The sequence below is a fragment of the Callospermophilus lateralis genome, chromosome 3 (genome assembly GCF_048772815.1).
Source record: "Callospermophilus lateralis isolate mCalLat2 chromosome 3, mCalLat2.hap1, whole genome shotgun sequence".
NCBI classification, from domain to species: domain Eukaryota; kingdom Metazoa; phylum Chordata; class Mammalia; order Rodentia; family Sciuridae; genus Callospermophilus; species Callospermophilus lateralis.
In genome coordinates, this window is record NC_135307.1 from 181295704 (window position 1) to 181430313 (window position 134610).

General features: G+C 43.8%; 1 long non-coding RNA gene and 1 other non-coding gene across 4 annotated transcripts; both read right to left on the bottom strand.

Annotated features, from left to right (window-relative positions):
- Positions 1-1550: 1550 nt before the first annotated feature.
- Positions 1551-119792, bottom strand: LOC143394449 (uncharacterized). Of its 3 annotated transcripts, none has more exons than XR_013090698.1 (8): positions 119578-119792; positions 118866-118953; positions 47198-47244; positions 45672-45769; positions 37945-38024; positions 37707-37843; positions 2503-2716; positions 1551-1616 (listed from the first exon to the last, which is right to left on the bottom strand). It is a non-coding gene; the product is annotated as an uncharacterized LOC143394449 (long non-coding RNA). The 3 variants fall into 3 exon arrangements; XR_013090697.1 differs by having other exon boundaries at positions 2503-2719; XR_013090699.1 differs by lacking the exons at positions 118866-118953; positions 119578-119792 and adding an exon at positions 95876-96061 and having other exon boundaries at positions 2503-2719.
- Trnav-cac (transfer RNA valine (anticodon CAC)) lies at positions 48811-48884 on the bottom strand. The gene has a single exon. It is a non-coding gene; the product is annotated as a tRNA-Val (tRNA).
- Positions 119793-134610: the final 14818 nt, after the last annotated feature.

The window sequence follows — 134610 nt, forward strand, 5'->3', positions numbered from 1 at the left end:
ATGTGCAGAGAACACATTTGTTTCCAATGAGTGTGTCTCACAAACTTGTTTAAATGGAAATGGACTTGATTTCAACAGCAATGCAGGCTTGGTAGCAATATGATGTTTTATTTTATTGTTTGCAATTAGTGACAAGTGAGGAAAATATCCAAATCACTCTACATCACGCAGGGTGCGTGTTATCCAAGCACTTGACTCTGAGGAGGGGATGGGGGTTGTGGGAGGCAGCCATGAAGAACTTGAATCCCCAGAAAGGACACCGACGTGCACAGAGCCTCCAAGCTCTCAGCCACAGCAGAGGCGTTCTTCCAAGACAAGACATACGCTGGCTGCTGGAACAGGGAAGAAATCAGAGAAGAGAATTCTCTCCAAAGACAGGGCAAGCTGGGGGTCAAGGGAACCCAGGACAGCCACTGAGCAGGAGCAACTCTGGGGAGGAATTTCCTGTGGCTTGTAAAAGAGAACCCTTCTTCACCAGCTAGGAGTGTCCAAGGGTACAGCCTCCTAACCTCAATGCCACCCATGTTTGGGACTTAATGATTCTTTGTTTAGGGAGTGCTGAACTCTACACCGAGGGATATTTGAAGGACAGATGTTAGTAACACTACCTGCCCGTTTCAATTATCAAACATATCTTCAAACATTGCCAAATGTCCCCATATTAAAAATGTCCCCCCCCCAGTTGAGACCTCCCCCCTAAATGCTTCAGTTAAGAGTTCTGAATCTCAATACTAGAAGAAATCATGAGAAAGGTTTGTAGAGCTTAGAAGAGCTCCATTCTGAAGAATCCAAAGGTCTTCAGCCCACCACAGCAAAGCCCACTTGCTGCCCCACCATAACAGTTCTACGTGGTGAGGGGCACCACTGTCATCTGCTAGGACTTCAGGAAAGACTGAAGAAAAGCTGATCAGATGGATGGGGTTGGTTTTGAGCTCAAGCTCCTTATGTGTGGCCCATCCTTTGCTGACCTGGATCAACACTTCCTTAGCATCCTTCAACCACAGTGGCTTACTAACAGCTCCTCCTACATCTCACACTCAACCTCAGGGCCTTGGTGCATGCTGTCACCTCTCACTGGAGCACCACACAAAAAGAGATAGCTTACCTTGCTCTGCTTATTTTTCAGATCTCAAGTTAAATGTTGCCTCTTTACAGAAGGATGCCCTGGATTATTAGGTACCCAAGGCACACTGTACCTCTGATGGTTACATAACTACTATGGGGAGAAGGGCTGAGAAAAGAGTAAGCCTAACAGGACATGCTCAAGGAAAGAAAAAAAGAGAGAGAGAAAACAAGACAACAGAGAAAGAGAGAAAGAACTCCACAATAAATAAAAAATCAGAGATTAAAATACAACTCGGTGCCGGGTGTATTGGCACTTGCCTGTAATCCCAGCAGCTCAGAAGGACCACAAGTTCAAAGCCAGCCTCAGCAACTTAGTGAGGCTCTAAGCAATTTAGCAAGACCCTATCTCAAAATTTAAAAAGAAAAATAAATAAAAAGGCCAGGAATGGGGGCTGGGGATGTGGCTCAAGCAGTAGTGCGCTCACCTGGCATGCATGCGTCCCGGGTTCGATCCTCAGCACCACATACAAAGATGTTGTGTCCACCGAAAACTAAAAAATAAATAAATAAATAAATATTTAAAAAAAAAAAAAAAGGCCAGGAATGTGGCTCAGTAGTTAAATACCCCTGAGTTCAATATCTGGTACCAAAAAAAAAAAAGCCTCAGTAATCACAGCATCTGCCAGTAGTCATATGACTGGACCTGGACCACCTTCCAGATATAACTGAAGGATAACATCTGCATCTTATCTTAAACGTCTAACAACCCCAAGTGATATTTATTCCCATTGGGAAAAAATGAGGAAACTGAGGCTTGGAGATGCACATGATTTGCAGAGTGGACTCGCTAGGGGCTCCAGATGCATGCCGTGCAGGAGCCTGCATTCCTGATCCCCAAGAGGGTGAACCAAATGAACTGGGCCACCATGGAGGGTTTGGTCCAATGCTGAGCCAGGGCACGAAGCTGACTTTGCAAATAAATACTTACTGAATGAGCAGGACCAGGGGTGGGACTCACTTTGGGGAAACTTCCATCCCGCCTGTGCGCTACAAAGCTCAAGCCGGCCCACCCTATCCCACCACCACCACCCTGCCCCCGCTCACTTATCACCATGTAATTGAAATAATGCCTATCGACAGAGACTCACAAACAACTGCTCAATTTTCCTCAAAATTCAATTAAACTTCGTTTATTCTGGGGATCGATCCAATTAAAAGAAGGAAAATTTCAGATGGCCTGAGCAACACCATCCATCTTCAAACACAGTGTCTACCCCAGTGATGTAATAATTCGCCCAATCAATGCTTTAAAAGCATTTAGCAGTCTTGATAATGAACTTTTGTCAAAACAGCCTTGCAGAGCAATAAGTGCCTGCAGATTAATATGAAGTCATAAAGGGCTAATGCCTCAGGGTGGACGGGGAAGTGGATGCGAACCAGTGGGAGCCGTGGGCTGGGGCTTCGTCCTTCCGTATCTTCTCAGAACTCGGCATGGGCAGTATTAGCAGGATCCGGGAAATGTCGAGCATGCTTCCCCATTTCTGCTTGGTCTACAAGTCCTCTTCTTTCCTTCAGGGACCCCAACACCAGCAGACCGGACTTGGGATGCTTCTAACCCTGATCACCCTCAGGACAGTCAGTACAGCCTGCTCTGCTGGAGAAAATGTCCAAGGGTGAGAAGGTTTTTCTTGAAAGAAGGGCTTCCACTTGGCCATCGGATCTCTGTGAATGCTCCGGCTTCAAAACTGGCCTTTTAAGTACATGTATGAAGACACGAGTGGTGTGACTCTACTGTATATACCAGAGATATGAAAAATTGTGCTCTATATGTGTGTAATATGAATTGTAATGCATTCTGCTGTCATATATAACAAATTAGAATAAAAATAATAAAATAATACACTAAAAAAATGATTTTTTAGCTGTAAGAACCCCCTTTTCCTCTATAGATCTCCCTTTTTCTGGGGAGAAAACATTTTCTTAGCTGTGTGATCTTCAGCAAATGACTTAAGGTCTCTGAACTTGTTTAGTGTTCTCATCAGTAAGTAGAAATATTAGCATTTATTGAAGGTAGGAGGAGGGAGTTTGGGTTAGATTTCTGGGTGGAAAAGATGCAAAGATTAATAAAACCCAGACTTTATTTTTAAAGACCTCAGAGGCACTGGAGAGAAACGGTACAAACAGCTACCACGCAAGAAGCTGACACTGTTAGAGATGTCTGGACCCAGGACCAGAAACACAGCACCTGACGGATCAGAGGGGACTTACGCAAAGAACAGGCAACTTCCAAGTGGAGAAGCAAAGGGAAGGGAGTCTAGGGTGAGGGACAGCGATGCAGAGACACAGCAGAGTGACAGAGCATGGCAGATGTGAAGCACACCGCCTGCCTGAGCTAGAGTCGGGGGTCAGAGCAGGATGGTCGGCTGAGCCAGATCTTCAAAGACCTCGCTTGCCAGGCTGAGGAGACTGTCCTTTATTCTAAAGGAAATGGGGAGCCATGGAAGGTCTTAAGCAAGGGATGGATATGAGGAGAGCTGAAAGTTCAATCCAGCCTGCCGGAGAGAAGAAAGGCAGTCGGAACGATTGGATGAAGTATGAGAGTAGCTGAGATGGGCTAACCACACAGCTTCCCCGGGAATCCTCCAAAGCACCCTCTGCCCACACAAAATACCCACCCCAATCTCCTTGTTCCCAACAGGTATCCCCATGTCCCCAGACAAGGCACCTAGGAGTCCTTCTACACACCTTTCTTTTCCATTCTCCTAGGATTCCCTTGGGTTCTTATCCTGTGTGGAGGGACATGGTATATCACCCCCCCAAAAAATAAATTAATCTCCCATTAGTCAAACAAGGTCCCCTTACTCTCACAGGGAGGCCAGAGTCCAAGGGCTCCTTGCAAACAGACCTGGGCATCCCCAGAGCTGTCCGTGGTGCTGGCTGCCTGGCTCCCAGCAATGGGAAGGGTCAGGTGCTCTGGAAGCAGGGGTTTGGCAAGTAACTTACTTGCCAGTCAGAGATGAGATAGCCAGGGCAGGCTGAGCAGGGAGAGTCCTGGGCTCTGGGGGGTCCATCTCCATCAGCAGCTAGCTCTCCATTCCTCACTCCATCCCCTCCCACTGGAGACCACCCAGAGTGCTCTGTGCCTCCACATGGAGAACCAGGCAGCAGATTCAGCCCCAGCACAGTACCTTTGGCATCTCCTCTCCAGGCCTGAACTATCCTTTTAAAACCAGAAGAAAACCTCTGGGACTGGTTGGTGCTTGAAAAACTGGGGGGGTCTGGGGGGTCTGGGGAGTCCAAGGACGGACACTCTTGCTCCATTTGCTGGAAGTCACTGCTCCCCTCCAGGACACCAGACCCTGACTTGCCATCACAGAGGCCCAGGGTTTGGAAGAGGAGGATTAAGGATTAAAGGAGGTTGGGGAGGGAGAGGAACTTGTGCTGCTAGATTAGGGTAAATATTAAATGATCCCAAGCCCAGAAATATCTTTTCAAAGACTTCTGCCATTAGGACTTAATATTAAATTTACTCCTTCTGTGCTTTAAAAAATAGCTAATTTTTTTTTCAGAAGGTGCTTTTGATGCCAAAGGTATGGCTTAGGCTGAAAGGCACAGTCACATCAAACATCATTTGGGGGATTTCAAAGGGCTGTTTCAGTGGGCTCCTGTTCTCTCCATTCCCCTCCTCGGCTGATGAAGTTTCTGAGCCCCCTGTAGTCGGATCTTGTGTTCTTGGCTATCAAAGGCCTCAGCAACATTGCGTCCGTCCATCTGTCTGTCCCAGTGAAACTTTGGCAAAGAAAGCCTCCCTTTTACACAGAGATCTGAGGGGAGAATAAAAAGGATGCTGATTTGCGAGGAAACAGGAGGGAAGCCCTGCTGGGCCGATAGGAATCTTCTGACTTAACTGAGGCCAGATTTGAATACATTTGGGGGTGGGGGGGAAAATCCATTACTTTGGAGAAAAGCCTCACCGGGGTTCAAAAGGAAATATGTTAATGTCGGGAGAAATCATTTGTGTGGGTTTGTGCGTGAGTGTTTCAGATGCCCCCAAGTTTAACATCTTCAACCAGGAGAAAAGGCAGAAGCAGGAATTAAGCTGCTACTACTGCGGAGGACTGAGGCAGCTGGAGGGCTGAGGCCAGCTCTGCAGCCTCCAGGGCCTGCCCCCGTACTTCAACAGCTGGGCCTGGGGGCTGAGACTTGGCAGCTGGGCCCCCAGCCACTCAGGTTTGAAGGGCCCTACTTGCCTGAAGGCCCCACTTGGGTCTCCAGACTATGCTCACAGAATCTCCCAGATTATTCCCAGCACACAGATGGGAAGACTGAGACCTGGGAGGAGAATGCCGTTGACTCTTGACTCCAGTCCCCTGCGAAATGGCTTCTTTCCACCGCCCCTCCACAAACAAGGACCTGCTCTGCTCTCCGAAAACTGTACCAGGGTTGTAGTGTATACCTGTTTCTGGCACCCTACAAACAAGATGCCTGTCATACACAACCCTGGAGACAGGTGTCCCTAGGGCCTGGCCTTATCCCAGGACCCTGTGAAAACTGAATAATTACTTCCAGCTAATTAGTCAGAATCCCCCCACGTGGGTTTAAGAGGTCGTATGCCTGGATTCAGAGTCCTAGGTCCTAGGCTCAATTTGATCTCTCTCTCTCTCTGGGCCTCACTTCCTCTGTAGGATTGTAACAATTCTATCAGCCTTATCCCTACTTCATAGACCACTGTGGAATTCCACTAAAGTCAGGAATGAAAGTAGAACATGGCCACAGGAAGTCCACAGAACAGGACCATCCTTCCAGAGGTTTCAGGCATGAGCAGAAAGAGAGTTAGGAAACTATATTGAAGGCTACACTGTGTGGTTGTGGCAAATGTAGCTGTTTGGGTAGAACTTGAACTCTCACCTCAATGATGGACTTTTCACAGCCGATTCAGGACTCTCTTCCCCATTTGGAAGAGGGCTGGTAGAACTTGGAGAAGAAAGGAAAAAAACTGGGAATTCGTGCGCTGGGGTAGAAAGGAGGGATGGGGTGGGAGTTAGGAGCTGTCTGATTCAGACCCCTATCCTGAGCTTATTACCAAATTGGGGGCCAGAAAATTCAGCACTTAAATCTGAGCGCTGTCTTCTTGCTGTGAGAGAAAAGAGAGACGATAGCTCATCATTAATGGTCTTGAATTAATATAAATTAGTTGAGCACATCCTGGTTGCTCCAGGCAGGCAGAGCTGGGGCTTCTGAGGAGGAGCGCGGGGTTCCTTTCACCTCCCATTCCCGCAGCCATCCATAAAGCCACTGCTGACCGTGCACTCTTCCCCCCTCCCTGCTCATTCCCTCCCCCTCTGTCCCCTGTGCCAGTACTGGGCTCCAGAGGTGTAGAATAGGATGGTAATGGGACCACTGAGACACAGGGCACACACACACCCCCAGAACCTGTGACCTTTGGAACGACCTTTGGAACATTGCTGTCTTGAGAGTTGCTGCCATTAGGAGCAGGGGGCTGTTCTGAGCTCAGCTGCGGGCCAGCCCCCACCTCTCCCGTCACACTCTCTTGCCCTGAGCTGGAAGCAGCAGCAGGCATGCGTGAATGGGCCCAGAACTGGGCTCACAAACCTGAATAATGCCTCACAGCACGAAATTCAAGTGCAACCCAGAGCTTCTAGAGTTCTGCTAGGGATTGCAGGCCGCCCAGAATTCCGGCATGTCTGTTTGAACATAGGATTGTGACTTCTCTTTCTGCAAGGAGCCCAAGTCAGGCAGAGCTCTGGGATGACCATGACAGTTCAGTTATAATTCAAGGACTGCTACCTAATTGCCCATCAGGTAGCAAAGGGCCACTGAGTACCAGCAAAGGGACATGGGGCTGAGAATCTTTCAGAAACCACAGGTCTCCTGTCTCAGGATGGCCCACTTATGCATACTGGGACCCCTGCTCAGGACTGGCCCTCAGAGGCACCCTGAGATCCCTGGCTCAGGACTGTTACACTGGGGCATGCTGGGACTTCCTGACTCAGGTCTAGCCCACTAAAGTCATGCTGGATCCCTTCACTCAGTCATAGGGTCCTAGAGCACATTGAGACATCTAGGACCAAGCAGAACATTGTCTGCTTAGCCCAAGACCCAGAAATCAAAGAGCCCTCCTGGTATCCTGGGAGGTTGGACTTTTAAATCCATTTACAGATAAGGAAACTGATACTCAGAGAGGACACGTAGCTTGCTGTACAGTCACGCAGGTGGTGAACACTTCAAGTAATGACAAGATCTTACTTCCACCAATGTGGAGATTAAAGCTTTCTAGGTGATTCCCCGTATAATTCTCACAACTTCCGTGACACAGGACCAGTATCTTCCCAGTGTTGCACACAGAGCAGTTGAAGCTCAAGAGGTTGAGACACTGTCCTGTCACGCAACTGGTAAACGCAACGGCGCTTACACAGCTCCAGAGCCCCAGCAGCAGGCGTGGTGGTTGGGAACCCAGACTCTGAACCAGCCTGCCTGTCTTCAAAATCCTGCCTTTTCCACTTACCAACAGTATGATGAGTTCTTTAGATTCTCAGTTTTGCTACCTATAAGATGGAAATAATCTCATTGTAACTTATTAACAATCAGGACTGTATCCTTGAGACCCATGGGAAACTGGCAACAGGCCCTGACAGGTACCAAGTGTTGTGAGTTTGCTACATGCATCTTACTTCTGCACAACTATCCTATCATCCCACTGACTACAAACCACCTGATAAAAGTTGGCAAACCAGGGCACCCGGTCCCCTGCCCTCTAGGGCTCAGGCTTGGAAGGGACACTCTCCTGACACATGCCCCAGACCCAGCATCTGTAATGCTTCTGTCACAGTAAACGAGGCCATTAACTGACGAGCTCTATGATGGGATTGTCCTGTGTGGTATTCATTATAGGGTCCTTTCCCTGACACCTCCCAGGGAGAGAATATTAAATATTTAATGCATGCAAGGCTGCTCATTTTTCATCCCCACTCAGTGCTCAAGCCAGCTCCAATCTGGGGAAGAGCCAAAGCCCACGAGGCCGGCACCCTAGTGCCTCCCCTCCTGCCTCCTGCGCCCCTCTCCCCAGGGCATCAGGCCAGACACAGTCTGGCATGAACGTGTGATGAGGTCCTTCCCTGGAGACTTGGATTTGAGTCCCTAACAAACTCTCCCTCATCCATCCTCTGCTGGGGACCTAAGGACTCCTGGACCGTGTGCCTCGTTGGCCACGGTTGCCTGGAAGGCTCGCAGCACCCTTCTGACTCCCCTACCCACCATGAGCTTCTCTCTCATCACCTGCATTCCTGACAGACGGCTGCTTCCGGGCAGGAGTCTGCTCAGATTGCATTCAGTGAGCCTGAAGCTCCAGGGAGGAAACGCCCCCGAAGCAACCTCCAACAATGACAGTGAGTCTGCTGTGGGAAGCCAGGCTTCCTGGAGTGGGCTGACCCACCAGGGCACGATCTGCACGCTTTCCCACGGGTGCCCAGCAGGACTGCGCTCCAGCTACACACAGCGGTCACCTGCTCATCAACACACCCTCTATTGACTTCCTTTCCTTCTCTGTTCTCACTTCCCCCTCTCCTACATCTGGGGTCACCTCTGAAATAGACTTCTGCACTCAAATCCTCATCTCAGGGACTGCTTCCAAAAGAGCCAAAACGAAAATGAATGCCTTTGTCCAGTGGAGACTTATCAGAGAAGGCAGGAGGGTGAGCCTCAGGGGTTCATTTATTCTCTCATTGAGCACCTGCCCCGGATTCAGCTCCCACGCCTGTCTCCCAGCAGCACACAGCCCAGCTGGCCACCTGGCCTCACAGCATCTTGTTATCTTTGTTTTCTGTATCAGCACACTTGCCTGGAACCCCTCTATCTCTCTGGCTGCTCCTTTGAAGCTCCCTCTCTTCCACCTCGCACTTTCTAAGTGTTGGAGCACCCAGGCCTTCGCCTCAGACTCCCTCTTGCTCTCTTCCCTGCTAAATAATCTCATTCATTCCCACAGTTAAAATATGCAGTCATGCACCACAGAATGACATTTTGGCCAACAGTGGACCACAGATACAACAGCACACCCCATAGAGCCTAGGTGTGTAATTAGTACACCATTTGGTTTGTGTAAATACACTCTTACACAACAACAGCAAAATAATTGCCTGGTCCATTTCTCAGAATGTATCCCCATCCTTAGGTGAGTATGACTATATTCTGAGAACTTCTAAGTTTTTCATCTTCAGTCCCAGTCTCTCCCTTAAACTCCAAGACCCCTTCTCTATGTAGACTTCCCAAAGGCATCTCAAATGTGACATGGTCAGAGGAAATTCTTGATCTCCTCGTTTCCCATTTCAGTAAGTGGCACCAGTCCACCCACCATATGCTAGCACCAAATACGAAGGTGTGGTCTTCAGCCGCTCTCTCCTTGAACTTCACCCCTCCTATCTGCAGGTCCTCTCTGCTCTTGCTCCAGTGCCTACCTTGAATCTGGCTGCCTCCGTTTCCACGGCTTCTGTCCTGGACCAGACTTCCATCCTTGCCTGTATTCCTGCTTCCACACCAGCTGCCCCCAATCCACGCTCCACCCACCGCCGGGCAGTCATCTAAAACTATGGGTTCTGCTGCTAGATAAAGAAACAGCATCAGTAACATATGTGCACAGAGCCTCAGGCCCTCCAGCCCCAATGCAGGGCTTCCAAGGAGAGACCCACAAAGCACCACAGGGACAGCCTGCCTCTTCCATGCTCCGCATGCTGAAGGGAAGAAGCTGGTGCTGCCCGAGCCCAGCACTTCCTAACTGCTGATCACCAGTGAGTTTCATTTCACTAATAACAATATAATTCTTTGCCATTTCCAGGTCATTGCTACCTAGACTCCTTCAGCAACCCCACAGAATCAAGATGATAACCCAAATTACGTGTGGAGGTCCCGTGGCGGCAGAACAAAGACTCCATACCCCGTCTTCTGAACACAGTCGTTAACTTCAGGCCCGAGGTCTCCCCACCTTTTCATGGTATCTGCTTACAATATGCATCTCCACCAAACCCTTAAAACACTATCCCAGCTCCCAGATGACACCTTTCCAGTTAACTCAGGGAATTGGGGCAAAAATCCTTTTTTGGCCACCAAGTCCCAGTTTGGATTTGGGAAAATCTTTAGCATGTATTGTTCTCCCAGTGGCCCTGCACCCAATCATTCTGTTCTGAAGAGCCTCCTCCAGCCTAAGCTTCATCTTCAGTGTTCCAGTGGGGCTCCTATTTCACTCACTGGTTCTCGTCATCCTTAATCCTGTCCACACATGACAAGCCCCTAGAGAACCAGGCTAAGAAACTAATTGTGTTGACCTTATAGTATAGAAATTCATCAATATTTTCTAAGTCCCCCAGATGATTCATAAAAATAGCCATAGCTGAGAACCACCAATAGCTGCTGATCCACAAACACATATGGAGCTCTGGTTGAAGACCAGTGAACAGAGATGCCTTCCAGATGCTTCTAGCTGATAGGGAAATAGGAAGGTAAAGAGATGAGCTTATCTTTCAATTGCTTGTTTTTGTTTCTATTTTAATTTAACAAACATAGCTACCACTGACCTGTTATGAATGTTCTAGGCACTTCACAAATTTAGCTCATTTAGACCTGAGAACAAGAGGGATGTGTTAGTATCCCCACTCCCTAGATAAAGAAAATAAGGTAGAGAGAGCTGAAGCCACTAGTATAAAATCACAAGTAATAGGTGACTGAGTGATTTCAGTCAGCTTTTTCTCCACTGTGACAAAAAGACCTGACAAGAACAAATAGAGAAAGAAAAGTTGATGTGGGGGCTCACAGTTTCAGAGGTCTCAGTCCATAGATGGCTGACTCCATTCTTTGGGGCCTGATGTGAGGCAGAATAGCATGGTGGAAGAAAGTAGCTTGGGACATGCCACAGGAAGCAGAGTGATACTAAGTTCAGCTCACCAAATATATACCCCACAGGCACACCCCTAATGACCCGCCTCCTCCAGCCACATCTGTCTACCTACAGTCACCCCTCATTTTACCCCTACACTGATCAGGTTAAGGTTCTCATAACCTAATCCTTTTACCTCTAAATCCTCTTGCATTTTTTCACACATGAGCTTTTGGGAGACATCTCACATAGAAATCATAATACTGAGAATCCCATATCATGCTTCTAGTGACTGTCCTCTGAAGGTGGTTGTTCCCAAACCTTAGAGGGATTTGTACTGAAACCCAGATTCTCAGCCCCATTCACCTCCCCCTAGTCTCCATCACCATCAGATTCTGGCTCAACCTGCCAGTGAGACTTGAAAACTGCAGGTTTCTTGTGGACTATACTCTGAGGAGCTCTCTAATCAAACAAGGTTGGTGACTTTAAACTGTGTCCACAAACACTAAGACACTTCTACCTCTGAAAGACAGAACCTACTTTTCCTCTCCTTGAGAATGGGATAGAAACACTTAGTAAACACTTCTGACAAACAGGAATGAAACAGAAATTGTGGTATGGTATGTGTAACTTCCAAGAGGAATGGGTAGGTCAGGGGCAAACCCTTTGATCCCCTTTGATTGGGGAACCATGAGACCCACCATCCAAGACATAGAGCACCACAGCTTCCTCCTCAATCTCTCTTAGACCACTTATTCTGAGGGAAGCTATCATGGCACAGGGACACTCAAGCATCCCCCTAGGATGAAGCCCACATAGAGAAGAACCAAGATCACCTGCCAGCGGCCAGTGCCATTTTGCCTCCCACATGACAGCGCCATCTTGAATCAGAACCTCCAGCCTTCAGATGACACAGTCCCAGCCAACATCTTCACTGCTGCCTTCCAAGGGATCCTGAGCCATAACATCCAGTTAAGCTACTTCCAAATTCCTGACCCCAAAAAAACTATTAAGTGTTTATTTTTTTCATATTCTACATTTTTTATTAGAGCATTATAATTATATATAGTATTTTGGTTCATTTTGACAAAATTATACATACAAGGAATTTGATTTCAGTCCCTAACCCCTCACCTTTTCTTCCCCTTCCCCCTCCCCCTCTTCTCCTCCTCTACTGATTTCATTCCTTTATTTATTTTTGATTGGTACTTTCTATATATACATAAAAGTGAAATTCCCTTTTGTGCATGTTTATATGCATATAACATGATTTTGTTAAATTAATTCCATATTTCTTTTCTTTTCCCTTTCTTCCTCTTTCCTCTTGTTCTCCTTCTACTCCGCTGATCTTTCCTCTGTCTATGATTTTCTATCACTTCCCCCACAGATTTATTTCCCTTATTTTGTTCCAGCTTTCCACATATGAGAGAAAAATTCGACCCTTGATTTTCTGGAGCTGGCTTATTTCACTTAGCATAATTTTCTCCATTTCCATCTATTAACCAGAAAATATCATTGTTTCTTTCTTTATGGCTGAGTAAAACACCATTGTGTATATATACCACATTTTCTGGATCCATTCAACTATTGACAGGCATCTGGGTTGATTCCATAATTTGGCTCCTGTGAATTGTGCAGCTGTAAACATTGTAGTGGCTGTATCAGGATAGCATGCTGATTTTAGATCTTTTGGTTAAATACTGAACAGTGGGATAGTTGGGTCATGTGGTATACCACTATATTTTGAGGTACTCAATGTACACAAAGGGACATCTTTCATTGTCAATAGGAGTCAGGGAAAACTGAAGAAATGACCACTAATCCAGGGCTTAAAGAACCATGGCCAAAAGGGAGAAAGATAACATTCTTTCCAGGTAAAGGGAACCATGTATGCTAAGGCACAGGTGACTGAAATGAGCCAGCATTTGAGGTTGCTGTGGGAAGCAAGCAGAGGCACCATGATAGGTGGCCAATTATGGGACAAAGGCCAGAATATTAGGGAACAGATGAGGATGTTGGGAACCTGAGGTTAAGAGAATAATTCTATAAAATGGGCCCTCTGTACTGACCCCCATACACTTTCTTTTCCAAGAAGCAATTTACCTGAGGCCCTGCCTGGCCTAAATGAACAGGATATGTCACATTCCTCAGCAAACTACCTGTTAACTGCCGGAGAAATGCAGGCCCAAAATAATGTTGATAAGAAGAACCCGAGTTACCCTGAAGGGGGAGACTTTTGTGATCAGATCTTGAAACTCTGAGAGATAAAGATAGTTCCTCCTAACCATAAAATCTGTAAGAATGTATGGTTACGAATCCAGTTAGAGCTGGTCAGCATGGGCCAAAGTGACACAGAGCTGTCATGGCAGTGGGTACTTGAAAGTCTGATGTCACCGCACTGTCAGTCAAAAGTCAAGAGGTGGACCTGGGAGGGACTCTCTGGAAACTTCTCTGGGATCCCCCAATAAAACTGGAGGGCAGGACAGGAATGTTGTCCCCCTCCTCTCTGAGAAAACTCACTCTCTCCCTTGAGATTTTCCCCTTTCCCTTTTCGGTCCCTTCAGTAACAAGAATGAGTATTCCTGTCACTCTGAGTGACATGTCTGAAATCTTTTTGACTTAATAGCAAGAATCAGAGTTTGAAGGGCAGGTCTTCATACTGCCTCAGTTTCTCAGAAGGTCCAAGATCTATAACAAGACCACGAGTCACCGTATGTCTCAGTTTGCCTGGATTATACCTGCTGATTGGGCGTCCCATTCACTTTACAGTCTGTACTGGATAAAATTGTCCCAGTTTAGATAATAAGTTAAATGGTTACCCTATTGATGAGCCCCTGCCGGTGAAGCACTCGGACGAGGCAATAGGAGCTGGGGGAGGGTTATAAACTATGAAACTACCTGATCCAAAGTGTTTTAGAAAGATCCACTTGCAGAGAACACCCCAGTGTGCAGGATGAACTGGTATAGAGCAGACTGGTTTGGAGAAGGGCTGTGGAGGCTTGACCAGGGTAGAACAAGATGACAAGTGAGGAAGGAGGTGAGTGAGTCCCTTGGTTGGAGCAGTCAGTGACCATGACAACCTGTATTCAAGCCAGAGCAGTGGAAATGGGGTCAAGGGAAGTTTAGAAAATTTTTAGGAGACATTAAACAAATTTAGTTGCAGTGAGAGATGAAGAAACAGTAGCCAGATTCTGAGGCTCTAGAGGGGTGTGGCCCCCATATTTCAGGGACCAGAGTTCTGTCTAAAAATAGTTCTCAGATGAGTCACCTCACTCGAAGCCAACAAGGATTTGGCTGGTTTGTTACTGAATTGCAGGGGATTTGGCCAAACAGACTGAAACCACGTGTAGTCTTGGCTCAAGAAGGTCCCACTGGACTTAGTCTCCAGCTAAGGGCAGTGCCACAGCCCTGATAGACACATAATATCGTTTCCCTCTCACAACAGTCCGGCAGAACACTATAATTTTTTTTTTTTTCATTTAAGGAACCAGGTCTGAGAGACATTGCTGTTTCCAGGATGAAGGCTTCATGAGAAGCACTGCACAAATGTACACCCAGACCCCTCCAGATACTCAGTATCCATCAGAAGGACATTTTGGGGTAAAATCCTAGAAACACTCTCTCGGCCCAGTCCAGCTACGATACCTTGGCTGAACTTGAGTCACCCTCCTAATAAAAATTCCATGTTCCATCAGCAAAATGTTTCCATCCCAATTAGATCAATTTTCTCTAAGTAGCAATAAATGTGTTTTTCTTTCAGAGGCCAACCCGACACATTAAGCAGGCTTGGGGCAGCCATTCCCCAGGCCGCTGGCTCCGAGTGTGTGGGGTCAGGGGTCACAGTGCCGCCGCCTCCAGCTCATTAGTGGGACCCATTCATCTTTGCTGGGGACACCAGCACTCAACATGGTGGCAGGCCTCAGGGTGGGGGTGTATGGGCAATTCATCAGAGACTCTGGTTCGCCGGAGACAAGAACAGAAAAGCAGGCCTGCTCTAGGTCTACAGGAGCCCCAGGACCAGTAGCGGAGGACTGCAGTTGCCTGGTTAAAGGTTAACCTGGGCCAGGATGTCTGTCTGTGGGGGCCACAGCCACCATGCAGAGAATGAAGGGTCAAAACAGGCCCCTTTCAGATGCACCTGGCTCCGGTCTGCTAACAGAACTTCCCTTCCTGCCAGCTCTCTGAATCAACCCTGAAATCCATCCAATCAAGACCTATAGGGACTTCCTGTGGCCTAGGAACTCTTCTGAAGTAGTCCTTTGATTTGCAAATCCAGACACCAGGAATGAAAGCAAATGACATCCCTGCCCTGCCCCTTCCAGCAACAGCTTAGCCAGAGGAATGAGACCCCTCCTTCTCCAGGGGTTGGGGCTCAGTCTTCACCTGCCTGAGAATCCACACAAGTGCATGTGCATATACTCAACCATGCCACCCTGAGCCAGGCAGAGGCACAGCTCTGACACAGAATTCCCAGAGGGCATTGTGTTAGTCTGCTAGGGCTGCTGAGATGAAGCTTCACACATGAAGTGACTTAAACAACAGATATTTATCCTCTCACAGTTCTGTTCTAGATAGAGGTGTGAGGCAGGGCGGAGTGGGGTGGGGGTCGGGTATGGTTCCTCTGAAAGGGAGAGGGAAGGATGCACTTTAGGCTTCTCTCCCTGGCTTCTGATAGGTCCTTGGCTTGAGGTGACATGTCTCCATCTTCACACGGTGGGCTGTGTGTGTGTGTGCCTGTGTCCAAAGTGCCCCTTTTAATATGGACACCAGTAACATTGGATGAGAGGCTTAACCTAGGCCTCAATGACCTTATCTTGACTATAATCACCTGTTTCCGAGCACAGTCACATCCTGAGGTACTGAGGGTTAGGACTCAACATGTGAATTTGAAGGGGACACAGTGCAGCCTCTAACACTCCTGCTCTGGGCCACTGGAGATGCAAGCCCCTGGAAGCCAGATTCATTTGGCAAATGTATATTGAGGACCTACCAGGCCCAGTGCAAGGCACCAGGAGGGGGTTGAGGGATGAGTTGGCACCTGCCCCAGGAGTGTGCAGGTGACATGGGAGATGGGCACTGATCAGTCACTGGAGCAAAAACCCAATTCCAAGCGGCAGAGGGTGATTTGAAGCAGAAGCATTAGCAGCTATAGGCATGCAGAACAAGGTCCCACTTCGGGTAAGAAGTCGTGCTGGGGCTGAACATAACAATTACATAACCATCTCAGCTCCCCTGGGCTGCTCAGCCCACCCCCACCTCAGCCCTCCTGTCCTGACCTTCAAGGCCCTTGCTATCCCCAGCCCCCTCCCAGCCTGATGCCTTTCCTGGAAGTTGAATTAATGGCATCTGAGCAACCTGGCCAGGAACCACAGCTTGGGGTAATCTTTCTGCAGAGCCCAGGAGCCTGGCAGAGGTCCCCTTGATTTATACGGCCCCTGGCCATGCTGCCCTCCCCGCCAGACAGCTCCTCCCTCAGCCTTCCTGGCTCCTGCAGCACCTCAGTCCACCCCCAGGATTCCAGGGTGAAATCTACATCCAAACAATGTCCAGCCACCCCTGGGACCCAGTGTCACCTCCTCAGGAATCTTTGCTGACCTGACTCCCCACAGTTCCCCTACCCCCAAACATCTCTCAGCACCCCAACCACAACTGAAATTAATAATGGGCAATAAAATTAACTGTTCCTTCTCCCCCAGAGGCTGTGACCTTTCCAAGAACTGAGACAACTTTCTCATTCTCCTCTAAATGCCAAAATCCACCCTCTGCCTGTGGCTAGCTGTGTTATGTAAACATGAGCTGTATGGATAAACAGAATAATTGATTATTTAATCAACCTCCTATTTCTACCAAAACCACAAATTGACCCACAGGCATGATGCAAGTTGGAGCCACTCCTGAAGGTAATAGGAGAGTAAAGACGAGGGACCAGAGGGATGGTGGTCAGGGTGGAAGGAACAGCTCGGTCGAGGACACAAGAAATGCGAAGTGAGTTTGGAGAAAGAACAACGAGCATCGAGATTTGATCAAGGCCCAGCCTTGCAGGGCCTCCATGCTGGGCCCAGATGAACAGCATAGGGTGTCATTGAAGGCTCTGAGCGGTGGCATGACCAGAGCTGGTCTGTGCTGATAGGGAAAGCAGGTAGAGCCACAAAACAGTGCAAACTGTGGGACTAGAACTCCAGAAAAGCTGAAGGAAGTTTCCAGAGCTGTCTCGCAGGCAGAGCAATGGAAATCACCAAGGAAGAGTAGAAAAACAGGAAGAAATGGCACTGAATCCAGGGACAACTATAGCACGGGGTAAGAGGCTTCAGGGCTTCAGGAAAACAGAGAAAAAGAAAGAACAGAGGAAAGCCAGGCATGCCTGCAGGGAAGAGCCCCTTTGTTCATGACCACGTTCTATCTGTCCACTGTGTGAGTGGGAAAGCTCGAATTCCAAAGCCTGATCCATCAGGGACCAGCTGCCCACCTGAGCAAGTGACTACACCTCCAGGAGTATGTTTTCTCACCTCCAAATTGGAGTTAGAGGAAGCCTGTTGAGAAAAGAAAGGAATGTGCTCCATTGAGATATTTAGCATGGGCCCCCAAAGATGTCCATGTCCTCATACCCAGAATCCTTGAATATGTTGCCTCACATGGAAGAAGGCACTTTGCAGATGTGATTAAGTTAAGGATCTTGAAAGGGAGAGATTATCCTAGATTATCTGGGTGGGTCCAGTACATTACAAGGGTCCTTATAAGTATAAGAAGAAGCAAGAGGGTCAGATTCCAATGTGGTGACAAGATGTAGGTAGCAGAATATTAAGGTAACCATGCCAAACTGCTGGCTCTAAAGACGGAGGAAGGGGCCATGAGCCAAGGAATGTATTAGGAGCCTCCAGAACCTGGAAAAAGAATGGATTTTCCCCTGGATCTTCCCAAATTTCTGCCACCACCTTGATTTCAACCCAGTGAGATGCATTTTGCACTTCTGAGCTCCAGAACTATAAATTAATAAATCCGTGCTATTTTAGGCTTATGGTACTTTATTACAGCAATTATAAAAAACTAACACACAGTTGCATAAGTAAACATAGGGAGCCGTAGGATCTCAGAGAAAGGCACAGGGATGTCATGGGTGATCATCCAGGTTGCACACCACCTAAAAATAGCCAGCCAAGAAGGCTAAAATTTAGCCCACACTCCACTTGCCAAGCCACAAGCCCTTGTAAGGACTGACAGGTTCCTGGAAAAAAAGAAGGCATTTTTCTAACGTACTCACATGCACTTTCCCTTTGCCAGAATATATGACCACTCAAATTGGAAAAGGGGACTTTTCTTAATTTGCACAAAGGGGCTACACAGGTAACAGTGGCCCTAGCAGGAGACTTTGACTCTTCCAGGCGAGATCAGGGATAGCAGAGGAGGTGATTTCTGAGCCAGATCTTCAGTGCAGAAGGAAGGAAGAGCTGTTGTAAAGAAAGAGGACACCACAGATGTCTGAAAAGGCCCGACCCTTCTCCTGCACCAGGCATGTGGGCAGGATGATGTGGAGATGCACAGTCAAGTGTCAGAGGCAATTCCCAGGTCCCAGCCCTGGGACAGTCTCACTTTTTGAGAGGTGCAGAGCTGGGGGGCCTGTTGGTCATTCCTGGGGAGGTGTCTAGGAAATGGACTGATGCCAGTGTCTGAAGTTCCAACAAGAGACCCAGGCTATTCAACTGGCCTCCTGAGGCCTCTCCAGGGAGTCTGGCTCCCCACAGCCCAGCACCAGAGACTTCTGCCCTGCAGCTCTGAGGGCGCCTGGCTGTTCCATGACGTGCTTTTAGGGTCTAAGAGTGAGCCTGTCCCCACAGTGGCTCCACTTCCCAGCACTTAACTCCAAGACAGGTATTGATGGTGCCCTGACCTTCCCTAATATATTGCCACAAGGTGACATGGGCCAGTCCTGCAGTCCCAGTCAGGCCACCGCCCCTCCCTGGGCCTAAGCAAAGAACAAGAAAAAACCATCAAGCTGTGCATAAGGTTTGCAATACAAATGGCAGTAAGTTGTTTTCAGGAGGCGAGTGGGCCCCCACAGACTAATGGCTTCCACGGCTTCCTCCCCTCCCTCCCTGAACCCCCCCACACACCCAGAGCTGTCCCAGCTGGAATACTGCAGTTGCTCCAGCCACCCCCGCCCAGCCCTTTTGCTGACAGTATAACCTTCAGGAACCTGAAATTCCTGAGTGCTCCCCAGAGCTCAATGCATCTTGAAAGAAAATTTGTGTAATGTCATTTCAGGCTGTCCCTAATCCAGAATTATTGAGGGGGGGCTGGGACCTGGGAATTGCCTCTGACACTTGACAAATACTTGGCTTTGTGTAAATGGACAGGCTCCTGAAATAACTGCCTTTGGATGTCACATGAAGAGAAATTAATTCTTTATTAACTTCCGCAATGATAATCTAATAAACCCATCGGGCCTTCAGGCCCCAGCATTTAAAGAGCTTGGTGGTTTGGATGCAAATGTCTCCCGACCCCATTTTGTCGGGAATATGTTCATGCAGAGGAGGAATAATCAGCTCTAGAGGTCAGATGTCAGCTCAGGGTCAAATGGGTGACTTTCATGGCTCCACACAGACCTGAGATTCAGGAGGCTCAGCTATCTCAAGGGCCAACAGCTGTTGTGGATTTTCAGGGATGGACTTTCATTTCAGATATTATGTCCCTTTGTTCCCAAAAGAATTTTTTTTCTCGCTTCAGATTTCCCTTCAGATGATTGTCTCTGGTTTTCACTCAGATTGTGAGGCCACTGTAGTAGCCCTCACCCATCAGTTCCAAAGGACCAGTCACCCATTCTATCTTCAACTCCCAGATGCCCACCGTGTGCCAGACATGGGACGACAAGGCCTCTGTCCTCAGGACTTCCAGTCTAATGGATTGGCAAATGACAAAATTAGTTATAGTTATAAACTAAGGGAAATGCTATGAGGACAAAGAATATCTTGGGAAGTGGATGGTGTGTGTGTCCCCAGTGTGGGCAGGCAGCCCAACCAAGAGTCCTCCAAGTCCTTGAGGCCCAGCCTTTCTGATGAGGTCCAGGCTGCATCTCTGTCATCAACACTGACAGAAACAGCATCAGAACCACTCTCCCAACGTCAAGAAGAGCAGGAGAAGGAGCTGACAGGGGCCACAGAGGCCTTCCAGGGCAGGAAAATCAGAAACACCCAGAATGCCAGGGGCAGAAGATTCCTGCCTGATCTGAGGCTTGACCCCTGCTCATTCACCTCTCCAACAACAAGGCACTCATTACCACTCCCAGGAAACCAGTGAGCACAAGTTCCTCTTGAGCAGGCCACCACTTGTGTACATGCACCTGTGTGTACATGTATATATACACATACATAAAGTTAGAGCATGATAAAGATATAGCACAGAGTAAGGAGGAAATGAAGAATCATCCAATCCACAATACTAGATCCATGGCTTCACCATATGGGATCCCATATGGATTTGAAAACTCAGTGAAAATCAACCAAGAAAACTCGGGGTGGGAGGGGATGTAGATGAATGGCCTTTGAGGGAAGGGAAAGGATTTTACATGCATAAAAATTGTGGGAAAGGGCTGGGGTCGTAGCTCAGAGGCAAAGCGCTTGCCCAGCTTGCATGAGGCATTGAGTTTGATCCTCAGTACCATAAATAAATAAATAAATAAATAAATAAATAAAGGTATTGTGTCCATCCACAACTTTAAAAAAAATTAAAATTTAAAAAGACACAATGGGAAAAATCATGAAGGAAAAGATAATGAATATGACTATGTAAAATTTTTTAAATTTTAAATAGACTCAGGCAAGATAATTAATACCACTCTTTAAAAGGGACAGAGATCAAAGCAGATAATTCACAAATGACAAAATACAAACTGCTAATATGCATACAAAAAAGATGTTCAATCATGCTTATAGACATAGAAAAGCAAGTTAAAGCAGCAACAAGATGTCATCATTCACCTATCAAATTGGGTTTGTTTGGTTTTTTTTTTTGGGGGGGGGTTACCAGGGATTGAACTCAGGGACCCTCGACCACTGAGCCACATCCCCAGCCCTATTTTGTATTTTCTTTAGAGACAGGATCTCACTGAGTTGCTGTGCACCTCACTTTTGCTGAGGCTGGCTTTGAACTCGCGATCCTCCTGCCTCAGCCTCCCAAGCAACTGGGATTACAGGCATGCGCCGCTATGCCGGCTATCAAAGCCCTGAAAATCGGCTTTCTATTATGTATTGAGAACAGTAAAAGTCTTTATGCTGGATTCTTCACACACACAAAAAAAAATGTGGTTTATAAAAGGAAGAGAGATTTTTAAGATATATCAGCAAAATGAAAAACACGGACTTTTGTTTGGATCCTTTTTCAAATAAGCTAGCTCTAAGAAGACAGTTTTGAGATAATTGGGAGAAAATTGAACATGGACAAATATTAGACGATACTAAGGAATTATTGTTCTTTTCTATAGGTATGCTAATGGCATTCTGATCGTGTTTTTAAGTAGTTATTTTACCCATTTGAGAAGTAAAACAACTTTCACAGGGAAAATAATACAACATCTGGGATTTGTTTTAAGATAGTCCAACAAAAACAGAGAGAAGGCCTAACTAAAACATCATTGTCAGAATTCGAGGAATTGTTAAAGCTAGTAATTACAAGGGGACAATTGTACCATTCTCTTTTGTGCATATTTGAAGGTTTTTGTTAAATAATAAAAGGTGTTTTTGAAACATCAGTTGAGCCAATCATAGTCTTGAGATTCCATCCTGAGAAAATAATCAAAAAATGTACACAAAAGACTGTGTGCAAAGATATCAATAAGAAATCTGGTCAAACAGGAAAAAAAAAATCAATTGTAAGCAAAATATCCCACACAAGTTACGGTATAGCCAAAGAACAGAATACTAGGCCACTGGTGTAAAAACATATTTTTAAAACACACATTGACCTTTGAAAATATTTATGTGCTAAGTGGGAGTGGGGGGGGAGTAAGAAACAAAGTTGTATATCCACTATGATCCAATTATCTTAAAAGCAGATATATTTGTGCAGAAAAGAAAGGCCAAAATGTTAACTGTGGTCATCTTCTGGAGGTATAATTACAAATTATTTCTGTTTGCTTCTTTAAACTTTTCTGTATGCAAGAAGGTGGAAAAAATGTAATTATCTTAAAGGCTAGAGCCAAAATTCCTCTTAACAACAACAACAAAAAAAAAAAATCCAGCTTTGGAAAAATACCTAGACAAGTAGGATCCTTGAGGGATCAGCCCCAGGGGGAAAGAGATGCCAAGTCAGACTCCCCTGGGCAGCTGTGCAGGGCTAAGAATCAGGGAGGGTCAGCAAATGAAAGCCACGGAGGGATGCACAGTCTCCTGGGAAGAGTGAATGCTCTCCACCTACAGCACCGGAGCTCACTGCACCTGGAACTGGGACAGGTGATGTTTCTTTCCCTCACCCCAGCTGAATCATCAACCTGCATGTTCTGAGGTCCCTACAATAAACAGGAACTGTTCTACAATCAGAAGAAAGAATTGTTTTGTTTATCTTTCCTAAGGAAAACAAAGCCTTCTTTATCTCACAACAGAAAATGCCTTTCTAGAACCCCACCCCATCATTCCCTGCATGAACCCATCCAGAGTCAACTCCATCTCTCACCTGCAGCAGAGGTAGTTTAAAGATGGCATTTGCTTCCTCTGTCTGTTAGTCACTCCTTGTCCCTGATGCTGTCATGGCTGAATCTCCTCCCCAGGTGAAGCTATCTTCTTTAGGTGGGCTCCAGGGGACGTTGATCTTGTTTAAATTATAGTACACACACCAGAATGCAATAAATCTGCCCAGTTCAAGGTAAGAGGTAACTATGACCTCCCTCCAACTAGATTCTAGACTTCTAATAATGTGGCCTTGAACATTAAATGTTTGTTGACTCATAACTGCGTCAGTTATTAAGCTATTGTCTACCAGCTCCTTCCCACCCTGGCATACTCTGCTTTTTGATGCTGGAGCTGGGGCTTTCCTGATTTCTCGAGATCAGAAGACTCCACGTTCAGTTTTGTCAATAGGAAAGTTTCAAGGGAACCTGGAAGGCTGGAGAAAGAAGAAGGGTGTGCTCCATCGTGTTTCCTCTCTATTCTTATGTTAGTTCTTGTTCCGAGTATCATCACCCCAGCACACCATTTCACCCCGGCAGGAGCATCTGGTCCCAGTAACAGAACTAATTCCAGTCCCCAGTTTTTCCAATACTAGCAGATATAACATAGCCTTGTCATATCATATTGGAGACACTAGCCCTTGCCAGCTGGCATTTCCTCCCCAGGGTCTGAGTCCTGGCTCCCTGGGGCTCATTTTTCAGGTTCAACTTTAACAATCCCAACCTCTCAGCTGCAGATGGTTGCTTCCTGTAGTAACTCCCCTCACCCCATACCCTAGCTCTCTTTTTTGCCTTTGCAGTCTTCCCATGACTAATCTCCTTAGCAGGATTCTTCCTGTTAGGACACTGGTGTGGTTTGTTGTTTGTTTGATTCTAGGGATTGAACCCAGGGGCACTTAACCACTGAGCCACATCCTCAGCCCTTTTTTATATTTTATTTTGGGACAGGGTCTCACTAAGTTGCTTAGGGCTCACTAAATTGCTGAGGCTGGCTTTGAGCTCATGATCCTCCCGCCTCAGCCTCCTGAGCCACTGGGATTACAGGAGCGCTATATGGCCTCCGGCTCTGGTGTGATTTCTGTCTCCTAATTGGACCATGGCAGACACACTGCTGCTGAGTCACATCTTCCGCTCCTGTGTACCTGCGAATGATTTTCTACAAGGATCTTAGGTTTCCTCCTATTAGGATTGAAGCAACACCACCTGTCAAGAGGGCAGCAGATCCACACTGTCTTCCAGTATGCTTCAAACATTTTTCTGTTTCCTGTCATCTACTGCTGTGATGGACTTATACTAGAAACTTCATTCAAGACATTAATGGAAACACTACTAAGGATGGAGACTCCATGAACCCCCACAGACCTCCCTACTTTTCTCCTAATGCATCACCCAAGAGGCCTTCCTCACACCTGGGTGCTCATGAATCACACCAGAGCTGAGACCTGTAGAAAGCCATACATGAATCATCTTGAAATTGCAGTCAGAGCCAGAGGGGCCTGTCTGGTGTCAGCTGGCACTGCCTGAGCTGACTGTGGACCTGAGGCATCACTTGGAGCTGCGATCACCAGTCCTGCTGCACTTGGAGCATGCTAACCCAGGTCCAGTGTTCATACTGTTTACAAATTTCATAGCAAAGCAGCACAATTAATATCAGAGGTCTGTCTTGTAAATTGCATGCCAATTATATAATTTTCCCAGGAATTATTTTTACATCTAACTAGCACAAATTTTCTTAACCAAAAAAATAAAAATTAAAAATATGAAGTGGTGGGCTGGGGATGTGGCTCAAGCGGTAGCACACTCGCCTGGCATGCCTAGGGCGCTGGGTTCAATCCTCAGCACCACATAAAAATAAAATAAAGATGTTGTGTCCACCGAAAACTAAATAAATAAATAAATAAATATTTTAAAAATCCTCTCTCTCAAAAAAAAATTTTTTTTAAAAATATGAAGTGGAATCCAAAAATAGCACATGGGTTTTTGTCACCTTAATTTGAAACACTTCCTCTAAAATGGAAATAAGTTAAGTTATAGATCAAAGATGCTCCAAGGTCAGGCCTGGGGACTCAGGCAGTGGGTGGAGGACTGACCTCCTAGGGAAGAGTTGATTTAGGAAAGAAAGGATCATCCCAGGTGGTCTCACCTTTGGGGTTAGTCAACAGATCCCAGAAGGAAAAGGCATAAATAATGGGCATGCCCTTTCAACCAAGCACCTGCACTAGCTAGACCCTTGTACATGGCTCATGCAGTCTTCAAAAGACCCCCATGTTTAAAAAAGAGGCAGCTGAGCTCCTTGAGGTTGCCATATTTGCCTATGAACATCACAGACAGGAAGGCCTAGAGGAAAGTCCAGCTTTCCCCACTTCTCCCCCTCCAAATTGCTGACACAGCCCCAGAGGTCAGTGGCTCAACACAATAACCATTATTTCTCCCTCAGCAACAGGCTCCCAGGGGTATAGCTGGCTAGGCAGTTCTCCGGTGCAGCTGTCCCCAAGTAAGGACCTCAGGACCCAGGTGCCTTGATGTCAAGACTTCACCAAAAGTCCCTTCCATGTAATCAGCAGACAGAATAGGAGAGGATGTATAAAAAGGGCAGCTTCTTTTTTTATAAGCAAGAGCAGGACAGATGCAAGAGGCACAGAGGACAAATTTAGACGACACTGCATATGGATCCTGAGTCTCAATAGGCCAATGGACAAGTTCTTGCCAATGGAATAAAAGCAGAAGGGGAGATACTGTGGACCCAGAAGTCTCTGCTCCCAAACCCATTGTGACACCCAGGTTTAACCAGTCGCCACTCAGACTGAATAGAACAGCCTCAGACTGAGGCTGTTCCCTGTCCTCTAGGCCCTGGCTGGGTACCAGGCCCAGGGCCTGGGAAGGCACATCATCACTACTTAGGGACTCTGGCTGCTACAGGACCTGTTTACTCATCGACAAGAAGGCCTGCCACCATCTCTTGGACACTCCCAGGGCCAGGACCCTGCTTCTCACCCAGTGGCTCTCCACTCCTCCTCCTTCCTCCAGCCCGCCATTGAGGTCTATTAGTTTCCTAAGGCTGCTGTAGCAAAGAACCACGAATTGAGTGAAACTGAACAGAAATTTGTTGCTTGCGTTCTGGAGGCTGGAGGTCCATGATCGAGGTGTGGGTCTGATTGATTTCTCCCAGTGATTGTGATGGGGACACTTCTCCCCTAACTTCCAGTGGTTTGTTGCCAAGCTTTGTCATTCCTTGCCCTGTAGACATGTCACCCCATCCCTGCCTGCAGCCTCCCATGGCATTTTCCTGTGTCTCTTCACAAAGTCTTCCCTCTGTGCATGTCTGTGTGCAAATTCCCCCCTTCTAGGAGGCACAGTCATGTTGGATTAGGGCCCCTTTAATGACCTCATTTTAATTTGATTATCAACAACAACAACAAAAAAAACCTATTTCCAAATAAGGTAACCCCCTAGGTACTGAGAGACAAAACTTCAACAGCTTTTGAGCAGTATCACTCAACCCATAAGGTCCCATCCTGTTTTGGATCTTGACAGAAACTGCTCTGGACATCCTGGGCCACCCCACCACCTAATAACCAGACAGCAGGGCAAGGACCCCTCTGACAGCAACACCTACCCCCCCAGGCCTGGAATGTGAGTGGCTGTGGGCAGTAGGCATGTGAGAAGAGAAATGGGAACAGCCAAACTCAGAGCCCTGCAACATCAGTGGCTTCATAATGATTAATAATTATTAGTAAGTGATTAATAAAGATTAATCAGGACTCTTCCCAAGAGCTGCGGAAAAGCCTGGCTAATAATGCAAAACAAATGGATAGAAAACTCAGAGAAGCTGCTCAGGAGACTAGAGACCAAGCAGCTCGCTCTTAACCACCTGGGCTCCAAGACAGACCTAGGTAGGAGTCCAGCTCTGCCACTTTTTAGCTAAAGCACTTGGGGCAGTTCCTTCTTTTCAACCCAGGATGGGGAGAGCATCGCATTGGCAAAGTGCCCACACAGAATAGGTGCTCTGAGAGTATTTGTCAAAAATTACAGGAAGGGGCTGGAGATATAGCTCAGTTGGTAGAGTGCTTGCCTCACATGCACAAGGCCCTGGGTTCAATCCCCAGCACCACACACACAAAAAAAGAAATTACAGGAAAGACCTGAGGCTGGACCTGACTGAAGCTAAGCCCCAAGTCTTTGCCACCCCAGGCTCAGCTCAGCTCAGCCCCACCATCTGATCACAGGAAGTGAGAGCCAAGGCCTCACAGGTTCCCAGCCCTGAAAGAACCTAATAACGCTATCAGACCCAAATGTTTGGCTTAGAGCAGTCACAGTGAAGGCTCATCCCTTCTTTCAAAAGCCTCCTATGTATCAGGCACTGTTGGAGACAACTACCACCCGCCCTTAACAGAGAAGGAAACCAAGGCTCAGAGAGGTTAAAAGACTTCTCTTAGACCACACAGCTGGGGAATGTTAGAATCATCGTTTAAACCAAAGAGGCTGGATAAGACTTCCTTCTGCTCACTCCCAGCTATCAGGGCCTGAGCCAGTGACTCCTACAATGGACGCTATATGGCAGTGGAGTTGATAACAGGGAAAGGAAGGGAGGGAGGGAGACAGGCAGAGGCACACACACATGCACACGTTCACACACATACACACACACATGCATTCCTATGCCTCCACAGATACTCTTATACATATACACACATTCACACACTTATACATGTTCTCTCTCTCTCTCTCACACACACACACACACACACACACACACACACACACACACACTGCCCAGGCTTCTGGATACATTTAGGGTCCAGGACCACTGTTCCCACCATGCCCTATTTCACTTTTCTCCTGATGTTCCCAGAACCTCCCCTTCTGAGGTTCTCAGCAAGTTTATATTTGGGAATAATTGTAATGTAATTTGATACATAATTAGGGCAGAATAGAAGGCTGCGTTTTTAACTACCCATACATCCCCATCTCATTTAAATAATTCTTAATATATCCAAGCAGGCTGCCTCGCACGGCACTGGTGTGTATTGAACTGAGGATAATGAAATAAGGGATGGGAGAGGGGAAATGCTATTTCAGAGTCTGAAGATCACCAATTAATGACATGAAAAACCGAGAGGGACTCTGTTCACTTAATGTCCCCTGTGCAGGGCACAAACACAGGCCCCTGACAGGTTCCCTGTTCGGAGCAGTTAGGATCAGGCAGAGAAAACAGGCAGGAGAAGGGCTGTAGTGCCTGTCACTTGGGAAGAACTAAATAGTATTTTTTAAAATTTGTGCTGGACTCCAATGACATCACATAACAAAATATGCTTCCATTTGTCCCAGCCCAAGTCCCCCCCCCCCCCGGCCCCCCGCAAGCTCACAAGATTGATTTGGGGCCAGGCTCCTAATCCAGTGCCTAGAGAAGATCCTTCCAGACCCCTGTGTAAGGCAGACCCCTCACCCCTGCCAGCCTGGAATGCCTGAAGGGGTCCCAACACCAGGAAACATCCTGTTCCAGGGCTCCCTCCCCTATTGCCAGAATCTTTCTGCTCCAAACAGATGGGCCCCCAGGGGCCGCCCCTGCAGCCGCAGAAGAGCCGCTGTTTGGCCAGGCCCCAGCTCTTTTCACACCCAGGTAAAACTTTAACCAGAGGTCTTTGGCGGCTATGCTGGGCCCTGCGCTCCCATTCAGGGCATGATAAATGACTGCTGTCACCTCGACATGAATGCTCATATTGAAAAGCCCTGCTTTCTGTCTCCCTCCTTTCAGGCCGCCAACTTCTTCTCTCTTAAGTCACTGGGTGTCACTCACGTGTCATGCCTTCCTGAATGCCTCCCAGTCACGAACCCATTACTCCCTCTGCCCCTTTCCTCCCACCTGCCCCACCCCTCCCCCTTCCTCTCAGGGCTCCTTCCTTCCCTCCTCCATCCTCCTCTCCAAATTCTCTCCTCTTCCCTGCCCATCTCCTCCTCTGGCCCTGATTTGCCCCATTGCAGTCTCTGGACTAGGGAAGCTCATACTTCTATCCCCATCACCCACACTGTCACCACCACCACCACACAGATATGCACCCTGTGCACATGCACACACACACACACACACACACACACACACACACACAAGTCCCCCATGCCCCTGTTTCCCCATCGCTGTTTATGTTAGGGTTGTGTTGGCGGCACTGGTACTACACATGACATCCTAAAGAGGAGGAAGGTGACACTGGACAGGAACCCCTGAGAGCAAAGGAAAGGAGCAGATTCAAGTGCCCTAATACAGGAGTTTTCCACTCAGCACCAGCAGTATTTTATGTTGGTTTTCTCTGGAGAGAAACCAAAGATTCCATCAGATCTCCTGAAACAGACCAAAAATCACTGCTGTGCTCATCATGTGGCCTGGGGAACCCATCCACACTGGAATCCCAAGCTAACCACACCACGGGGATCAAAGCCGCGCTGTTGGGGTGCAACTCTCCCCCACACACACATCTGAAGCCTTAACCTAGGTGGCTTTCTTCCCTCACCAACAGGTTCATCGGCCATTAGAAGAGCCATACAGGGACAGCCAAAGATGAGGGGGCCAAAATCCACAGCCGAAAGGAACATCGAGCCACATGCTGGAGGCCCGGAAAGTGCTATTTTCTTTGGGGGAGGAGAAGTGGAATTCTGAAGTGGGTATAGCTGTGCACATTCCTGTCTTCGTCGGTTCTGCTATTTTGGCCTAACATCTATCAGTCTGGCAGCCAAGGAAGCTAAAGATGGCTTTTCATGGCAGGGTCTGCCGGGTAAGCTGCCTCTTTGGTGCATTAAATACCAAGGTGTCTTTTATTCAGGAATTGCTGCTCATTTAGTCAGACAACTTCCAAGTGGCTTTCGGTTTTCTAGCAAATGGACCTGGAAGACACTGGGTGTGAGAAGACCACAGTGACCCTGTGGTGCGCTAGGGCTCCTTAGAACTACCTCCCAAGTGCATTTGGGCCCCACCCTGGGGCCCAAATGTCTACAGCTGTGTTATGACCATTCACATGTTATGAACCCCATGCATTGCGGGAAATGTGTGAGGGCATACAGGAGGCATGGCCCAGGCTTCTGTTTCCCAGACTTCACTCAGTACAAGAGGAAAGAAGGAGATTCACTCACTCTGCACAAGATCTTGCCTCTTCCCTCAAATAGGAGCTCTCCCTAAGATTAAGGAACTATAAGGACAGGGATGAGTGGCCACATCTGGCTTCCTAAATGCAAAGCTGAGACAATGAACCTAGTCCCATGAGATAACCTCAAAAATGGGATCCTGCAACCAAATATATTAAGAAAACACAGCCTGCTAATGTCACAATAAACATTATTGTTCAGAGCTTATTCAGAGTTTTGAGGAATTCTCTAGTAAATAAATCTCATTAACCCAGGGTTTCCCATCCTGACTTGATATCTGAGCCGCTTTTGTGCAGAGTGACTAATGATGTTTCTAGAAATACTGTCTCTTCCAAGGCCCGTGGACTATGTGACATCACTGCTGCTGATAATGACTCCAGGAGGCAGGTGTAAGCCTTATTCCACTAGACAGTTGAAGCAGTGGGACTCCAGAAGGTCAAGTACATTCTGTAAGTTTCCACAGCCATACCTAGCAGACCTGGAATTTGTCTGACTTCAAAGCTGGTCACCCAGTCATTTGATTCAAACACACACACACACACACATACACACACACACATGTTTTAGTTGTAGATGGACACAGTACCTTTATTTTATTTATTTATTTTTATGTGGTGCTGAGGATCAAACCCAGTGCCTCACATGTGCCAGGCAAGTGCTCCACCACCAAGCCACAATCCCAACACTGGCCATTTGATTCTTGAGACATGAGAGAATGAACTTAAGAAAAGCAGATACTATCCTAAATTAAAATCAAGGAAAGGAAGGCACATTTGCTGAACTTGGTGACCTCTACAGTATAAAACAGATGTAGAATGAGCTGCACATCAGAAAAGGAGAGAAGGTGGCTCCTGAATGCTAACATATCTTCCCCACAAAGAGCTCTGATTTCAATTGTCCCTATCAACAGTTTTGGCTTCTGAGCCTCCACCCAGGTTGCTAGAGCCTGGAGGTCTGCCTAGATTGTGATCTATTTCATGTTCAGGTCTATTTTACTTCCTGATCAGCTCTGAATAGACCAGCCTCCTTTGCCGAGATCAAAGAAACTGCAGAGGAGATGGGAGATCAGAATCAAGGGGAGATAGAGCCTATCACCAAGGGGCAGAAAGGCTGGGTTGGCCCCATCTCTCACACCACAGCAATCGACTCTCAAGGTTTCCACCCACTGAAAGCTCCAGAAAGAGATTCTAGGTAACCTGAGTCAATCAGTACCTGGAAGTTCATTCATATTGTTTTCCACATTTTTTATTGATGATTCATATTTTTAAAACCACCATCTCCTCTCCCCCTTAGATGGTATCATTCAGTGTAGAGATGGAGTCTAGCTCCTTAAGACTTTTTGTTCCTAACATAATTAATTTCCCCATTCAATAAGCCAGTTTGAATATGATTATTTGTTACTTGCAGCCAAAGGCATTCTTACACAGATTTTTTTTAAAGTTGTTATGACACAATATACAACATTATCATGATGGTAGGTGCCATCATCAAAGTATTCACCTAGTTTTCCAGTAAAAATCAGAAGAGAAAATCAGTTAACTTGGTGGGAAGGACCAAGAGAATTTGTTTCTGAACAGAATCTCTGAGGAAGGTTTGTTCACCAAAGTATGAACCAAGAAGGGGAAGAAGCATTGCTGAGCTCCTATTGTTGAGAACTCCAGGTATGTTCTTGCATTGAGGAAACAAAGAGCTTAATAACTTTGCCCAAAGCAACATCACTATTAACCAGCTCGGCCAACACTGAAACCCAAGTCCGCTTTATTGCAAAGCCACTGTGCCTACCATCACAGCATACTGGCCCCCACTGATGCCAACTAAACACAGAGTGGATACCCTTCCAAGACCTCAAAGCTTCTGAGCCCTAAAGGAGTCTAACTCCACACCATTGTGAGCTGAGCTGAGAGCAATGGGTTGAAGGGTGGGCCCAGCTCTCAGCCACCAGGCAAAGAACTCTCCCACCTTCTGAGCCAATGGGTCTAGCAACCGGTGCTGAAGGGCTGTCCACTGCCAAGACACATGATTATGGGTGATTTTATAGGCATTGCAAGAATCCCTGCAACCAAGAACACAATTGAGGTGCTGTTATTGCTGATTTTTATTTTATTTATTTTATTTTACAAGAATCAAATTCTATTTCTGGACTGTAGCCTTAAAATGAAATACTCAGGCAAGTCTCCTTATGAGGAGTTCTAAATTTCTATCACAAAAATAAATCTTGCATCATTTTAAGAAAAAAGAAGATGGTCCACAATTCTGCTGTGTGCTCTCAGTACCACATTTCTGTGCATTGGGGAATTAGACTCTTGGGAAAATCGATGCAAAAAAGGGGGAAAACTTAGTAAGCCTGGACCTAAAATGAGAAGTGCCTCATTATTATTAGTGAATAATCACCTTCACATTAGTGAATTAACTTTAAAATATCAGGCTTAACTACTAATTAACCTCCAGCCTATGCTTTAAATAAATTTTATTATAGTTACTTTCCAAAGTAAAAATATCATTAATAACATATGTTCAATGTTATATATCTTTCATGTACTGTAATTAATAGAAAGTGATGGGATTTTTTAAAATTTTCCAAACTTGCATGTTTAAAAGGGTAATCAAGAATAAGGCTGGTACCATGGGCCAGGCAGGTATCAGATCATTAATGTCCAGGCAGGAAACTGAGTGGGCAATGTCCTAGAGGTCAAGTCTGGTACACACACAAGCAGCTCCCCAGCCAGTAGAAAAAGTCTGGTTGGGACATGTGAGGTTTGGGGCCCAAGTAGGCATCCCTGAGTTCTTCCTGTTCCCAGACCCAGTTGGCCACATAGAAGGAGGCAGAGGTCAAAATTCAGATCCAGTGGAACCAGGCATTCAGCTTACATCCTGGTCACCAAGGAACCTGAGCAACCCAGAGCCTTCTCCCAAGGACGGGGAGGGGTCTCCCACACAGCTCCCCATTCCAGCCACTTAGTATGTCCCTGAGAGCTGAGAGCTGAGAGTACCATTATGAAGAGTTACCCAGTGCCAGACCCTCTAGGAAACCCTGTCCATGCCTTATTTTATTATAGCCTCATAATGGCCTGAAAGGTTGGTATGGCAGAGACAGGCAGGGCAACCAAAACCCATAATCCTCCACATTTCCCAGCATTCCTTGCAAATATTTTAGGGTCATTCAGCTGGATTGTAGCCAGTGAACTAAAAGTAAAAGCAATGGACACCACTTCCAGGCCTAACCCCTAAAATAGAGGTCAGCACACATTTCCTGTAAAATTCCAGGTGAGTGAACACTCCAGGCTTTGTAAGTCATATGGCTTCTGGTATGAAAGCATGGGTATATCTGTGTACCAATAAAACTTTATTTATAAAAAAAAAACAAGTGATGGATTAATAGTGCTTGTGAGTTTGCTAACCCCTGACCAAAAAACTACCAATAAATCTTTACTCTCAGGTGACTTAATACAGATGATCCAGCAGAGAACCATGAGAAGGCCTGATGAGAAGACAGAGCCACCAAATGGAAGCCTCAGAGTCACTGCTGTGAAGGAGCCACTGACCCACATTATACTGCAACAGAAGCAAGAAATAACTTGTATTGTGATAGGCCTTGCAGATGTGGGGATTGTTATTAGCAGCTTGCGTTGACGGACCTGACTAACAAGGTAGGTTGAATGGTTCTTTTTGACAGCTATGTAAAATGAGGACCAGGGAAGGCAGAGATACAATTTACAAAGCCAAGAAATAATAGAGGCAGGGCTTAGGAGGCCAGCTCATCCTGGTGCACTAGCAGCCCTCCCCTCCAACCCTGCTATCCCTGCCTCCAGGTGTGCTAGACCTGGGAGGCCAGCATGGGGCCTGCCACCGCCTTCTCACAGGCCTTAGATCTTCCCCCCAAAGGCAGTGAGTCACCCGTGAATTTTAAATATATACCAACTTCAGTGTAGAAGTCAGCCCTGACATCTATAAAATGGCACTAAATCCTGCTTTTATGAGCTCTGGCTGCATTCTGCTGAGTGTTTTATCACACTCATTGGAAGTTTACTGAAGGGAGTTAATAACCCAAAAATGCTGGGGCCTGCCTATCTTGGGACTGAGAAGTGAAACCCCCAGCCAATGACTGTGGAGACATTAGCATGTGCTAAAGACACCAGCCCCCTGTTCCTCTCTGCCAGTCCAGCTGGGCCTTCATTCTTCCACTCACCCACCATTCCTGCCAGCCACCAGCACCCAGGCTGGCCATCAGGTGGTTGGGGAAGGGCTCTGAGAGGGTGGCCTTTAAGCTGAAACCCAAAGGTTAAGAAGAAATTGCCTAGGCCAGAAATGGAGGGAAGGGTGTCCCAGAGAGAAGGAACAGCACAGGCAAAAGGCCCTGAGTCCCATGACACCTAACCCAGACAGAAAAAGATTTCCAAGGACAAGTTCCTGAACAACCACAGACATTCAAAAAGGACACTGCTACGGTCTGAGAATGTCCCACAAGGATTGGGAGATTGGTCCTAGCATGGCAGTGCTGAGATGGTAGGACTTTTAAGAGGTGGGACCTCAGGGGAGGTCCTTAGATCACTTGGGAAACTGACCTTGGAAAGGATTAAAGTAAATCTCACCAGACCCCTTATCTCTCACAAGAGCAAACTGTTATGAGAGCAAGCCCAAACTCTGAATTACTCTGGCTTCCTACTTTGAGAAGTGATCTCTTCCCCCCCCCCGTGTCATGCTCCTGCAGGTCCTCACCAGAGCTGACTGGTGCTGACACTATACCCTTGAACCTCCAGAACTGTGAGCTTAAAAAACGTTCTTACTTTATAAAGTTAGCCTGCCTCTGGAACAGTGTAACAGTGATGAAAACCAGACTAATACAGAGACTAAGGCAGAATACTCAGAGAGGTAGGAAGGAAAATCAGGCAGAAAGGAGCCACAGGTACTGAGAGGAACATGTCAAGGAGAAAGAGTTCAATGGCGTCAGATGCTACAGAGAAGCTAAGAAAGCAAAGAAAGAGAGCTCTTGGCTTTGGCAATGTCAATGTCCTGCTGACCAGACTCAGTGCCAAGCTTCAGAGAAGCAAAAATAAAATGCAGGAGTTTGGGGACAGAAAAGACAGAAAAATATGTGAATAATCACAGTAATCGTGTTCAACACTGTGGGATCCTAGAAGATGAGCAAAGAAACTTTACCTCAGAATCAAGGCAACCGCTGAAAGGAGGGTACATCTGAGTTGGGTTGTAAAGGATGAATAGGAGCTTACTAGACAGTTGGGGAGACAGAGGAAACATAACAGGCAAAAGCATCAGAGTGATACATTCAGGAATACAAGGAAGTCCTTTAACATGGGAGAGGCGGACCACAAGGTTGAGATTAAGAGGAGAGAGTAAAGGACTTCTCAGCCGTGCCTAGGAGTTTGGGTTTATTCTCCAGCCTGTAGAGAGGATTGGTGGGAGATAACATCAGATTTGTACTTTAGAAAACAGTCTCTGACTCTGGGTCTCAAGTCCCTTCCATACTCTCAGCTGAATGGCCTTGGACAAGACCCTTCCATATTCTGGGCCTCAGTTTTACCCTCTTTGCAGTGGGCAGATGAGACCCTCCTTGCCATGTCACACAATCTGAGAGTCTGTGGTTACCCTGCATGCATTGGTGCTGTTCTGGGGCCCCTTCTGTTTGCATGTGTCTGACACAATAAATTCACCGAGTCCTTTCTAATGTTCAGAGTCACAATTTGCCTGGAGTTTTTGTGAAGAGCTAAAACCCTCTTGGGGCTCACCGTGCCACCAGCATGTGAAGAGCCTTGTTCCCAACTCCCTGGTGAGGATGAGAAGTGAGGACTCCATCATGGCCCTGGGGAAGGGCTGACATTTGGTAAGATGTCTGTATTTAACTCCCGCAGCTTGACATCTGTTTCCAATTAATTTGCCCGGGTTAGGAGGGATGCCGGCCAGAGCACAGGATTCCGGCTCAGTCCCAGAGAGACAGAGAGAGGCAGCCACAAGGGTTAAGCTGAGCCTGGTCCCCTACTTGGTACCCCTACCCCATATCCCACCGCCAGAGCGCCTTGACCTTCAGGAACCCCTGGCCTGCAAGGCACCCAAGAGCTGGTCCACACCCACCTCTGCAGTTTTCACTTCAGCAATGCCAGGTGTGTCTTTTGAAGAATGTTTTAAAAAATGGATGTACTGAAAAGAGGCTGGGCACCAACATTTGCTTCAAGGACATGACACCATTGTCCCTCCAAATTCTCAAGTCAGAACATTTGATATCTCCCTTCCCTTCACTCATTCCCAACATCCTACAATGGGAGTGGGGACTAAGGGGTAGTCTTAGTGAGACTGAGGTAGGCAGGAGCCCCATCAGACCTAGATGACAGTAGGAAGGAGTTTGTGTGTGTAACCAAGATCTTGTGGGAAGTGACATGGTCCAATTTACATATTTAAAATAACTCTCTGGCTGTTCATGGAGAATGGGTTGAACAAAGGCAAGACTCAGAAAGGTCCTTGAACTCCACTGTCTATCCCAGCTTCCGCTGGCCACCGGAAGCACTTGAAATGTGGCCAGTGTGATCAAGAAACTGAATATTCTTATTTTCTTTAAATTAAACTTAAAATCAAATACTACTTTACTCAGCTATTTAAAAACTTTTATGTATGTTTGGAACAACTTAGGTATGTGAATCTACTTTTCCAACTGTAAATTATATAACATCTAAATGCAGGCCAAGTGTTTCTGATGAAGATTTAGCATTCACCCTGAAATGTGCTGTCGGTATAAAGCACATGTGAGATTTTGAAGACTTCAGACAAAAAATAAAATAAAATAAAGACGAAGGTATGGTGTCTCGATATTGGTTTATACTGATGATGTTAAAATGAATATAGTGAGTTAAATAAAAAAGATTACTTCACATTGAAGTCACATATTTTTGTTTTATTTTGTTTTATTTTTTCAATGTAGCCCCCAAGAAAATATAAACGTTGGTGCCCAGCCCTTACTGTGGAGAGCACGGAAGTTGGAAGGAATGATGGTCAGTTAGACTAGGGCAGTAGTGGTAGATACTAAAAGGAGATGACAAATAGGAGTTTCAGAGGTTGCCTTGGCAGAGATCTGGCTGATAAACAGGATGTTGGGAATGAGTGAAGGGAAGGGAGATATCAAATGTTCTGGCTTGAGAATTTGGAGGGACAATGGTGCCATGTCCTTAAAGCAATGGCAGGGGACTAGGGTTTCTTAGGGTCATGCCAGATGTTATGTTTTGGATACAAGGTGTCCCCCCCCCAAATTCCTGTGTTAATATAGGAATATTCAGAGGCAAAATAATTAGATTATGAGAGCTACAACCTAATTGGTTCATCCTAGTTGTAATGGAGTAACTGGGTGGTAATTGTAGGCAGGTGGGACATGGCTGGAGGAGATCACAGGGGTGTGCCCTGGAAGGGTATATCTTCCCGCAGTCCCTTCCCCTTGCTCTCTCTGTTTCCTGGCCACCATGAGCTGAGCAGATTTCCTCCACTGAACCCTTCCACTATGATGTTCTGCCTCATCTCATGCCCAGAGCAATGGAGTCGCCAACCATGGACTGAACCTCTGAAATAAACTTTTCCTCCTCCAAACTTATTCTTGTCAGATATTTTAGTCACAGCAACAAAAAGCTGACTAATACACCTTGCAGGTTTGAGATGCCTGCAAGGTGTCAAGCAGACAGTTGGACAGGCAGGCCTCATACCCAAAAGCGAAGTCTGGGATCTAAATTCGGAAGCAACCATTTGGGAAAACTGCATCCCTCCTCTGTGTAAGCACCTCACCACAGACAGACAGACAGACAGACAGACATGGGTGTCAATCTACTCACTTGCACTCTCAGTTATGACAAGATCTTTTGAACATGAATTATACTCTCTGGCATTGCATCTTCTCTGGATACAAACAGCTCTCTCCTCTTAGATACCCTTCCCCCACAGACGCCCCTTCCTTGGCTCACCCGCCCCCCTCAAACTCACCAGGCAAAACACTGTGGCGAAGGCACCCATGGCAGGCAGTCTTCAGCAGTAAACTGTGGGTCAGGATGTTTGCACAACTGCCTCACAGCATCATTTATCTTGAGCGATGTCAACTCGAAAAATGTTAGTTCATGTCACTGTCAGAGTAAATGCCAAAAATTAGCTTTCTTTCATCAGAAAACGGAATAATTAACTTTGCAACTGTTTCCAAAACTGCTAATTAATGGGTTTTACCCACTTGATTTGTCAGGCTACACTGTGAGCTGAACAGCAGCCTCAGCCCCTGGAGGATTCCCGTTCTCCCCTTCTCTCTGTCCTCTGCAAAAGTTGGAAGAAGTTATAGGTAAACAAGGGGAAGGAGTGAGGCCAGAGGAAAACACTGCTATCTGGGAGGAAGGAGTTTTTCTTTTTCTTTTGGTCTTCTGTCACCTTTCTCTCCTAGGTCATTGTCTCCTGTTGACCTCAAAATTGCAGGGCTCATTGTCCCTAAACTCAGAGGTCAAATCAGATTCCTGTCTGTCTCCCTCATCCAAGGTGGGAGAGCCCTGGAGGCAGACAGAGGAGGATTCAAAGGCCAGCTCTGGTCCTTATCAGCTGTGTGACCCTAAGCAAGACACTCCCCTCTCATAACCTCTCTTTCCTCTTCTATAAAACGGGATTCATGGTAGCAACACCAGGTTGCTAAGAGCTTAAAGGTAATAACAAATTAAAGCCTCAGGCACCATAGTTCAGATACAGCAAATCCTTCAAAGACAAGGCTGTTACTCCATCTTTTCCTGTCTCCTCCATCCCCACAGACCTGGCCAGGCTCAGGGTGGATATCACCTGGATTGTTGCCTCTTCAAGGAGAACCAGTTTGCCCTCTGTGATTGCCGGGGAAATTTCCCCACTGCGCAAATCTGAGCATTGGCGAGACTGGATTATTGGTCCCAATTCTGACACCACCATATCAGGATTATATATCCACACTCTATGCCCCGTAACTTTCCAGGGTCTCTAATTTCAGGTGGAGTGAACTTGCACACGGCACTGATTTTTTTTTTAATTGTGGTAAAACACACATAATAGAAGATTTGCCATCTTCTCTTTCACCTGACTGCTGTAATACCAGTTGCCAACAGCATTGCCTTCTCTGGAGAATGGCCATTGGCTCACCAGATCTGTCGGATTGTAGCCAGTGGATTAACCAGGGAGGGGTGTACGAAGGGCTTTGTGGGGAGACAAATGCTAGAGCAATTTCGGCTTCAAGGCTTTCCTCAAAACCAAGCCCAAACTGACATCACATCTTTACTGAAATTCTTTCTGCTGCTTCCTTAACCTCCTGCTCCTGAGAGCGGGCCCCAGAGAAACATTGTCATGATGATGCTCATGAGCAGGAAGAAGTGGTTGTCCTGTAGGCCACTGAGATTTGAGGCACTTTGTTACATGCACTAAGAACTGATACAACTAGAATCCATAAAACACGGAACACTATCTAGCCATTAAGAATGATGGGAGTTCAATGTGTTGACTTCAAAACACATCAACAATGCAATTTTGCTTTTTAAAAAAGTTGGTCACAAAACAGCATGTATGACAGTAGTCTTTCTGCTAAAGAAAATTGACACCTGGTCCCATTTGGATTTTCATCTACAGTGAAATCTCTGGCAGGGTTTTGAAGGAGTTAACAGTGTTTATCCTGTGTGCTGGGATGATAGATAATTGTGATTTTGTCTTTGCACTTATTTTAGACCATTTGGTGTTTAAATGGAATTTTATCTTTTTATTTAAGCTTCTTAAAGCAAAAAGAAAAAATGTTACTCTCTTACTCATTTTTAAGCATATGTTTCAGTAGCATGGGGTACATTCACATTATATACTGCATCTTGGGGTCTCTCCTCACCTGCAGAACTGAAACACCCTATAGTCATTCATTGGTAACTTCACATCCCTTCCTCCCTGCAGCCCTGGAAACCACCATTCCAAGTCTGTCCCCATGAATTTGATGACTCCTGGTCATTCATAGAAGTGATATCATACAGTATATGTCTCTGTGACTGGCTTTTTCACTTAACACGATGTCCTCAAGGCTCATCCTTATCATAGCCTGGGTCAGACTCTCCTTTCTCTTTAAGGCTGAATAATATTCCCATTGATGTTGGACTTGGCCACATGACTTGCTTTGGCCAATGAAATATTAGCAGAAGGACATGCGGTGCACAAAGCCTTAAGTGAGCTGGCGTAGCGGTACCTGGCCTCTAAGGCTCCACTGAAATGCCATGAGGAGACCATGCCCCACATAGCTGCCAACTCTTCAGCCTGAATCCCCAAATGACAAATAGACTTGAGTCCCCCTGGAGGCCTGGAGTTCAGCCTGTTGCAACCAAACCCAGTCAAGGTAAATGGATACTTAAATGACCCATAAGCATAAAGCATTTGGGAACTAGTTTTTAGGTAGCAAAAACTAATATGAAGCATGTTACTCTCTCTTCCTACTGTGTGCTGTTGACTGTCTCCAAGAACCCCACCCTCCAACTCTAGCTGGGATCTGTGTTCTAGCATAAAGGGTAGAGGGTGGGCTGCAGGAGGCAGGCTACGGACAGGAAGCTGCAAAGTGGTCTAAGCAGGACTGAAGAAGACTCAAGCTAGGGAGGGCCTGGCCAGCACGCACTGATCTAGGACTTGTTTCAGGATGTCACAGACCCACAGTGCTGGGACTAGGGCCCCTGAGGATTCCTTCCCTACAACCCCACCCCTGTCAAGTGCCCTCCCAAGTTCCTCAAATATGTACTTGCGAGCAGAGAGGAAGGTTCTTGATACCCCATCATCTTGTCCCTGCTCGAGGACTGCTTTCCCATCACAGCATGTCCCGAGGGCTGAAGTGACCCAGCACAGAGTCTGCTGGTGAATTCCATCCCTGATCAAATACCTATTGTCCACAGAAGTATATGACAGACACAGACCCTGCCCACCTGAAACTGGCTTTGTTATCAAGGAGATGGGACCTAAAACACATATAATAGAACACAAGGATAAAAGCGGACCCTACCAAGTCGTTGCTAGGTACAGTCATTATACTAGGTGTTTTGGGTAAACTATTAGATTTAATACTCACTACATCCCTAAGAAAGAATTAGTATTTTTTTTTTATTTTGTTTTTACAGAATGAAGAAAGAGAGAAGAAAGATTCGGTAGTTTACCACGGCTGGAGACTAGTGAAGCCGGAATTTGGGGACCAGCAGTCTGACTCTAGACTCACCTCCCTCACCATTTCCCCGCTGCCTCACACTCATTCCTTTATTTAACTGTTTGTTGAGTGTCCACTCTGTGCCAGGCCTGGAAATCTGTGTCATTGAATAAAATAGGCAAAAATCCCTGGAGCTTCCAGTTCAGTGCAAGGAGAGACATTAGTAAAATTGAAAGATAAGTCCTGTCGTACGTTGTAAGAGGATATTCTGTAGAGAACAGTAAAGCAGAAGCTCAGGAATGCGGACCCTCTCTTAGATTGGTCAGATTGATACCTAGGGTGCTCCAGGCGGACGTCTCTGTGGAGATGGATGTCTAAGCAGAGACTTCAAGGAGATGAAGGAATCAGTCACACAAGTACTGAGAGAACAGCATTCCAGACAGAGGGAACAGTACATGCAAAGACCTAGGGATAGAAATGTGCCTGCCTTCTCCCAGGAATAACAAGGAAACCAAAATGGTTGGAGCAGAGAGACCAAGAAGATGCAGGAAAGAAATGAGGCTAAAAATGGTGCAGGGGGCTGGGGTTATGGCTCAATGGTAGAGCACTTGTCTAGCATGTGTGAGACACTAGGTTCAATCCTCAGCACCACAAAAAAATTTTGATAAATAAAATTTTAAAAAGGTATTGTGTCCATCTATAACTAAAAATATATTTTAAAAAACACATAGTGCAGGACCACTGATGAAGGACTTTGAGGCCATTTCAAAGGACTTTGGGACACGGAGAAGCCTTCCATACATATTGCTGAGTGAAAGAAGCCAGTCTGAAAAGCTACATACTGTATGATTCCATCTATGTGACATCCCAGGAAAGATAAAGTTACAAAGATGCTAAAAACATCAGTGGCTGCCTGAGGTTCTGGAGGAGGTCAGCAGGGGTGACCAGGTGGAGCACAGGGGAGTTTAGGGAAACACTTCAGTAAGAAGCTGTCACAATGGTTTGGACAAACCCATACAATGCACAACGAAAGAATGAACCCTAGTGCACATTCCAGACTTTAGTCAATAACAGTGTATGGGTATTGTTTATCAACTGTCACAAATGTGCCACACCCTGTAAGTAACAGAGAGGGGCGAGGAAGAGGGGCAATGGGGGAACTCTGTATTTTCCACTCAGTCTTCCTGTAACCCTAAAATTTCCCTAAACCATGAAGACTGTTTATTTCTTAAAGTAGAAAATGGACTGGCTATTGTATAGGAGATAGGAGACATCCGAGGCCAGGGAGGACTCACACCCTCTGATTTTTTTTCCAGCAGGATCCCTTGGGCTGCTCTGCAGGGAACTAAAGGGGCCAAGGCTGAGGGTGGCAGACAGTGAGAGCCATTGAACAATCCAGGCAAGAGGCAGAGGTGTTTTAGACCGAGTGGTGGCTGTCATGGGGGTCAGTGCAGCAGAATAGCACCAACAGGATCTTCTAAGAGATATGGGGTCAGAGGGTCAGGTGGAAGCCCCACCCAGCAGCCTGCTGCTTACCAGTGGCAAAATAAGCACATAGTCATGATGTCAGACAACATGGAAAATAGCCAGGATGATTTATCTATTATTATATAATTTTAGAAGATTATCAATATGACCCAATAATCCTAACTCTGAGTATACACCAAAGAAATTGAAATCATGTGTTCATTTCAGTTTCTGTTTTTGTTTTTGTTTTGAGAGGGGTGGGGTGCCAGGGATTGAACCCAGGCACTTAACCACTGAACCTCATCCCCAGCCCTTTTTTTGTTTTATTTTGAGACAGGGTCTCACTGAATTGCTTGGGGCCTCACTAACTTGCTGAGGCTGGCTTTGAACTTGCAATTCTCCTGCCTCGCGCTCTAGAGCTGCTAGGGTTACAGGCATGTGTCACCACACCCAGATTCATTTCAGTACTATTAACAGTAATCAAGACAAGATATGGAAACAACCAAAGTGTCCATCAAGAGAAGAGTTCATAAAGAAAATGCGGCAGGCACACACACACACACACACACACACACACACACAAAGGGATCGTACTCGGCCATTAAAAAGGAGGAAATTCTGTCATCCGTAACATCAGTGGAACTGGAGGGTCTTATGCTAAGTGAAATAAGATAAACCAGGAACAGAAAGAAAAACATGATTTCACTTATGTGGAAGCTAAAAAAGTGGATTTCATGAAAACAGAGAGCAGAAAAGTGGCTACCAGAGGCCGAGAGGAAGAGGGGGAAGTTGGGGAAGGGCAGACATTGATCAAAGCCTCACTGAGATTGGTTGGCACATTTAGGATGGGGTGTAAGTGGATGGAAGAACCAAACAATCCTGAGACCCCTGGGACCCTGGGGAATGCAACTGAGTAAAGTTCCTCTCTTTCTCTTCCTCTTTCTCTCTCTCTCTCTCTCTCTCTCTCTCTCTCTCTCTCTCTCTCCCTGACCAATCAGCCCTCCCTGCTGATGTGTGGTTGGGAGGACCACAGTTGAGGTTTGAGCAATGGGGGCCCAGCTATGGTTCAGATAAGGTTTGAACATGTCCCCAAAGGGTTCATGTGTTGAACTGAATCCCCATTGTGAGGTATTAAGAGGACAGAAACTTAAGCTGTGACATTTAGAGGCAAGATCTTTGGGGACAATTGGGATTAGAGAAGGTCATGAGGGTGACGGTTTCATAGGAAGAGAGAGAGAGATCAGAGGAGACACACATGTGCCCTTCCTGTCTCTTGTCATGTGATGCTCTGCATCACTTTGGGACTCTGCCAGTAAGAAGGTCACCACCAGATGCAGGGCTTCAAGCTTTTGTGGTGATGAGTTATTAGCAACAGAAAACAAGCCCACACAGGGTCCAACAGATGAGAGGTGCCTGGGCCCGTCACACACACTTTGTTGAGAGACAGAAGCAAGTTCATAGGCTGGTGTACCTTGACCACTGGCCTGCCAAACAGCCAGGAGCTTTTATCTGCGTTTTGTAGATGTAACATACATGGGACCAGAGTGAGCCCAGGGTTGGTGACACCAGTGGTTGGCCCATTAGGGATGACCTAGCTGTCAGATCTGAATGGATGCAGTTATGACTTGGTCTTGCTACCATTTTTCTGTTTATAACACTCTTGATTATTTCATTGTATAAGCCATTTAATCTATGATTAGCAAGTTGCTAAAATTCTTGCAATCTATATGTGAAACATGACTTGTGAATTCTGCTTGAGTCTCCCAAGCTAACTCATTGTGTATATGTAACACATCCTCTAAGTTTTGCCTGCCTGGTAAGCCGCCAGTTTATGTGCCAGATACTTCTATGCCAAATACTTCCTAGGAGGTTCATTCATCTTTTGGGGTTTTTTTGTCCTTTACAGTTGAATTTCATATTCTCAGAAAATGAGGCAAACACATACTACACTTTCACACCACCCACTGACTGCCCTGCAAATCCACCACCTCCACCCCGCGTAAGCTGCAACCATCTTTCATGGATCAACCTCTTAACTTATCTGCTGCTGCCATACTGACCACCCCACAGCATCCAGAAGGTAGTTTCTGAAGGGGAAAGGGCTCTCGGCTCAGCCTAGCTATGAAGCCTGAACCCCTGACTGGCAGCAAGTCCTATCTTGATAATAGCCTCAACTCTCTCCCCATCACTTCAAGCCCCACCATTCCTACTCTCCCCACAATAGGCTCACCATCAGCCCTGATTTTGCCTACACCCTGCCTAGAATGAGCCCTTCCCCGTGGGTCTGCTCAAATCCTATAATCTCAAGACCCAGCTCAGCATCGCTTCCCCTGGGAACTATTCTTGGATTCTCTCCCCAATAAATATTCAGGAAGGAAAGAAAGAAAAGACAAGTGCTGGGGGAAGGAGGAGAGAGAGAGAGAGAGAGAGAGAGAGAGAGAGAGAGAGAAAAGGAAGAAGAGACTCACAATCAACTCAGTAGAGAAAGGAATACTGTCAGAGGTGATAATTGCCCAGCGTTTTTAGGCATGTAGGCAAGCAAAAGACTGAATGGTGTTTGGGGAAAACCAATCAAGGAAATGATTCAGCATTCAGCAGAACATGCAATTGGACCAGATGCAATCTACCATCTTGCCATGGAGTCTGGGTGTTCCAATTACCTCTGGGTGTAAAACAAAGAGTCCCAATACTTAGTGGCTTGAAACAGCAACTGTTTTATTGGGTCTCATGATTCTGTGGCAGAGTTCACCTGGGCCTTTTTCTACTCTGTGTGGTGTTGACTATGCTCACTTGGTATTCAGCTAGTAGCTGGGCTGGGCAGGGCTGGAGGGTCCACCATGGCATTTCTCAGACTTGTGGATCTCAGCAGGAACTGGAAACCTACTCCTCTCCGTCTGCATGTGGACGCTGGGCCTGTCTGGTGTGTCAGCAGTGTGGTCAGGCTTCTGACATGGCAGCTCAGACTTCGGGAGACCAAGTGGGAGCTGCCAGTGCATTTGAAAACTAGGCCCAGAACTGGCATGGTGTCATTTTTTTCCCTATTCTACTGGTTAAACAGTCACAGGTCAGCCCAGATTCAAACAGAGGGTAAGTAGACTTTCGCTCTTGATGAAAGGAGAATCAAACAAATTGCAGCCATCCCTAAAATCCTGGAGTAAAGGTGATGAACACAGCTCCAGAAAGACTGACCAGGCCTGGGAACAGAAAGCAGCTCCCAAAACCCCAGGGAACAATGACTATGAGAAATAATAGATATTTATTGTCATTCAAAACCAGACAGTTGTGGGGGGGTGATAATTTGTCACACAGCAATAGACTACAAATCCACTCACCTTCTCCAAAGCTGTCCCTCTGTTCATGTCCAAGACAGCATCCTGGGTGGACTCTGAGTCTGCGATGTATTTCAAGATGGAAACCTGAAGTTGGAGAACTTAAGAAATTTATAAGACCAGATCTTCATAATCTATCCTCAGGGACAATTCTCATTTGTGTATTTAATTAACAAATATTTGTGAGTGCCTAGACTGAACTGTGCACTAAACAAAATGCTGGAGGGAAGGAAGGTGAGTTAAAGCACATGGAGTCCCTAAAATTATGGGCCTCTCTAAGAAGATCCTGCTCTAGGCCCTGTCCTTCCCCATAACCTGAAGGTTCTCCCCATGGCAGATATTGCCAGATAAAAATGGGCCCATGCCACTTTATTATTCACATTCTCTGCTCCTAGACCTCCCAGTCTTCTATGTCTTCTTCTGTCTCCTTGGCTTCTGACCACAAGGCTCATTTCTGTTATCAACCCTCAGCCCACTGCTTGGCTTAATTCTGCCTTCTGACTTCCTCATAAGCTACAATCTCCCCAAGTTCCAAATCAGATGCAGATACCATGCCATCGCAGGGCATCAGAGCTCAGAGCCAGACCCGGAAGTCATGCCAACACTCCGGAAGTTGTCCAGGATTCATTCTTCCCTGTGCCTCCACAGGCCAGCTCCTCCCTCAGCTGAACACTGGGAGAAACATCCCTGGGTGTGTGAGGAACACAGCCCTGGCTCTCTGCTTCCCCTTGGGCCTGAGCCATTGTCCCCAGCCAGCCAGGCGCATCTCTCGGAAGCACCATCTCCTCGGGCACTTTTTCCTGCTCTGTCTGGATTGGGCTCATTTACTAAAAATTAGTTGGGAATGAAAAAAGCCCCTAGTTTATTAGCGTGCTATTATTCCCCACCCGCCATCCCCTGCAGCATGATGGATTGCCTGGTGAGGGGACACAGCCCCAGCCTGGGAGTGAGCAAGCTCTGATCGGTCCCCGGCGCAGACAGATGGGGAGGCCGAGTCCTGACCATGATTGATTAGCTCCGCAAAGCCTGTTGAGCGGAGTTCCATCAAGATTGATGCTTTCTCCTCATAACAGCATTTCCAAAAAGTTTCTATTACATTTTGATTATGTTTATAGAATCTCGCTGGTCCGGGGGAAGATGCAATCTCGTTCCTTCCCTGTGTGCATCTGCGTGGGCCGCCACAGTGCCTCGCACAGCCCTGCCTGCTTGGCCTCTGCAGAGTGACCGCACTTTCTGGGCAGTACACAGGACTTGTGTGGCCTCCCAAGATCAAGCTGGAGGAAGCTAATGTCCATTGTCCCAGTGCCCAAAGGCCAGCTTCATGGCAGCTCTGATTTCCAAGGTCCAACTACCTCAAGGACTCTCAGGCTTGGGCCTGAAAGTAACAGTAACCCCCTAAGCAAAGGTCATTTTCTGAGATCTGCATGCTGTCTGGAAAGAGACTGGGGACCCGCATTTTTCTACCTGGTTCCCAAGGACACAGTAAGACCAGGTCAAGTGTATGATAAATACCATTTTCAAATACTTACCTGAATCTGTGTGTGCATGTGTCTCCCCCACTTTATTCCACAGGCATCTGAGTGATACACAGGAAATGATGAAAAAGGAATAAAAAAGAATAATTAGGAAAAAGCAAATCTGGCTAGAATGTCAAGACCAAAAGGGAAAAAAATAAATAAATGTATATGCAGCACATAAAATCCTACACAGTCTTTATGCTTGGGCCTTTAATGTGGTCTGAGTTTCCTGACAGTCCAAGTGAAAAGGAAAATAAAAATCAGTTATTTCTTTTATTCTTGATGTCACTGTTAGGAAAAAGTTTTCCAAAAAAGCCAGTTCCTTGCAGGAATCATAAAGTTTCTTCAGGTTTATTCTAAAAGAAATCTCTACCAAAAAGTATAAGAGAGACTTTCTCACAGAGTCCAAGAGACTTTGAGAATTATGTTAAACTAGAGTTTCTCAACTTCAACACCATTAACATTATGAGATAAATAATTCCTTGTTTGAGGGCTGTCCTATGAACTATAGTATAGTGGTCTCTACCCACTGGATGCCAGAAGCAAACCTGCCTCAAGTTATGACAGCCTAAAATGTCTCCAGGCACTGTCAAACATTCCCAGGGGTGGAGTTGCTAGAGTTCACAAATAAAAGTTCTGGATGCCCAGTTGAATTTGAATTTCAGATTTATAAAATGAATAACACTTTAGTATAAGTATGCCCCATGCAATATTTATTACATGACCTATTTATGCTAAAACAGTGTTCTTTTTCATCTGAAATTCAAATGTAACTGGCCATCCTGCATTATATCAGTAACCCCATCTGATTGGCAACATCCTCTGATGGGAACCTTTCAAACATGATGCATTGCAAAAGTACCCACTCCCCACTCCCCAGGCCATATTTTTAATGTGTTATAATGATGCAAACATATTTTTCTCCAGTGCTTCTTCTAATTCATAGATGACCAATAGCTCATCTTCTGTTTTGTATCTCAGCAGTAAAACTTAATTGTGATATATCTTGAAAACAAATGACATGCTTTTTTTTTTTTTTTCAAAACAAAATAATAGTTCAAGACTCTAGTTAAGAACAACTGAGTTCAACAATGCCCTCCAAGTAGCCCTTTGGGTAATGCAGCCGATGGAACGGTTCCATAAGGCTGTTTTTTTTAGCATCCATAGAAGAAACAGAGGGCATAACCCTAAAATGTAACTTAGGAAGAACAATTCTACAGAGTTCTGAACAATTTCATCTTTCCACACTTTTCTCTGACAGTCCTGTGTGATCTAGGGATAAAACTCAGAGACATTATGCTCAACCTGTCCCTAGCCTAACTGCCCAGAATTCCTCTCACAAAGGCAATGGGATGGTAGCTCCCCTGGGCCTGATGGCCCCATACTAGCTTCCTGAAGCCACTGGGACTCTGAAGAAGGCTCAAACCATCTTTAGAAATGATCCGTTCTCTCAAAATAGCTAAAAGAGAGGACTTTATTTTTACCACAAATAAATTAAAATTATTTGAGGTAATAGATATGCTAATTAGCCTGATTTGATCACTCCACATACATACCTATATCAAAACACCACATTGTATTAGTATGTTAATAATTGTGTCTGTGTGTGTGTGTGTGTGTGTGTGTGTGTGGTGCTGGGGATTGAACCCAGGGCCTTGTGCATGTGAGGCAAGCACTCTACCAACTGAGCTACATCCCCAGCCCCATAAAAATTTTTTAATTTAATTTAAAGAGAAGAAAAATCTATCCTAGGATTACTCAATTCTAAAAATTAACTAGGCATTTGGGAAAATAGGGATTGGATTTTTTTCTCACTCTTTATACTAAAATAAATCTCAAATATAAAATGAAATATAAATTAAATCTCAAAGATTTTAAGAATAGGGGCTGGGGTTGTGGCTCAGAGGAAAAGCGCTCTCCTAGCATGCGTGAGGCACTGGGTTCAAAATCTATCTGTGTGTGCTTGGCCTTTGCTTATGGGGTTACTTTACTTTCAGGCTCAGCACCACATAAAAACTAAATAAAGGTATTGTGTCCACATTCTACTAAAGAATAAATGTTTTTAAAAACTTTAAGAATAAACATGAAATTGACGGGCTAGGCTGTGGCACAATAGTAGAGAGTTCACCTAGCATGTGTGAGGCACTGGGTTCGATCCTCAGCACCACATAAAAATAAAATAAAGGTATTGTGTTCACCTACAACTGAATATATATATATATATATATATATATATATATATATATATATATATATATATATATATAATTTTTTTTTTTTTTACCGTAAAGAGAAAAAGTTTATTTGAGGGCTCATGGTTTCAGAGGTCTTAGACCATAGAAGGCTGGCTCTGTTCCTTGGGGCTCCAGGTGAGGCTGAACATTGTGGTGGGAGAGTGTGGGGAAGAAGCTCATATTGAAAGCAGAGAGAAAGATTCACCTCTCCAGAAACAGATCAATACCCAAAGCCACGCCCCAATTCCTACCCCTCCAGCCACACCCTACCACTTCAGTGAATCCCTTTAGGAGGGTTTAACTCACAGATAGGCTAAAGTTATAACCCAATCATTTCTCCGAACTTTCTTGTATTGTCTCACGTGTGAGCTTTCAGGGGACACCTCACATCCAAACCATAAATTTTCACCTCTGGCCCCCCAAAAGCTCACACCCCTCTGACAATGCAAAATATTTAGCCCATCCCAAGAGTCCCCTTAGTCTCTAGAGTTCTGAGATAGCTCAAGTAAAATTAAAAGCAATTTACAAGTATTTAATATAGAATGGTACAGAGTAAAAATTTCCATTCACAAAAGTAGGGACATAGGAAGAAGGGATAGGACCCAAGCAACCCCGAAATCCAGCTGAGAAAACAAGTCTTGGAGCTCCAGATCCGGGATCTGGGGCACACGGCATCATGATGTTGTCTTCAAAGGGCTTGTGTGGCTCTGCCCCTGTGGCCTTGTTTGTTGGAGCCCAAGTGGCCTTTCTGTTGACTGGTCTCTGCGTTCCTAGGATAATGACCCACATTACTGGTATTTCTTAATTTGGGGGGTCTCCACTGCAGCTTTGGCTTCCTCTTCAAGTCTCCACACCTGGCCTTCTCAGGGAATGCCCACAGGGATTCTGACCTTGTACTTTGCCTGGATTCCAAGGCCTTCCTTTGAAATCTTAGTGGAAGCCTCCAAGAGGGTCCTCCAGGACCCTCTTACTCCAGTGTCCTGCATTCCTGTACCACCAGCACCACGTGGTTGACGCCAAGATCTGCTGCTATCTTGAGTAATAGCCCAGGCTCCAGGGACCCTGGCCGCAGCAGGCTCTGTGTGTCTGGGTGGCTGAGCAATTTGAAAAAACTTCCTCGGCCCCTTTGTGCAAGAAGGGTGCCCCACAGGTCTCTTCCCCAGAGAATTTTTGCTTTTACTCCCAGGAGTCTGAGATGGGTGTGGTCTTGCCAGCTTCTGAGCTGCCCTTAGGCCATCTTTCTTACTGTCTCTAGGCAAAGTCTTTAGTATTTTTTTAGTAGCAGTAATGTCTTTAACAACTGCAAGTCCCTTAGTCCCAGTTTTGCTCCCATCTTTCAAGTCCAAATTTTTCAAATCTTTCTGCTCTGCTTTCTGCTCCTGAATATCACGATAAACTTGGCTAAAAGCCGCCAGCAACATCCATGCCACCGCCTGAATGCTATGTTGCTTAGACATTTCCTCCGCCAGATTAAGAAGTCCATCACTTTTAAAATCAGTTTCATATAAAGTCTCAGGACATGGGCAAAATGCAGACAACTTCTCGGCCAGAACATAACATGGATGGCCTCTACTCCAAATTCCAATAGAGTCCTCCTTTTCTGAACCCTCCTGAGCCCTGTCTCCACTGTTCGCGGTCCTTTTGGCTGTCTGGTCTTTTGACCTCCCACCAGAATCAGCCATGAAGCTCCGTTTACAACAATCCAAAGCATTTCCAGCTTGCTCTGCTACACATCTCAAAATTCCTCCCACCAATTCCAAGAAACTCCAAAAGCTTCTGAACCACATAGTCAGGTCTTGTCACAGCAATGACATTCCTTCTTGGTACCAATTTCGGTTTTAGTCAGCTTTTTGGCTGCTGTGAGTAAAGGATCTGACCAGAACAACTGTAAGGAGAAAAAGTTTATTTGAGGGCTCACGGTTTCAGAGGTCTTAATCCACGGAAGGCTGGCTGCATTCCTCGGGGCTCCAGGTGAGGCTGAACATCATGGTGGCAGAGTGTGTCAGAGGGAAGAACCGAAATATATATTTTTTAAAAAAAAAGTAAAGTAAAAATTGAAGTAGTACTAGAAGAAGATATATAGTAGTTTTTTGGAATTTCAGGATGAGATAGGTTTTATGTGTCATCTTCTGGACTCAAGATCCAGATGCAATTGAATTTTTAAAATTTGAAGGATTTAACCACATTTAAAATTTTTAAGTCTCTGCATGACAAATGGAAAAACAAAACAGTGACAAACTCAGGGGGAAAATGCCAGAAGTATGAAACAGACAGAGGACTGACTTCTCCATGACATAAAGATGAATTTACAAATAAATAAAAGTCTAAAATAGAAAATTGGTAGTGGGGAGGGACATTAATAAAGAGTTCCCAGAAAAAAAAGAAGCCCAATGTTTTCAAACACATGAAGAAGTCAACCTCACATTGCTACAAATTCAGATCACAATTCAAAACCTCTTTTTATCAATCATGAGTAAAAATCAAAATGTTTAATAACACGCTTATGAGTAAGAGTGGAAGAAGCAGATACTAACAGCATTTAAAGTCTCTGCATGGTGCTCACCTTGGAAGGCATTTTGGTAGTATGCTTTCAAATTCTAAATGTACAAGTCCACTTCATGAATTTATTCCACAGGTATACTCAATACTGGGCACAAAGTTGTTCATACAAAGTCATTCATTAAGAATTTTTTTTTAGCAAAAGTTTGTCAATAAACTAAATGTACAAAGCTTCACAGATAAATTATACTACATCCATGCAAAGATGTGCTATCTGGCCATTTAAATATAGAATGACTGTAGAACATATAGTAATGAAGAATGATCTCCAAGGGATATTTTTAAATGAAAAAAAAGAAGGGGCTGAAGATGCAGAGAGGAAAGTAAGAAAATAGAAGATTACATGCAAATATGCTTTCTATATTTGTATCTATAGGCCTGGGGAGTGACATACAAGAAACTGACCATATTGATTGCCTCTGGGAAGTGAACATAAGAAACCAGAATGAAGGATGAAAGCAAGGTTTACTTTTTAATGAATACTCTTTTGAACTACTTGAATTTGTTTGCTATTCTTTTGTTTTGTTTTGTCTTGTTGAAATGCTAGCAATTAAACCCAGCATCTCATTTATGCTACCCCAGCCTTTTTTTTTTTTTTTTTAATTTTAGTAGCTGGGATTTGGGCATGTTCCATCACTCCCACATGTTTGGAGTTTTTTAACCATGTGTACATATTACCTTTTCAACATAAAACCAACTGACCTTTGATAAGGGCATCAAGGATATTCAATTGGGGGTCAGGGATATGGCACAGCAATAGACCCCTTGCCTAGCATGTGTGAGGCTGTGGGTTATATTCCCAATATCACACACACACACACAAAAAAAATACACAATGGGGAGAAGATAAACTCTTCAAGTGGTTTGGGCAAACTGTGTATCCATGTGCAAAAGAGTGAAATTGGACTTGGATTGAAATTGAAATTGAAATTGGATATTTTACAGAATACACAAAAATCAACTGAAAATGGATAAAAGACTTACATGTAAAACTTGAAACTGTAAAACTCCTGGAAGAAAGCATAGGATTTGAAAAGCTTCATAACATTGATCTTGGCAATGATTTTAAGGATATGACACCAAAAGCACAGGCAACAGAAAAACAAAAAATAGAGGGAACAATGTCAATCTAAAAAGTTTCTGCACAGCAAAGGAAACAATCAACAGTGAAGAGACAACCTACGGAATGGAAGAATCTATTTTCAAACCATATATTTGTAAGGGGTCAATATCCAACATATATAAAGAACTCCTACAACTCAGCAGCAAAAATAATATTAAAAATAATAGGTAAGTAAAATAATCTGATTAGAAGGTGGGCAAAGAATTTAGTCAACAGGTATACAAAAAAAAGTGCACAATATCACTAATCATCAGAAAAATGCAAACCAAAACCACTATGAGATGTCACTTATTACGATGGCTAATATGAAAAAAAAAAAAAAACAAGTTTCAGCAAGGTAGCAGAGAAATTAGGGCCCTTGTACACTATTGGTGTTAATGTAAACAACAATTTTTAATTTTAAAATGCCCAGTTTTACTTAAAGAAATTTGCAGACTACAGACTACACAATAGACAGGTTTTAAAATTTATGCTGTAAAATATTTATTACAAAATTATTCATAATAATGAAAAATTGAAAACTACTTCAATGTCTAAAAATAGAAGACTGACTTAAATGGATTATGGTTTTTCCATACAGTGTACTATTTGACAATTACTAAAAATCACATTCATAAAAAATTACTTAGGGCAAGAGAAAATAATTAAGTGGAAAAAATCAGGTACAAAATAGTATTGCAGTATAATCCTGATTTTTTTCAAACACATATATATTTATATTGAGAAATATTAATGGGATAGAATGATATTCCAAAAATGTTAGGAACTGTGTTCCATGGTTGGTATATTAGCAAGTTATTTATATTCTCTTCTTTATCCTTTTCTATATATTCCATGTTTCCCATGAAGAAATATTAATTTTATTATTTAAAAACATTAAATATTATATTAAAAAGAAATAAATTCCTAAGAGCCCTATCCTAAGATATATGTCAAATTCCCTCAGCTCTTACTACATACAGTAGTCTTGATACTGTCATTCAAGGTGTCCCACCTGTCCTGGTCACAAGACTCCACCTCACCCAATCAGGTTGATTCCCGGGACTTTGTGTTTCAATGGATGATGCAAGAACAGAAAGGACAGAGATCATAGGTCCATTACTTGATCATAGGTCCATTACTTTCTGATTAACTGAATTCTATCCCCAACTCTGTACATACTGACCTGACATGCTGCAAAAAATTACTGGTCTTGCTCACTTTGGCTAGAGTTTGCTCAATTCAGCCTACAACCAAAAAAATGTTCTAGTAGCTAGAATATATAAAGAAATCTCAAAATTCCCCAATCGAATATTAGTAAACCAAATTCTTCAACAGGTGATCATGTGTCATTTACTCCCTTAATGCAAAATTGGCTCAACATAGAAAGATCAATCAATGTAATACATCATATTAATAGCAAAAAGCTCATGATTATCTCAATAAACACAGGGAAAACAAAATACAATGCCCCATTTTATGATTTTTTTTAATTTAGCACATTAGAAACATAAGGAAACTTTCTCAACTTAATAAAGGCCTCCTATTAAAAGAAAATATGCACAGCTAACATCATACTTAATGGTGAGAGAGTGAATGCTTCCCTCCTAGGCCCTAAAATAAGGATGTCTACTTACATTTTTGCAATGAATAATTTAAAAATAAAATTTAAAAAGCAATTCCATTTACAATAACATCACAAAGAATAAAATACTTAGGAGTAAATTTAATTTAAAAAAAAAAAAAGGTGTAAGACTCATGAACTAGGGGGCTGGGGATGTGGCTCAAGCGGTAGCGTGCTTGCCTGGCATGCATGCTGCCCGGGTTCGATCCTTAGCACCACATACAAACAAAGATATTGTGTCCGCCAAATACTAAAAAATAAATATTAAAAAAAAAAAAAAAGACTCATGAACTAGAAGCTAGAAAATGTCATTGAAAGGAGTTAAAGAAAACCCAAATAAACAGAAAGATGACTGATATTCATGTCTTATAAGATATAATGTTAAAATAACAATGCTCCTCATATTGATCTATAGAATCAATGTAATTACCATCAAATCCCCATAGCCTTTTTACAGAAATTGACATGCTGATTCTTAAAGTGCACATGGAAATGCAAGAATAGACCAAAAAAAAAAATAGAATGAACAAAACAATCTTGTAAGGGTAGGACAAAAATTAGAGGACTCACACTTCCCACTTTTAAAATTCCTATTTAGCTACAATAATCAAAACATTGTATTTCTGGCATAAAGACAGAAAAATAGATAAATGGGATAGAATTCAAAAACCAAAAATAAGCACTTATATTATGGTCAAAATATTTTCAAGACAATCCAGTGAGGAATGAAACAGTATTAATAAAACTGCTGTGAACATTCATGGGAGGTAGGGAAACAAAAATGGGGTTAGGACACCTGGACATCCATATGCAAATACATGAAGTTGGGTCCCTACCTCACACCATATGGAAATTGACTCAGTCAATGAGACCTAAGTGTAAGAGTCAAATCCATGAAAGGCTTAGAAGAAAACATAAGGGATACGTTTTCAGGTCCTTGGGTTAGGCAATGGTCTCTTAGGCATAATATCAAATACACAAACAACAGAATAAAAAAAATAAAATAGACTTCATCAAAATTAAAAACATTTGTGCATCAAAAAATATTATCAAGAAAGTAAAGACAATCCAATCCACAGGATGGAAGATCATTTTTAAATCATATATCTAATAAGGAACTTCTATCTAGATTATATAAAGACTCCTTTAACTTAAAAAACAACTCAATTTTTAAAGAGGCAAATGATTTGGATGGACATTCCCCCAATATATACAAATGGCCAATAAGTGCATGAAAAGATGTTCAATATCAAGGGTCAATCAGGAAATGTAAATCAAATCTGCAATAATGTCCCCACTAGAATAATCATAATCAAGAATATGGCTAATAGCGAATGTTAGCAAGGGTATAGATAAATTGGAAACTTGGTGGGAATGTAAAATGGTGTAGCCCCTCAGGAAACCAGGCTGGCATTTCTTCAAAACCTAGAGGTATACCATAAAACCCAGTAATTCCATTCCTAAGTATACATGTAAGAGATTTAAAAAACAAAACAAAAAAAATCCAACATAAATGTTCATAGCATTATAATTCATAATAACCAAAAAGTGGAAACAACACAAATGTCCATTCTGGTTTCATTCTGGAGTGGGTTAATGCTCTGAAGTTAGAGAATGGTGATAGATGTTCAGTTCTGTGACTGTGACTGTACCAGAAATGTCTCAGTCACATACTTTAAAAAGGTGAACTTTATGGTATGTGAATCCTATCTCAATAAAGCCATTGTTGGAAAGATAATGACAACACACACACACCAAAAAAAGTTCAAAAAAAAAACCTTGGGGCTGGGGATGTGGCTCAAGAGGTAGCGCGCTCACCTGGCATGCGTGCGGCCCGGGTTCGATCCTCAGCACCTCATACAAACAAAGATGTTGTGTCCGCCGAAAACTAAAAAATAAATATTAAAATTCTCTCTCTCTCTCTCTCTCTCTCTCTCTCTCTCTCTCTCCCCTCTCTCACTCTCTCTTTAAAAATAAATAAATAAATAAATAAAAAACCTCAATAGTGGAAAAGTAAACAACCCAATTAGAAAAATTTTCACAAGACATAAAGAGACATTTCACCAAAGATGATATACAGATGGAAATAAGCACATGAAAAGACGTTTAGGGCTGGGGATGTGGCTCAAGCGGTAGCACGCTCGCCTGGAATGCGTGTGGCCCGGGTTCAATCCTCAGCACCACATACAAATAAAAATGTTGTGCCCACCGATAACTAAAAAATAAATATTAAAATTCTCTCTCTCTCTCTCTACCTCTCTCTACTTCTCTCTCTTTAAAAAAAAAATAAAAAGACGTTTAATATCATTAGCCATTAGGAAATTGTAGAGTTAGAGAACAATGAGATAGCACTACACACCTGTGAGAGTAACTAAAATTTAAAAGTAGTGGCAATACCAAATGTTGGAAAGAAGGCAGAGAAACGGGATCACTCCTACCTTACTGGAGAAATATAAAGACGTCATACCCATTCCAGAAAACTGGCAGTATGCTATAAACACTAAGTATACAATTATCACATACCTAGCGATTGCACATTTGGGTATCTATCCTATAGAAATGAAAATGTATATTCGCATGTAAGTGAAGCTGTATGAAAATTTGTGCACAAATATTTATAGCATTAACAATAGCCCCGGGACTGGGGTTGTGGCTCAGAGGTAGAGTGCTTGCCTAGCATGTGTGAAGCACTGGGTTCGATACTCAGCACCACATAAAGATAAATTTAAAAAGGTATTGTGTCCACCTACAACTAAAAAAAATATTTTAAAAAAATAAATAAATAATAGCCCTAAGCTGGAAACAACCCAGGTGACCTTCAGTGGATGGATAAATTCTGGTATATTCCTACATGGAATAGTACTTAGCAAAAAAAAATGAATTATTAATAAACACACATTCCATGAACCTCCAGCATATTATGTTGAGTAAATAAGGTCCATCTCGAAGGTCTACAATTATATAATTCCATTTACACCGGGTTTCTGAAAAAGATCAAAGTTTAGAAATGGACATCAACCTTGTGGTTGTTGGAAGACCAGAGTCTGGGACTGAGGAACAGGGAGGAGAGGGACAAGGTTATAAAGGCCAGCATGAGGGATCCTTGTGGTGACAAAACCGGTATGTGTGTCTCAACCGTAATGGTAGATACCCAATCACACGCATTTGTGAGCATAACACATGCATATTTGTATACACATAAAATTGTTCGTGACTAAGTTCACACACACACACACACACACACACACATACACACACACACGTACAGGTAAAACTAGAGAAATAGTAACAAGATCTGTGCATTGTGTCAATGTCAATATCCTGCCTGGGATACCATACTATAGTCCTATAAGATGTTCCCCCCTGGGGAATTGGGTACAGGATCACTCTTGTTGTTTTGTTTGCTTGTTTGTTTTGTTTGTTTGTTCGTTGTTTTTTATAATTGCATATGAATCAATAATTTTCTTAAAATTAAAAGTTTATTTAAAAAAAAAACTCTGCCTGGAATGAAAGGAAGAGAAGAAGAAAAGGAAAAAGGGAAGTAGGGAAAAGGGGAATAGGGGAATGATGGGTAAAGAAAAAAAGGGAGGACATGGAAGGAGGCAGGGTTGGAAGGAAAGTAACATGTACTATGGATGCACCATGTTCCAGAATCCAAGTTCTTTAATATTTGGTGGGAGATAAATATGATTATCCCCATTTCATAGATGAAGAAAACTGAGGCTCAGAGAATAACTGTCCTGTTCTCCAAGACACACTTTGAGGAATCAGAATTCAAGCTCTGCTCTCTAACTTTCCATCTGTCCGCCTTCATCCTTTAGCCAAACAGCTATCCATCAAATGTCGGCAGCGGCTGCATTACTCAAGAGGAAATTGAAACCAGACTGTAAGATGCAGTCCACAAAATTCATGATTTCTTCCCCCCACTCTCGCTCCTTCTACTGGGTCCCTTTTTCTTATGGATCGGGTTTTTATTTCTGCATTTATTGCACACGCAAATTACAGATGAGAGCATCGACTACACAAGCCATTACTCAGAGTAGCATCTCCCCAACTGCCACCGGACGAGGACCGAACAGCTTGTGGTTAATTTGCTATATAATCACTGCCTGTGACAGGGGGGCAGGGCTGTGCTAATATTAGGAAAGGGGAAACTGAGCAGAGAGGACCCCTGGTGCGTGGGGAGGAAGGGTGGTATTGAACCAGGGAGAAACCAAGAGAGCTGGGGAGGGGACTGCCCCACTCAGAAGCTTCTGGGAAGGTGTGCTCTGCTGCCAAGGCATGAAAGGGTTCCATCCCATTAGTCCTGTCTCCTTGGGAGAGCTCACCAGAATCCTTGTTCTCTTGACCTCTGCTATTTCCCAGCCACTGCCATTGCCACTGCCACCGCCACCTACCCTCAGAGAAGGAGTGTTTGCATCTGTATGCCACCTGTGTTGGAATGGGTACCCGCGGAATGGGTCGTGGGCTGAAGGAAACTGACCAGCAGGCATGAGTTACAGCCGCCATAATAGTGTGCTAATAATTCAATAAGAAGAAAGTCCGACAATCCAATAAAAAGAAAAAAAATGGGCAAAGGATCTGAACAAGAAGATCACAGATCAGGAAACGTAAATAGCCTCTAAACAGACAAAAAGATGCTCAACTGCCATCTTAACAAAAAGGAAATGTCCGTTTAACCCACAATGAGATATCATTTTTTTAGCCTATCAGATTGACAAAGCACTGTAAAGATTAGTGGGAGTGTGAATTGGCACAGTTTCCACGGATGGCAATTCGGCGCTCTCTATCAAAATTTCTGATACACATACCCATTGATCCATAAATTCCGCCTCTCTGGAATGTATTCCACAGACACACTTGCATATATGTATGCAAAGTTGGATGTACAAGGCTATTCACTGCAGCACGGCTTATAATAACAGAAGATTGGAGACAGCCCGAATGTCCATCAAGAGGGGACTGCTGAAATAAATTGCAATACATCCTCACGATGGAAATCTTTATGGCTGTTAAAAAAGAATGAGGCAGCTCTTTATGTCGGATATGAAACAATCTCCAAGATATATTGTTAAGTGAAAAAACCAAAGTGCTGAACAGTGTGATTAGATGCTGCTATTTGTGAGAGTTTTTTAAGGATATATACACATATACATCTAGGCTTATACATGCTTAGGATCCTTCTGGAAGAATAGCAGATATTTGATTCTGTAGAAGGGGAAGGGTTCTGAGGGCTGAGAACAAAAAGGGAAGGTTTGTTGTTCATTGTGCATTGTGTACCCTGTTTACCATTCGGTTTATGGCACCTATGTATATATGGCTCATTCTAACTGATTAGTAATAGGGTTTTTTGTTTTAAAGCCCTCTGCTGGCTCCTTTTGTCCAGGAATCAAACAGACCTTGATCTGACATCCAAGGCCCTTCAAAGTGTAACTTGAGCCTATTCCCTATTCCCCTGTGTGTCCTGACATGCCACCCCTGTCATGCTCCTCTCCAAACAAACTGAATTTCTCCCATCTTCCAAATGCACAGTGTTTTTTCATACCTCAGGACACTTGCACCTGCTGTTTTCTTTATCTGGAATGCTGTTCCCAGCCTTCACCTGCTTTGTGTACTCCTGTTCATCTTTCAAGATCCAAAACAAACATGACCCCCAGGGTTTGGCCTCCCTTTACCTCCTCCAAGAAAGTGAATCCCCCTCCTCCATGTTTCCAAGGCACCCTAGACAGGCCTCCATATTCCTATACCTGAGATGGCACCTGGACAAGAATAAATCTGCCTCTGTCCGCTTTCAAATGAGGCTCCTGGGCACCAGCATCTGCCAGCAAGGGTCCACCCAGTGTATGCAATGTGCCCACCTCCCCAAATAGTGGGAAAAAGCGGATTCTCACAGCATGGTTTAAGAATAAGTGATCCCATGGACCCATAAGTGGAGATCTCAATGCACATCCATATATTGAAGACTCTGAGCTGATGTAACAAAGTATCACAGACTGGAAGGCAATACAAAACACAGAAATGTATTTTCACTACTATGGAAGTTTGAGATCAGGATGCCTATAGCAATGCCCAGAAGGATTATCTAATTCAGAGCTTTATATGGACAGTAAAGCAATTTGGAATGTCTCATCCTGAATGAGACCTCCAACTAGTCTGCTAGCCAGTTAAATTAGATTTTAAACGCTACAGCTTTAATAAATACAGTGTTTCAGGTTTAATAGCCCATTTGCTCCCTTCTAAGGGATTAGTGACTTCACAAAAAGTAGTTGTGAAAAGTCTCCACCCTGGTTCAGGACTTTTGTTTGGCAATATGGGTTCTCAGGACCCTGTATTCCTTGGCAGGTGTCCCATCCCACCTGCTGCATGGGAACAGTCTCTATGGCTTTTAACTCCAACTGCAGAAAATTCTCAGACTCAGCTGCAACTGTAGAAGTGCCCCTGATTTTGTATATTGATTTTGCACCTTGCAGCTTTTTGAAATTTATTTGTTAGTTTTAATAGATTATTTGTGAAGTCTTTGGTGTTTTCTTCATATAGGACCCTGTCAGCTGCAAGCAGGAAAAATTTTTACTTCTGCATTTCTGATTTGGATGCATTTTATTTCTTTTTTCTTGTCTGATTGCTCTTGCTAATAATCCTAGTACTATGTTCAATAAAACTGGTGAGAATGCGCATCCTCACCTTGCACATGATCTTAGAGGAAAAGCTTTCCAATTTTGCCCATTGATTATGATTTTAGCTGTATGCCTTTCATACATGTCCATAATTATGTTGTTAAAAGGAGATCGCTCAGAAAACAATCAAACTGGAGAGCTTTATTACCTGGCCAGGGACGCTTCTGCCATTCCCAAACGGCCTTCTGACAGAAGCACGCCAGGCTGTCCGTGGTTCCAAAATTTAAGGAAGAAAACCACGTCCTATGGAATCTGCAAATTGAAAGCAAGCAGGATACAAGGCCTGAAAAAAGCAGCTAGCAGAGCCAAGTCAGACAACCACATCCTGGGTTCGAGCACAGTTGTGGTTGTACATCCTGGGTTTGAGTACATTTGCAGATGTATGGAGCACAGAAAAACATTTTTTAAATAATTTTTTAAAATAGCTTATATAACAGTTTCACATGGGAACCATAAAAATGGCTATACTTACTATTTTGTTAATCTATATTTTCAATCTAAAATCTATAACTTATCAATTGTATTGATTAGTTCAGGCCAAACAATGTTAAGGAAATTTCCTCCCATGTCTGTGGCCTTAGAGTCCTCCATTTCTACATAGAAGATGGAGGAAGAAAGAGTGGAAAAGGTAGACCCACTTTAAACCTCCTTAGCCTAAAATTGACTCAGAGTGTTTCTGCTCCTGGTGCACTAATGAGAATTCATCATATGCTCCCCCAGATGCAAAGGAGTTTGAGAAATGTACTTCCTGCAGCTGCCCCAAGCATTAACTCTATCCTACAAAGGGGTGAGCATAAACTTCGAGAGGTTAGCTAGCCATCGCTACCTCACCTTGCCACCCCTAACAATGATGATAGAAATAATAAGAAGAACCAGTGCCAATGATAGCAATAACAACAACTAGAGTTCATCAAGCACTTCCTCTGACCCAATCGTTGTGCTGAGAGCTTTCCATGCATCCTGTGATTCCACCTTCCATCCTAGGAATTCAGCAGGCTTCTGCTCTGTGGTCAGCACCTGTTTCCCCCTCCTGCCCTCTACAGACACCCTCATTGCCAATGTTCAGCTCCCCCATCTATACCATTCACGTGGTCATGACTCCTGCCTCCCTGGATCCCCAGAAGGAAAATGCAGACACCCACAGAAAGGAAGTTGAGCTTATTTTCAACATACATCACAGAGACCAAGACCTATCAGGATGACAGGCTAGGCCCAGGCTCAGGGTCTCTCCAAAGCCCCCAGTGCATCTTAGCTCCTACCAAGGGCCCCCTGTAGACAGGGGAGACCCAACCAGGAAAGCTATTACCATTTTCATTCTCTGTGGCTCCCTCACTACATCAGAAAGCTCCCAAATGGTGATTGTATAAATACTTCTCCCCTCTTTCTATAACTTATCATTAGTGGAATGAATGATGGATCCATCAGGTCCAAAGACCTAAAGACAGGTGGAGGTTTGACTTTATGCTGAAAGGCAAGAATTGTTCCCCATGTCTGAGCTCTCCGGTCCCATGATACAAATAAAACCCCATTTTACAGATGGAGAAACTAAGGCTTGACTATATCAAGAGGATGCAGTTACTATTCATAATAACCAAGATATGGAATTAACTGGGTGTCCATAGACAGATGAATAGATTTTTTTAATGTGGTATACATACACAAGGAATATAGGTCAGCCATTCAAGAAAAGTAAAATCCCATCCTTTGCAGCAACATGGATGGAACTAAAGGATAGCATGCTGAGCAAAATAAGCCAGGCACAGAAAGACAAATCCGGCATGATGTCACTAATGTGTGGAAGCTTTAAAAGTCAATGTCATAAAAGAGAGTCAAACAGTGCACTAGAAACTAGGAGCATAGGTCAGAGACGGACGCTGGATAACAGGTACCAAAAAACAGACAGGAAGAACAAGTCCTAATGTCCTACAGCATAGGAAGCTGACTACAGTTTACAACAATGGACTATATTTTCTGAAGAACTGGAAAAGAGGTGCGGCACACCTGTCATCCCAGCAACTTGGAAGAAAGGAAGGAGAATTGCAGAAGTTTGAGGCCAGCCTCAGCAACTTAGCAAGGCCCTTTCTCAAAATAAAAAATACAAAGATCTGAGGATGTAGTTCAGTGGTAAAGCGCTCCTGGGTTCAGTCCCCAGTACCAAAAAATAAAAACTAGGAGAGAGGAGTTCAAGGACACCTCACACAAAGACATGAAAAAAGTTTAGGGAGCTAAAAATGCTAATTGCCCTGCTTTGATCATTAAGCATTGTATACATGCCTTAAATTATGATATTGTACCCCATAAATACATACATGTATTATGTGTCAACTAAAATGAAAAAATTCAACAATGAATGGATAAAGAAAATGTGGTATATACATACACACAATGGAATATTACTCAGCTGTAAAGAAGAATGTAATATGGCATTTGCTGGCAAATGGATGGAGCTAGAGAATATAATGCTAAGTGAAATAAGCCAATTCCAAAGAACCAAAGGCCGAAGTTTTTCTCTGATACACAGATGCTAATTCACAATAAGGGGGATGGTTAGGGAAAAATAGAATACTTTAGATTGATCAAAAAGAATGAAGGGGGGCTGGGGATGTAGCTCAAGTGGTAGCGCGCTCGCCTGGCATGTGTGCGGCCGGGGTTTGATCCTCAGCACCACATACAAAAAAAAGATGTTGTGTCCTCCAATAACTAAAAAATAAATATTAAAATTCTCTCTCTCTCTCTCTCTCTCTCTCTCTCTCTCTCTCTCTCTTAAAAAAAAGGAATGAAGGGGGGCTGAGGATGTGGCTCAAGCGGTAGCGCACTCGCCTGGCATGCGCAGGGCTCTGGGTTTGATCCTCAGCACCACATAACAATAAAATAAAGATGTGTCCACTGAAAACTAAAAAATAAATATATTTTAAAAATTCTCTCTCTCTCTCTCTCTCTCTCTCTCTCTCTCTCTTTAAAAAAAATATGATTACATGACCGATGTAATTCTACATCATGTACAACTAGAAGACATATATATAATATGTCAAAATACATTCTACTATTACGTACAACTAATTAGAAAAAAATCAAAAATTTAAAAAATGGAAAACTAACAGTCATAAGAGTGCAGTTGTGGACCTAGGAAAGGTGGCCAGCAGGTAGGTTTGACTCAAGCAGGGGGCTCTCCAGGCACCTTTCATGAGGGCCCGGGCTTCCTTCTCAGAAGCCCAGGTACTCCTCCAACACACCAGTCTTGGGCTCCCGGCGCTCTGGCTTGCTCAGGAGGAGGGGAGCGCCCCACAACCTGGAGGCAGCTGTACAAACAGCAGATGGTAACGGCCGCCTCTCAGATGGCTTTTTATCACGTCGCTTTTTTCCTTTCACATTATGAAATTTTTCTAAAATCCTCTAAAAGCTTGGGTTTTATAGCAACCGAGGTGGCCGGGTGTTACTGAGAGGCCCAGACACCACACACAGTCTGTGACCCACGAAGAGAATCAGCTGGAGCCACTGCCAGGAAGCCCCTGGAGGTGGGCTGCCTCCTCCTCTCAGTAGTTAGAGGAGCCACGGGATTCTGGAAAACGCTTCCCAGGACCATCTTGTCCCGAGCCCCCAAGATAGTGGGCAGCAAGCCCAGGACAACAAGGACCCAGAAGGACTCCATCCCTAGCCTGAGGGAGAGTTCTGGTCTCCACCTGTGTGTGAGTCTCCACGGGAAAGAACCAAGAGCGACCTAATCTCCAACCAGTGACCCTTAACTTCCCTACGTCTTCGTTTCCTCGTATTTAAAATGGAGACACTTATGCCATCTACCTCCTGAGTTGACTGCAGACTTGTAAACAGACCAGCACGGGGCCTCCATCTCACTACATCCCCAATTCATCTCGATTCTGATTATTTTTTTAGGACACAGAAAATATTTTTTTAAAATAATGCAAAAGTCAGAGAAAGTGAGACACTCAAACCCAGAAGGAGGGGTTCAGAGTGGGCTGGCTGAGTCAGAGAGACCCTCGACCTTACCGAACAGGAAGAACTGTTCCCAGGTGAACCTGAGCTGGGGAAAGGTTTTGGCAACAAAGCCCCGTCCCCAGCCTGGTTCCTGCCTCACCTCTGTCTCCCTCTGTGAAGGGTTCTCCTTGTGTAATCTAGTAGGTTACACTTGTCAATGGGGCAAACATTGCAAGACATCCATCTGGGTGTGATATTTCCTGTCCTATAAATATGTCCTTTACTCAGACAGATCCAGGTGACACTCCTGCAGGGCACACCTGCCGCCAATACAGAAGGAGTCCTGTGGGGCCCCACTGAGACATGGGAGCTGGCTTCAAGAGCAGATACTCCTCATGGGGGTCAAGATGTCAGCTTTTCAGGGGGGCCGAAGGGCACTCAGACTGGGGATGCTGACTTCCAAGAGCCTGGATGCAATTTGCTGACCTACAGAAGGAGCGGGGATGGGACTGGGCTTAGCAGTCCCCTGGGTCAGGATAGGATTCTCGGCTTGAGCTGGATCTTGAACCAAAAAATCCTGTGGGCTTTCCAGATGCCAAAGCCTGACTTGAACAGCCCAGTAGTCTGAGCAGTATGATCCCCATTTTACAGAGAAGAAAAAGAGGCTGAGAAAAAGGAAAACAACTCTTTCCTTGATTCAGTGATTCAGTCATCCAAGAAATTATCTCAATATTGATCACCTACCCATGTGTCCCACACAGGACTAAGCGTAGAGGAAGAAAGATGTCAATCGAGAGGGAAAAAAATTAACAAATAATCAAAGGAAGAAATATGTTGTTATGAACTATCCAATGTGAGCAAGAGAAATATGTAGGAGAGATTGAATGATTGGCTCCAATTCCCCACCCCTCCCTATCAAATCCTTGCCACATAACACTGCAGTCCCTCCCACTCCTGGGCTTTGGCCAATTTAGCATTGCTATAGCCAAAGGAATATGAATAGTCACAATGGAAGCAGGCATCTGAAATGTGCTTGCACAGTGAGCTTGTCCTCCTACAGTCAAGTCATAGCAGGGACCATACCAGGCCCTTGCTAGCCTGCTGATGCCAGGAGACTAGAAAGGTACAGATGAGGATGGAGGAAAGCTGAGCCACCAACTCATAAATGAACTAAATGTCATTGAGAGTCTGTGATTATCGTAGTTGTTACACAGCAATAGCTGACCAATACAGAGCACAATGCCAGATAATGAAGTAGAAAGGTAGTAAAGACTGGATTTAGATGGAGGAGGGAAGAAGGATCAAATTCCTTCCTACAAAAGTAGAGGAAGAGACAACAGTATAGGAGGTGAGAAGAAGAATGCATTTCCAGAATTCAAAAAGACCAAAGAGCAAGAAGTTGATGGCAGAGGAAGAAAATGGAAGAAAAATCCTGCAGACATGTGGCTGTGGAAAAAAAAATTGCATTTCAGGGATAGGAAGGAAGTCAGTGAAAGATATTGAGCATGACAGTAACCTTCTGGCTACTGAATAGAGAGTGAAGGGAGGCCCAGGAATGGGGAGAGGGGCCCAAGGAGGAGTCACCCAAAGGCAAATGGTGGCCCACACTAGGGATGTGACTATGGAGACAGAAAAGGAGACACAGTTGAGAGGTATTTTGAAGGTAAATTAATAGGATTTGTTCTAAAATAGTCCCATAGGTACATAATATTTGGTTTGCAGCAAAAGGGCCAAGGCAATTCAGTGGAGAAAAGTAGAGTGAAAAAAAACAGAAAAACAAATTTAAACCTAATCCAAAATTAACTCAGAAGGTACAGTGGTGCACACCTGTAATCCCAGCAACCCAGGACGCTGAGGCAGGAGGATCGCAAGTTCCAGGTCTGTACCAGCAATTTAGCAAGACCCTAAGCAACTCAGCAAAACCCTGTCTCAAAATAAAAAATAAAAAGGGCTGGGGATGTAGCTCAGTGGTAAAGTGCTTGCCTAGCATGCACAAAGATCTGGGTTCTATCCTCAACACTGAAAAGAAAAATAGGAATAGCTGTAATCAAGAAGATGAACAAGTGTTGGTGGGGATGTGCAGAAATCAGAAACTTCACATGCTACTGAGCAAGCTGCTGTGGACAACAGTTTGTCAGTTTCTCAAAAAAATTAAACCTATTTGACCCAGCTCTCCCACTCCTTGGTCTATACCCAAAGGACTTAAGATTAGCATACTATAGTAACACAGTCACATCAATGCTCACAGGAGGTCAATTCACAATAACTAAACTGTGGACACAACCTAGAAACCCTTCGATAAATAAATGGATAAAGAAATTGTGGTATATATACACAATGGAATATTATGCAGCATTAAAAGAGAATAAAGTTATGGCATTTGCAGGTAAATGGATGGAGTTGAAGAATATCATGCTAAGTGAAGTAAGCCAATCCCAAAAACCAAAGGCCAAAGCCAATATGGAAAGCAGTATGGAGAATCCTTGGATCAAATCTACCATTTGATCCAGCTATCCCACTCCTCAGTCTATACCCAAAGGACTTAAAAACAGCATACTGCACAGCCACATCAATGTTTATAGCAGCACAATTCGCAATAGCTAAACTGTGGAACCAACCTAGATGCCCTTCAGTAGATGAATGGATAAAGAAAATGTGGTATAAATACACACAATGGAATATTATTCAGCATTAAAGGAGAATAAAAATCATGGCATTTGCAGGTAAATGGATGGAGTTGGAGAATATAATGCTAAGTGAAGTTAGCCAATCCCAAATAAAATAAATGCAAATGTTTTCTCTGATTTAAGGATGCTGATTCATAACAGAGTTGGGGGTGGGAGGCCATGGGAAGATTAGATGAACTCTAGATAGGACAAAAGGGAAGGAGGGGAAGGGAGAGGGCATGGGGGTAAGAAAGACAGTGGAATGAGATGGACATCACTACCCTAAGTATATATATGAAGACACAAATGGTGTGACTCTACTTTGTGTGCAACCAGAGATTTGAAAATATGTCTTCTATATGTGTAATATGAATTATGATGCATTCTGCTGTCATATATTTTAAAAAAAACAAAGGCCAAATGTTCTCTCTGGTAAGTGGATGCTGACCCATATGGGGAGGGGGGAGGCATGGGAAAAATGAAGGAACTTTGATTGGGCAAAGAGGAGGGAGGGGAGAGAGGGGAGGGAGGGGGCATGGGGGCAGGAAAGATGGTGGAATGAGATGGACATCATTACCTTAGGTACATGTGTGACTGCACATAGGGTGTGATGTACAATCATAGAAATGTAAAGTTGTGTTGCAATTGTGTGCAATGAATCAAAATGCATTCTGCTGTCATATATACCTAAATATAATTAATTAATTTTTCAATTTTTTAAAAATTTTTAAAAATTAAACCTAATGTTGCCATGTGATCAAGCAATTGCACTCCTTGTTATATACATAAAAGAAACAAAAAATTCCTCACAAAAACTTATATATAAATGTTTATAGCAGCATTATTCATAATAGCCAAAAAAACTGGAAAAAGTCCAAATGTCCACCAGCTGATGAATAGATTAACAAAATGTGGTCTATCCACACAATGGAATATTATTCTGCAATTAAAAAGAATGAAGTACTAAAAAAACATGGATGAAGCTTGAAGACATGCTAAACGAAAGAAGATAGTCACAAAAGACCACATGTCATCTGACTCTCCTAATATGAAATATCCAGATGAGCAAATCCAAAGAGACATAAAGTTGATTAGTAGTTTCCAGGGCCAGAGGAAGGGAGGGATAAGAAATTATTGCTATTGGGTATGAAATTGGGTGAAGTGGGTGATAAAAATATTCTGGAATTACAGAGTCATGATGAGTGCACAACTCATGACCTAAAACCACCTATACCATATACTTTAAATGGGTAAATTGTGTAGTGTGTAAATTTCATCTCAATAAAGGATTTAGCAAAAAAGAAACTAAATGTAAAAACCTAAAATTATAAAGCTTCAATCGAAAATATAGGACAAGGTCTTTGTAACTCTGGGCTAGGCAAAGACTTCACATATGTGCTATTAAAAGCATGCTTCACGGGGCTGGGGTTGTGGCTCAGCAATAGAGCGCTCATCTAGCACGTGCAAAGTGCTGGGTTTGATCCACAGCACCACATAAAAATAAATAAATAAAATAAAGTACTGTGTCCAACTACAACTAAGACAATAAAATATTTTTAAAAGCATGATTCACATAAGAAACACTATTATTTCAATCTCAGTAAAATTAAGAATTTTAACAACACTAAGAAAGAGCCAGGCAAGTGGAGCATCCTTGGAATCCCAGCTCCTCAGAAAGCTGAGGCAGGAGGATTGCAAGTTTGAAGTCAACCTAGGCAACTTAGAGAGACTCTATCTCAAAATAAAAAAATAAAAAGGGCTGGGGACGTGGCTCAGTGGTAAGTCCCTAGGTTCAATCCCCAGTACCAAAAAAAAAGACACTAAGAGAATGAAAAGACAAGCCACACAACTGAGGGTGGGGGGCAATATTTTCAAATGATATATGTAATAAAGGACTTATGTCCCAAATACATAAAACCCTCAAAACTCAATAACAAACAAATGGCCCCATTTTTTAAAACGACAAAAATTGTGAACAAACACTTCAACAAAGAAGATACACAGCTGGCCAATAAGCACATAAAAAATACTCAGCATCATTACTCATTAGGAGAATGCAAATTAAAATCACAATTAGATGCATTATATTGCTATCAGAATGTCTAAGATTTAAAAAACTCACTATGTAACATATTGGCAAGGATGTGGAGCAACTTCAACTTGCATAGGATGCTGATAAGACTATAAAATGGCATAACCACTTAGAAAAAGGTTGGACAGTTTCTTTAAAAGTTAAACATACACCAACATGCAAATCAGCCATTCCACTCCTAGGAGAAATAATATATGTTCACACAAAGACTTGTACAGAAATTTCCATAGCAGCATTAGTTGTAATAGCCCCAAACTGGAAACAATCCAAATGTCCATTAATAGGGGTGTGGATAAACAAATTGTGGTATATCCATTTAGTGGAATACTATTCAGCAATAAACAAGGAATGTATGCAGTAATAAAATTACTCTATAGTGGCAGAAAGTGAATCGGTGGTTATCTGAGGATGAGATGGATCAGAGAGGCAGGCAGGAGCAGAAGGGAGGATTACAAAGAGTCATAAGGAAAGTTTGGGCAGTGATGGAGATGTTCATTGTCTTCAATATGATGATGGTCTCTCGGGCAAACACATGGGAAAACTTCAAATTGTACGTTTTAAAAATATGCAGTTTATTATATATCAGTTAGTTATTCCTCAGTAAAGCATAAAAAGTTAATAGGATTTACTGTGGATTGGATTTGGCAGAGGAGAGGGAGAGAAATGTCAGGAGAGACCCTTAAGTTTCTCACTGAGCCAATGGTGGATGGAGGTGCCATTTCCTGATGTGGGAATATGAGAAACAGAAAGAAGGCGCGAGGACCCAGGAGCATGTGGGAGAGAGTTCAAGGGCTGAGCTCTTGACACATTCAACGGGATATGCTAGGGGGGAAGTGGAGAAGATGGCTGTGAATGAGTCTGTGATTCAAAAGAGAGATCAAGGTTCCAGAGCAGGGAGAGGGCACCTGGGGGTGGGGAGGTGAGCCAGAGGGGAGGATGGGCACTGGGAACGGGATTGGTCAGAAGCAGGAATCCTTGGGGCAGGGATGGGAGGAGGAGGGCCTTAAAGGCAGGTGCGGGGATGGGTAGACTGTGGGGGGCTGGGAAGCCACCAGTCACTGAGGGAGGAATCCGGCCTGTAAGGCAAGAAGGCGGGTGAGCTGAGAGAGAGCACCCAGGAGGCCTCCTTGCCTTGTTCACAAAGGCAAGGTGCATATTATGGTATTATGTAAAAATGTGGATGTGTAACCGATGTGATTCTGCAATCTTTGTAATGTTTTGAATAACCAATAAAAAAAAAAAAAAAAAAAAAACAAAGGCAAGGTGCATGACAAAGTTGGGAGTCTTACAAAGGGACCCAATTTGGGGTGTTGGGGCACAAGAAATGAAGGAGTCCCCCTCAGAGCAGCTGTACCCTGGTGCAGACAAGCCCGGGCAGCTGGATCCTTGGATTGGGTGACCAGGGAGGCATCAACCTGCAAAGAGGGACTCAGCTTTCCGTGTGTGTGTGTGTGTGTGTGTGTGTGTGTGTGTGTGTGTGTGTGTTTAAAAGAGAGACCAGCAGAATACCTTAGAGACAGCCCCAGGAGAGCAAGTGAGGATGGAGACAGGGTCAGGGCAGAGATGGGGCAAGTCCTTAGAAACCTTGCGGGAATATCTCAGGCCATAGTCCTAGAGCAGTGTGGGCCTGGGGCTGGTCACCGGCATCGAGTAGGAAGCCATGTGTGGAAGGGCACAGGCATGAAGGGCATGTGCTGTTGCTCACCAGGCCCTGGCACACACACCTCATTGTGTGCTCACAACTCCACTGGAGATGGGTGTAATGATCCCCACTCAACAAACAAGAAAACCAAGAATCAGAGAGGCTAGGAGACTCCTCCCAAGGTCACTGAGCTGGTGTCTAGACCATACCTAGTGACTCAAGTGCTCTTTTTAAGCAATGAAGGGCCCAGAGTAAGGTTCACAGGGACCAGGTTTGAACCGAGAATCCACTAATGACCCCCAGGGTGGCTGTACACAGCACATCTGAGGCAGTTAGCATGAAGGAGGAAGCACGGCTAATTGCCTGTACAAATTAACTCTAATGTGGTCGGCATCGACATACTTATCTTTCTTTAATTACATTAATCAATTAATGAAGAAGATGGCTTCCTCTTATTATGACTTCCAAGGCCCATATGTTCTTGGGAGTCCAGCTGGAGCTTGGCTTTCCTCTGCCCTCTGGCTTGAACAGGGGACAGCATAGGCATCAACAGGAGATAATGTCCCCTAGACCTTCTGCACCCTGAAGCTGATCTGCCAGAAGGAAGAGGTGAGAAAGCAAAAGCAATGGTCCCAGAAGAGCTAACCAACAGCAGAAGCCCAGCCACCTCCACTCAGCATTCAAAGCCCCTTTCAACGAAGTTCATCACTCTCTAGACCCATGAGGATCAGCCTGGGCAGAATGATCTTCTCTGAGCCGCCTTTGCATGCTTCAGCCCCCACGACACATGTGTGCCAATCCCCTCCACCCCCACCCCAAGGAAGACCTGCTCCTATCAGTCTGGGTCCAGCCAGGCTAACAGGCTCCAGCTGTCTCACCAGCACCCTCTAGAAGACCGGACCCACAACAGTCTCCATTCACTCTGGTTTTTTCAAATGTATTGAGGTATAATTGACAAAAAACTGCATCCATTTAAGTTCTACAACTTGATGTTCTCTGTTATATGTATACATTTGGATGATCACCACCATTGAGCTAATTAACATACCCATCATTAAACTTCTCTGTTCACAAGCTGTTTAGTTCTGTTGCTGTCGCACAAGCTGACTTAGAAAACAGCCTTCGCTCCTGCTTTTGAGGGGCAGAAGATGTGGACGATCAGAACTCTCCCTCATTCGTGCTCCTCTATACCCCCAGTTGCTCTCCCAGCCCCCGTGCTTCAAATGGCAGGGCAGCCTCTCTTCCTTCTCCAACGGCCACTTTTGTCTGACAGCCAGTTCTAGCCACATCACCTGGGAACTGGGTGGACATGCCAATTCCCAGGCCCACTGAGTCAGAAACGGGGTGGTGGAGTCCAACATTCTGGGGACCACTGAACCATCCAGGTGATTCTGATGAGATTTCAAATTTGAGGATGGGCTGCTTAGAGAAAAGGTGCTAACCTACCCTTTGAATTCTTCAGGTTCCTATTCTGATTTACTTGTATTTTTTTTCACAAAAATAATAATAATTAGCTTCCGTTTGTCAAGCTTTCTTCTATGCCAGAGACTATGCTAAGTATATTGCCTTAAAGATCTTGTTTGATTCTTGGAATCCAACACTCATTGTAGCTATTTTATAGATTAAAGAAGAAACTGAGACTTGGAGAGGTTGAGGAATTTTGTCTACCTGTTAAGTGGTAAACCCAGGAAAACAGTGATCTCTGCTCCATCCGGGTCTGCCTCTTCCAAACAAGAAACTGTGTACCCATTACACCTGTGTGGCTGAGGTTTATAGCTCCATGATATTGCTTTCCTTCCATTATAAGATTTTCCTAATACCTCCCCCCTTTTTCCTACCCAGATGCCTGCTTTTCAAAACAACTGTTCACTTTTTTAAATCAGATTTTTGAACTGCTTTAATCTTCTATTAACCAACCTAACAGACATTGTGCCCTTTTATGAAAATTATGAAAGTCGGCTGAATTTCAAAATGTAAAAAGCAGACACACAAGTTTCCTCCCAGCAATGAAAATTCAGATGGAAAGTGAAACTTCACAGGTACAATTAGCTTCAGGTCCATATTGCTTAAAAGAGTGGAACGCCAACTGAAAAGAATGTGACTTCAAGTTCAAACAGAAATTCTCCAAAACCTTTGGAAACCCATGACTCACATCCAAAGGTGTTTTAATCAGTCAATCAACCCATCCCTCCCAAGCGGCTGAACAGGTCAAGTTGGCTTCTCTGGAAACGTGCCCCGAGTTAGATGCCATTCAAAGACAAGGCGATAACTCGTCGGTATCTTCCACAGGAAAAAAATGTTCAACTGCTCTGTGTTAAAGTCACACACAGACAACCTGAAGTGACTAACATACCCAGTTCACCCAGGACAGTCCCAATCTGGCGACTGAAAGTCCCGCATCCCAGGGAGCAGCTCTCACACTGAGAGCACCGTGCTTGGCTTACAGTCAGCGATGGCCCTGGTCCAGGATGCTGAGAGATGGTCCATGGCTCCCACAGGGCAGGACACCCTGACTAAGACCAGTGTCAAACAGCTGCCTTGAAAAAGGAGTTAGACTAAGGGCTTCTATAACAGAATACCACAGACTAAACGGCTTAAACAAGGAACATTTATTCCTCACAGCTCTGGGGGCTGGAAGTATGACATCAGGGTGCTGTCATGGTTGGTCCTTTAGGAGGGCCATCTTTGCAGGCTGTAGCCTAACATGGTGGAAAGTCTTTTCATCCCCTTCCCAAGGGTCCCACCCTTATGACCCAATTACTGCCCAAAGGTTCCACCCCAAAAATACCATCACTTTGAGGTTAGGATCAATATACGACTTTGGGGGAGGGGGAAACACAAACATTCCATCCACCCAGGGCACTTGGGGACAGAAGAGAAACTAGCCTGAGCAGAGACCAATCTCCTGCTGACTGTCCTCCCCTCACCCAGATAAACTGCAGATGATTCTAGAGCAGGAACACCCCCCTCACCTCCTCCTCAGATAGAAACAAAGTCCAGGTCTGCCCTTGGATTTGGGGGAGGGGAGGGATAGCAAGAGAGGACAGGGACAACTGAATCCTGAGGCTTAGTCCCCAGCTTCTTCCCTCAGCCACAAAGTGGTAGACCTGAGCTCCAAATCCCATCTGTTCTTTTCCACCAGGCACAGTAGCAGTGTTGGGGTCACTATATTGTAGATACCCACCCAAAAGTCTTCATTTTCTCCCAAATCAGAAACAAATAAACTCTTAAGGTAGACAAAGATGTTTCACTTTTTTTTTTTTTCATCAGAAACAAATGAAATTTTTAGATCCCACAAAAATCCAATCTTGGGGGAGCCCGTGAAGACAGTGCCCTGAATACAGGACCCACAAAGGTCATCACACAGCCCGCTCAGAGAGACACTTTCATCTGCCTTTTTCATCCCTACTGTCTCTGTCCCACTTCAGGCCAAATCCCCGTCTCACCTGGACAGCACAAGAGGTCTGTGGCCTATTCTCTCAAATTGATTCTGCCCCGCACTGAGCAGCCACTGCCATCTGTCAACATCACAAAACCCTCAATGGCCCCCAACTGTCCTCAAGACAAACTCCTCACCTGGCACACAGGCCCTGGGGGATGGTCACACACGCTTCCCAACACACTTCCTGCTTTCACACCTCCACACCTTGGCACTTGCAATGCCCTGTACCCCAGATACACAACCCCCAAAAAACTCCTGGCCATCCTTCAAAGCCCAGCCCTTCTAAGAGAAACCACACACACCCATCACTTTGGGATCTTGGTGAATGTCTCCTCCAGGTCAGATACTCTTCATCCTCATCCCCTCCACCAATACCCCAGTGCTTAGCTGAAAACAGCTGTCCAACTGGGCCCCCAGGTCACAGACAGCAGCAGGGCCCTCCTCTGCCCCCTCTAGCCTCCAAGCTTTTGCAGAAAACCGCCCTCGGAAGCCCTGTGGTCCTGCCCACCCCTTCCTTGTCCTGCAGAATCCTCTGGGGTCACAGGCCGCAGACTAGCCCCAGGTGGACAGAGCCGGGGCTTTCCTCATCAGCATGCCCTCCGGGAGAAGCTGTTCGAAAACCAGGATTGAAGAAGCTTCCCACTCTGGAAGAAAATCCCAGGCAGGGGCCCTATGCAGAGACTTCGTTCAGCCTTTTCCTGCCTGTGAATGCACAACCCCCGTGCCTCGGTTTCCCCATCTGTTAAGTGTGGATGGGGCGAAAGACTTTAAAAGAAAGGATTCTTCTAACTCCAGCTGCAAGGGCTTTTCTGCCGGCCCAGGACGAGTTGCCAAGGCAGAGGGAAGAGTGCCACCTACTGGTTCCCTCTAGAACGCCAGCCACCAAAGGACTCGTCAGAATGCTCAGCCTTCAGAGTGAGCAATTGTCTGCACTCTCCCTCTGCATAGACACAGCCACCTCCCCTTCACGGGACCCCTCTAGCTTAGCCAAGTTGCTTTGGCTGCAATGCATACCCCCACTGTCCACTGCCCAACACCCCAGGAAAGCAGGAGCTCAGTGGCATCCTGTCCCTGTACCAGGCCCATGGCCAGGACAGCCCCCACTGCCAGCCCCCCTCCTGGCTGGAGGTGGAGAACAATGATCCCTATTGTGACTAAATTTCCCCCTGAAGATCTCATTCAAGATGTTAGAGTGAGCGATCATAAAAGGAATTAATAGTTGATTCGCTGTATAATTTCCTAGTTCAATATACTTTAGTGCAGCGACTAAATGAGCCGTCCCGGCCGTTCGGTGGGGCCAGATAGCGACTTTATCACTGGGATCTCAGGCTGAGGAATAAAAGCAATTCTTCTGAAGTAATTGCGTCTAATTAAAAGAAACATTTAAAAAGTGTAACCAAAAGGAATTCATTTCAAATGGAAAATTAATGCTGAAAAATAGCCCTGAGCTCTCTTGTCGCAGCTAATAGCCAGGCAGCCGCAGAATAATTAAACTGTTTTGAAATGTCGATACCATCCTCCTCGGGAGAAGATGGGCACGGTTGAGCACTTCGCGGGCATCAGCAAAGCGGGTGGCTCCCCAGAAGTGGCCAGCACCAGGACTCGAGGTCAGCTGCAGGCTTCCAGGCAGGTGAGGACCAGCCCACCTCTGATGAGGCTGAAAGAGGTGAGTACTGTGGCCTTCAATGAGGGAGATGTCACTTCCTGACTACCTACGTACTCCACTGAATCTTCAGAACAACCCTGCAAGTCAAGTCTTAATAATTGTTATTAATTATATTTTATCACAGTGAGTTCAAAAAAGCAGACCTCATTGACAAGATACCTTGCCCAAGATCACAGCTAATACGTTGCAGAACCAAGATTCTAACCCAAGCCCTCCTGGCTCTGCTGTCCATGTCTATTCCACTGCCCTGGCATTAGGACTTAGCATGAGGAAAGAAGCTGGCCCTTTCTAATGCTATAGCACACAGTCCTGCCTGCCCCTGAGCCTCACCTGGGCAGCTTTGAAAAACCAGACCAGTCTCTATTCCCAAAAACTGGCTTCACTGGTCTGGGACTCCAGTGGTTAATTGCCCCTGGGTTCAGTCCCCAGTACCAAAAAAAATTAAAAATTAGCCAGGCGCAAGGGTGCACACCTGTAATCCCAGGGGCTCAGTAAACTGAAGCAGGAGGATCGAAAGTTCAAAGCCAGCCTCAGCAAAAGCGAGTTGCGAAGAAACTCAGGGAGACCCTGTCTCTCAATAAAATACAAAACAGGGCTGGGGATGTGGCTCAGTGGTTGAGTGCCTCTGAGTTCAATCCTCAGTACACAAAAATAAATAAATAAAATAGAATAGAACAAAAAATAAATAAAATCTGTCCAGGTGACTCTACTCTGCGGTTACAGATGAGAATCCCCAAGCATCTGATACACTTCACCTGTGAATATTTCCTGAGCTCTTCCTGCCCACTGCTTGGTTCCCTTGGGGAAAATTTGGCCTTGTAATGACATCAGAGGGCAATGCCCCCCTTACAGGGTTGCTTTTAGGACAAAATGGATGAAGAGGAACTAACATAGAGCCAGCATTTAGTAGGCGCTTAAAAAAAGTCAGCTTCCAAGTGGAGGACAGCAGAACCCAAGACAAAATGCCCATCCTTTAACTACAGCTTCTGACTTATTAAAACCTAGGGAGTGGGTGGGACAGTGACAAGAAAACTAGATATGAACCATTTAACCATGAAAGCAACCTGGCCAAAAGGGTGATATTCCAACCTGAATTCAGAACAGGAAGTTCATGCCCGCTTAAGAAGCAAACCAGAATTACTGAATATACACTCCTCCTCAAAAAATGTAAAAAAAAAAAAAAAAAAAAAAAAAAAACCCACACTTTTTTTTCAAGCGCTTATAGATACTCAAATTAGGGAAAGAGTTGCCTGTGACTCAGTGATTCAGGGACTTGCTTACAAATTATAAAAAATAATTTATAATCCATGAGCTGTTTATATGCTGAGGGACATTCCTAAAAACCTTAGGAATGTTCCCCAAAAGTTCCTGCCCCTCAGTAAATTTAAACATCATTAAGATTCTTAGGAAAAACCTTTTTTATACATAGGCAAAGATCCCCAGCCCCTCCACCTTCCCCCGCCTTTCTGAATTGCAAATAGAGTCCAATTTCCAGAGATCATCAGCAAAGCACCATCTGCTTTGTGATGGCTAAACCCCTGAAGAGACAACCCAGGGTCTCCTAAGGGTGATGGAGAAATTTGGAACCAGAAGAAGAGGGCCACTTTACCTTCTGAGGAAACAGGGCTTCCAGAGACCCCAGGGCTCCGCCAAGTATAAGAGATTTCTACAGGGTTCTGAGGGTTTGCTCTGTCCATGGAGTGGATCTTGTCCCCTCTACAACAGGCTGGAAGTCACATACACACACACACACACACACACACACACATGACCAGTGAGTGTGAGAGTCAGTGGATAAATACCCCTACTCCTTCGCCCCCCTGGGGCATGTTCTGTGCAGACCCCCACAGCTCCTGGGACATGAGGCCTCAGTCATCCAGTGCGAACTAATGAGATGAGGCCCCCACTTATGGGTAGCCTTTTCCTCCTGTCTCACTTCCTCACATTTGAGGCCACTGAGTCAACAGTTGCAATTAAAACCGACTCCAAACTGGCCCCTAGCCTGGTACACAGGTTTTTGGAGCAGAAATGCCTGGGCTCCAAATTTGGTCCAGAGGTCTACAAGCTGTGTGATGTAGGAGATGTCCATTAGTCTCACTGAGCCCCTCTCTCTTCCTCTATTGTAAAATGGAAATAATAATGAGAACCACTGTACAGGTTGTTAAGATGCATTGAAATCCTGCAGGTTAAGCCTGTGAACAAGAGGTGTTTATTCAACGAGTATGGGTGGAAGACTCACTTCATTTCATGATGGACACTGAACCTGTCACTGTGGGACCTGCACAGGATGAGGCCAGACCCCCTTCCTGGAGCTTCAGAGGAGATGAAGTATAAGAAAACAATTCAGACAGTTGGGGGCTGCATCAAGATCTGCAAGGATCTAGAGCTGGTTGTCCAATAGGGTGGCCACTAACCACATGTGCCTATTTAAATGTACATTAGAAGCCAGGCATAATGGCACACACCTGCAGTTCCAGCTATCAGGAGGCCGAGGCAGGAAGACTGCTCAAATTCAGGGGTTTGAAATCAGCCTGGGCAACATAGTGAAACCCTGTTTCAAAAAAATAAAATAAACCTACATTAATTAAAATTAAGTACAGGGTGGGCTAGGAATGCTAGTAGGGGGTAGAACGTTTGCCTAGCATGTAGGAGGCTCTGGGTTCAATTCCCAGCACCAATAAATAAATAAATAAACAAATAGGGCTGGGGTACAGCTCAGTGGTAGAGTGCTTGCCTAATGTGGGAGACCCTGAATTCAATCCCCAGCATTGCAAAGAAGGGAGGGAAAAAGGAAGGAAATTAAATGCAAGTAAAAATGCAGTTCCTCAGGGGCTGGGGTTGTGGTTTACAGGTAGAGACCTTCCCTAGCGTGCATGAGGCACTGGGTTCGATCCTCAACACCACATAAAAATAAAAGATAAAGACATTGTGTCCACCTATAAGTAAAAAATAAATATTTTTTAAAAATGCAGTTACTCGGTCCCATTAGCCACACTTTCAGTGTTTTGTAGCCACATGTGGCTAATGGCTGATACAATGGGCAGTGTAGATAAAGAATATTCCTTTATCATAGATAGTTCTATACTGGCCTAGCGTCAGACAGACATGGATGTCAGACAGACACTATCTTTTTTCTTTCCTTTTTTTTTTTTTTTTTGGTACCAGGGATTAAACCCAGGGCTGCTTAACCACTAAGCTACATCCCAGCTGTTTTTTTTTTTTTTTTTTTTTCTTTTTTTTCCTTGAGACAGGGTCTCACTAAGTTACTGAGGCTGGCTTTGAACTTGTGATCCTCCTGCTTCAGCCTCCTGAGCCACTGGAATTACATCTCTGGGAGGTTCAGGCAGGGTGCCTAACCTCTCCAAGCCTCAGTTTCTCCTCCTGTAAAGTGGGCCATACTAATCATCTCATCCAAGACAACAGAGTTATCTCAAGAGCCAAATTGAAAACTCCATGAGAGCACGAGACCAGGATCTTATGTGGAATATCCTAAGGAACAAGTAATGCTGACTGAACCCACCTCAGCAATTAGTTTTACCCTTCTTAGATCCATGGGTCCCATGCATTCCTATTTTTCTAGCTGAGCCCAGTCTGCACCCACTGCCCAGTCCACCCTTCGTGATCTCTCTCTCACACCCACCAACTCTGCCCACACCTTCAAACAATCAGGCTGCAGGCTGAGGCCTTGCTGAGATAAAAGACATATGACACTTGAGGGGTGGGGATTAGGGAGGATGACTTTCTTGGGCTCTGAGAGGTGGGTCTGACAAAGGGAGGGCCTTGAAATCATGTGACTGAGCGAAGGAAGCCAATCTGAAAAGACTCCTTACTGGTTGATTCCAACTGCTTCACACTTTAGGAAGATAAAGTATGGAGACAGTAAAAAAAAAAAAAAAAAAAAAATCATTGGTTCCCAAGGTCTGGGGAAGATGGAAAAAGGCAGAGGACAAAGGACTCCAGGGCACTGAAACTATCTTACATGATACAACAATGATGAATACCTGTCTTGTACATTTGCCAAAAACTATTGAATGTGCATCACCAAGAGTGAAACTTCATGTGAACTATGGGCTCTGGGGTATGGATATTGCTCGGATATTGGCTTGTAGCAATGGTACCATTCTGGTGAGGGGTGTTGTTAATGGGGGCTGCTCTGTACTTTCTGCTCAAATTTGCTGTGAACATAAAAAAATGCACTAAAAGCAGTCTTTTTTTTTTTTTTTTTTTTTTTTTTAAAGAAGTGTCTTTCAATGCCTTACTCTGGAGCAGAAGTGGCAACCAGATTAGAGGGAAAAAAATAATTTGGGAACAAATAAAGAAGGTGAATTCCATAGATTTTACTTGCATGGATGAAACAAAACTTATCTAACAATCATCCTATTGATAGATTCTAATCAACATAAACCTCACATTTTGCCATCGTGATTAATTCTGCAGTGAATAGCCTTACACGCGTTATCTTTGCACACCTAATGCCAGTAAATTCCACATTTCTAGAAGTGGAATTTTGCCTGAACCAAGGGATGTTCAGTTTTAATTTTTGAAATATTGCCCAACTGTCTTTCGAAGTGGTATCAATTTTCATTCCCAGGAATGAAAATCCCGTTCTTTATTGAGGAGGGGGAGACACGTTCCAAAGCTCAATTATTTTAAAAAAAGAAGAAAGAAAAGAAAGAGAAAAAAAAGATGCAAAAGAAAAGTCCCACCAACATGGGAAGGGAGCAGCACTTGGCTTGGGTCCACAGTGCCCTGCACACCTGGGGTCCTCCTGGCATTAGCCCCAGCCCAGCCTGCTGCAGCAGTCAAGCCTCCCAGGACTTCAAGCCACCCCCGACCCTTTGCCCGATGCCTTCATTCCCCTTTATTTGCTCTTTCTTTTCCTTCCACCACAATATGCTCAAATCATCCAAAACTTTCCCTTTATCACTGAGCCTCCCTAATTAAGCTAACATTATTAGAAGCGGGGGGAGCCCTCCCAAATTCTCTTTGCGTTTCAGTAGCTCTTTAATATGCGAGGCAACGAGAGATGAGCTGCTCCTAATTGCCAGTCCCTGGAGTAGCCAGTCAGAAAATGAATTGATGCGTTTTTTCCTTATGAACAATGCATGTAGCACAAATTGCGGTGGCCGTCACCAGAGATTTAATTACAAAATATCATTACTTTCACACATCATTTCAGATTTGGCCTGATCAAATCAAAGTTCGGGCGAGAGGGAGAGAAAACTGCACTCTTAGCAGGGTCATTCACTCAGGGGTGGCTGCAAAGCGAGCGGGAATTGGCATTGTTGAAACTTCCTCGGGGCCATTGCAGGCAAAGCAGCTGCCAGAGACATGGATGGAAAGGGACGTTCCTGCAGCAGCTCAGAGCTTCAGCAGAGTGGAGGCTGTAGATCTGCAGGAGGGTCCCAGGACGTGAGTAGCACCCCTCAAGAAGGGAGCAGGCTGCAGAGAGCTTCAGGACCCTGCAATCAAAGGGGCTGAATCTCTAGTTCCTCTGTGGCTGACATTTCTAGTTCATTCATTCCACAAATGTTTTTGAGCCAATAATGTTTGCAGGACACTGTCTTAGACTCTAGGGATGCAAAATAGTGAGTAGACAGAGGCGATCCGTACCTTCACCAGATTCACACTCTGTTTTGAAATCAGATTTCAATCAAAAATTCATGGTGTACTGAGATGGGAAGGAGAGTCAGGGCGAGCATCCTAGGTTTGCTAGGTCACATCCAATGTGACCTTGCCTAAGTCACTCAACCTCACAGTGCCTCGGCTTTCTCAACTGTTAAAATGCAGATAATAGTACTTATCTCACAGTGGTGATAAGGATTAGGTAATTTCACATTTATAACACACTAGGCACACAGTGCCTGGTACATGCTAAGTTCCACATGTGTGTTAAATAAATGCAAACATAAAATTGCAACTATAAAAAGCTGTGTCTGTATTATTCTGAGAGCCTATAATAGAGAGATTCAACCTAGCTGAGGAAGTCAGGAAGGACTAAACTAAACTAAGCTAAACTTTTTGAAGTTTTAGAATGCTTTGTTACACAGCCGTAGCTAATGTTTTGGAATGGTTTGTTACACAGCAGTAGCTAACTGGTAACACATGCCAGAAAGGGAGACATGGTGATAAATGAGAAAGGGGAAGAGAAGGAGAGAAAGAAGAAAAGAAGGTATTAATTAAGGGAAACACTAAAGAAGAGTGGTCGTAGCAGAGTAAGCAGTATGTGCAAAGGCCTGGTGGCTGGAGGAAACATTTTAAGGTCAGAACACTGGGGGAAAAAATAATAATGATAATGTGGGTGGGACCTGGTGCTGCTATGGATGAGAATGTTGGCAGATTCAGTCCATGTAGGGCCTTCTCGGCTATGGTCAAGAGTCTGGACTATAAAATTTAACCAAGACCATTAGTCTTTGAAGTACTCATCTCCCAGGTAGCCTCAGTTGTGATAGATCTATTGCAGAGGTATCCCAGATTTTCCCTGTTCCTGTACCAACATTCTTCACAATGTGATATTGCATATCCTTTCATCAAGATACAGAATCTATTTCCCCATCTTTTGAATCTGGGCTGGCCTGTGACCTGCTTTGCCCAACAGAATGTGCTAGAATTGGCACTGTACCAGTTCTAAGCCTGAGCCTCAAGCACTCTTGCATACTTTGGCTTGTTCAACTGGAACCCTGCTTAGCCTCCATAGAACAAGTTTGGCCTAGCCAGCCAGAGGAGGACAGACCACAGAGAACAGAAATAAGTCCAGCCAACAATCAGCCTTCCTGATCAGCATGTCAGAAAGCCCCATCAGACAGCGGTGATACCTCTCAGCCAAGTCCAACCAGGATCAGCAGAACCATCCAACCAACCATGGAATTATGAGTTAGCTAAATGGATGTTGTTCTTATCCAGTAAGTTTTGGAATGGTTTGTTACACAGCAGTAGCTAACTGATAACACATGCCAGAAAGGGAGACATGGTGATAGATGAGAAAGAGGAAGAGAAAAGAAGGTAAAAGAAGAGAGGAGGTTGGACAGGGGCTCCAGGATAGATACAGTCAGGGACCAAGAAGGAAGCAAGTTTTTTCCACTAGACCCACACAAGCCCTGAAAGTAATGGAGGCACAAGGATATCCAGGACAAGCTGCTATTCAAGACCATTTCTACCATATGGGAAAACCAACCAAGATGGTGCTGTAGCTTAGGAAGAATAGCAGTAGGGTCCCCCTACCATGCCACAGTCTGAAGAGACGAGAAGGGGAGCAGTCACTGGAATGCAGAGAAAAAAAGAGGCAACTAACTGCAGCTGTGGCTCCTGTCACAAACCTGGTAGGGAAGAAGTCAGAGAAATAAATGCCCCAAACCTCACTCTCTTCCCACTCTGCAGTCTCCAGCCAGAATGTCCCTATTATGGTCTAGATATGAGATGTCCCCCAAAATCTCCTTTGATAATGCAGGAGGTGAAATGATTAGATCTCTCTCATTATTTTTCCAAATATTTTTTAATTGTTGATGGACCTTTATTTTATTTATTTTAATATGTGGTGATGAGAATCAAACCCAGTGTCTCACACATGCTAAGCAAGCACGCTACCGCTGAGCCACAACTCCTGGCCCCATTAGATCTCTTAGGAGACCCATAACCTAATCAACAGGTTGGTCCACTTGATGGGATTAATAATTGAATGGATTACCGGGTGGTAACTGAGAGCATGTGGGGTGTGGTTGGAGGAAGTGGGTCACTGGGGGCGGGGCTTGGGAATTATATATTTTGTCCCTGGCTTGTCTATCCCTCTCTGCTGCCTGGCCATCAAGACATGAGCAGCTTTCCTCCACCATGCCCTTCCACCATGATGCTGTACCTCACCTCCGGCCCAGAGCAATGGAGTCAGCCAACCAGGGACTGAAACTGTGAGCCCCAAATAAACTATTCCTCCTCTAAGTTGTTCTGATCCAGTATTTTACTCACAGCAACAAAAAGCTGACTAACACTGTCCTATTGGTTGCACCCACCAGAAATTGGAAGGCCAGGGAGCTCACACTGCTGTGCTATGGAATCAGCACCAGGCCAGAGCAGATGGAGGAGGTAGACAGAGTCTAGCACACTGTTTTTATCTCAGCAGGTTTCAGGGTGGGCGACCTTTTAGGAAAGTCTGCAAGGTCAAAATTATTTTATAATTATACTAAGAGGTCACGTACTGGACTAGGGTTGTAGCTCAGTTGATAGAACGTTTGCCTAGCACATGGGAGGCACTGGGTTCGATCCTCAGCACCTATAAAAACAAATAAAATAAAGGTGTTGTGTCTATCTACAACTAAAAAAAAAAAAAAAAAAGTTAAAAAAAAAAGTGGGGCTGGGGATGTGGCTCAAGCCGTAGCGCCATCACCTGGCATGCGTGTGGCCCGGGTTCAATCCTCAGCACCACATATAAACAAAGATGTTGTGTCTGCCGAAAACTAAAAAATAAATAAATATTTTTTAAAAAAAGTGACTTGCCTTTTTATTCTCACAATCATGTGGGGAAGTTTCCAGAGGCATATCCACAGGACCAAACAAGGTACAGGATATCTCTCCCCTGCCAGACACAATGTTGCACACCTGTAGTCCCTGTGGCTTCGAAGGCTAAAGCAAGAGGATACTTGAATCCAGCAGTTTGTGGTCAGCCTGGGAAATATAGTAAAAAAAAAACCCACTCAAAGAATAAAATAAAATACTCCTACCTTTTCCAGCTACATATTTAAGAAGGCCAAACTGTCTTCTTTTTGGCTGGGCGGGGGGACTTGGTACCAGAGAGAACTCAGGGACACTCAACCACTGAGCCAAATCCCCAGCCCTATTTTGTATTTTATTTAGAGACAGGGTCTCACACAGTTGCTTAGGCCTTGCCAGTGCTGAGGCTGGCTTTGAACTTGCAATCCTCCTGTCTCAGCCTTCCAAACCGCTGGGATTACAGGAATGCACCACCAAGCCCAGCCCAGATTGTCTTCTTTATTCTCTTGAACCAAAATAACTTGATACAAAAGTTTCAGAATGAGTATAAAAGCAAATATAAGAACCTAGCAGTATCCTATTAAGTTGATCATTTTAAAAGATTTGTAAAAATATAATATGAAGCCACTTTTCTCACATTCTTTTTGTTTTGAAAAATAAATATATTTTTCATTGAAAAGTTTATTAATATTGACATAAAATGGGCTTGTGATTGTTATTTTAAATAAATTAATAAATATATATTTTAAATTTCTATTTTAATCTTTTTACATGTATTTAAGATATTAGTAGGTACAGCTTCTGTTAAAAAAAAAAAAGTTTTGGGGGGTGTTCAGGCATATATAGGAGTCCAAGACACAGCACCACAATGCTCAGAATTACTAAAGAAGATACCATTGTCGGGCTGGGATTGTGGCTCAGTGGTAGAGTGCTCACCTATCACACATGAGGCACTGGGTTTGATCCTCAGCACCACATAAAAATAAAATAAAAATATTGTGTCCACCTAAAACTAAAAAATAAATATTTTTTAAAAAAAGAAAAGATACCACTATCTACCTCATGTAAGGGAAGAGGAAGCTGAGACTCAGAGAGGGTCAACAGTTCCTGGAGCTCACACAGCTGGTTAGTAGCACAGCTGGAATTTGAGCACGGCCCGACTAACACCAAGGCACCAGCCCCAGCATCCATGCGATAAGAAGTCAGGGGCAGTATTGAATGGTGGAACAGCACCTGGCTTCCACCACCTCCTCCAAGAGGGAAAGTGACAGCGATTGATTGATCTCAATGATCAGCTACAAACGGTCCCTACATGTGGCCATGTTAATCAGCTTCTACCAGCCAGGATCTGACCAGTTTGAAAGGTTTATAGCAACAATGTGCTGTTGATTTATTTCTCCTTAATAAAAAAGTGATCAAGTGAAACCTGCATCTATCATTCTATTTATCACTCGGGATGATTTATTAACTAATTACACTTGCAGTGGCCGCTGGCTCTCCGTGTGGCCGACGGCGGGGAAATGGGGTCAGCATAGCCATCAGTGCTGCCCTGGCTACGTCCACTGCCTTCTGCTCTGGCCTTGCCACTCACACACAAGCAAGAACAAACTCTTGAACGTGGGTTCAAGGCTCTGTGTGACGGGGAGAGAGGGAAGAAGGGGAGAGGGAAGAGATGGAAGGGCTGTCTGATCCCAGCCCTTTCCTCCTTCCTCCTGTCCATGGAGAAAAAAAGGATGCCTCATGAAGCAGGTCAGGTTGTCAGGTAAAATACAGGTGCCCCATTAGATTTGAATTTCAGATAACATATGAATAATCTTATAGTGCAAGATGTTGCATGGATGCCCTGTACATTCTGAGAACCCTTAGCCCCAGGGCCACGGGATCTGGTAGTGTGTTCAACTACCAGATTCCTGGGACCTATCACCATGGCCTCATCTCACTCTGCCCACTTGATCTCCAGCTGCTACACCTTAGGGCTTCTGGGTGGGGGCTCTGGGAGAATGTGACTTCTCAAAGCTGGAGGGCAAGTCACCTAATCCCACTGAGTTTCATCTATAAAATGGGTCACTCAGCCTGCTCCAGTTCTTCCCCTGCACACCACACAGGAATGATGGGAGTGCATGAGTCTACCCTTCCCAACTCCACCTAGGGGGTCCGTGGGGTAGGCTAGCAGGGCTGGCAGGGCCGAATCCCCACCCACCCTTTGCAGACCAAGATCCCTTTAGTCCTCTTGAAAACACAATAGCTATAACTTAAAAAGAGAGAGAGAAAGAAAGAAATTATTTTCTTCCCTAAAACCTTAAAGTCAGAAGGAAAGTTGGCCTTTGTGGAGGAGCACGATGCAATATCAAAATTGAAAATAAGTGTGTGCCATGCTTAAAATAGAAGCGTTAGATGAGGGCCTAGGAAATCAATCTGGCAGTCACCACCCCCTTGTGCAGCGATCCCACTCCCAAGCATCCCAACCAGAGAAGAACCAAGGTGTTTCCACTAATCCCCCCACAAATCAAAAACAACCTGAAATCTATCAAAAGAGAATTAGATAAATGGACTGTGATATAGTCAGAAGAAGATGCAGAAGTAATAAGGAGAGAAGATATTTGCAAGACCTGCCAAGACTTCCAAGATATATTATTATTATTAGAAAAAAAAAAAAAAAAAAAGCAAGTTGAGAACATTCTAGACCAGGATTTCTCAGCCTCAGCACTACAGATATTTGGGGCAGGATAAGTCTTTGTTGTTTGAGCTTTTCTATGCAATGTAAGATGTTTAGTGGCCTCCCTGGCCTCTACCCACTAGATGCCAGGGGCATCCCCCTCCCCAGTCAGGAAGATTAAAAATGTCTCCAAACATTGCTTAATGTCCCCTGCAGGGTAAGGTCACACTCCAAGTGAGAAACACTGGTCTAGACAGAATTAAGAATGTTTATGTGACCAAACACTAAACTCATACTCTGTAGGAAGTTAGGCAAATGTGTGTAAATGCACAGAGAATATTCCTGAAGAGGAATATTCTATCCAACCAGGGATGTCTCCAACCAGGGTTGTCTCCAGAGAGGGGAGCGGGAATTTGAGGCAGGAGGTATCACATCATCTGTTTTATCAGCATGTTTGACAAATGAGAATGTGTGCGTTTATCCAGAATATAAGAGAGAAAGGAGAATGGGGGGAGGGGGGGCAGGAAGGAGGGAAAGAATCCCCGAAGCTGGTTGGTGCAGAGGGCTATGGGGTGAGGCCTGCGGCCTTTTCCTCTCTGGCCTTCAGTGCCCTAAAGTGAAGTATGGGGGCTGCACAAACAGGTCTAAAGGACCCTCCTGCCTTGTCCTCAGAGGGAGCCCCAAGGTGACCTGGCTCCCTCTCTGCTGTCCCTCCCCCACAGCGCAGTTGTTACACAAAGAAAAGAGGGGCTTGGGGCTTCTCCCTCCCTCTCCACGGCTCTGATTATGCTCCTGAGGGAGGAGGAGGTTGGGGTCTGGTCAGCCGCCCAGCTCCACGCTGAGGACTTGGTTGGGGCTTGATTAAATAATTACAGAGAACCTACAGAGTAATCACGCCGTCTCGAGAAGCAAGGAGCACCTTCAGAGGGAGCCCCATTAGTGATCTGGGGGCGTGTGAGTGTGGCTGTCTCTGCCTATGATAAAATCATCATCAGAAGGCCTTATTTACAGGGTGCATCCCTAACCCCGGCTCCTTCCGAGTGGCTAGCCAAACCCCCAATCGACGGCTGAGGAAACCGAGGCTCCGAGGGTTTGGGGCTGGGAATGTGAGGTCAAGTCCAGCTGTCTGCCAGAATCTGGGCCCGTGCCCGAGGTGGTCCTAAGCCGGGAAACACATCCAGAGCCAGGAGAAGGCTCTGAAGAGAAGAGATGTGTTATTTGTTTGTTGCTTGTTTTGTTTCCCAACCAGGATTTTATCTCCCTTTTCGATTTTGGAAAACAAATCTAAAAACAGTCAGATGAGCCTTGCTGAGGTCTTGCTGCCAAAAAGCAGCCCAGTGTGAGGGTTAGAAGCAGGCGAGGCGCCAGCAGCAGCTGCTCTGGCCCCCACCCACCATGCTGGGAGCTGTGGGATGGGGCAGGGCAGAGCCCAGGCTGGCCCTCTGTCCCTTCTGGTCTGCAGTGTGCCACTCCCATCCCTGCCCTCCCAGCTGAGTGACTGATTTAACTTATAAGAGAAATAAACAGCCAAGGGGAGATGTCCCCAGGGCTCTCTGGCTCCTGAGTGTCCACTGCCCGCTCATTACAAGTCTAACCACCCACCCGCTGGACCCATCGGCTCATTTACACTGAAGCAGCCCAAATTCATTCAAAATGACTCTAGTCTCTAGAAGAGGCATGCAATCAAAGGGCCATTGAAACTAAGTGCTGGGGGCTGGGGTTGTACTCAGTGGTGGAGCGCTTGCCTAGCATGTGTGAGGCACTGGGTTCAATTCTCAGCACCACAGGTAAATAGATAAAAAATCAAGTTCTATCAATAACTAAAATATATATATTTTAGTTGTAAAGTATATATATATATATATTTTAAATAAAACTAAGTGCTGGAGGAGAGGGTGCTGGGTTGGGGTGGGAGGGAAAGGGAAGAAAGGACTGGACTGGAGTGAACCCCTTGCTGGACTCTGACACTTCCTTGCTGCCGGACCTTGGCTCAGTCATGTCTGGTCCTGTTTGGAGGTCCATGTCTGGTCCTGTTTCTCATCTCTGAAAGGAAGGATTGGAGTGGCGGTGATGTCAGTAAAACTGAGTGTAGAAGCTCACAGCAGCATGGCCCTGAGTGGGACTCATAGCAGCATGGCCCTTGGGGAAGGTGGTGGAAGTGCCACCCCACTGTGCCAGACTTCTGAGCTGCACGCCTCACTACCCAGCTTCCCTTGCCCTGGTCCCTGGTAACACACTGCCACCTCACCCCATCCCTCACTCTGGGCTCCAGCTTCTGGTATCAGAGGCAGAGACATAAAGAACACCTTGGGGAGGGAGCCAGGACCCCTAGACCTTGGAGGAGGCTCAGGCCTCAGCTCTTTCCCCTTCCCAGGCCTCAGTGCCCCACACCCATAACTGATGCTGCAGGACGGTCTTGTCATGGCAAGAGGCCAAGACAGAGCCCTCTGTCAGGTACCAGGACATCTAACATGCAGCACCACACATGGACAGCTGAGAAATGCACCCCCATTTTTCAAGGAACAAAACCAAACAAGAACAAGGAAAAGAAGTTAAGAAATAAATCGAAGCCTGCAGCCTGTCACACAGATCCAGGCCTTCCTAAGGAGAAGAGGAGATGCCGGAAACTCCAAATGTGATGACCCCTGGGTTCTTGTGGGCCAATGATTCCTCCTGAGGACAAGACGTGTCATTTTACAAAGGCCGCTATTCTGTGCCAAGGCCCTTGCTCCTTCATATAACCATGAGTTTGGCATTAGTCTTCCCTGTTTGGGAGGGGAAAACTCAGAGAAACGGAGAGATTTGTCCAAGATCACATGTCCTGGGCAGTCACCATGCCAAAGCCAAAGCCACGATCCAAGTACAGGAATGATAGATTTTTTTTTTTTTCTTTTGAGAAGCAGTTAGACTAAGTTGCCCAAGTTGGCCTCCAACACTATACTCCAGAGATCCTCTCTCCTGAGCCTCCAAGAAGCTGAGGCCACAGGCCCCACCACAACAGCTCTAATTCTGATTCATCCTTCTTCCACTCTTCCAGGTGGCAGCTCAGCACCTGACCCTGGGAGCCCTTCTGGGTTAGAAGGAGCCTTCTCAAAGATGACACAGTGGCCATCACAGCTAACTCTACTTTCCGGGCTCTTCCCCTGAGCCAAGCAGCAGCTCTGCCAGTTTGAGCAGCTTCATCCTCCCCGAAACTCCACACAGCCAAGACTACCAAACCCAAGTCCTAAGGAAGACACCACCAAGGCACAGCAACGCTGAACAAATTGTTCAGGGTCACAGAATAAGGTCCTGGAAGAGCCAGGACTCAACCTGAGGAACTGGAAACCCCCTGATGGCTGGAAGGCCGGGTGGTGTCAGTTTTGTTCCCCACTGGGCCCCCAGGCAGGGGCTTGGGACAAGCCACAGCCTAGTGAGTGTTGGGAACAAAAAGAAGGAAGGACGGACCATCAGCACAGTAGAGATAATGCTAAAGAGAGGCTTGTCAGAACCAAACCACGGGCTCAAGTCTCCCCCTGATCACTTTTTACCCAGAAGCCTCTTAATTCATCTGCATCCATTTTCTGATGTGAAAAGTGAGGATTATAGTTCTTTCTGGCCAGGGTTCTTAGACACGTTTACAGTTGGCCTGGCACATGGTGGGCACCCTGTGGGTTGCATTGACCACAGCCTGGACCCAAGGCAGCCTCATGAGGCCCCCAGCAGAGGCCATACCCCACACCTGCACAAGCCCTAGAGTGAGTGCTATCTTAAATTCTGCACCCTGAGCCCCTTGCCTGCCTCCCTCCAGACCCTGGTTCACCTACTACTTTCCATCTGGGTCTCCCAGTCCCCTGAAGTCCAATTACCCCACCCGGAGAATAGAGTCTCCAGCATGGGACCAGTGAGCCCTCACCCCAGAGAGGTCGGAGCAGAGATGGAATGACCCCCATGGGAACCTGCCCAGCTGGGAGGGAGACAGAAACCACTTTGAAGCTTTGAGCTGAGTTGAGCAGCACCCATGTGAATAACCACAGCGCCACCTGGTGGTGATATGGGAGAGGGCCCAGCCTGCCCCAAGAGACCAAACTCAGCACCCTAGACCAGGTAAGGCTCTTCACAACCATTTAGAAACTCCACAAGTGAACTGAGGTCCTAAAGCCAAGCACTTCCATCGGTTGTTCTCATGCATCATATTATTTAATTCTGATGACACTTGAAAGAAGGAAGCATCCTTTTTACAGATGAGAACACAGAGCTCAGAGACACATCTACTTGTCCAAAGTCCTAACCAGCAAGTGGCAGAACAGGTATTTGAGCTCAGGCATTCTGACTTCACACCTTTCCCTCCTGATTGCTCAGCCTGGGGGGATTCAGTGAGAAAGGAAATGGACACTCCTCCTGGACTTGCGGAGCTTACAGCCTAATGTGGGGGAAAAACAGAACTCAGAAATTCATTCACATGGCATCCAACCGTGTTAGGCCCTGGGCCAGGTGTTAGGGAGGCCTTGGCGAAGGAAGAGGCCAGGGTTCCTGCCCAAGTGAAGCTTGTGGGGAATACAGATATCCATAATTAATTATACAACTAAGTACACAACAGTGACAAAAGATAGGAAGAAAAGGTATGGTTCTGCGACCCAATATCAAGGTGCCTCCATGGTCCAGGAGTCAGGGAACTCTTCCTTAAAGAAATGATGTATTGAACTGAGATCTGAAGGATGATGAGGACTTACCCAGGCAAAGAGGCATTAATCAGTTCATTGACAAATGGAATCAGCGTATCTCACCCACGTTTTCATTTTCTGTTACACATACATAAATCCATACAGAATATTCCAAATACATGCTTTTCAACTTGCTTTCTGATACCACATTGTTTGTCAGGTCTTTGCATGTTTATACATAAAGACCATTCATTCTTTCTAAGGAGGCTGTCATACTACTGACTTCTGCACCAGGATTTATTTATCTGTGCCCCTGCTGATGACACTTGGGTTGCTTCCAAATTTTCATTCCTACAAACAGTGCTACAACCAACATTCCCCAACTCCATGTCTCTCAAAATGCATGTCAACAAGAGTTCCCCTGTGGCACCTGCTTGCATTCTCCTAAATACTAGTCAACACCATTTTGATGGGGACAGGAAGAAAAGTAATTTTTATGAAAACAAATTCACTTACTAGTTCATTTACCCTAGCTAAAGCCAAGTTAAAGTTCTAAAAAAAAAAATGCCAAAATGTTTCTCACTCTTCTGTTGATCTTGTCCTATTCTTTTTCTTTTATAATTTCTCTAAGATAGACAAATTCCTAGGAGATACATAAAGGGTTTTGAATGAGGTTTGTTTTGAAAACCACTGATTTCAAAGACAGAACTATACTTTGCATTCCTGATTTCTGTTCCCTCATCCATGACCAAAGGATCCTAATCCCAGGCTTATCTCTAGTCTCTGAAACCTTGGTTTGGGACTCAGCCCAGCCTGAAAACACTTTTTCTAGAATTGCTCCTGGAAAAAGAGGTATAGGGTCAATGGCTTAAGGCCCTAGACCAAGGCCTGCCTTTGCTGCCCACACCATTCAGGCAGCCCTGACCTCATGAGCTTCAAACATGGGCCCTAGATCTGTGGACCAGCACAGGGGATTTAGCATGGATTCTGGTCTCCGATACCCCTTGAGCAGGGCAGGTCAGCCTGTATGGGAAGGTGAGCAGGACCAGTTAGGTTCCTGGAGAGCCTGCCTGAAGCCTGAGGCTTGGCAGATTCCCATCTCCACATCTTACAACTGTCTATAAAATCCCTTTGCCGCACCCACCACACCTACAATTCCATGACTTGTGCAATCTGTCCTGCTACCCTCCCATCCCGGAAGCCCTGTGAAAGATGGGAGCATGCTCACTCCTGTAACTACTACATTGAGCACATCCCTGGCACATAGTAGGTCCTCAGAAAACAACTGTGGAAGAAATAAAAAATAAATAAACTGATCTCTCCCCAGAGGAGACCTTACAACATTTGTAGAATGTTTTATTATTTACCAAGCAGCCCCCACAGGGATCTCAATTCATTCTCCCCACCAGTTTATAATTTATTACCTACCTGTTAGGGAAGATTCATTTCTTATCTCTGCTATAACAAATGACCACCAACTTGGCAACTAAAGCAACACAAGTTTATCACCTTAACTTTCTGGAGGTTAGAAATCCAACACAGGTCCCCATGGGCTGAACCCAAGGTATTAGCGGCGCTGTTCCTGGAAGAATCCATTTCCTTCCCCACCCTTCCCCAGCTTCTAGAGGCCACCCAGACTCCCTGACTCATGGCTATCTTTCTCCAGCTTCCAAGCCTGCAAGTCACATCTCTCTGACTGAAACCATGAAAGGATCTCAGCTTATGTGAGAAGGACTCACATGAGCAGATTGGGCCCATTCAGATCATCCAGGACCAGCTCCTCATCTCAAGGTCTGTAACCTTAATCACATCTACAGGGTCCCTTTATCAAATAAGAGAACATCATCCCAAGTCCCAGGAATTAGGATGTGGACATCTTTATCCAGCCCGGCACATACAGATTTGGAGCCAGAAAGGTGAATTCACAGGCCCACCTCACCCGGCTGGTGACAGGAGAAGTAAAATTCGAAGCCAAGTCTTTCAAGCTACAGAATCCGAATCTCCTCCCCATTTTGTTGCCAAGGAGGGGAACCCCTTTTCAGAAGCCAGAAGGAAGACACATAGACCCAGTATCCTTAGATTCGGTGCACACTTTTATTCATGTTTTTAAAAAGAGCTGGGCATGGTGGTGCATGCTTATAATCCCATCTGCTCAGGAGGCTGAGACAGGAGGATCACAAGTTCAAGGCCAGCCTCAGCAACTTAGTGATACCCTAGTAAGACCCTGTCTCAAAATACAAAACAAAAAGGACTGGAAGCATACGTTTTTCAGGTAGGAAAAGAAAAGATTAAACCTCATTGCCTGGGGGTGGGGGAACCTGATCCTTTCCAGTCAGACCAGATGCCTCTCCTCTCTGCATTTAAACAAATGGCCAGCAGATGGCAGGACAGGCTCACAGCAGACACTTCACTCCCTGGATCACCCATTTTATGGGCAGCAAGGATGGCCCATCTTCCCCTTCTCCCAAACCCGCTCTAAAAGAAATGTCCAGGGCTGGGGATGTGGCTCAAGCGGTAGCGCGCTCGCCTGGCATGCGTGCAGCCCGGGTTCGATCCTCAGCACCACATACAGACAAAGATGTTGTGTCCGCTGAGAACTAAAAAATAAATATTAAAAAAAAAAAAAAAAAAAAAAGAAATGTCCAGAGACGCCCCAGCAGGTAGGAGCAAGGACATAATAGACAAGATGTTCCCTTAGCCTCAGGATCACCAGGTATAGGATCTGCATTACTTTGTGCCCCATTCCCTGAACCACGCACAAGGACCCGAGGTCAAGCCTGCAAGAATTGAGAGGAGCAGGCTTGGTTGCAATGCAGCAGAAGGCAAGAGCAACTAATTTACAGGATGTTGTACTCTTTTACAAACATTTATCATTACATCTCATCTTTCCTGTGCCCCAGTATAGAACCTGACATTTAAAAAAAAAAAGAAAAAAAAACTGATATGGCTAAGAAGTTAGTAGTAGCATCATATTTTATTTTTTTTTAATTTTTTAATATTTATTTTTCAGTTCTTGGCGGACACAACATCTTTGTTTGTATATGGTGCTGAGGATCGAACCTGGGCCGCACGCATGCCAGGCGAGCGCGCTACTGCTTAAGCTACATCCCCAGCCCGTAGCATCATATTTTAATCTCTCCAATTCCCACATAAAGATAAGCAGGTCATATTAGCAAAAGCAAAAACCTACAGACACCATTTGCTTCTAAATTAGCCCAAGAGGTATTCCTATGAACATTGGAACGGCCGGAAAATGCAAATCCCATCACCACTTGCCTGGTATCAGATGCCCACTAGGATTTCCCCTGCAATGTCGTCCTTGGCTTGCTTCTGGCCCTCAGTGTTCCATTCACTTGCCAGAAAAGGGAAACAAGGGGACATCTGATGAACCTGAGAATAGAAGAACCCCCAAATAGCCAGCAGGTATCCCTAGAAAAGGATACTGAAACCGGGAGGGGTCTTGCCCAGCCACAAAGCAGTAGCACAGGAGGACCAGCCTGTGGACACTTTGACACGTGATATTCTTCCCGAACAGGACTCATGCTGCAGGAAGTGGGATCAAGATGGACAATCCAAAAGGCGGAAGGAAAATATCTCAAAAAAAAAAAAAAAAAAAGCAAGGGGAGGAAATGGAGCCAGGAAACCTTGCAAACAGGCCGCCTCATTTCTGTACACCACATGAAAACCCCACAGAAGAGAATCCTTGAAATTGGGAATGTCATCCAGAACACCTTCAAGTCTTGGAAAATGAATTTCACACTAAACAAACAACAGAAAAGTCGAGGCCAAATACCATACGAAGTTAATTGAAGCAGAAAGAACAAGAGGCAAAAATAATAATAGCATCCCTACAAAACTGGCAAAAGAGCATCCCCACAAAACACTCTCAGAATTGACCAAAACTACCAACTTCTATTTCAAAAATGACTTAAATGACATTTTTAAATCATGCAAGATGTGAAAGAACAACATGAATCAGAATTAAAATATCACATAGATAAAGTGACAGGACTCAGGAAAAAAAAATAGAAGTGTAAAAAAAATCATTTTAGAAATGAAAACTAACCAGAAGGAACACGAGAACAAATCAATTTAATCTTAATGTCTTGAGAGACAGAAATATTATGTCTACAGGAAATAAAAAGCGGCTCTAAAATATTCTAGAAAAAAATAAAACAGTCTAGAGAACATGACAAATATTAAAATAATGGTAAAAATTCCAAATACTATGAGTCCCTGAAGAGCTAAATACAGTCTATAATCCCAGCGACTGGGGAGTCTAAGGCAGGAGGATCACAAGTTCAAGGGGAGCCTCAGCAACTTAGAGAGATCGAGTCTCAAAATTAAAAACTAAAATGGATCAGGGATGTAGTTCAATGGTAAAGTGTCCCTGGGTTCAATCCCCAGTACAAAAAAAAGGGGGGGGGGCAGAGGACAGACAAGTCAAGAGAGTCTCACTGCTTAAGAATGGGAGAATTAATACTTTAGAAAGAACCCTTCTTGACACCGGTTGTAACCCCTCAGATATTATATTGAAAAGACACCAGCTGTATTCCTCTGGAGAACAGTAATCAATTAATTCTCTTGAAAACTGATAAATAAGAAGAGAGAGAGCATTTAGACTGCCTTTCTTACAAGAACTGTACCCCCAAGTATCAAAGAGTAAATGAGGGCAAGTGTCTCTTGTAGGAGAGTTCCAACTGAGAAAGGAAAAAGCATTGGAATGTTGCCCCTTTGAAACCTCCAACAAACTCACCAGTTAACAAACATCCACAGCCTCCAACACAGAAAGAGGGACCCCACCCCCATGCATTAGGTGCCTCCAGGTGAAAGAACACAAACCCACTAACCATGACTCATCCACAGGGATGGAATCCACCTCTGAACAGCCGCTGGATCCAGCCACCCATTTGCAGGAAGCCAAGAGAGCAAGGGAGCAGGTCAATCAGCAAGGAGAAGATGCAGTCAGCAAAACTGAGGCTGCAGGAAACTCTACAGGCCAAACAGATAACTGGGAAAGGAAAGAAAGCATATAGGGGGACCTATAAATTAAGAGACTTTAAAGCTGCATTTTTTTTTTTTTTTTTAAGTAGGGAAGTCTAAACAATTGTATCTAGGGATACACACTCAGGTGATAAAGCAAAGTTTTACAAGAAAGTGATTACTATAAAATGCATGTTACTTATTAATTGTGAGGGGAGATGAATGAGTTAAGATGGGGCAGGGGCACATAATAGGTGTTTCTTAACTTGGATAGTGATCAAAGATGTTTGCCTTATGATGATTCATTATTTAACTCCTATTTTAGAGTGAAAGATGGTACACATATACATACAATATTATCTTTCACTGTAAATCAGTTAGTGAGTTTTGTAAAACATAAAGATCCAAGTGTGGTACATACTAAGCCCTCAATAAGTTATTTTTGTAAACCCAGATTTGTCCAAGGTTAGGAACTACTCGGTGTGACGTTAGGGATCAGTATGGGGCCAGGGTCAGAGAGAGGACAGAGCTAAAGTTTAGCCAGGCTAGGATACGAAGGCCAACTTGTGGTCAGTCAGTAGTCATATTTTTAAATTAACTATTTGTTGGGCTGGGGATGTGGCTCAAGCGGTAGCGCGCTTGCTGGCATGCGTGTGGCCCGGGTTCAATCCTCAGCACCACACACAAACAAAGATGTTGTGTCTGCCGATAACTAAAAATAAATAAATATTTTAAAAATTCTCTCTCTCTCTCTTTAAAAAAAAAAAAAAAACCCTATTTATTTATTTATGCCTACATTGTTCCAGAAGAATTCAAGGCATCTTTTAGCAATAACAATTGCAGAAGTCAAGAAAGAGAAAGATGGAAGTTGCAATGGACTAAATGTTTATGTTCATAGTTGAAGCCTAATCCCCAGTGTGATGGCATTAAGAGGTGGAGAGGTGGGGCCTTTGGCAGTGATTAGATTGTGAAAGTAGAGTCCTCCAAAATAGAATTTGTAGCCTTATAAGAAAATACACTCTCTGCCAGGGTTGTGGCTCAGTAGTAGAGCACTTGCCTGGCATGTGTGAGGCACTGGGTTTGATCCCCGTTACCATATAATAATAAACATATAAAATAAAGGTATTGTGTCCATCTACAACTAAAAAAATATGTTAAAAAGAAAGAAAATATACTCTTTCATATTCTCTCTCTCTCTCTCTCTCTCTCTCTCTCTCTTTCTCTCTCTTAATGAGACAGTCTACAATCCTAGAAGAGTGTCCCCACCAGATAGTTTCTGCTGGCCCCTTGATTGTGGACTTCCAGCCTCCAGAACTGTGAGAAATAAATTTCTATTGCTTAGCCACGCAGAGAGCGGCATTCTGTTTTGGCAGCCTGAACTAATGAGAAGGAAGTGGAAACAATGCTAGCCAGGGGCACTCCATGCTGGTGCCCATAGTCCCTGCAACTGGGAAACCAGGTGTGTCTGGTCACTCTGAAGGCCATGCTAGAAGCCAGGATTGAGCAGAGCCAGTCTTACAACCTCTGATAAGAATTTCATGGGCCGATCCATGTCATGTTCTCAATGTTTGCTATTATCATGGGTACACGGGACTGAGGTGGACCCAGAGGGCATGCTCTTGAATGTGCAGCAAGTAGTGGAGACCAGCATTTTCTTACTGGCCTGACCAGTGCGTTCTCTTCCCATGAAGGGCCCTAGAGTCAGAGTCAGAAGTGCATGTTCAATGGCATCACGCTTGGATGGCCAGATCTAGTCCATGAGGGCACCTCTAACCAGCAAGTCTAGGAATGCTGCAAATCTGATGGCCCTGACTCTTCTGAACCTGGGCTTGGATGGGATCTTCCAGCTCTGGGTTCACCTAATGAAACCCCAGCCCCCAGGACACCTTTTTTCTTTATATGGTTGTATATATCCAGCCAGATTGGAATAAGTCCACAAGGCATTTTCAAATGCTGAGTGTGTGTACGTGTGTATGTGTTTTGAGGGGCTGTGTTACTTTCTCTGCTGCTCTAACAACCTAACCACTTAAGCAAAACCAAATATCATAGTTCTGTAACTCAGAACTAGGCTAAAATCGAGGTGTCCACAGAGCTGCATTCCTTTGAGAGGCCCTGGGGTGGAGACTGTTCCTCACCTCTTTCAGCTTCTAAAGTCCACCATGTGGCACAACTCATGGCTCTCATCTCTTCAAACCAGCACCCTGACCTCCAACTCTAACCTCATATCTCCCTCTCTGACTTTGATCCTGCCTCCCTCTTTTAAGGACCCTCTGATTACAACAGACCAAGCCAGATAATCTCCTATCTCAAGATCCTTCACTTGATCACATCTACAAAGTCCCTTTGTCCATGTCAAGGTAAACTATTCACAGGATCCAGGAGTTAGAATGCAGAACATCATTAAGAGTCCCTTATTCTGCCTACCCCAGGACCCTAACATTATAAACTTCCAGTATGCTGTGAATCCCAGGCACCCTGCTCTACCAAGAGGAAAACTTTGAAACAAAACAAAACAAAAAAATTACCTCTTTTGTCAGTCGAAAACATTTTTAGCAAAACATCCCATCAGAAGATAAAGAAAAGATGTGAATTATCCCTTTGGATAGTTCCTGTGTTTGAACAAGGTCTATGCTCACCTCTCGGTGGTCCCAGAGTTCACCTGCAGTACCAGTCAAAGGTCAAGATAAAAGTCAGCAGCCAGTATCAGTTTTACCTGCAAAGGGACATCCAGACCACAACAGGCTTTACCACATTTTCTTGTTTGTTTGTGATTAGAAAAGCCACTTTTTTACCTTTTGAGATGACCCAAAGAAGTGTCGAGTCAGGGACATTTTTTGAGGGGCTGCCTTCCAGCTCTGCAGAAAATATAAATTGGGCCAGGCAAGGTGGTGCACACCTGTAATCCCCACAGCTCGGGAGTCTGAGGCAGGAGGATCTCAAGTTGAAAGCCAGCCTCAGCAACTTATTGAGGCCCTAAGTAACTCAGGCAGACCGTGTCTCTAAATAAAATGCATAAAAGGGCTGGGGATGTGGCATAGTGGTTAAGCAACCCCTGGGTTCACTCCCCAGTATTAAAAAAAAAAAAAAAAAGAAAGAAAAAGAAAGGAAGGAAGGAAATATAAAATGGATTCAAGCAAAGAGAGCATTGGTGTGTCCAGGGGCCCAGTCCCCCAACTTCTGGCTCACCTGATTTGTTGAACCCATCAAGTATCGCTCATGTAAAAGCAGTTCTTTTAGAAAAAAGTCATAAATCTCCTCTTGTTTAAATGACAGTTTGTGGCCTTTGCTTTCCGAAGACACATACACAGGAGGAAGTCAACCTTCATAGTTTAAAGGGAGAAGTCAGTCAGATGCTAAGATCAGAACCTGGTCCATCCATCACTGGACAGAAGTATGGAGAGGAGGTCATGCTGGGAATGGAAACCCTGCTAGGGACCACATTAAACCAGGTGACAATCAAGTGTTGGTGACTGGAACTGTTTTGTCTCCACCCAGACATAACATTTCACTGCTCTGAACAGACAGGGCTAATCCAAGTGTTCAACTCTCTAAGGCAACCTTAATATTCTAATTTCCATGTTCCTAAGGTGGCCACCTCAAGAACTGATAATTTAAGAGTAAAAAGAATAAGAAGACGAATAAATAGGAACAAAGGAAAAATGGGAAAAGGAAAGCTAAGAGCAACCCAGGGTAAGATTAATATAAAAAGAGTATTTTACAGAGTTATAAGTAACTCAGGTTATACCACAGGTCACAGATCTGACTCTGAACTTCCTAGAAACCATTATGAAAAGGGAAATATAATCCATCATATGATTCATAAAGCCTGTGATAAAAGAAAAACCGTTCTCTTCAATGCCTATTCCTAATATTCAGATGTGGAAGAAATTTCTTCTAGGATGCTCACAGAGAGGCCTCAGCGACAGAATGAATAAACACTGTCTTCATCAAAATCTTGCAGTAAATCCAGTGATCAGTTTCCTAGGACTGTTTCTTATAACTCTCCTTGACAAGGGTCTACAGTATGATGATAGAGCCCAGTTTAACAAAAACAGTGAATCCCTGGTAAATCCTCCAAGCTTCAGTACCTATTCAGTGAAACTTATATAGGTTCAGTGCGTATATAATGGTTGTTAAGAAGCAGTAACCCTTCTTAAGTAACCCTTCACAAGTATACTAAGAAAGGTTAGTACTCCTGGGTGTACTAATACCCTTTAAAGATGTGGATTTGGGGGGGCTTGGGAGGGCAGGTACCAAGGATTGAACTCAGGAGCATTCAACCACTGAGCCAATTTGTATTTTATTTAGAGACAGGGTCTCACTGAGTTGCTTAGTGCCTCAATAAATTGCTGAAACTGGCTTTGAACTCCCCACCACACCCAAGTAAGACTTGGTTCTTCGCAAGTATATGGGTTGGGAAAATTTATAAATTTTTGTCAAATAAACTAAAATCTTTTTATTTAATATTTATTTTTTAGTTCTCAGTGGCAGACACAACATCTTTGTTTGTATGTGGTGCTGAGGATCGAACCTGGGCCACACGCATGCCCAGGCAAGCGCTCTGCCGCTTGAGCCACATCCCCAGCCCCTGAACTAAAACCTTTTGATAGGGTTTTAAAAGACTAGCTTAATCCCTTCTCAAGGTCATTAATAAGATAGCAGGGCCAGAATTCCAGAAGATCACTTCTACTTTGGAGTGAACTTTGTTGGTGGTAGTGTTTGCTTGCTTGCTTGTTTGCAGCACTGGGGACCGAGCCCAGAGCCTTGTGCATGTTAAGCAAGTGCTCTACCACTGAGCTCCTTTATATCCCCAGCTCCTTTTTTAATTGTATTTTAAGGCAGGATCTTGCTAAGTTGCCCAGACAGGACTTGAATTTGTCATCCTTCTGTCCCAGCTTCCCAAGTTGCTGGGATTACAGGTGTGCACCACCACGCCCAGCCACTCCTAGTTACTAATGAGGAAAAACAATATGTCTGCATATAAGCTCATCTGATTTTCAAGCTCATCCACTCAGAATGGAAAAGGCAAAAAGTCTTCAATGAAAATCTGGGGGCATAAAGCAATTGTAATTTGCATACCCTGTGTGGAATGTAAACCACTTCATAAAAAATATTTGTTAGTACCTATTGAAGCTACAAAAAAAAAAAAAAAAAAAAAAACCTATAATCAGCAGAACATTATTCAAAAATAAAAAAGAATGAACCGGGGAATGAAGTTGACCAAATTATACTATGTGTATGTATGAATATATCACAATGCATTCCAATTTTATATATAACTATAATGTACCAATAAACAAATAAATAAGTAGAAGGAAGACGAGTAGAGTAGAGGAAGTGAAAGGGGAGGAATGGAGGAAATACTAGGGATTGAAATGAAGAAAACTGGAGATGGGCATGGTGGCACATGCCTGTAATGCCAGCAGCTTGGGAGGCTGAGGCAGGAGGATCACGAGTTCAAAGCCAGCCTCAGCAACTTAGCGAGGCATTAAGCAACTCGATGAGACCCTGTCTCTAAATATAATACAAAAAAGGGATGGGGATGTGGCTCAGTGGTAGTTGAGTGCCCCTGAGTTCAATCCTTGGTACCAAAAAAAACAACCGGGGAACGACTTTGTTATATCATTTATGACTATGTCATAAATGAACCCCACTATTGTATATAAAACTACAATGCAGTAAAAAAAAGTTACTTTAAAATGTTTAATGATTTTATTTAAAATTTAATAATTTTATTTAAAATTTTTAATAATTTTAAAAAATGAAATCAGGGCTGAGAAGGAGGTTAGTGGTATAGCACTTGCCTAGCATGTGCAAGGCCCTGGGTTCAATCCCCAGTACCACAAAAAGAAAGGGGGATAAAAAGAAAAGGACAATTCACTCAGGAAAGGAGGATTGAAAGGAAGTTCATTGGAGAACACAAAAGAATGAAAACCTGTCATCTCAGCAACATGAGTGGAACCAAAGGACATGAGGTTAGGTGAAACGAACCAGGCACAGAACACAAACTCATATGTGGAGGCTTAGAAAGTTGATTAAAAGAAGCTGGGAGCAGTGGTGCACACCTGTAATCCCAGTGGTGCAGGAGGCTGAGGCAGGAGGATCACGAGCTCAAAGCCAGCCTCAGCAACAGGAAGGCACTAAGCAACTCACTGAGACCCTGTCTCTAAATAAAATACTAAATAGGGCTGGGGATATGGCTCAGTAGTCACAAGTCCCTGAGTTTAACCCCTGGTATCCCCACCAAAAAAAAAAAAAAATGGGCTAGGGACATGGCTCAGTGGATAAGTGCCCCTGGGTTCAATCTCTGGTACCAAAATAAATAAATAAATAAATGTAGATCAAAGAAATTTGTAGAAAAGTGGTCACTAGACACTAGGAAGGGGAGAGGAATGGGGGCTAAAGGGAATTTGGGTAATTGGGTCCAAGACACAGTTAGATAGGAGGAATAAGTCCTGATGCTCTTCAGCACAGCACAGTCCTAATGTTGTAAATGATAATTTACAAAAAAAAAAATCCTACATTTTATGAGGAACTAAAATGAATTTGAAAACTCTAAGCACAAAGATATGATAACTGTATGAGGAGATGGAAATGCTAATTGCCCTGATTTAATCATTACACATTATATACATGTATTGAATTATCACACTACCCATAAATATGTAAAATTATTATATTGGGGCTAGGGATGTGGCTCAAGCGGTAGCGCGCTTGCCTGGTATTCGATCCTCAGCACCACATACAAAGATGTTGTGTCTGCCGAAAACTAAAAATAAATATTAAAAAATAAATAAATAAATAAAATTATTATATTAATTAAAAATAAAAATAATAATTTTTTTAAAAACCCACAAATACATATCCAGTGATTCCACTCCCAGGTACAGAAATGCCCACCAATGTAAATGAGATAGACATCATTACTGTAGGTACACATATGATTGCACGAATGGTGTGTCTCTACATCAAGTACAAGCAGAGAATTGAAATGTTGCACTCCTTTTGTGTTCAATGAATTGAAATGCATTCTACTGTCATGTACAACTAAGCAGAAAAAACAATAATAATAATTAAAAAAGAAAGAAATGCCCAATGTTCTCTGATAGACTGATGCTATAAGATCATAGCCACATTACTTACTACAATCTCCAACTGGAAACACCCAAACTCTCATTGATAGTGGAATGGATAATTGTGGTATAAATTCATACAAAAAAATACTAGACACCACTAAGTTCAAGCAATCCACAACTGTGCATGGCAGTATGGATTAATTTCACCAACATTATGTTGAATAAAAGAAGCCAGGCACCAAAAATGTATATATAGTATGATTCCAAATATATCAAACTATACGAGCAGATCAAAGTAATATATGCTGGTAGAAGTCAGGATAGCAGTTGCCCTCGGGTGAGGAAGTGAGCAGAAAAGAACATGAGCAGCAATGAGCACTGGTTACATGGACCTGTTAGCTTGTGAAAATTCTTGTGATACGGGCACCCTTCTTCATTAAGAAGCTTTCAAAGTGGTATCAGGCCATTACAGGACAGATTTTAAGTGGTGGCTGTTGCTACAGGAGGCAGGCTCTCAGTCTGGGACCGGGGCTAAACCTCTGTGGCTGGATCAGGGCTCAGCCAGGATGAGGTTCCCTGTGGATCCAGGGCCAACACTCAACTGTGACTGAATCAGGGGCCATCTTTGCCCCATGGCCTCAGCTTGACCACTGCCATTCCAGGGTCTGACCACTTGATGTCTCTACTCGACAAACTGGTAAACAAGGAGGCTGGATAGAGCTTCCAGGACCCATGTTAACCCTGAGCTCTGGGAAATATTGGGAAATGCCAGAGAATGAATCTGAGCAGCCGCAGAGCTGGCCGATCTGGACTAGGATCCAGGCCTGGTATAACAGGGGCCAGCCATGGGAACCCCAAGAGGCACACTCAGCTCAGACCTCCCCCACTTTGCTCCCACGAAGGCAGCATTGGTCAGTCAGTCGGTGTGTAATGAGCCCTGTTCTGAGCCAGACACTGAGGATCAGGGGAGGGTGAGCAGGACACAGTTCCTGTCTTCACAGATCCCAGTTAGGTTTTCCCCTCCCCTCTCCTGGCCAGCCTCTCCCTGCCCAGCACTCATAACTCTCTCCAACCCAGAAAAATCCCCAACCAGTTTCTCCGCCAGGACCCCCTTTTCTTGTTTGTTGTCTGTCTCTCCCACTAGGATAGATTCCAAGAAGCAGGGGCCGCACACACATGTCTTGTGAAGCCTGGTATGCTCAGGTCCAGAGTAAAGCACCAAACTCTGTTGAATAGAACTTGGATAGCAATGAGGTGGTCACTTCCTCCCTGCGGAGCCAAACAAAACAGCAGGGGAACTTTGTCTGTCTGGGTCTCTGGCACCGCAGGCTCCCCAGACCTTGCAATTCTGGATGAAACTTTGATGGGGTCTCAGAAGGACTGAGAGCTAGAGGTTTCACGGCCAAAAGCACTGCAGGGCAGAAGGTGCTGCCAGCCTAGCTAACGGACCCAGGGCAGTTCCACTTCCCCTTTTTCAAAAGTAAATACATGGGGGGAGGGAGGAGGCAGGCGTCTACACCACCCTTTGATAAGCCGAGAGGCCTGGCTACTAAAAGCAGGAAATATAAGCCAGAAGAAATTTGGCAGAAACTTACTTGGGTGCTCTGCCTGCCTACACCTCCAGGCAGCCTGCCAACCACCTCCATCCAGCCTAGGCAGATGATGAAGAGCAGAAAAACCAAATGGGTTGGAGCCTGCTTAGATCCTGGGAAAGAGACCTGGGGATGAGACAGGGCATAACTTTGGGGAAAGGAAATGAAGAGCTAGACCTGCAAACAGGAGGGAGAAGGAAATGAGAACCTGAGGCACAGTCTCAGATGGTCACATGGATGTGGGCAGCTGTCCAGGACATTCAGAGGACCAGTTTGAGCCCATTCATTTGATAACAAACATGAGAGGTACTAGAATGGGTCTCCAGCACCAAGGTCTACATCCTATCACCCCATTCATGTCCAATCAACATATCCATGTGCACTGTTTCATTGGGGTCTAGAGCAGACCAGCACTGTCCAATAGGACTTTCTACAGTTATGGAAATTTCTATAGCTGGGTGTTCCAATATGGTAGCCATGAAGCATACATAGCTCATGGCTACCATATTGGGCAGCATGGTTATAGACTTCCATGTAAGGTAAACATATATATTATATGTAAATATATAAAATACCTCATTTTTCTATAATTGAATTTTATTTATATCTCAAGTGCCTATCCTGCTTAGTGGTAGATAATAACTCTAAATAAACTCAGGTTAAAAATTCAGTCAAGTGAGCGCTTCCTACATCTCTTCACCCAGAGTGCATCTAGGTTTTGGGGCAGACCAGAGTGTATAGCCAACACCCAAGCACTGGGAAGGAGGATATCAGGGACCTTAGAGGCCACTGTCTATGCTGCCATTCAGCTATTAATCCACGTCCTATTCACTTAATCTCTTCTTTCATCTCCACACTTCATCTCTGGGTTCTATAATTACTATCGCCCCTGCAGGGGCAGGAGAAGCAGGTAAAAAAAATCTCTTCACAGAGACCCAAACCAGCATCTAACTCTATTGTTTCCAGCTATCCACATGTGTCCATACTTCTATTCCCTTTTTTAATTATAATTAAAGCAACTAATACTTACTGAACACCAAGAATGTACCAGGTATATTATAAGCACTTTAAAACCATTATCCTGGCCAGGCACAGTGGACTACACTTGTCATCCCAGTTACTTGGGAGGCTGAGACTAGAGGATCACATGTTTGAGGCTAGCCTCAGCAACTTAGTGAGACCCCCAACAACTTAGAGAGAACCTGTTTCAAAATAAAAAATAAAATGGACTCCATTTTATTTTTCAGTGGTGAAGTCTCTGGGTTCAATCCCCAGTACAAAACAAAACAAAAAACAAAAATAAAAAAGCACTAGTATATTTAGTATTCCTAACAACCTTCTGAGGCAAATACTGCTATTATTTCCATTTTACACTTGGAAAAGTGAGACACAGAGAAGTATTTTGAAAAGGCTCATGCAGAAAGTATTCCTAGACAGAACCTCAAAACCAATATTGCATATGCATTTACCTAATAATACCATTTATAGAAATCAACCCAAAAAAAAATATTGGCAAGGGCCTGACATAAAGATGTTTGTTGCAGCACTGTGTAATATCTATCCACAAGGAATTGAGTAAATAAATTATGGTACATTTATACAATGGAAAACTATGCAGCTATAAAAAGAAAGGAGCATCATCTCCACATAATGGAATATAGTGATTTTTTGGAATATATTGTCAAATGAAAGAAGAAAAGTATGGTGTGTTGCTGGGAGCCATTAGCCAAGTAGGTATGACAATTTCCTTGCCAGCGTACCCCCATATTTCTTAGTGGAAGGACTCCTGGAAGGTGACCTTGCTCAAGGACCAAGGCGGATCCGTGTTTAGGGCGTTCCCGGTTTAGGTTTAGAATAGGGCGTATCTTGCTGCCTGAGTTCCCCTTGAGTTCTCATGGGATTCAGAATATATTTGGGAGACAGAAGACAAGTGGAGGTGTGGATTTGGGCAGAGAACGTGGATTTCCCCAGAACATGTTTGTAGAAGGCCGGTGTGAGATCGGGAGTAAAGAATTGCTGTTTGAATCTACAAAGCTGTGAGTGGCTCGTGATTTGTGCCCAGCCAGACTGCGGCATCTGGTGGCCCGTACAGGGAACGCCTGAAGCTTGGGGGTAAGTGAAATTGCTCGCCCCTGAGGGAGAGCGAAAGAATGGGTGAGCATTTCAAGAAACAATGTGTTCTGGTTTTGATTTATTTTGTTTTTATTTCAAGTTGCCTGTTCCTAGAACTTTCTCAGGCAAACTGGGGAAAATGGTTGACTCAAGGTTTGAAGTTGTTCGCCCCCGAGGAAGAGAAATTGTTAGAGGAAGGAGGCACCCCAGTAAAACCAAGAACAGTTAGGGCATATGTTGATACAATACAAAAATGTAGCCCATGGCTTTCTAAAAACGAGTTATTAAATATATCAATGGGACCATCATGGTATCCTCTAGAAGGATTTTTCTTCAACAAGAAAGAGATGGCTAGTTCTGTTTACTACAATTGTCTAAGATCTTGGTTTTTACAGACATCTGATTAACTTACAAAGCTAAAGTATTAAAATATCAACCACTAAATATGAAATCAAGTACTCTTTACTTATTAAGTTCCATAAGGTAATATATTTAAACATGTGTGTCTTCATAAATTGGTATATGGAAAAAAGTTTAATATTGCTTTGTGTCTGTGTCTTTGCTAAAACAAGGTTACTAAGAGTTAAGATTCTATCATGTGTAATTTATATACAAAGAGTATAAGAAGTTTCAGTTGGGTTTCAATTATAGTATTATAGTACCATAAAAAACATGAAAGTATTTCATCTTATTAAAGCGGAGTAATTTGTCTAAATTCAAAAATTTTATAAAGGTTGTTTCAAAATGTAAATTTATAAAAAGGGTTAATGACTAGAAAAGAGATATAAATAGATTCAAGATGTGGATATATATTTTAATATAAAAGGTTAAAGAAAAAAGAAATGTTTATAGATGAGATAATCTCTGTGGTAAAGTAAAAAGTTGTAAAATGCCATTTAAAAAGATTTTGAGGAAAACTAGACTTACTTTAAAAGCTTGAGAAAGGAAGAAAGAAGAAAAAAGGTATTTGTACATGGCAGATTGAGACAGAGCTTCTTAATGGAGTAAAAAAGGCCTTTGGTTGAAGGGCAGCCATGTAAACTAACATTAAGCGATTTAAACAGAATTTAAGCCTCGTTTAAAAGAGTGAAGCTGTAGGTGGTGAAAAAGTACATTTAAAAGTACAGTATAGATGATAATTAAAAGGCTTTAAAAGGTTAAATTGAAGGTGGTTAAGATGCCTTCATGACGAAAAAAAAACATGAAAATGGGAAGGTAATAAGATAAAAGATACTTAGATAAAGAAGATTAAAAATTTGAAGTGAAAAACTTTAAGACAGAAGTACAAAAAGGTAAAACAAAAAAAAAAAAGAGAAGATGTAGGAAGATAAAAAAGATGTAGAAAGACAAGAATTTTAAACCCACAAAATAGGAAACAAAAAGAAAACTAAGAGGAAAAAAAGCAACTAAGGGTGAATGTACAAACCTTAGAAAAAAACTAGAGGATAGAAACAAGATAAAGAAAATGGTTGAAAATGTCAAGTAAAGGTATTTCAGATAGAAAATGCAAAAGGCTAAGACAACTATTAGATTCAGACATTCAAGATAGAATAAGGTAAAAGAAAAAAGTTAAAAGTCAAATATTGGATAAAATAGAAGATTAAAATGTACTTATTAAAGCAAAAAGAGGGAATTGGAAGGGGGTATATATCCCCCAAAAATAAACTTAAAATAACGCTTTTTACTCTAAACTTTTTAAATTTGGATTCATCAGGACTTAGTGCTGCAGAAAGACATATACATCCAAAAAATGTACATAAGCCTAAGGTACTTTGGAAAGATATTCTAACAGGACAATGGAAAGGTTCTGACCCAGTGATTGTCTGGAGTCGGGGTTCCGTTTGTGTTTTTCCACAGGGAGAACAGCAACTGATTTGGATTACAGAAAGACTAACTAAAACGATTTCTACAGATCAAAAAGAAGATGATTTGACTCAAATCCATTACAGCTGATATCCAGAACTCCAGCTTGGCCATTCTTACATCTGTGACACTGATTAACTAGGATGCTTTTTTCAATATCTATTTTATTATTGCATTTTTCCCACATCATAAAGTTCTATTTTTATTTTTGAGCTCATACAAACCTAGGTTAATGTTTTTCTGATCAGTTTTATTTTTTGACTGGAGTTTTTAAACATTGCAATGGAGATTTCACCTAGGTAAAGCTACAAGGCCTTTACTATTGTCTTATGTGTTGTATGTTTGTGTACTCTTGTGTTTTGTGTTCTATGTCTGTGTGTGCATATGTCCATATTTCATATATGAGGAGCGCTCATGAAAAATGGATCCAAATTATTATTTTTTTTATTGACGCGATTTAAATGGCTTAATTTAAATCAGGTAAACAGCTGTTAAGGATTGTTTTTAAAGAAAGTTAACAGATCTGTTTGTTTACTTTCACCTTTCCTTTTCATTATATTTAATAATTCTTTCCAGGATAATGTCTCTTTAGCATCATTGCCAGAATTCCTATCTTCATCCCAGTGCCAGTGAAGACAAAGATAAAACCAAACTACAGCTTCTATGATAGCTATCACAGTAAACTGTATAAACTGATGCATCAATGAATATAACTCAACAAGTAATGCTCAATCAAGGAGTCAACTTACTTTGGGAGGAAACGGACTTTGGGAGGAGACGGACATATTGATAGATTCCTCTGCTTTGAACTGCTTGCAGAACTTGCCTGGACTATGTAACTACCGTTTGGTGCAACGAATTGTGGTAGTGCTGGCATATCTTTGCTGATGGTGTCACCAGTGATGCAATTTTTATTTCCTTGCCAGCGCACCCCATGTTAATTGTGGTAGTGCTGGCATATCTTTGCTGATGGTGTCATCAGTGATGCAATTTTTCCAAAGGAGCTGTCAATTGGCTTGGTGTCGTGGCATTTCTGTATACTCCTCCCTTCTGCTAGTGATGGTCTAAAATTTGGGGGCCAATGGCTATATGCTGGACCGGTAGTCAGTGACGGGTATGATCCAATTGCAGTGGTATCAACTTAAGACAGGAGGCTGACGCCTAAAGGTCAGTTTTCCGATGACGGGTAAGCACCATATGTTGAATTGGACAACCTACCAGGCACGGTCCTTAAGCCACATTAACCTCACTCCCCCACTGGCACCAAGGCCAAATTTGGGGGCCAACAGAGGTGAGGCAAAGAACCTCACCCCCCCCACTGGTGCATAGACCTATCCACAAGTATGGCTGTATGCTGGACCGGTAGTCAGTGACAGGTATGATCCAGTTGCAGTGGTATCAACCTAAGACAGGAGGCTGACGCCTAAAGGTCAGTTTTCCGATGACGGGTAAGAACCATATGTTGAATTGGACAACCTATCAGGCACAGTCCTTAAGCCACATTACTTGTTGTTTAATTAATCAGAAGGGGGGAGATGCTGGGAGCCATTAGCCAAGTAGGTATGACAATTTCCTTGCCAGTGTACCCTCACGTTTCTTAGTGGAAGGACTCCTGGAAGGTGACCTTGCTCAAGGACCAGGGCGGATCCGTGTTTAGGGTGTTCCCGGTTTAGGATAATCCGAGTTTAGGGCGTTCCCGGTTTAGAATAGGGTGTATCCTGCTGCCTGAGTTCCCCTTGAGTTCTCATGGGATTCAGAATATATTTGGGAGACAGAAGCCCAGTGGAGGTGTGGATTTGGGCAGAGAACGTGGATTTCCCCAGAGCGTGTTTGTAGAAGGCCGGTGTGAGATCGGGAATAAAGAATTGCTGTTTGAATCTACAAAGCTGTGAGTGGCTCGTGATTTGTGCCCAGCCAGATTGCGGCAGTGTGTTGCCATTTATATAGGAAAGAGGGAATATAGCCATATAAACATATACATTTTTTTTCCTTTTGGTGGTGCTGGGATTGAACTCAGGGCCTCATGTATGCTAGACAAGTGTTATGTTGCTATTCTTATATTTTTAATAGAAAAAATTGTTAATGGTTACCTATCAGGAAGGGTTATACTAGAATTGAGCAGAATAGAAATTAGACTTACCTCGAGATAGTTTATTTTGAAGATTTGCTTATGGAATAATATAAATATTCCATATAATTATTGAAACAAAGTTGATTTTAAATTAAGTAATTCCTGAACTTGAAAGCAAAATTAAACAAAGGTATCAAACTATGGATTGAATTAGTAAGTGTAGCTGCTTAGAGAAGATTTATTTCAAAAGAATTTAAACACAGTAATTTAATTGTGTATTCCCATCAGAGAATACCCAAAGGACAAGAAGAACTACAAAAAGAAAATCTTAAAATGTTTTCCATAACCATACTATTAATAAAAAATTGTTATTTTGTATACATTATAGGATTGAGCAAATAAACCTAATGTTGTTACCGTTAAAAACCAAAATTCCTGGCGTGCGCGCCCGTGCGGACACACACACACACACACACACACAAATAATAATAATAATAATAATTGCAAATATAAAATCAAAGAAGTAAAAACACTATAATCTAAATTGACATTTAAAATATCAGTATGAACTCGAGATCTCTTTTTAAAACAAAATTGTTTTTTCTGTCTCTACCCATAAAATGGCTTATAAACCATTCCCAATACAGTAGCTATGGGCACCCCTAGAGAAAAGATTGTGAAAGATCTAAACACCACTTCCCATCAAAGACCCAGAGTTCATTGGCTCAAGTGGCTGATTAAAGGTCTGGAGTAAAAATTGCACAAGATAAACCTGAAAGAGCTTGTCATTTCAGAAGACAATCACGCTTCAGGGTCATGTCAAAAGGCCGAGGATTTTATTGGCCAAAGACAGACATTTGGAGCATCAGTAAGTGTAAAATCGAACATTTAAAATTCCTACGTTTATAATGTTACTCCAGGAAAGAAAGAAAGAAAGAAAGAAAGAAAGAAAGAAAGAAAGAGTGAGGGAGGGAGGGAGGGAGGGAGGAAGAACAAAGGAGGGGGAAGGAGGGAGAAAGGGAAAGAAAAAGAAACCCTCCTTGGATTCCCTTTGGGCTTGTTAGGGAACCAACTCATTATTTTGAAAAGTGGTAAATAAAGGAAAGAATCAAGCATTTTTCTGACTTCCTATAATGAACTGTATCTCTTTGCAACAAAATAATGGGTAGCAGGAAGTGCTGTTTAAAGAGATATTTAAACTAATAAATGAGAAAAAAATTGTAAATATTGGAATTTTGAGGCTGGGTACCATGATGCACACCTATAATCCCAGGAACTCAGTATGCTAAGGCAGGAGGATCACAAGTTTGAGGCCCTAAGCAACTTGGTGAGATTCTGTCTCCAAGTAAAAGGGCTGGGGATATAGCTGAATGGTAAAGTACCACTGGGTGAAATCCTCAGTACGGAAAAAAAAAAAAAAAGGGAATTTTGCATTTTACAGCCCTTTCATAAAACCACTGATCTGGGTCAGGAATTAGCCAGAATGACAGACAAGCATGAGGAATGTGCCTCCTTGTGGAAATACTCAACACTGCCTATGAAATATCCTTGCTAAAAACATTCAGCAGGATTCTAGTCACATAAAATTAAAGTCAGAGGAATATGTTAAACGATACCACAGGAATGCAATGACCAAATTCCAGAATGTAGGAAACTCTGCAAGACAAATATCTTATTTCTTCAATAAATAAATTAAACACAGAAAAAGAAAGGACCTCTCCAAATCCTGCCTATTCCACCTCCCACACTTTCAAAACAAGAGAGAGAGGCAAAAGGAGAACCTATTGGTTAAATATATCAATCAGTGCAATGGCAGCCCTTATTTGGATCTTAATACAAACAAACACATTATAGTTTTTAAATTATGGAACAATTGGGTATGTTTGAATACTGACTGGAAATTTGATAAAATGAAGACATTTTTGTTGATTTTTAAGGTATAATAATAGTATCATGGTTACATACCATATAAAGATCCCCCCTCAAGGCCACCACCTACCTAAGGCTGCACTGGTACTGGGGATGGAACCCAGGGCCTCAGGCATGTTAGGAAAACAGTCTACCACTGAGCTAATTAATCCCCAGCTCCATTTAGAGTTCTTATCTTTTAGAGAGACATACTGAAATGTTACAGATGAAGCAATAGGGTGTTTGAAATTTGCATCAAAATAATTCAATAGAGCATGGGCTACATGAGGGGGGGGTTGCTATCTTATTCTCTTTAATTTTGTGAATACTTGAAATTTTCTATAATAAACAGTATCAAGGGGGAAAAAAGCTAACATTGACTTATTTTCATTCTTTCTACATTTTTGCTACTAAAAAAAAAAAAAAAAAAAAAAAACAACTACCACCACCAACGCTGAACTTGGTAGTTGTAGTTTGAACCAGAGAAAGGCAATGGGCTAAAAGGTGTTGTACCAAAAAAAAAAAAAAAAAAAGAAAATACTTCAAAATATTTTTTGAATTGAGGTGAAATTCACATAATATAAAATTAACTAAAAGTATAGAGTTCAGTGGTATTTGATATATTCACAATGTGTAATTGCCTCCTCTAAAGTTCTGAAGCATCCATCACCCCAAAAGGAAGCCCCATATCCATAAAGCACTCACTTCCCCAAGCCCTGGCAACCACCCATCTGCTATGTTTCTACTAATTTACTGATTCTGGATATTTCCTATAATTGGAATCATCCAATGGTGTGCTCTGTCGCATACCAGACGCTGGCTAAGTGCTAGAGGTAAGATGAGGAAGAGGACAGACCTGACCCCTGCCTTCATGGGGCTTACTAGAGGGACATTGTTCAAATAAACTCGTACAATTGACTAGCTAACTGCAAATGTGCAAATGATGCAGAGAACAAAACCCATGGGAAGGACAAATGAGGGGCCTGATCTAATCTGGGGAAGGAGGGAAGGCTTCTCTGAAGAGAGGACATCTGATCTGAGCCCTGAGGAATGAGCAGGGGCTAAGCCAGGGAAAGAGGAGATTAACAAATGGTTGCCAGTCAGAAGGGAGCTGTGGAGGGCAAAGTGGGGGACTGAGAGGTATAGACAGAGGAGTCAGGAAAGTTGATTTGGTTTATTTTTGTTTTTGTTTAATTAGCCAAAGTCCATGGTTTACATTAGCGTTCACTCTTTCTTTTGTACAGCTTGCTGGGCTTTTAACAAATACAGAATGGCATGAATTCGTCAATGACAAGCGTCATACAGAATGGTTTTGTGGTGCTAAAAATACCCTGTGCTTCATATATTTATCCCTCCCTGTCCACCACCCCCTCCCCAGATGTTGGCAACTACAGATCATTGTTCCTATCTTTGGTAGTTGTGATTTTACTAAAATGTCATATAGTCGAAACCACAAAACAGGTACCCTCTTCAGACTGCTTTTTTTTCCCACTTGGCAATATTCATTTAGGGTTCCTCCTCGTCTTTTTATTCCTTGTGAGTATGTTGTGCATGTGTGTGATAGAGGTGGTGATACAATAATATAACATAAAGTTGTCATTTCAACCATTTATTTTTATTTATTTTTTTGAGACAGGGTCTCACTATGTTGCTCAATCTGTGCTCAAACTCCTGAGATCAAGTGATAGTCCTCTGTAGTGCGGGGATGACAGGGATGTGCCACTGTGCTGGGCTGCCACTGTAGCCATTTTTAAGTGCACAGTTCAGTGGAATTCACATAGTTGTGCAACCATCGCCACCATCCACCTCCAGAATTTAGCTGATTCCTTTTTATTGCTTAATAAATTCTACCATATGAATGTACCATGGTTTGTTTATCCACCCACCAATTGATGGAAGATTTGTTTTTAAACAAGACCACCAGTGGGACAACCAATTGGCAGAGGCTACTGCTGCTGCCCAGGCAAGAGAGGATAGTGGGGGCTGGGGATGTGGCTCAAGCAGTAGCGCGCTCGCCTGGCATGCGTGCGGCCCGGGGTTCCATCCTCAGTACCACATACAAACAAAGATGTTGTGTCCGCCGAAAACTAAAAAATAAATATAAAAAAAAAAGAGAGAGAGAGAGAGAGAGGATAGTGGCTTCTGCTGGGGTGAACTCAGTGAACAAATGAAAAGAAATGAGTGGGTTGGCACTGGCAAGACCTGCAGATAGATAGTTGGTGGGGTTGAGAAGGTAAGGATGAGATACAGCTTTCTGGCTTGCGTGACCAGGTGGATAGATGGTGGTATCATTGACTGAGATGGGAAATGGATCTGGGAGAAGGCCATGAATTCAGCTTTGGATCTGAAGTGTTGAGTTTATAGTGCCTGAGAGACATCCAAGTGGGCATGTGATGTGTCCTATGGGCTTAAGGGCCTAGAGCACAGACCTGTTCCCTCTCACTCTTTCCCCTCCCCACCACACAAGTTATTCTCTGGGCCTTATTTCTGTTCCTGAACTGGCTAAGTTCCCTCCATCCCAGGAACCATGGCACTGCTACTTCCTTTGCCTGGAACCCTTCTGCCCCAAGAAGGTCACTTGTCTAGCCCCTTCTATACATTCAGATCTTACATCAAACATTGCCTATTCAGAGAATCCTTCCAAAAACCCAGCTAAAGTCAGTGACAGGAGAGAGCCTAGGGATCTCACTGGTCAAATTGTGCTGTAACAGAGAGACAGGGGGAAAAAAAAAAAAACTTCCAAGGATAAAGAGGAAAGGCAGACAAGAAAAGACTGGTTAACATGTCCAAAATTACAGTTAGAAATAAGAACAAGCTGGGCATTGTGCACAAGTTGTAGTCCCAGGGATGCTGAGGTGGAAAGATCACTTGTGCCCACAAATTCAAGACCAACCTGAGCTACATAGTGAGATCCATCTCAAAAAAAAAAAAAAAAAAAAAAAAAGTTCCAGAGTCTATAGCACAGTAGGGTGACTAAAGTTAATAATAATTCATTGTGTATTTCAAAATAACGAAAGAAAGGATTTCAAATATTCTCTCCATGAGGCAATGGATAAGCTAACAACTTTGATTTGATCATTACACAATGTACACATATATCGAAATAGCACACTATATCCCATTAATACGTGCAACTATCATGTGTTAACTAAAAATGATTTTTTTTTTAAATTCCAGAAACTTAGTGCTTATAACAATAAACATTCATTTCTCACCCAGAGGTCTGCAGGTCAACTCTACTCAGCAGGGCTTTTCTGAGCTGGGCTGAGCTCCAGGCTGTGGGTCATGCATGGCTGCCTCACATGTCTTCTCATTCTGAGACCAGCTGAAGAACCCACACACACACAACACTGCCTGGAGTTCTCATGGCCAAGGACAGTTGCTCAAGAAGTGGGAATGGAAACATTCAGTACCTTAGAGCTGGCCCCTGTCATTTCCACACATATTCTCTTGGCCAAAGCAAGTCACATGGCTAAGTTCAATATCAACGGGGTAAGGAAGTATATTCCTCCCACAGTGGGGAGGTCTTGAGGAAGTAAATATTTGCTGAACAATAATACAATCTAGCAAATGACCCAACTCTATTTTTCCTATATGGCCATGTTTATTGAGTAATACCCTACTCTTACAACGTAAGATATTCTATAAATGAATGAGTGCATGGGAGAATGTGCCTTTCCAGGCAGGAAGATGGTGTGTGTGTGTGTGTGTGTGTGTGTGTGTGTGTGTGTGTTGTGTATTACTAGGGATTGAACCCAGGGACGATCTACCACTGAGCTATATCCCCAGCCCTATTAATTTATTTTTCTTTTGAAACAGGGTCGCATCTTACTAGTTGCTGAGGCTGGCCTTAAACTTGCACTCCTCCTGCCTCAGCCTCCTGAGATACTAGGATTACAGGAGGGTGCCAACACACACCAAGCTTCTCTCCACTCTTCAAATGAGGAACTTGAGGCTCAGAGAAAGGAAGTGACTTGCCAAAAGTTATAGAAACCACCTGTGGCTTTTCTGGTGCCTACAGCTTAGTTCCCCCACATGTGGGAAATGGAGCAGCAAAAAGCTGTTTTCAGGGTAGCAAGACTATATACCACCTATTTTTGTCTTCTCTCCGAGTCTTGATTGACAGACACATAATCAGGGGCAAGTCCACCAGAGCATCTCCTTGCTGATTCAATCTCAGTTCTCACTTTGAAGCCAGGTAGGACCCTGATTCATCATTTCCAGATCTCCAAGTCCCAGATGGCAAATGTGCATTGAATAGGTGAGTCATTGGTACCTTGGTAGTTTTAATTGCTGACTAAGAGTTTCATGAATTCTCTGTCCTGCCCCAACTATGCCTTCCCTTAAGGTACAAGCAGACACCTCTGCCTTTACAGGGACCTGCAGGATTGAACAGAATGGGACACACGGTGGAGCTTAAAAATGAAGAACAAGCAGAGGAAAAATCTGGAAGGATACGCCTCAGATAAACAGTGAGTGATTCTTCTGAAGCAGGGCTACTTAGGACTTTAGCTCTCCATTTTGGGACTTTATGTAACATTTGAACAGTTAATAATATTTTGCTTCTACAGATGTGACTACAGGTATGCTTCTGATTGCATAGGTTGCCATTATTAAAAAGAAAAAAATTGACCTGGAAATATTTTTAAGTTCATACTTACGTGCAAAAAGCAATTCCTGGCTGGTTGGTTGGGAAACTCCTGAAAATCTTCTTCTTCCAGAATCCTACTCCCACACATTGTCAGAAAGCTGTTTTCAGAAACACTGAGTCAATTCCCAACCACTCCCTCAGTCGGCAAGCCAGTGAACACCTACCACACGCCTAGTGCTGAGTGAGCCACCAGGGTGACAGGTGACAGGCAGGGAAACAGGTGGTAGCCAGAGTCAGCAAGGCCCACATTCATCCCATAGTTGACATGGATGGGGCTGACCATGGGCCAGACACCGTGCTAAGTGCTCTCCGTGGATTATCACATTTGATCCGCACAACAAGCTGATGAGGTAGGAGTTATTATTATGCTGTTTTACAGCTGTGGAAACTGGAGTGCAGAGAGGCAAAGGAACTTGCCCAAGGTCACATAACTAGCAGATGGTGGAACTGACATTTGATTCCAGAGCTTGTGAGCTTAACTGCTACCCCATACTGCCTCCCACAAGGAACTTATCCAAATTCCATGACCAGTAAGTGGCAAAGTCAGAATTCAAACCAGGAAAGGTTCACCAGCCTCCCAAGAATATGCTCTGAACTGGTAAATCGTCCTTCTCCCTTCCAAGCCTCCCCACTTCTAGATGCTGCACAAACATGCTGGGTGACCTTGGTTAGCCTTTCTGAGCCTGCTGTCACTGCCGCAAAATGGGAAGAATGCTGCTTACCCAAAGGAGCTGTAGAGAGGCCTATTTGAGAAGCCAGTTCCTCTGTGGGCTTGGTAGGCACTCGGTAGAGATCTGTGTTCTTCTTGCTTTCCAGGAGTTTAGTGCAATCGGCCAAGTGGACGCAGGAGCAAGTCTATCCAATAAGCTCTATGACTGAGGTGTACTATGAGCTGGGGGGCAGGAGAGGGCCAGGAGAGGGTTAAAAGTCAAGGGTTGCCGTATATCCAGAAAACTCAGTTGAGGGAACACTGGAATAAACAATCCCCAGAAGGAGGGCAGTTTAGTTCGTCATCTTTCCTGTTTTCCAAGCCTGGCCCAGTCCCAGAACCTCTTCTTAATCTTGTCAGAATTTGGCCCTCTGCCCAGGAAGGAGCCATCAGGAGCCTCAAAGTGAGCCAAGTCTTCAAGGAAGTGATGTCTTTTGTGGGTCAAGAAGAGAAGCCAGGAGTGGTGGCGCACATTTGTAATCTTAGCTATTAGGGAGGCTGAGGCAGGAGGACCAAAAGTTTAAGGCCCAGCCTGGTAAAAATAAATAAAGGGCTGGGGATGTGTGTTATGTCAGTGGTAGCGATCTTACCTAGCATATGTGAGTGAGGCCTCAGTGTACTGAGAGAGAGAGAGCGCACAAGAATCTTTCTGGGAAAGAGAAGGAGGCAAAGATAGAATCAGGGAAGAGTCTAGCCAGCAGACTAGTCCATGAACCAGTAGAGAAACTGAGGCTTACAACAAAGCAAGGCTTACTGATAATGCTGGTGGCAGAGTTCGCACTAGGAGCCTATATTACTGGCTCCCAGGGCAGAGTCCTGTCCACTGCAAATGCCAACTGCTCACCTGCTTCTTACTCCAGGACCACCCCCCTTTTCCCGCAACTCCTTCCAGTACCATCTACCCTTACCGCACTAGAGACTTCAGATGCACAGCTATGGGTCCTGCGGATACTAGAGAAGGAATCAGCAGCTGCAAACACCTTAGTGGGCTTGTCCCTGTGGGAAATGAGGATGAGAGACTGTCTGAAAGAAGGAACCAGTGCTTCCTGAGCACCTACTACGTGTCTGTGCGGTAGCTGGCACCTTCAATACTTCACATCGGCTACTTCTCACACTAACTCTGGGAAGTAGGTTGCATCCCCATTTTGCAGACGAGCAACCTGGGGTTCATGGGAGAGATGCTTCCTTCTCAACCCTATCTGCAGCCCATAACTCTCCTCTGAGCTCTGGGCTGGGCTATCCACTTTGTCGTGGGCATCCACATGCTTCTCAAACTTAACTTGAATGATACTGAACTCATTAGCTTTCCCTCCCACAGACTTCTGGTTTCCCATCATAGCTGTGCGACTCAGAACCAGAATAGCTTTAACCTTCATCTACTCTTGCCCTGCTCCCGTCTCCAAGGAGTAGCCTGGTCCCACCTCTCATTCTATTTTCCAGACACTGACTTTCCTTAATGCCAAGGTTTGTAGCATAGTCCAGAGTTCATCATCTTACTCCTGGATGACTTCACCATTCTGCCCCCAGATTTATTTACACCCATCCATGCTACCCAAATGTTAGGGCAGTGTCAGGTATGTCTGTAATTCCCAGCTTCTGAGGAGGCTGGGGCAGAAGGGTCACAATTTCAAGGCCAACCTGGGCAATTTAGCAAGACTCCACTTCAAATAAAAAGGACTGAGGATATAGCTCAGCGTTAGAGCACTTACCTTTCATGTGCAAAACCCTGGGTTCAATCCCAGGGTCAGGAAAAAAAAAAAAAAAAAGTGGGGGTGGTAATTTCCCTAAAATGCAAATCTGCCTAGCCTCACCCAGCTGAAAACCTTTCAGTGGTTTCTCAATACACTCAGGATAAACCTTTTACTAGAGTTTATCAGGTCCCAAAAGTCTTGTCCCTCGCTGCCCTCTCTGGTCTCACATTGGGTCACTCCCTAACTTTTGTCCTCAAGCCTCAGACACCCTGGAATGCTTGCAGTTTCTCTTTTACTTCAAGGCCTTGGCTCATGCTGTTTTCTCTGCCTTTGCTTGGCTAACTCCTTCTCATCTTTCAGGTCTCAGCTTAGTCACCACTTCCTGACCACCCTCCTCTCAAGCTTCATGAGCTGCCCCTCCAAAGAATTCCACAGTCCCCCTATACTTCCTCAGCTGGTTCCTGTCCCTCCCTCTCCCAAGCTCCTCTGCAGGCCAACAAAGCCTGCCTCACTGTCACAGATTGTTGGAGCAGCACTCTCCAAAGGAAATACAATGCATGCCATACACACATATACGTAACTTTTCCAGGAGCCACATTTTAAAAAGTAAAAGGAAATAGATGAAATTAATTTTAGTAACATTTTAATTCAATATTTCAAAATGGTATTTTAACATATAATCAATATACAAATTATTAGCATTTTATTTCAAAATCTGGTGTGTATTTTATACTCAGTCAATGCTGATTTGAAGTAGCCACATTTCAAGTACTCAATAGCCCCATGTGCTTGTGGCTATCAGATTGGATGGCACAGTTTTGGAGGATGCTTAAAGCTAACTAATCTGTTTCCTGTTCTGGGGGAAACTAATTCTGAGAAATATTCATGGGTAGTCTGTAGGGGAAAAAATAAGAAAAGAAAAGATTCTATGTCAAATACATCTTGAAAACACTGACAAAGTGAAACAGGATTTTTATGCTTTAGCACTTCCCAGAGTCCTCTCTGTGCTAACTAGTCTGAGATACAATAATAGAAACAGACCAGAGAGCATATAACATTTCCCCAACTTATCTGAGCTCAGAACTCTGTTTTCATAAAGCATTTCCAGGGATTAGTGCCCAAAGGAATGTTCTTTGGCAAATGTTGTTTTGGTCACATCTTTAACTCAGGAGATCCCAGGATTCCCACAGGGAGAACTTCGGGTTCAGGAAGCCTACCTCAAGTTTCTCTGCACTCACAACCTGATTGACTAATTCTGGGAAGTCACAGAGGTCAGGACTAGGATCAGTGAGGAAGAAGTGCAGCATTTTTGAGCTCAGGCAAAAAGGTTTAGAGTGTGTGTGTGTGTGTGTGTGTGTGTGTGTTTAAACCACTTGAAACTAAGTTGCTAGAATGGTCTGGAAAATGCAGTAAGTGGCTTTGTGAGATGATGATTTTCTATCACTAAGAGTGATCAAGTCTGGATTTCTGTGTGGGACAAGAGGCTCCTCCCCAGAACGTCTAATTTCCCTTTTTTAAAACTTAAAAAAAAAAAAAAAAGCAGTAGTGGGCAGCAAACTTCAGTGTCAGAGGAAGTGGTCAGACATGTTCTGGAACCTTTATAAAGAACACACTGAGATTCTTGAGGCTTTGGTGGAGGATTAATTTATAGCCAGAGTCCCTTTGAGACTACAGGTTCTCGGTTCAGTTCAGAGGATCCTTAATCCATTTAGACACAGTCAACATCTGGTCATTGACTAATTGGATAAATCAGTCATCCATCACAATGTGTGCCTTGGTGGTAGACAAGAAGATGGTCTGTTTCTTTTAAAATGGCTTGTATGGGATAAAACTAGGCAAAGCCAATCAATACTATTGTAAGTCATCAACACAGTGATTATCCTTGGGGATGATGACAGAAAAGAAGCACGCACAGGGTTTCTCAGGGTGCTGATCATGTTCTGTTTCTTGATTAGGTGCAGGTTACATAGATGTGTTCAGTTTGTAAAAATTCATCAAGCTCTACATTTTTGATATGTGCACTTTGGGGTATGTATAATACACTTCCATAAATAGTTTTAAAAATTGCTTTTGTGATGATGCACTACTTTATCCACTAAGAAAAAAATAGTGTGATTCTGATGAACACAACTAAAATGATCAGGCTGGTTTGATTTAAGCTGGGGAAGAAGAGGTTAACCATTAATGAGATGGTTTTTTCCTGTAAGTTCTAAGCAGCATTTTTGATAGCTAAGAGGGCAACTAAATGTTGGCTAGGCTTCAGCAAAGCCCCTAAGCATCCAAATTCAGAGAGCAGATGAAATCAGACCAGTCATCTTAGAACCTCCAGGTGCCCATCAATAGGATACCTGAAAGTACCCAGAAGCGGAGATCTTTAAAGATTGGGCTATGTGTCCCTATGCCTATCATGGGACCTGACACAAAGTAGGTGTCTTCTTCCCTAGATTTCAGGGATGGTGGTCCCAGAAATGCCCAGGCCTACAATGAGAAGGAGGGCATTGCCCCATGAGGGGCCATCAAGGATCACAGAGGCTAACACACCTGGGTTTAGAATGGAAGGGGAAATGAAACCCTTGTATGGCTCACATGTGTTCAAACAGCTACAAAGAAGCCACCTGTGGTCAATTGAAGAGTGCTTGGGGAGAAGGGAACTTTATAGAAGTGGGGGGAGGTGGCTAAAAAAGGTGGATTTCAGGTGGTGAAGGTTGGGGAAGTCAATGAAAACAGCAGTTAAGAATAACAGGCAATACATCAGAGGGTGAGAATAGGTTGGGGAAAAGGTAGGTTTCAGGTAGGGGAGATGCAGTAGGTCAAAGAAAACAGGAGTTAAGCAATACACCATTGAGCAAAAGAAGAAGGAAAAAAAAACCACCCTTGGGCATAGAAGTTTTTGACATTGGTAAAACATGTAGCCAATCAGTTCTCTTGTCTATGAAAATGAGACAATAATAGTTTCTTCCTCTTGGCATGATTGAGAGGACAAAATCAATCCATGCATAAAAATTATACCAATCTTATCATTTCTATCAATAATAAAGGTATTGATAATACACTAGGAAGAAACTTCTACTTCCCAAGGAGCCCAGGTAATCTGACTTGAGAGCAAATAACAACTAAAAATCTAGAGGGGAGAAAATAGAGCAGCCAGAAAAGGGGCTCTTAAAAGAGGACCTCTGGAACTTCTAAGCAAATTCGGTGTTTAGGTATATACGTATTTTGGAGGGAGGAGATGGCCCACAGCTACATTGGTTTCTTGACAAGTCCATGGCACAGTCCTCCTCTTCCCATAGTTTAAAAAGTACTGATCTAAGCTGGGTGTGGTGGCACATGCCTATAATCCCAGCAGCTAGAGAGGCTAAGGTAGGAGGACCACAGGTTCAAAGCCAATCTCAGTAATTTAGTAAGGCCCTAAACCAATTTAGCAAGACTTTGTTTCAAAATACAAAATAAAAAGGACTGGGATGTGGTTCAGTGGTAAAGCACTTCTGGGTTCAAACCCTGCCCCCCCTCCCCCTCAAAAAGAAAAAAGTACTCTTGAAGAAACAAGAGAAGGAAATGGATGAGACAAGAGACCCACAATCATCCATGGATGAAGTGGGCCATTTCTATAGGCCTAGGACACAGGGTTGGGAATGTTGGAAAGTATAGAGAAGAGGCAAAGGAGAGAGAATTCATTGGAACAGAGGCTTAGAGAACCAAGCCAACTCCCAGCGGGATGGAATGGGAGTAAGTTCAGCTGTCATGTGACCCAGAGAAGGCTCACAGTGGCTATTGGCTGAAGGCTGGGTGAGTGGCTTGATGGGCAGGCAGCCTGATCCAGCAGCTGAGGATTGCGGAAAGGCAAACTGCACATCTGGAGGGAGGGAATAAAAGGGACCTTGACATTTGCAAACAGTGATAATTTAAGTTCTCCTTTTCCTATTTTTATGCCTTTAATTTCTTTCGTCTGTCTAATTGCTCTGGCCAGTGTTTCGAGAACTATATTGAATAGAAGTGGTGATAGAGGGCATCCCTGTCTTGTTCCAGATTTTAGAGGGAATGCCTTCAACTTTTCTCCATTCAGAATGATGCTAGCCTGAGGCTTAGCATAGATAGCTTTTACAATGTCGAGGAAAGTTCCTGTTATCCCTAGTTTTTCTAATGTTTTGAACATAAAGGGATGCTGTACTTTGTCGAATGCTTTTTCTGCGTCTATCGAGATGATCATATGGTTCTTATCTTTAAGTCTATTGATGTGGTGAATAACATTTATTAATTTCCATATATTGAACCATCCTTGCATCCCAGGGATGAATCCTACTTGATCATGGTGCACAATTTTTTTGATGTGCCTTTGTATCCGATTCGCCAGAATTTTATTGAGGATTTTTGCGTCTAGGTTCATCAGAGATATTGGTCTGTAGTTTTCTTTCTTTGAGGTGTCTTTGTCTGGTTTTGGAATCAGGGTGATGTTGGCCTCATAGAATGAATTTGGCAGAGCTCCCTCTTTTTCTATTTCCTGAAATAACTTGAAAAGTATTGGTATTAATTCTCCTTTAAAGGTTTTGTAAAACTCCGCTGTATACCCATCCGGTCCTGCGCTTTTCTTGGTTGGTAGTCTTTTGATTGCTTCTTCTATTTCATCCATTGAAATTGGTCTGTTTAAAATGTGTGTATCCTCCTGACTCAGTCTGGGCAAATCATATGACTTAAGAAATTTATCGATGTTTTCACTATTTTATTGGAATATAGGTTTTCAAAATAATTTCTAATTGTCTTCTGTATTTCTGTAGCATCTGTTGTGATATTGCCTTTTTCATCCTGTATGTTAGTAATTTGAGTTCTCTCTCTTCTTCTCTTCGTTAGCATGGCTAAGGGTCTGTCAATCTTATTTATTTTTTTGAAGAACCAACTTTTAGTTTTGTTAATTTTTTCAATAGTTTCTTTTGTTTCAATTTTGTTAATTTCCACTCTGATTTTAATTATTTCTTGCCTTCTGCTACATTTGCTGTTGTTTTGCTCTTCCTTTTCTAGGGCTTTGAGATGAAGTGTGAGCTCATTTATTTGTTGGTTTTTCCTTTTCTTGAGGAATGACCTCCAGGCAATGAATTTCCCTCTTAAAACTGCTTTCATTGTGTCCCATAGATTCCTATATGCTGTGTCTGTATTTTCATTTATCTCTAAGAATTTTTTGATTTCCTCCTTTATGTCTTCTGTACAAAAAAACTACTAGAACTAATAAATGAATTCAGCAAAGTGGCAGGATATAAAATCAACACGCATAAATCAAAGGCATTTCTGTATATCAGTGACAAAACTTCTGAAACAGAAATGAGAAAAAACACTTCATTCACAATATCCTCAAAAAAAAAAATAAAATACTTGGGAATCAACCTAACAAAAGAGGTGAAAGATTTATACATGAAAACTACAGAACCTAAAAAGAGAAGTAGAAGAAGATCTTAGAAGATGGAAAAATATACCCTGTTCATGGATAGGCAGAACTAACATCATCAAAATGGCAATATTACCAAAAGCTCTCTATAGGTTTAATGCAATGCCAATCAAAATCCCAAAGGCATTTCTTGTAGAAATAGATAAAGCAATCATGAAATTCATATGGAAAAATAAAAGACCCAGAATAGCAAAAGCAATTCTAAGCAGGAAGTGTGAATCAGGCGGTATAGCGATACCAGATTTCAAACTATATTACAGAGCAATAGTAACAAAAATAGCATGGTACTGGTACCAAAACAGGCGGGTGGACCAATAGTACAGAATAGAGGACACAGAGACTAATCCACAAAGCTACAACTATCTTATATTTGATAAAGGAGCTAAAAGCATGCAATGGAGGAAGGATAGTATCTTCAACAAATGGTGTTGGGAAAACTGGAAATCCATATGCAACAAAACGAAACTGAATCCCCTCCTCTCGCCATGCACAAAAGTTAACTCAAAGTGGATCAAGGAGCTAGATATCAAATCAGAGACTCTGCGTCTGATAGAAGAAAAAGTTGGCTCCAATCTACATATTGTGGGGTCGGGCTACAAATTCCTTAATAGGACACCCATAGCACAAGAGTTAATTACAAGAATCAACAAATGGGACTTACTTAAACTGAAAAGCTTTTTGTCAGCAAGAGAAACAATAAGAGAGGTAAATAGGGAGACTACATCATGGGAACAAATTTTTACTCCTCACACTTCAGATAGAGCCCTAATATCCAGAGTATACAAAGAACTCAAAAAATTAGACAATAAGATAACAAATAACCCAATCAACAAATGGGCCAAGGACCTGAACAGACACTTCTCAGAGGAGGACATACAATCAATCAACAAGTACATGAAAAGATGCTCACCATCTCTAGCAGTCAGAGAAATGCAAATCAAAACCACCCTAAGATATCATCTCACTCCAGTAAGATTGGCGACCATTCTGAAGTCAAACAACAACAAGTGCTGGTGAGGATGTGGGGAAAAGGGTACTCTTGTACATTGCTGGTGGGACTGCAAACTGGTGCGGCCAATTTGGAAAGCAGTATGGAGATTCCTGGGAAAGCTGGGAATGGAACCACCATTTGACCCAGCTATTGCCCTTCTCGGACTATTCCCTGAAGACCTTAAAAGAGCGTACTACAGGGATACTGCCACATCGATGTTCATAGCAGCACAATTCACAATTGCTAGACTATGGAACCAACCCAGATGCCCTTCAATAGATGAATGGATAAAAAAAATGTGGCATTTATACACCATGGAGTATTACACAGCACTAAAAAATGACAAAATCATGGAATTTGCAGGGAAATAGATGGCACTAGAGCAGATTATGCTGAGTGAAGCTAGCCAATCCCTAAAAAACAAATACCAAATGTCTTCTTTGATATAATGAGAGCAACTAAGAACAGAGCAGGGAGGAAGAGCAGGAAGAAAAGATTAACATTAAACAGAGACATGAGGTGGGAGGGAAAGGGAGAGAGAAGGGAAATTGCATGGAAATGGAAGGAGACCCTCAATGTTATACAAAATTACATATAAGAGGTTGTGAGGGGAAGGGGAAAATAAACAAGGAGGGAAATGAATTACAGTAGATGGGGTAGAGAGAGAAGATGGGAGGGGAGGGGAGGGGAGGGAGGATAGTAGAGGATAGGAAAGATAGCAGAATACAACAGTTACTAATAGGGCATTATGTAAAAATGTGGATGTGTAACTGATGTGATTCTGCAATCTGTATTTGGGGTAAAAATGGGAGTTCATAATCCACTTGAATCTAATGTACGAAATATGATATGTCAAGAGCTTTGCAATGTTTTGAACAACCAATAAAAAAAAGAAAAAGGGACCTTGATTGTGTGTCTGGGAGCTGTGGAGGGATTTCGAGGAGAAATTTTTTCCATGTGCCTGGGGTAAAGGGAAAGAATGACAAGCTAGTGAATAATTTTTCCTATCTGAAGTACTTCTGACTCTGTGGGTATTTGCAAAAGGCATTCTGCCAGGTGGAGGGGCCCAACTGTTAGCTCTGTGGCTGTCTTAGAGACACTCTGCTGTGGAATGGGGTGGACAGAGAGTTTGCTAGTTGGCAGTTGTGGGCTTGTATCCTGGCTTGACCATTTCACTTATTCATTTATTCATTCATTCATGCAATAAATGTTTAAGCACCAAGGATGTGTCCAGCTTACTACTGGATGCCGGGAATGCAACAATAAATAAGAGATGGTGCCTGAGCTCAAAATTTTTACTTCTAGTTGGGTATCAGACAATGATCATGCAGTATGAAAGATGCAGGAACTTCTCCAAGACTCAGTCTCTTTTTCTAGAAAATGGGAATCATGACAGTCACGGCAAGCAGTTTTCTGGCACATTCCATGCCCTGCTTGACACCTGTGAGAAGCTTATTGCTGCCCATAACTTACTTATTTATTCAACCAATGTTAACTGAGCAGCCTACATGTGGCAGGTACTTCTATGGATGGTAGGAGTCTAATATTAAAATATCCAGATAAAAATCCCTCTCTCCATCAAGATTACATTCTAGTAAGGGAAACAAACAACAAACAGATAAGTAAAATATGTAGTCAATTAAACGGTGACAAGTGCCTTGGAGACAAATATAACAGGGATGAGAAATGGGAAGGATTGAGGGGAAAAGGTTGTAACCTTAAATAGAGAAATCTCACTGAAAAGAGATGTTAGCAGGGTCTTAAAGTTCAAGAGAGGGGCTGGGCCATGGAGATATCTGGGAGAAGGCGGCTTCAGATAGAAAGACCCACAAATGCAAAGGTCTGAGGCTGGAGGGCAAATGCAAATGATAAACATCATACAGAGACCAGGGAGGCTGGAACAAGATGATCAAGGTGGACAGCACAGCAGATGAGGTCGAAGGAGACCTTGTGGAGGAGCAGGTGGGGGCCATTGTAAGGACTCTGACTTTATCCTAAGTGAGATGGGAGCCACTGGAAAGTTTTGAGCAAGAAGAGTGATGTGATTTCATACTCTAAAAGGATTTCTCAGTTTTAAAGGGTCACTTGTTTTGAGTGTGTGTCATGGGACCACAAGCACAGAAGCAGAAAGGTTGGTGGGCTCCTGCATTGACCAGGTGGAGACAATGGAGGTTCAGGCTGATGTGGAAGCAAAAGGAGTAGCAAAAATATTTAGTACCTGCATACTTGAAGATAGTGTCAGCAGGATTTGCTGACAGATTGTATTCGAGGGGTGGGTGGGCAAGAGAAAGAGCAAAGGATGACTTTAAGTTTTGGCCTGAGCCATTAACTATGATGAAGAAGACCAAGGGAGTAATGGATTCTGGTAGAAAGATAGAAGTCTGAATTTGGGGGACATTATATTTAAGAAGCCCCCTGGAAATCCAAATAGAGATATTGGGTAGTTGGCCAGATATACAAATCTGAGACTGAGGGGCAAGATCCTTAATATAGATTATAAATTTTGGATTTCTCAATGAAAAATTGGAATTTAAAGCCCCACGAGTAGATAAGATAGTGAATAAAGAGAATTAAGAAAAGAGGTCTGGGGATCAAGCCCAGGGACTCTCCAACATTTAGCAATAGTGGCTTCATCTGCTTTTAATTTGGGGGGTTCCAAAGCTAGACTTAATATGCTGCAAAAATCTATGCAAATATTTTCCCAATGTTCTGTCTCCTAGTTCTGAACACAAATGCTCACCAGGAAGGGAAAATTCTACAGAAGGAAAAAAATCAATTTAAAATAGATCGTGTTGCCATCTTTCCCAAATTAGAAAGAAAGCCAAGTTCTAGGTCAGTGGGAGGATTTGGAGTTTTGGCATTGTTTTTCTCCCATCAAAATTTTGGAGCTGGACTCTCATGGAAGAGTCTTGCTGGCTTCCCTTTCCTGAGGGTTCTCCTACAAGGTCTCAGAACATTGTATTGTAGCTGATGTATTACTTTTCTATCTCTTTTACCGGGGATACTGTTCAACCTGGGAGACCATGTTGAACTGCTCACATTACTACACTAAATAGGCATCAGGAAATGTTAGTGGAACTTAACTGCTTTATGTAGCTTATGAAGGACATCCATCTTCCTGGGCTTTAAGTATCTATCTCTAGGTCCATCATCAAAGCTATTCTACCAGACCCCATTGCGGGTACCCACAGCTGAGTCCTGGAAAAATACAGACCTCCCCTGCAGGTCTGGATTCTGTCCTTTAGTAGGAGAGTAGCCTCAAGGTCCCGGATAAGCCATCCTGAAAAACTAGTTCTCTTGAGTCAATCCTCAAGTGGTTTTGTGGGAAAGGGCCCAGAACCCTGGAGGGGAGGTTGAAAGCAGCTTGTGGTCTCACAGAGGCAAATCTCCTCCAAAAGGACCTGTCTCTTACCTGACCCAGACTTCTTGGCACATCAACTGTGCTTAGCATTGTTTTCAACGGGGTTTTGGATAATCTGAAAGCCTTGAACTAGGAGTCAGCAGACCCTCTTGCTGGACATGAGTGTGTCCTGCCCATCATAAAACAAACCAAACCTTCTCTTAACTCCAGGCTATTTTAGTTGCTGCATCACCTTCCTTTTCCTGTTCATAGCTTAACCTCTTGAACGACTTGTCTAAACTTGCTATCTCTCCAGATTTGGTGGCGCTCACCTGTACTCCTAGCTACTTGGGAGGCTGAGGCAGGAGGATCATGAGTTTGAGGCCAAAAAAAAAAGTCTGGGGATGTAGCTCAGAGGTAAAGTGCCCTTGAGTTCAATCCGCAATACCAAAAAGCAAACAAAAAAACCTTGCTATCTCCACTTCTTCACCTTCTCTTCACTTCCTAGCCCAGACCCAACCCTACAATAAGGCTGTCCTTCCAGGCCCTCCCAAGTGAATTCATCTAGTCTAATCACTTCAGGGATCACCTTGATATGGACAACTTCCAGTACCTTTCCTGAGTTCCAAAAAAAAATGTGTCCACCTGTCTGCTAGATATCATGACCCAACTAACCCTCAGACACTTCAAGCTCAACCTGTGTAGAACCGAATACTTTATCTTTCTCCCAAACCGGGCCATCCCCTTGTAGTCCCTGACTTTGTGATTGGCACCTCCATTCACATCCTTGACTCTTTCCCTATGTCTTTCTCTGGCATATATAATAAATCTCTGGTATATCAACCACCCTACCACCCACACGCACTTCTCTCCATCCTCGAGTTTTTTTGTTTTTTGTTTTTTGTTTTTTGCTACCAGGGCCATTGTCATCTCTGTTTCTGCCTACATGAAGACAGCCACATTCTTAACTGTGGTCTAACAGCTTTCAAATCTACTTCCTATACCATAGGTAATATTTTCTAAAATTCATATTGATTATATTTCTCTACTGCCTAAAACTCATAGTGACTTCCCATTGTGCTGAAGATAGATTGCAAACTCCTTAAGACAATTCAAGAGATCCTTTTGAGTAGGGCCTTGCTTACCCCTGTAACTTGTGTTATTATTCCATTTCTTTGTTGCTGATAACTGAATATCACAGGCTGAGTATAATCTCATAAAGAAGAGAGGTTTAGGGCTGGGGATGTGGCTCAAGTGGTAGCGCGCTCGCCTGGCATGCGTGCGGCCCGGGTTTGATTCTCAGTACCACGTACAAACAAAGATGTTGTGTCCGCCGATAACTAAAAAAAAATAAATATTAAAAAATTCTCTCTCTCTTTAAAAAAAAAAAAAAGAAGAAGAAGAAGAAGAGAGGTTTATTTTGGCTCACAGTTCTAGAGGAACAAGGTTAAGGGACCACATCTGATGCTGGCAGAGTCCTGGGTTGAGCCAGAGCATCACATGACAAGAGACAAGGAGTATGAGAGTGTGCCTGTATAGGCACGTGCATGTGTGTACATGTCTTGTCTGTTTCCCTCTTTTTATAAAGCCACCAATATCCGATCATTGGACTTCGCCCCAGTGACTTTAATCCCAATCACCTCTCAAAGGCCCCACCTCTAAGCACTACAGTCAGATTAAGTCTCCACCCTCCTGACACCTCACAATGAGGATTCAATTCCAATACACAAAGTCTTGGGGGACATACTCAAAGCATTTCCAAGCCATCACAAGCCCCAGCTCTCACTACTCCTCCTCACCACCTACCCCTGAGCCATGCTAAATGGCCTGTGGCTCTCCCAGGTGAGGTGTATTCTCCTCGGCTTAAATCTTTCCCCACTAGTTCCCCTGGCCTGTAGCACTCGTCTCCCACCCTTGCCTTGTCTATTCTTCCTCGACCTTCACCTGCTCACTTTTGTTTTCACCTTCAGGCCTGAGTTTCGGTGTCACTTCCACTGGAAAGCCTGGTCTGACACTTTTAATTATGGATAGCAGCTCCTCTAAAGGGTTTCCCTAGCAAACACACTGTACTTTACCCCCAAAGCACTTATCACAGAAAGAGACAATTAACATGTTCCCTTGTCTGTTTCACCAACCAGGCCTGAGCTTGAGAGCAGGGAACTTGTCTTTCTGCTTCACAGCTGAATTCTTAGAACCAGCCATGGTACCTGGGTCTTGGTGTGTGTGTGTGTGTGAGAGAGAGAGAGAGAGAGAAAGAGAGAGAGAGAGAGAGAGAGAGAGAGAGAGATAGATAGATATGCAGGGAAGTCAGTAAAGGGGCAGGAGGCAATGAAAATCCAGGGAATGAGAGTCAGACAGAAGGCCTTGGGTAGATTCCATAGAATTTTATGGAGAAAAGGCTCAAGAGTTAAGAGGAGCCAAGATTTTGAGACCGAGCAACTAATAAGTAGAGCTATTCACTGAGCAAGGACCACAGAAGAGAAGGGCAAGTTCAAAGAGAAAAATGAACTCAGGACCTGAAGACTGTGGAGTCATCAAATGGATGCATGCAATAGACATAAGAGTAAATATTTCTAGAGCTCCAAAAAGAAGTCAAGGCTAGAGACATGCATTTTGAGAAGTTGCCTACTAAAGTTAATATTGTATCCATGAAGCTATCAAGAGGAGAGTATACAGAAAGAAAAGAAGGCTGATAATGGAACCTTTGAGAACACTTAAGTTGTGCTGGGAGAGGAGGCAAAGAAACGGCATTTAAAGAGGTAGAGGGAAAACCAGAAGAATTAATGGTCATTGGAGCCAAATGCAAAGTCTTCAAAGAATGTGCTCATTTACATCACTGATTCTGCAGAAATGTAGAGAAGAATAAGCCTGCTGCATTTGGAAGTTAGGGAGTCCCTGAGTAGGGTAGAAACCAAATTAACAGTGCTTAAGGGATAAGTAATAAAGTAGAAAACTCAGCAAGTGTTGATGGTCCTTTTCTAGGGATTCAGAGTCAGAGCTCCTAGTCAAGCTACTTGGGCAAGTCAATGTTGCTAAGCTGAGATTCCTTGTCTGTAAAATAATGAAATTAGCAGTACCCCTTTCCTATGGTTATTACAAGCATTAAATGAGACAACATGTGTGAAGTACTTTGCACAGAGCAGAGCATGTGGCAAGTAACCAATTAAATGTGAGACTTTATTTTTTTAAAGGGCGGGGGAGGGGGAGAGAGAGAGAGAGAGAATTTTAATATTTATTTTTTAGTTATCGGGCCGACACAACATCTTTGTTGGTATGTGGTGTTGAGGATCGAACCCAGTCCGCACACATGCCAGGAGAGCGCGCTACCGCTTGAGCCATATCCCCAGCCCCGAGACATTATTTTTAACAAGGTCAAGGAGGGCAAGTGAAAGAGGGAATCAAGAGGAGAGGTCACCATGCATGGGTCAGAAGATACTTGAGTGAGCCAGGCTCTGGGGAGGTGCAGGGGACAGACTGAGGATTTGGAGGGCTCATTGTAGGGAGATGGGGATGTAGATTTTTTTTCAAAGCCTGATCTTGGCTAAGCTGTCACCTGCTATTTACTGAGTGAAGCTGCTACTTCTGTTCCA